Here is a 144179-nt window from a genome sequence, read left to right on the forward strand (position 1 = left end):
ATATTATTCTAGATATAAGGTTCTTAGTTGAAATCTTTTTCTTTCAGTACTTGGATTATGTTCTACCACTGCTTTTAGTGTCCATATTTTTTTGATCAGAAGTTAGCTGTTAAATATCTTTTTGATCCCTTGTATATGTCAGGTTATTTTTCTCTTGCTCCTCTCAACATGCTCTCTTTATCTTTGACTTTCAATATTTTGGCCATGATGTGTCTGGATTTGGATTTTTTTTTTACTTTTAACTTAATCGTAGTTCACCTTCTTACATGTGTAGAATAGTGCTTTTTAAATCAAATTTGAGAAATTCTCAGCTTTTATTTCTTTGATAATATTGTTCTGGTCTTTTTTCTCCTTGTATTCTACTGTTCTGTTATGCATATGTTGGTGCACGTAATGTTGTTCAAAATTTCCTTGAGGTTGTTAAATTTATCTCTTTATTTTAGTTTCTCTTTGTGAGATTTCTTACTGACTATTGACCTAACCTCATTCACTGATACTTTCTTCTGCCAGCTCAAGTCTACTGATCCTTTACATTGAATCACTCTGTAAAGCTGGTTGGCTAGTTAGGAAGAAAATAACTGACCCCAAATCTCCCTTGGTTCAAAAGCCTTTAGTGTCTCTCAATTACCATGGAGGGAAAGATCAAATGATTTAACATAGAATGTAAGGCAATGTCCCATCTGGTCTCAACTTCAATCACCAGATTTCTTTCACTGCCATTCCAGAAATTCAAATCCTTTGCTCTATCCCAGGGTTTCCCAAATCTGGCTGTGCCTGAGTCCCATCTAGAAGCTTTTAAAACATACCAAGCCCTGGACTCACGTACAGAATTAATTCACAAGCTTCATAGTGGGATGGGGCATCTCTTCCCTTTAAAAATCTCCAGATGATTCTAATATATGTAAAGTTTTTTTAAGTTCTAAGATTAGACCCTTTTTGTATTAACATTTCCAAACTCTTTCTTCTTTGTCCTGCTCGATTTTCTTGTCCCTTTCCAACGCATCAGCTTCAAAAGATTTCACATATTTTCTCTATCTCAAAATCTATACCTGCACGTATTTCCTTCTTTCCTCCTCGTACTCCTGTGTTCATCAGATCAGATTGTTCCAATCCTCCTGCTGAGGAAAGATGTAGTGATGAATATTTGGGAGGCATCTCTCATGACCTGCTTTATAGCCCCCACTGAGGACATGTAATACCTCTGTCTCTTATCTGCCCAGATAAGAGCTAACAAGCTCCTCACTCTAATATCAGCAATGGTGACTTCTTTGGATGGAGATCGATGGTGGAGAAGGAAAGATGAACAAGATAGCCACTGTTGCTTCACTGTCTGTTGTCCCTTCGTGTGAGGTGGGTCAAGTGCGGAACCTAGCCAGGTAGTCCTGGTGTATAGCCTTGCTCTGAGTATTGCTCCAGATTGAACCTTCTGTATGTAACTCTTCCTATTTTTATGAAGAGAACAGTGAAATTCAAATGAGCATATTTACTCTAAGTGTGGCCAGGCTTCTTGTGGGTTGACTCAAAGGTTTGGGAGAGTAATCAACTCCTTCTCCTGTGTTCACCAAGAACTTTTTGTGAACTTTCTCTCATGTGTCTTGGGGAGCCATCTGTTGACATGATATTTCTTGTTGTATTATAGGGTCGAAGGGAAGAACTGAGGGAACAGTCCACCCTAACTAGGAACACAGGGGGTTCAAGTAGTTCCTTCATAAGGAAGACACTCTCTAAATTAGCCCTGGATTCTGTTTGCCTGTCCATTGAAATTGAGCAATGTGCCCTGTGCCATTGTTGAAAATATCTTCAAGGGTTTCTTCCTCAGGCTCGCTCACATGCCTCTCTTCTCATCATAGATCAAAGATATTTTCATCATCTTGGCCTTCACTCTTTATTCTGGTGAGTAAACATTCTAGTCCTGTGCAAAAAACTTTGTGTGTCCTAGAAATAAAGAAAGCTTTCTGCTGTAACTTAAGAATGCAGTGGTTGTTTTACCGGGTTTGTTTTTCTTACACTATTAAAACGACACAGAGCATGTTACAAATCCCTTTTAAATATTTCACCCTTGAGTTGGTTTTCCTCACTTCTCTCATATAGAAGTTGAAACAGTGTAGTGAGTTAGCACGGACAGTAGACTTTAGCTCTTCGTTCATCTGTGTCTCAAGAACTTCACCGAAGTTCCTTTTCCTTTTGAGGCCCAGATTCCATGGTTGTTAAATGCAAAATGTCGGGATGGAATGATTGCTTCCAGATCTGACATTCTTTGAAAATCAGATTATCATTTCCGAGTCCCTGAAATCAAGGCCTTGTGTAAGGAAAGAACTCACCCACATCTCAGGTGAGCAGTTATTTTGCTTAACACTCAAAGTGGCCCATGAAGTTAAGAAAAAAGGCCCTGTTAGGTATCCAATAGAACTCCGAAAATAGAGCAGAATTTCTTCATAGTTAAGTGACTTCACACAGGGCACTGTCTTCCATCACAATGAAATGTCTCTTTTAGGAAGCTTTACAAAATTGGTATCTTCAAGTAGGGCATCAGGAGTTACCAAAAATAATAAATGCTACTATTTTTCACAGAGCTAGTTTAATCTGGGGATTATTTCCTTCTAGGGTTTGTATATATTTGAGAATGTATATTTTTGTTATTTTCACAGAATTCTTACCGCAATTAGTTGCAGTTTTTTGAGTAGGTCATTTGCCTACATTTCTGCTACAAATATATGTGTGGGTTTCTTACCTTTTAAAACTGTTCTTTGGTTATAGAAACTGCTTTTCTAAAATCACCAAATTACAGGAATTCCATAAGCTGCTACTGGTTCATTTGGAACATGTAAATTTTTAATCATCTTTAATTTTTAATATCACAGCAAAATTGACCAAACAAAATGTACGAAAGACTCATTCTTCAAAAAACAAAATTATGAATGGGTTCGTATTACACCAAGGTTGAGATTAGCATCTAGGAAGCAATGCAAAACCATTTAGCATTATCCATACAGGTGATGGTATATTTGCCTATTACCCCAAAATTCCACTCATGGGTAGTTATTAGTTGAGCACAAAATTGAGAGATATAAAGTGTATTTAGAGTGTAATTATTCATCCCAAGAAAACAAAAGGGAAAAAAGGACCACCTCAATTATCAATTTGTAGGAAGATAAATAGTAATTTTATCTATATGTCCACGTAGTGGACTATTACATAGGGGTGAAAATCAATAAATTACGGCTCTCAAATCAGTATATCGAAAGGTCACAGAGACTATAAAAGGAGGAAGATAACAATACGTATTGTATGGTTTTCTTTGTATAAATTACCAAGATATCCAAAACTATACCAAATATATAAATCTAATGAATGTATGTATTGTTACATACTGAAATTCTAGAGGGGTGTAGGGAACAATAAACAGAAAATTTAGTTTGGTGACTTTCTGTGTTGTGTGTGGGTGTAAGAATGAGAAAGATGGGACCTGGGAGAGGAAGATTATGGGGGGCAGTTGGCTATATTCTAAAAATGCAATCAGCTAGTAGCAGGTTTTTTAGGCCTTTTTCTTAATAGAATATTTTTATTAAAATATTGATAATGTTTATTAATTACTGTTGTGTGACTACAAAAGTGCTTTTCTTTAAATCTAAATATAGAATATACTTATCCTTTTTAGGATGTATGGCATTTTATATTAAGATCTAAGAAGACTGTATTCAAATATTCTTTCTCTAATAAGTGTAAATTGTCTATGCTTTACAGCCATACTGTAGTGCATATAGTCACTTAAAAATTTGAGAAAATTTTCCAGTCTGTGCAACCCGTGGGTGCACTTATTGCAATAATGTATTTTTTGCATCTTATTCAAGTAGGAACACACTAGTAAATATTTGCTCTTTCAAGTAGTGAAGAAATCATCACAAAACGAGAAGATCTATTGGCTGATAATCTAGGCACTATCAGATAGAGAAAATAACTGTAATATTTCTCTAAAAGCCAAGGAAACACCCTTCTACCAGTCCTAAAAATTCTTACTTCTGAAAGTAGTATTTAAACTATCAACATAACCATGCTGGAGTCCTGCAAATGCACAACAAACTAATTTAACTTAATTGAATTCATTACGAATAACTGGCGGACTAGTAGCCAGTATGGTGTTACTCCGAAGTGCTAATTCTCTAGAGTAGACCTGGGTGATGTCATGACAATCAGCCTTGCAGACTTCCAGCCACAAGGCACATAACTGAGCAAGGAGCAGACTGACAACTACACTCTGGAATCCATCACAATGGGCCCATTAATGGTAGAAAGGCCTCATGTGATTGTCAACCTTGTCTCCTGAAATCAGGATGGACTTTGAAACCTTCCTTAGAGTGCAGAGCAGTCTAGGAAACCATTCCCTTCCCTTCTTGCTTCATTCTGAAGGAGTGTGTGGGCCAAGACTTTGCCAGTCATTTTTGCCTCACTTCCTATTTTCTTTCACGTGCATTCCCTCTCATAAAATCTTTGCCCATTTGCTCTCAGAAGTGTGTCTGCCTCTTCGAAGATCTGGACTAACATAATCCCTAAAGCCTTCCTTTCTTCGGTCTAGTCAGAAGGTTAAGTCAGGACTGAGCAAGTAGTAAGGATCAAGCAGCTCCACAGTAGGCAGAGGCCATGTGCAGGGTGGGGAGCAGGTGGGGTCCAGGGTCTTGGGCAAGTGGAGCCTCACATCTTCACTGTCACGTCCCAAGGTCAAGTCTCCTCATTTAGAGGCATTTTGTGCATGGCCCGGAGAGTGTAATGTGTTCTTTTAATAATTGTTTCTTTCTTTCTCACTCTTTCTTCAGAGAAAGCGGTGACAAATTTATGGTTGCTCATTATGGTAACTGCTGACTTTTTGCTGAAGCTACACCTTCCTATGGCTTTTATTGTGATCCCATTTTGCAGTGGCTTCTACAGACAATTAGAGTTTCACAATCAGGTTCTTCCCTTCTTAAAGGGCCAGGTGAATTCTAGAGAATACAAGGTGAAATAGAGGATTTTCCAATTTCTTTCCAACTTTGAGATTTCCTGATTTCAGGATTTTTATTCTCTATGTTCAAGTCTTCAATGGCAGTTTGAATAACTAGTGTCTTAATTACTTGTTTAATAGCATAAAACCTAATACAATTTGAAATCCGAAATATTTTGCTGGATAGAATGTCAAATGGCACCATATTTATTAAAATGCCCTTGTTTTTCTGGTTGGGTAAGGAGTTAAGACAACACACTTTTTCTTTCTTTCATTTTTTTAAGGAAGATTAGTCCTGAGCTAATATCTGCTGCTAATCCTCCTCTCTTTTGCTGAGGAAGATTAGCCCTGAGCTACCATCCATGCCCATCTTCCTCTACTTTATATGTGGGACTCCTGCCGCAGCATGGCTTGCCAAGCAGTGTGTAGGTCCACACTGGGTATCTGAACCAGCAAACTCTGGACTGCTGAAGTGGAATGGGCGAAATTAGGCCCTGTGCCACTGGGCTGGCCCCAAGACATACACACATTTTTGATACGTATAACCAAAGAGAGATTTTCCAAAGCAAAGAATTACTACATTATGTAGGTGTTCAAAAAGTACTGATGCCTTGGATTCTCTCTGTTCTAAAGATTCAGAACCTGCAGGAGAGGTTTCTGAGAAACTGAAAATCCAACGAGCACCGCAGGTTATATTATGATCGTGGATCTTAGGTAATACTGGCTTAGCCTCTAAGACCTAGGATATGTCTATAATTGAATGAATGTGAACCTATAGAAAGATAAGCTAAGATTTATGAGATTTGGGGAAAAATTATGTTTTTCATTCTTGGTCATAAATCAGTTGAGAGGTAGATGGGTGGTCCTGGGATGGCAGGCAACAGTGCCTTCATTGACTTAGGACTTCTTTTATTATGTCCAAGTCAGATGTCTCTCTATTCGTCTCCAGCTTCCAGCCACAAGAAGCAGGATTTAGCTGTGTGTTCAAAGGCTCATTTAAACTTTGAATGTAATGGCAGAAATGTAGATTGAGTATAGGATGACAACTAGAAATGTGTGACATATACTATGCCAGGCACACTGTTCTTTGCAATAAATGCTTTTATATGTAAAAAACAGTCAATGTTGTGCTATGAAATCATTTAGCATCTCTAATATGCCTCTGAAGGTAAGTATCCATTATAATGCTAATTTGCAGAACATTATAAACACACTTTCGTCACTTGCATCACCTTTCTTTCTGTAGATGACCTTTTAAAAAATTCTTCAGTGAACGCTCCTATACTCATTTGTGTATTCTTTTCTCTTATTTCAACTTAATTAAAGGCCTACTATGTGTTATGCCGTATGTCCAACGCTAGAAGCAAGATGGTAAGCAAAAGCAGAGAGAGTCACTGTTCCCTAGGAATTTAAATGTACTGATTAAAGTTATTATGCACCAACGAATGGAAATGCTCCTTCACTGCGTGACTGTTCTGCACAAAAGCTCTGAAACAGCTTCCCACATGTCATCTGACTTCGCTCTCCTCAGCATCTCGTTAGGTAGACAGCAGCTCTACATTTTAGAGCAAGTGAAAATGAGACACAGGAAACTCAACAATATTCTAAACCTGACATTTTGTTAATGAAAGGGAGTTTGGATAGAAAAGTTGCCATTTTATTCTTTTGAAAAACCAGTTTGTTGGGATGTTTATGTACCCAAGCTAATCAGTTTTAGATATAATATAATAATTAAAATATATATATACATATATAGAGAGACAAAAGCAACTACTACAGCAGTTTGAATTTAGAGTGTTTACATTACCCAAAAAATGTCCTTCTTCCCGCTGCAGCTCATGCCGTCTTCCCACTCCCAACCCCAGGCAACCGCTCATCTACTTTCCATTCCTCTTGTTTTGACTTCTCTGGACATTTTATGTAAAAAGAATGAAACAATGTTTTTTTGTATCTGCTTCTTTCACAACATATTTTTGTGGTTCATTCACACTGGAGCATAAATCAATAGTTCATTACTTTTTAACGTTTAATAGTATTTCGTGTTGTATTGTATGGCCACATTTGTTTATTTATTCACTAGTTTATGTACATTGTGATTGTTACCACTGTTTGGCTATTAAGAAAAATAATACTATGAACATTATCACACAGGTCTTTTGATGGACCTATGTTTTCATTTTTCTTGGGTAGACGTCTAGGAGAATGGGTGGTTTGTATGGTAGGTTTATGTTGAATTTTTTAAGAATCTGTGACTCCAATTTCCAAAGTGGCTGTACCTTCTCACATTCCACCAGTGATGTATGAGGATTCCGTTTCCTCTACATCCTCACCAACAATCGTTCTTACATACCTTTTTAATAGTCCCTCTAGTCAATGGCTTTATTATTTTTATAATCGTAAAAATACACGATGGTCGAGGAGATCCTCTTCGACAAGTGGTGTTGGGAAAACTGGGTGTCTACATGCAACAGGATATAACTCGACCACAATACTCGATATTTAGTCTTACTGTGCAGCTACAATAATGAAGACAGTGTGGGATTAGTGAGGAGTTAGATATAGATCCGTGGGACAGAATAGAGAACCCAGAAATATGGGTGTAAAACAATTGAAGCAATAAGTATACTCTTTCAACCACTAGTGCTGGAACACTTGGACAGGAATAGTCAAATAGTGAAGACTGAACTGAAATTCACCCCTACTAAAAGATTAAAATAAGAGGCTGGCCCGGTGGCTCAGCGGTTAAGTGTGCACCTTCTGCTTTTCACCTGCCCGGCGTTCGCCAGTTGGGATTCCGGGTGCGGACCTGCACACCGCCTGGCATTCATGCTATGGTAGGCGTCCCACATATAAAGTAGAGGAAGATGGGCATGGATGTTAGCTCAGGGCCAGGCTTCCTCGGCAAAAAGAGGAGGACTGGCAGTAGTTAGCTCAGGGCTAAACTTTCTTGGAGAAAAAAAAAAGGAAAGAAAAACAAAGGAAAAAACAGATTAAAATAAAATGAAGCATAGATTAAAGGTAAGAAGTAAAACTATAAATATTTTAGAAGAGAACATAGAAGAAACTCTTTGTGGCCTAGAGTTCTTAGATAATCTTACCAACAGAGAACAAAAGTACTGAAATCAAAGGTCACACCCCACGGTGTACTGGTTCAGCTCGCACTCTCTGCTTTACTGGCCCTGGGTTCATGGGATGGATCCCCTCACAGACCTATGCACTGCTTATCAAGCCATGCTGTGGCAGGCGTTCCACATATACAGCAGAGCAAAGTGGACAGGGATGTTAGCTCAGGAATAATCTTCCTCAAAAACAGCACAAATAATCTGAAAGCAAGGGAACTTAAGGTTGGAAAGAATTTGGAATATGTTGTATTCCAACTTTATTCCTTTAAAGGAACTATGTATGTTTGTATATTCTTATATGAAGATATGTCATTGACAGTTAAGTGAAAAAAGCTAGCCACGAGAATTAACTTTGATTTTATTGTTCTATCTCTATCTATCTATCTATCTATCATCTTCTTTTATCACCTTTAAGGCCAGCATCTGTAAATCTCTCTCAGCTCTATCTTCCTCTGTGTCTGCATCAAATCTTCTCTTGTCTCTCTTTTATAAGAACACATGTGATGACACATGGAGCTCACCTAGAAAATTTATATAGAGAGAGATAAATGTATAAATGTGTATATCTCTATATTCTGTATATATATGATGCTAATATATAATTGCATATAAAATATGTGTTATTACATACATATATGCATGTATAGAAACATATATAGAGATGTATACATGTGTACATATATGCACACACATGCAGGCACACATATATATACACGCGCATATATCTTTAAATATATACCCATGTGCATATTTGTGTGTGATTTTAGTATAGTTGTATATTAAATATCTGCACATTTATGCATATATATATATTTATACTATTAAACATTTCAGAAAAGATGGATGTGCAACAAACAATCCATACTTCTAACAATCTCTTTAGTCATTAATTTTAAAATCTTGTGGCCTGTTGTTCATCACAGGCAGTGTCTCCTGCTCTTAATCTCTGCCGATGAATACGAACAAGAGAAAAGGTCGAGTGCATGGGACATAAGGAAGTCACAATAAATTCAACTCTAAACTTCAGTTGATATTTCCCTCCGATGTCATGTGCCAGAAGGATTTGCCAGCACAACTGTCTCTGACGGTGTCCATGTAACGATTTCAAAGAGCCAGCGTGAGCACAACAGTCACTTGAATATAATGAAGGAAAACTTTTTGCATTTATCAGAATTGCTATCCTTCCATTGAATCAGCATGAAACAGGGCTAGACTCAGAGGTTCTTGTCTAAATCTTGGCTTTCTTCACTGATAAAAAAGGCAAGTTAGATTAGGCTCACAAATGTGTGTGTAAGAGACAATTTAATTGCAGACTGTTTATATTTATCCCTAATGTTTATGATAAATCTATGCGACAGAAGTTGTTGTTATCACGTTTAAAATTAGGAACTTGCGGATTCCATAGCCTGAATCTGGTGTTCAGGCTGCCTGGTGGTGGATGGGATTTGAACTCAGGACTTTCATCTGCCAAAGCTCTTTGCGCTGAGTCAGGCTGTGGAGCAGAGCAGCTAAACAGCTCTGATGAAATCTCCCCCAACTCAAACCCTACAGCGTCTCCCGCTTCACTTTGAGGTAAAGGTCCAGTTATTCAACCGACAATTTAGGGCCCTGTCCCAGGTGGTCTCAATCTCACACCTGAGCCTTCTTTCTCGCCTCTTCTTAGTATTCGCAAGCTGTCCTGTAGCCCGGGGTCCCAAAGCTGGCAGCCACAACACTCATCTGGGAGCTTTGTGAACATTCCTGGTTGTGAAATTGCGCCATAGTTTCACAAGGTGTTCTCATCGGGGGAAACTGGTTGAAAGGGACATGAGAACTCTCTGCATTTGACTTACAGCTTGATGAGAATCCCCAGTTATCTCAAAACAAAAATTTAATCAAAATCAAATCTCCAATTGAGCCTAATGGTCTTCTAGTGTTGCCAAGTGCTAAGGGTCTAGGTACGTGTCTACTCACCGTTCCCAAAACTCATTCTCCTCTTTCCTGTTTTGATTCTCCTTTCCTTCCTATTCGGTAGGTTAGGAAGAGATCATATCTCATCTCTAAGGGTTTCGGAGCACTGATCTTACCTCCTCCCTTCCCCATACTTCTGGGTACATCAGATCAAACTGTCCCAAATCTCCTCCAGAGGGAATACTTACTGAGAATTCTTTGTGGGGCCTCTCTCACGAGTTCCTTTACAACCTCCAGGAAGAACACAGAATACCTCAGTGTCTTATCTGCCAGGAGTCATCTCTCTCACCCCCAGAGAGGTCTTCACCAACAGATCAATAAAGGAAACGCGTCAGCTGGGTGGCAGTGGTTGGGAAGAAGAGGTGAACAAGCTCGGCACGGTCTGTGGAGGTCTCGGCCTCGCTCCCCACGGCCTTCTGTGTTTCAGGTAGGTCCGGCGGGAACCCTATGGAGGGAGCCCTGGTGAAGAGCATTGCTGTGAGGACAGCTGCAACTGATCCTTCCTGAAAGAACTGCTTGTATTTTCTGAGGAAAAACTGAGATTCCCAAGTGCATGTTTCCTTAAATGCAGCCAGGCTCCCTGTGGGCTGAGCCAAAGGCTTGGGAGAGCAAATGGCTCCATCTCTGATGTGCACGGAGGAGTTGTCCTAGTGTTTCTCTCGAGTCTCTATGAGGCCTTCTGTTCACACGCATGTCTTGTTGATTCTGAGTTGGAGGAAGAAAAAAGAGGATAGTCCTCTATAATAAGGAATCTAGGGGAGTAGAGCGATTCCCTCACCCATAAGAAACTTTCATCGGGAAACGGGCCATTTGTCCCTGTGCCATGTGTTACGAACAGTCCTATCGGTTTCTTCTACAGACTTGACAAAATGTCTTTCTTCTCATCATGGATGAAAGCTGTTTTTGTCGTTGTCTTACTATTTCCTCTACATTCTGGTGAGTAAAGTTTTCAGTCCTTGATGAAGAATTTCTCATATCTTAGAAAATTTAGGAAACAACTGCTATGGTCTAGGAATGGAGGAGCTTGTTTTACTGGGTTTGTAATACTTAAACTGGCAAAATGAAACAGAGCAGGTTTACAAATATCCTTTTAAAAATTGCATCAGTAGTTTTCTTTCTCTTTTTTCCCACTTTAGAGACGTGGAGACAGAGAGGTGGGTTAGAATGAGCAGTGGAACCCAGCTTTTCCTCCACCTACAATGAAAGACATTTACCTATCTTTAGGGTGAAGAGTTTCTGGAGGTCAGATTCCATGACTGCTGAGAGCAAAGTGTGGGGAGTAATGATGTCTTCTGGATCGGGGCTTCCTTGACAATCTGCTTTGTTGTTTGACAGCTCTGAGTAGAGTCAAGTCTTCATGTGAGGAGAGAACTCAGCCATCCCTCTGCAGACAGCTTACCTTCTTTAAAGCATAAGGTGGACCCATGAATTTCAGAGTAAAGTAGCTGTAAGGTATTGGATAGATCCCTGATTTAAACCTGAGTACTAATTAATTAAGTAGTAATTAATTTCCTCATATTTTGTGACTTTATGCAAGGTATAATGAATGGCATTAAGCAAGGCATTGTCGTCTCTGACGTGGCTGTCTCATCTATAAAAAAGACAGAAAAAAAGCAGGGTTTGGTGATTACTAAACAATACACAAAATTATTTTTCACAGAGTGAGGTTAATTGGGAATTATGTTTCCAGATTTCGAGTTATTTTGTGAACTTATTGTTTTGCTACCATCCCAAAGGCTCCCCTCGTTACTTGCAGGGTACGGAGTAGGTAATTTGCCTGGTATCTTGCTACCAAAAGAGGGGGGATCTTCGTACTGTATACTCTGATAGTTTTCTCCTCTTCTTCTTAGTTTTAATTTGCCTTTTGTGTTTTGGTTGCAGAAACTTCTTTTTCAAGACCAAACACAGTTCAAAGAATAGTAAGTTAGTATTGATTAATTTGGGAATTGAAATCGTAAAACTAGTAATTTTTTTCATATTGTAACTTTTCATAGAAAATTTCATCAAACAAAACATACAAGAGAATGATCCTTCACAAAGTGAAACAAGAAAAAAAAGCCTGTGTTATTATTATACTGAGTTCAAGAAATAGAATCTTGCCACCCTTATAAGATCATTTGGGGGCCAGTCTGGTGGGAAGTAGTTAAGTTTAAGCACTCTGCTTCCACGGTCTGTGCTTCTCCAGTTCAGATCCTTGGTGAGGACCTACACACTGCTTGTCAAGCCAAGCTGTGGCAGGCATCCCACATATAAAGTATAGGAGGATGGGCATGGATGATAGCTCAGGGTCCATCTTCCTCAGCCAAAAGAGGAGGATTGGCTGCATAAGTTAGCTCAGGGCTAATCTTCCTTATTCTCACAAAAAAGAATCATTTGGCATTGTAGACAAGATAAAAATATCCAGTTATTCAAAAATTCCAATACCATGCGCAAGTCTTGTTATACACAAGCATTGGATATCAGTTAAGGAGTGTTTAAAGTAGAATTGTTTATCCTAGAAAAACAAGAAGATTTAAAATAATTTTCCACTTACAGTTAGGTAAACAAAAATTTTCATTCATTCATGGAGTGGAATGTTACATACAGGTGAAATAAATTAACTATAGTTCTAAACACCTGAATAGATAAAGGTTGCAAACACGTTTAAAAGTGAGTCATGTAGGAATACACACAGTATTGTTCATTTATGTAAATTCCCAGCACTACTATCGCTAAACACACAACATGTATATTATTTGATTATATACCCATGCACAAACACTCATATATATGAATAAATACATATGCAGTGATGATCTGAAATCAGAGCATCTATTAGTGAAACTCTTGAGGAACACAAGGGAATTATAGGAAACTTACTTTTATGATTCTTGTGGTATGAAATAATGGGAGAAATCTGACCCAGGTGTAGAGGACATGGGGGCGGAGCCACTAAATTTTCAAAACACATTCTACCCTTTGCTGATTTTCTGAAAATAGTATTGTGTTTGTAAAAATATATGAATCGTATTTTATGTCTAAGTGTGTTGTGGGTACGTTCATGTTTCTTTTTAAACCTCAGTATACAATGTATTTATACCTTTTTGACGCATGACATTTTGTATTAAGAACAAAGAATATTTTATTCAGTTTATTATCTGATAAATTTTGTGTTGTCTCCTTATGCTTAGGACCCGGACTGTGACGTGTTTAAAGATCGATTACATTTATGCACCAGAGAATGGAATCCAATCTGCGCAACCAATGGCGAAACTTATCCCAATCCATGCGTTTTCTGCAGTTATAGGATGTAAGAATGAAAAGTTAAATATTGGCTCTTCCCAAATAATGAAACAACCATCACAAAGTGATAGGAACATCCATATTTCTGATAATGTAGGCTCAGTATCTTTGGAAAATTACTATCTCTGTAAAAGCCACAGAAACACACTTGTGCCTATCCCTTAAGTTCTTGTTTCTGAAAGCAGTTTTGTATTTGATGTCTCATTATAACTCTATGGGATATCCCACAAATGTATAAACCAATTAACTTATTTAATTATTATGACTTACGAATGGAAGTCTAATGTCCAATAAAAGGTAATTCCGAAGTCCAGATGTGAAGTGGTAATCTCCGAGATGTAGCTGCAAGCTACAGGGAGCGTGACTGAGCAAAAACCTTACTGACTACAGAACTCTGAAACCCATCACAATGGGCCCATTCCTGCTGGAAGGGAGACATCTGGTGGTCCCCTTGGGCTCCTGAACGCCATGACAGACTCCTAACCTTCCTGAGAGAGCAGGGCATTCTAGGACACTTCCACCTGACCTCCCTTCCTGTGTCCTTCACTCTAAAGGAGTCTGCAGTCTACAGTTTTGGCCAACCTTTGTGCCAGCCCATGTTCTCTCACAGGTGTTTCCTCTCATTTAATCCTCTACTTGGCTTCTACTTCTAGAGGACCTCTAAGACAATCTCTGGTCCTGTCCTCTCTCAGATCTGGGCAGGTTCCAAGACTGAGTCAGGACTGAGCACGTAGGGAGAGTCATGGAGCCCAGGTCAGGGGAGGACGTGTGCAGACCTGGGGAGCAGACAGGGCCCAGTTGCTTGTGGCCATGGAGCACAGCCTCTCTTCTTCTATGTTCAAATCCACCTCATTTAGAAGCTCTTCATGCAATATGCAGGCAATTTTAAATGTTCCTTCAATAATTTTTTTCTTTCTCTGTCTTTTGCTTTCTTACAGTGAATCTGGTGGAAAATTTGATTTTCTTCATTATCGTGAATGCTGAGTCTGCCAGAGCTACACATTTCTATGCCTTTCATTGCAGTCCCGTTTTGCAGTGGATTCCAGAAGCAATTAGAGTCTTCTCAGTCAGAGCTTAAAATACCTAGAGGACCACACAAGGCCTTCTGTGGTATATAAGTTGAAATATAGGATGTTGAAGAATTTTTCTAATTCTAAGAATCTGTGATTGAAAGATTTTTATCCTTTATGTTGAATTATGACTGGCAATTGGAAAACTATCTTTCATTTTATTTGATAATATAAAGCCTAATGGAATTTACAATCATAAATATTTCAATCAATAGAAGTTAAATAATAGCATCTTTCTTAAAATACCATTTCTTTCTTTGGTTGGTTAGCAGGTGCAGCACACAATACTTTTGGTAATAATATTAAAGAAATGTTTTCAAAGGTGAACACATAATGCATTACTTCGATGTTTATTAACAGTACAGACACTTGGGCTCTTCTTTATCCTAAAGAATCACAACCTCTAGGAGAGACATCTGGGAGCTTGACTTCTAACAAGTACTCCAGGTCAATCTGTGATCCCAAAGGTTAGGCAATATGGACTTCAATTCTAAAATATAGGACGTGTATAATTAAATGAATTGCAGAGCCCATCCAATGATATTGTAAGGCATCTGAGGTTTGGGAGAAGAAGTTATATTACTTTCTTTATCTCTCACAAATCAGTCCAAAGATAGGTTGGTAACCCTGGGGTGCCAGAAAACTCTGCCTTCTTCAATCTAGGATTTTCATTAGTAGTCCAAGTCCTAAGCTTCTCCATTTCTCTCCACCTCTCAGCCAAGGAGAAGCTGGCTTTATTTGGGTGGCCAAATGCTCCTTTAAAGCTTGATTCCAGTGGCAGAATTGTAGATTGACTACTGGAAGAGAAGTATCAATTTGCTCCATATATGATATCAGACCTGCTTTTCTTTTCACTAAACATCTTCTACTGTAAAAGGGTGATCCTTGTGGGAGGTGCTCATTCATTTACATTCTTTAGTATTAATTCTTAATGAAAACATTTAGTAGAATGTACAGTTTTAGAGCCACATGATGAAAATGCATTCACTTTCATGGCCATTTTCATTACAGAGAACCCACATAGAACACCTTATTCAGTGAATGCTGACAAATGCGTGCGTATGTTGTTTTTACTTTTGAAAAATTGATTTTAATTTTTTCTCTTTACTTTTATGCGTCATATTATGAACAAAACACCCTACTATGCTTTGAGGAATGTATACTCACAGGAAAAGTTGGTCAGCAAAGGGAAATGTTGTAACCGTCTTCTAGGAACGATCAGTGTACTGGTGGAAGTTTGTATCCATTCGTGAATAAGGATCCACCTCACTGCACGAGTATTTCCACACAAGCTTTGTGAGTCAGCCTCCCACATCCCACGTGTTATGGAACTTAGTTCTTAGAAGAATCTTGTTGGATAGACATCAGCTCCAAGTTTCAGCTATAATGAAAGTGAGACACAGGAAAGCTAACAATACTTAAAATCTGACATTTGATAAGAGAAATAGTGTGTTTTTAATTGAGATAAAATTAATAAAACTTCAAATTTGTCACTTTAAAGCAGACAATTATGTATTTTTTGTAAATATTTCTTCACAATGTTGTACAACCATCGCCACTATCTAATTTCAGAACATTTCCATCCTCTCTCCCATTTCAAAAACAACACTTCTTCCCAATTCCCCATCAATCCCTGGCCACCACTAAACTACTTCTTTCCTATGTGGATTTGCCTATTTTGGGCATTTCATAGAAATGCAATCATAGGATAAGTGTATGTTTTTCACATGAAATGAAATATATAGATATAGATAAGTATACATCTATATATATGGTTTGTGGTCTTTTGTGAACGACATCTTTCATGTAGCTCTAGGTTTTCAAGGTTCATCCCTGTTGTAGCACGTACTCATATTCTTTCCTTTTTATGACTGAGTAATAGTCCAATGTATGCATATACCACCTTTGTTTATCTGTCTATCAGTTCACAGACATTTAGATTGTATTCACTTATTGGCTATTATGAATACTGCAGCTGTGAACATTCGTGTACCAGTTTTGTGTCACCATGTATTTCCATTTCTCATGGATAAATATCCAGCAGTGGAAATTTGTATAGTAACTCTATGCCAAAATGATTTCCACAATGAGTGTACCATCTTACATTTCCACCAGGACTGTATGAGGGTTCCAGTTTCTCCATATTCTCACCCAAATTCAGAAGTTGTCATGTTAAAAAACTATATTCACCCTACAGGGTGTGAACTAGTACTCCACTGTAGTTTGCTTTACATTCCCCTTATGATTAACCATATTGCACAGCTTTTCATGTGCTTCCTAGCCATTTCTATATCTTCTCTGGGGAAACGTCTATGTAAATCCTCTGCCCATTTTTAAACTATCTTCTGTATTTGTTGTTTTGAGTTTCCAGTGTTCTTTACGTAATCTGGATCCCTGACACTTATTAGACTTCTCAATTGCAAACGATTTCTCTTGTTTTTAGGTTGTCTGTGTTACTTCCTTGATACTGTCCCTTGATGCAAAACAAGTTTTAAAAGTGATGAATTCCAACTTATCTGTTTTTTTCTTTGTTGCTTGTGCCTTTGGTGTTATATATAAGAAATTGCTGCCTAATCCACACTCATGGAGATTTACACCTAAGTTTCCTTCTAAGAGTTTGATAGCGTTAGTATTTGCATTTAAATCTTTGCTACAGTTTGAGTTAATTTTTGAGTCTGGTGAGAATTATGGGTACAAAGCTATACTTTTGCATGTGGCTATCCATTTGTCATAGTGCCACTTGTCCAAAGACTTTCATTTTCATTTAATTTTCTTGGAGCTCTTGTCCAAAAGCAAGAGATTAATAAAGACGGTGAAATATTAGCGAAAAAATAGACAAGTAGACAAATGAAACAGAATAGAGAGCCCAAAAGTAGACCTCCATCAATATAGGTGACTGTTCTGAAGCAGCAAAGGCTATACAATGGAGCAAGGAGAATTTTCTCAAGAAATGGCGCTGAAACAACTGAACTTCTACATGCAAAAATGTTAATTGAGACACAGACTTTGCACCCCTCACAAAAATTAACTCAAAATGGATCATAGGTTTTAATGTAAAATGCAAAACTATAAAGTACCCAGGAGATAACATGGGAGAAAACCTAGATGACCGTGGGTATGGTGATGGCTTTTTAGAGACAACACCAAAGCCTTGATCCATGAAAGAAATGACAGGTAAAAGAGACTCATTAAAGTTAAAACCTTCTGTTCTGTGAGAGTCCATATCAAGAGAATGAGAAGACAGCCCCAAACTGGGAGAAATATTTGCAAAAGACACATCTGATAAAGGACTGTTATCCAAGATGTACAAAAAACTCTTAAAACTAACACTAGTCAAAGAATTTTCTGATAAAAAGTGGGCCAAATACCTTAAGAGACACCTCCCCATAGAAGATATACAGATGGCAAGAAACATACGAAAAGATATGCTGTATTGTATGTCATCAGGGAAATTCAAATTAAGAAAACAGTGAGATAGGGCTGGCTAAGTGACATAGTGGTTAAGTTGCATGCTGCACTTTGGTGGCCTAGGGTTCATGGGTTTGCTCCAGGGCAAGGACCTACGCATTGCTCATCAAGCCACACTATGGCAGCATCTCATATACAAAAAATAGAGAGAGATTGCCACAGATGTTAGCTCAGGGCCAATCATCCTCACCCTCCCTCCAAAGAAATTGAGATACCATTAATGAGATATCACTACAGATGTATTAGAAAGACTAAAATCTGGAAGACTAACCACACCAAATGCTGGAGAGGATGTGGAGCAATAGGAACTCTCATACATTGCTGATGGGAAGGCAAAATGGTACAGCTGCTTTTGAGGACAGTTTGGTAGTTGCTTACAAAATTAAACATACCATTATCATATGATCCAGCAATTGTGCTCCCTGGTATTTATCCAAAGGAGTTGAAAATTTATGTCTACATGAAAACTTTTATTAAGGCAGTAGTTTTATGGAAAATTGCCGAAACTTGGAAGCAATCCAGGTGTCCTTCAGCAGGTGAATGGATAAACTGTGGTACATCCAGAAAATGGAATATTCTTCTTCCATAAAAAGAAATGAGCTATCAAGCCATAAAAAGACAAGGAGGAAACTTCAATGCCTAGTGCTATGCGAAGAAACCTATCTGAAAAGGTGATAAACTGTATGATTCCAAGTATATGTCATTCTGGAAAAGGCAAAATTATGGAGACAAACGAAAAGAGCAGTGGTTGCCGGAGGTTGAGTGGAGGCCAGGGGAGAGAAATGAATAGGTAGATCACAGGGATTCATAGGACACTGAAAATACTCTGTACAATATTATAATCATGGATATATTTTATTAAACTTCTGTCCACAACCACAGAATCTACAACATCAAAAGTGAACTGTAGGGTAAACTATGGACTTCAGATGATTATGATGTGTCAATGTAGGTTCATCATTGGTAAAAAAAAAATGTAGAGTTCCGCTGAGTGATGTTATTAATGGGGAATCTATGCATGCGTGGAGCATGAAGTAGATGGGAAATCCCTGTACCTCCTCAAACTTGTGGTAAACTAAAACGACTCTAAAAAATTTGTCTTACAATGTCAATTGAACATATATGTATGAATTTATTTTGACTTACTATTCCATTCTATTGTTCTATTGTTTGACAAATCTGTCAAAAGATAGGATGGTAACCCTGGGATGCCAGGCACCTTGCCTTCATCAATCTGGGATTTTCATTAGTGGTCCGAGTCCTATGCTTCTCCGTTTCTCTCCATCTCTCAGCCAACAAAAAGCCGGCTTTATTTGGGTGGCCAAATGCTCATTTAAAGCTTGATTTTAGTGGTAGCAATGTAGATGGATTACTGGAGGAGAAGTATCAATGTGCTACATGTACATAAACTACCCTAAAAAATTTGTCTTAAAATGTCAATTGAGCATATACGTATGAATTTAGTTTCACTTTCTGTTCCATTCTATTGTTACACATGTCTATACTCATGCCAGTACCACATTTTTTTTTAATCACTACAGATCTGTAGTTTGTGTTAAAATCGGAACATGTGAATCCCCCAAACTTGCTCTTCTCTTTCAATATTGTGTTGGCTATCTTGGGTGTTTTACCTTTCCATATAAGCTTTAGAATATCAATATTCACAAAATAACTTGCTGGAATTCAGATTGGAATTGCACTGGCTCTATAAGTCAAGCTGGGAAGAATTGACTCGATAATATTGTGTCTACCTGTTCATGAACATGGAATATCTCTCCATTTATTTAGTTCTTTGATTTCATTCATCAGAGTTCCGTAGCTTTCCTCATACAAGTTGTGTACATATTTTGTTTGACTTTTAGTTAAATGTTTCATTTTTGTGGGTAATAATGTAAATGGTGTTGTGTTTTTAATTTCAAAATTCACTTGTTCATTGATACTACATAGGAAAGCAGTAGACTTTTGTAAATTATCTCTGTATTCTACAACTTATAATAACTTCTTAGTTCCAGGAGTTATTTTTGTGCATTCTTTTGGATTTTCTTTATAGACAATCATGTCATCTGCAGACAAAAGAGAGTTGTATTCCCTCCTTCCCAATGTGTATATCATTTATTTCCTTTTGTTGTTTTATTGTACCAGCTAGAATTTGCAGTGTGATATTGAAAAGGATTGGCCAGAGGGACATCCTTGCCTGATGACCTTTTACCTGATGAATGGGAAGGCTATGATTTTCTCACCATTAAGTATGATGATAATTGTAGGGCTTTGATAGGCATTCTTCATCGAGTTGAGGAAGGTCCTCTCTACTCCTAGTTTACTGAGAGTCTTTATCTTGAATGAGTGTTGACTTTTGTCAAATTCTTTTTACTTCAACTATCGATATGATTGTGTTATGGATTAATTGAGTTTTGAAGCAGCCTTGCATACCTGGGATAAATATCACTTCCTCATGGAGTATAATTCTTTTTAAACCTTGTTGGATGGATTTGCTAAGTTTATGTTGCACTTTTTTGCATGTATGTTCATGTGAGATATTAGCCTGTAATTTTCTTTTCTTGTGATACCTTTTACTGCTTCTAGTGTTAAGATAATGCTGATCTCATAAAATGAGTGAGAAAATATTCTCTCTGCTCCTATCCTCTGAATATGTAGAGAACTGGTATAATTTCTTTTTTGTTTGGTCGAATTCACATATGAAAACATCTGGACCTGCTCTTATCTGTTTTAGAAGATTATTAATTATTGATCCAATTGCATTAATTGATGTAGGCTTATTCAGAACGTCTATTTCTTTTGGTGTGAATATTGACATACTTGGCCTTTCAAGGGATTAGTCCATCTCATCTAGGTTCCCAAATTTGTGGGCCTTGAGCTGCGTATCGAATTTTTTTGTTGTCCTTTTAATGCCCATGGGATCCATAGTGATGTCTCCTCTTTCAGTTCTCATGTTCATAATTTCTGTCCTCTCACGTCTTTCTTAGTTAGTCTGGCTAGAGGCTTACCAACTTTATCTCCTTTGCAAAGAACCAGCTTTTGATTTCATTGATTTTCTCCTTTGATTTCTGGTTTTCAATTTCATTGATTTCTGCTAATTCTAATTATTTCTTTGCTTCTGCTCACTTGGACAGAAGTTTCTCTTCTTTCTTAATTTTTCACAGTGGAAAATTGGATGATTGAATTACATCCTTCTTCTTTTCCAATATGTGAATTCAATGCCAAAAATTCCTTCTAAGCACCATTTTTTGCTGCATCCACAAATCTTGATATAAGTTTCATGTTCATTTTTATTTAGTTCAAAATATTTGAAAATTTCTCCTGAGACTTCTTCTTTGACCTATGTTGTATTGAGAAGCGTCTCATTTAATCTTCCTGTAATTTAATATTTTCCAGTTAACTTTCTGTTGTTGATTTCTAGTTTAATTCTACTGTGACCTGAGAACAGACATTTTATCATTTTCATTCTTCTAAATTTGTGAGGGTGTGTTTTATGGCCCAGTCTGTGTTGCATGTTGGTGAATGTTCCATGTGAGCTTGGGAAGAATGTGTATTCTGCTGTGGTTGGATGAAGTAGTCTGAAGATGTCCATTATACCCAGTTGGTTGATGGTGATGTTGAGTTTGACTATGTCCTTACTGATTTTCTGCCTGCTGGAAATGTCCATTTCTTTTTAGGGGTGTTGAAGTCTCCAACTATGATAGTGGAATCATCCGTTTCTCATTGCAATTCTATTTGTTTTCCCTCAAGCGGTTTGAAACTCCTCTGTTAGGCGCATACACATCAAAGACTGTTAGGTGTTCTTGGAGAACTGACTGCTTTATCATCAGGTAATGTCCTTCTTCATCCCTGATAACTTACCTCACTTTGAGGTAAGCTCTTTCTGAAATTAATATAGCTACTTCTGCTTTTTTGGCTTAGTTATAGCATGGTATATTTTTCTCCGTCCATGTACTTTTAACCTATATGTAGCTTTAATTTAGAGTGAGTTTCTTGTAAACACCATAGTGGTGGGTCATGTTTTCTATGCACTTTGATAACCTCTGTATTTTAATTGATGCATTCAGACCATTGATTATTCCAAGTTGATTTCAGTAGACCATTGATTATCCAAAGATTATTCATAGTGATTCAAAGTGATTATCGATATAGTTGCATTAATAGTACCATATTTCTTATGGTTCTATTTACTGCCCTTGTTCTTTGTTTCTATTTTTGTCTTCCACTCTTTTTCTGCCTTTGTGGTTTTAATTGAGCACTTTAAATGATTCCATCTTGTCTCTTTTCCTAGCATATCAGTTATACTTCTTTTTAAATTTTTTTATAGGTTGCCTTAGAGTTTGCAGTATATATTTACGATGACTCCATTCAACTTTCAAATAACACTATACTAATTCACGCATAGTGTGATTACTTTGTAACAGCCAAAGAATCCTAATTCCTTCCTGCGGCCACTTGTATCATTGCTGTCATTCATTTCACTTATATACAAGCATACATAAGCATATAAGCTCTATGTATATATCATATATGTGATATGTACATACACCTCATAACATACCTAATCAAATACTTTGTTGGTATTATTATTTCGAGCAAACTCTTATCTGTTTAGGTGAAGTAAGAATAATAACAATGTGTTTTTGTTTTATTTTTGCTTATTCTTTCTTCAATGTTCTTCCTTACGTTATGTAGATCTGAACTTTTGACCTGTAGTATTTTATTTCTCTCTGAAGAATTTCTTTTAACATTTCTTGAAAGGCCCGTCTAATATCAGCAAATTCCCTCAATTTTTGTCTGAGAAAGTCTTTATTTCCCCTTTACTTTTGAAGGATAATTTTGCAGGATACAGAATTCTAGGTTGGTGGGTTTTTTCTTATATCACTTTCATTCCTTTCTCTTTTGATTGCGTGGTTTCTGAGGAGAGGTCAGATATACTTCTTATGTTTGCTCCTCTATAAGTAATGTAAGGCTTTTTTCAGTCCTTAGAACTTTATCTTTGATCTATGGCTTGAAAATAATATTCCCAGAGTATTTGCCTGATTGGTGTTCTCTGAGCTTTCTGCATCTGTGGTTTAGTGTCTGGCATTAATTTGGAAAAATTATTAGTCAATATTGTTTCAATTATTTCTTCTGTGCCTTTCTTTCTTTTCCTTGTGGTATTCTCATTATGTGTTGGTACAACATTTGTATTTATCTTATAGTCCTTGGATATTCTTTTTTAATTTTTCAATCACTTTTTCTCTTTACTTTTCAGTTTTTGAGGCTTTTACTGATATATCTTCTAGCACAGAGATTCCTTCCTTTGTCATGTGAATCTACTAATATGTTCATCGAAGACATTCCTCATTTATGTTACAATATTTCTATCTGTAGCATTTCTTTTTATTTCTTTCTCTGAATTTCCATCTCTCTGCTTACATTGCACATATGTTCTTGCATTAGAGTCCTTAGCATATTAATCATATTTGTATTAAATTTCTGGTCTGATAATTCAAACATCATTACCGTGTCTGGTTCTGATGGTTGTTCTGTCTCTTCAAACTGTGCATTTCTGTCTTTTGGTATGCCTTCTGATGTTTTTGTGATAGCTGGACATGATGTACTAGGTAAAAAAACTGCTGTAAATTAGCCTTTAGTGATGTCATGGTAAGATGTGGATGAAGGAACAGTACTGTAGGGTCCTATAATTAGGTCTCAGTCTTTTAGTGAGCATGTCTTTGGACGGTGAACTTCACAAGTGTTCTCAGTATTTCCTCCTCCCTTACATGGGACTGGATGGCTAGACTGGATGAGAGTTGGGTACTTGCCTGTTCTCAGGTCAGTTAGGCTCTGATAATATCCATAGATTATGCTCTGGTTAGCTAGTTTCTCTGAGGGCTGACCTTGTTAGGAAGAACAGAGTGCTCTGACGTATTTCTAAGTGGTTCCTTTTCTCATCTTCCGTCTAGAGCATGAGGAGATTTTTCTTCCGTATTTACTATGGGAACTTGGTGAAGCTCCTGGAAGTACATCTCACAATATTGAGGGGGCTTGCCTATGACTGGCTCCCTGGAGTTCTGAACTCTTAGATTTGTCCACACTGAGCCTCCTTCAGTTCAACAATTACAGGTCAGGATTTCCTCCTCAGGCTGTTTTGTGTGCTGGTTTCTGCTTGTGAGTGTCTGCCCAGAAGCGCGAGTCTCTGTGGTCACCTGTCTATCTCTGCAGTCATGGGGTTAGCAATTTGCCCTGTGTCCTCCCCTCTCTTATGGATCTAAAAAGAGTTTGATTATTCACTCTTCAGCTTTTTACTTGTTGTTAGGATGAGTGGTGACTTCCTAGCTCCTTACATGTGGAACCGGAAAGTGGAAGTCTACCTATGTGTTTTCAAAGTAAATTTCTAGCTGTGAGATTGCTAGGATAAAATCTAAAAATTTATTTGTTTTTTTAATCTATTGCTATGATTTTTAGCATATGGGAAAAAGTATCCTCCATAAGCATTGTAGTAGTTTCCATTCCCATTAACAGTTTTGAGAGTGCCTTGGTCTCCACAGCCTTGCCAAGAGAACATGCTGTCAAAGCTTTTGATTTCTTCAGATGTTATGTGAGAGTGCAGATTTTTATTTGTATTTTTCTAAGTATGCATGAAATTGAACATCTTTTGTGTATTTATAAATATTTTACTTTTATACTTCATTTTCTAACTTGATATGGGGTTTGTCTACTATGCAAATATTTAGAAAAATTTCATTTTTGTCTGGTAAATGCTCTTGTGTTCAAACATTTTTAAATCTCATAGTTCTCTGTGTTTGTTTTTTAAAAATTTCTCTATGTACTGTTTGCTTTGCCCGTGTTTCGTGGTATCTTTTCCTGCACACCTATTCTGTACACACAATGAATTGGATTCATTATAGTCTCAGAGGACTCTGTCTTTTCCTTCTCCCATGTAAAAATTTCATTTTTTTTGCTTTTTCAGAATCTATAAAATGTATATATTATTTCACATTTTCTCCATCTGTGTTTTAGGATGAAATAAAAAATATATTAAATGCTCACAATTAGTCCTTTGACAAATTTCCCCCAATAATCTGAGATTCAGATGAAGCTCATCCACTCACAGACACTGAAGACAGGTTCAATATTGCTTGTAATTGTGAATTTTCTATAGCTTTAATATTTATTTAAATCTGTTTTTCAGTGGGCACCTTGTAATTTCATTTTTTTCTGAAATATTTTAGCTTTAACTCATATTCTTTTTCTAAATTCAATCAAAAGTTGTTTCATCTACTTTCAAAAACAATACATTTCTGTTGTAGAGTTTGACTTTCGATTCCAGGAGTTGAACATCACAAATGTTTGCTGGAGGCTATTTAATTCTTTTTGTTTTGAGTGTTGCATTATGGTCTTCTTCTGCTTCATGGTTTTCTATTTTGGAGGCTAGGAGGTTTCAGATACAGGTATTTGATTCTCAATTCTGTTTTCTTCTTACAGACGTTTTGCATAGATGAAGACCACTTTTTTTCGTATCCTTTTGTGGACACAGTTGGCTCTTATTGTAAGTTTGTTTACTGTTGCTTGTGAAAGAGCGCCCTCCTCTGTCAGTACAGCAAAACGTGGTTACTTCTATGAAGTGATGTTTTGTGTTCGTGTGTGTGTTAGTGTGCATGTGTGTTGTATGCTTTGATATTGTTTGTTTTCTTTTGTATTGCATTATTATTCTAAAGACACCCCATTTGCCTCTTTTTATTCATTTATCCTGTCCCTGAAGGATGCCTGTGTCCACCTGACTCTCCCAATTTTTCATTTTCTTTTCACTGGGAACTGATGCCTTTTTGAGAATTCAAACCTGTGTGTCACTTACATATAATTTTCTTCCCTGTAAACGTGTCCTCTCCTACCAGCTCTTTCACAGTGTTTTGCCGGAATTTTCTCTTTTTAGATGATTTTAGCTCAATCTTAGGTTCCCAGTTCCCTTCTCTCTTTGTAGTTTTTTGTAGATTTTCTTTTTTCTTCTATGGCCTCTCTTCCACCCCTTGCTCTCCCCCACAAACCTGCTCTTTGCAAGACGCTTGCCTGCACTTGGAGTTCACGTAATAATTCTACTAACATTTGGAGATTATCTTTGTACATACAGGAAAAGTGAAGTCAGTATTTTTTCAGTTTTCTAGTTGTGCTGAGTACAAATGATTGATGTGGTTTTCTTAGATCTTCTTGTGAATTAGTACAGTGTTTGGATGATTCACAGAGAGATTTAGCCCATTAACTTTTGGCTACCTGGAAATCAGTAAATTTTTTAAAATATCATTTTCATTTCTGCTGTCAGTGCAAGTTTCTTAATTAATAAACTTATTGTGGCATATTTTATACACCCTGTAATTCACTCAGTTAAAATGTAGAATTCAACAATCTTTAAAAGTAAGTAGTGAAACAATCACCATAATTCAGGTTTACAACATCTTTATCCAGACAGTGAGATCTCATATGCCCATTTACTGTTAATTACCATTCCCTGCACCTCCCACTCCAGCGAACCACTGACTTACTGTCTGTCTTTATGATTTGCCTTTTCCAGGCATTTTGTATAAACGGAGTTATTCGCTATGTGGTCTGTGTTACTGGCTTCTTTCAGTTTGTATAACATTTTCATGGTTCATCCATGTTGTTGCGTACATAAGTCCTTCATTTCTTTTTACTGTTGACTAATATTCCTCTGATTGATATACCATGTTTATTTATCCATCCATTCATCACTTGACAGACATTTGGGTTGTTTCCACTTTTCTTTTTTTGAGGTAGATTAGCCCTGAGCTAACATCCGTCACCAATCCTCCTCTTTTTGCTGAGAAGTTTGGCCCTGAGCTAACATCTTCCTCCATTTTCTACATGGGACGCCTGCCACAGCATGGCTTGATGAGCTGTGTGTAGGTAGTGGTTAAATTCTGGTGCTCCACATGGGTGTCACAGGCTCACCTGTGAGGTGATCCAAACCGGCGAGCCTGTGACACCCATGTGGAGCACCAGAATTTAACCACTACGTCACTGGGCCAGCCTTGGATTGTTTCCACTTTTTGACTGTTAATGAATATATTTAAAGATCCCATTGCCTTCTAACTAGGAAAAATTTATTTAGGAATCCACACCTACACACATTATAACAAAATCAAAAGTGAATATAAAAAGGTAGTCTTAAGATTAGTCAGAAAGAAAGAATCATTATCAATAAAGAGATTAGATTGTCATCTGACTCTTCAACTTTTACAATGAAAGATGATGTCACTCTTAATCATGGACCACAAATCCTAAATAAAATCTCTTCATGCAAAATAAGGCAGTGTATAAAAATGTTGCCAAACGACGACACTTTCTTTTACTAGCCCTCAACGATGAATTCAGATTAGATGTACGATGATTCACCATAGTAATGTATTAAAGATTTGAAAATTATCCTATTTCAATAAACAATTACAAAAGCTTTCGATAAAAGTAATCTATACTTACTGTAGAAAATCAGAATAAATTATAATGATTCTGCATATAAATTTGAAAAATATCTCAAATTCAATAATACACAATTTTATGAATAACTACTTATGTGATCAATTATGAAGAAAGCAAGTGAATAATAAATAGAAAATTGAGTTTAATGATTCCCTCTGAGATGGGAGGTGGATGGAATTTGAGGGAAGAATCTCATAGGGAGGCCTACAAAGTTTACCAAAATGTTTGATCTTTTCATTTGGTTTCTGCTTAAAGGCATGTTTGTTTTGATATGGGCCTATAATAAAAACACATAAATTATTTATCATCGTTATTAAATATGGCATTTCATAATAACATAATAAGAATGTTATTTTCAGTTGTGTCCTCTCTGAACACTTCTTTGTTGTCCGCGTTTTGCACACTGATCGTAACAAATACACAGGCCCCCATGTGGCTGCAACAGGAGACACAATCCAGTCTGTGCATCAAATGGCATCGCCTCTGGTCACTATCGTGTGTTTTTAGGGCTTGTAGGAGAGAGGAAAATAGTGAACATTTGCTCTTTTCACTTATGGAATTAGTGTCAGTATATCAGTAACTACTGTTTTGCTCCTAATCTAGTAATCATATACACAGTACACAACTGCTGTATTCCTATTAAAGCTAGAGAAAATATCCTCAAACTTTACCCTGGATCCTGCACTTCTGTTAGCTTTAGCTGTATGTGCTGATCCTGACTTGAATTCAAACACTTAAATAAATTAACAGTGTTTAATTTAATATAATGTTTATAATTAGAGACATATCTTGGAGATGTTGCAGGTTTGGTTCCAGACCACCACAATAAGGCAAAAGTGGTAATAAAGCAAGTCACCAAAAAATTTTGCTTTCCCAGTGTGTATAAAAGTTATCTTTACACTATAGTGTATTCTATTAAGCGTGCAATTGCGCTATGTCTAATAAAAGAATGTACATGCCTTAATTAAAAAATACTATATTGCTGGGGCTGGCTCAGTACTGTAGTGGTTAGGTTCCTGTGCTCTGCTCGGTGGCCCAGGTGTTCATGGGTTTTCAAGTTCGGATGCCTGGCACAGACGTAGCACGGCTCTTCCAGTCTCACTCTCACAACATCAATATAAAATAGAGGAAGATAGGCACAGATGTTAGCTGAGCAACAGTCTTCTTCAAGCAAAAGGAGGAAGATTGGCAACAGACGTTAGCTCAGAGCCAATCTTCCTCAAACACACACACAGAATATTGTGTTGCTAGAAAATGCTACCCATGATCTGAACCTCCAGCAAAACCTTATCTTTTTGCTGGTGGAGGGTCAGGCCTCAATGTCGGTGGCTGCTGACTGATCAGGGTCACAGTTGCCAAAGGTTGGGGTGGCTGTGGCAACTTCTTAAAATAAGATAACAATGAAATTTGCCACATCAATTGAATCTTCCTTTCACGAATGATTTCTCTGTAGCATGTGATGATGTTGGATAGCATTTTAGGCGCAGTAGAAGTTCTTTCAGAATTGGAGTCGATCTTCTACCCTGCTGCTGTTTTATCAACTACGTTTATGTAATATTCCAAATCCTTATTTGTCTTTTCAACAATCTTCACAGCGTCTTCATCAAGAATACATTCCTTCTCAAGAAACTTCTTTTTTGGCTCATCCGTAAGAAGCAACTCCTCATCCATTACAGTTCCATCTTGAGGTTGCAGCAATTCAGTCACATCTTCAGGCTCCACTTCTCATTCTAGTTCTCTTGCTGGTTCGACCACATCTCCTGCTACTTCCTCCACCAAAGTCTTGAACCCTCAAAGTCATCCATGAGGGTTTGGATCAACTTCACCCAAACTTCTGTTAATGTTGATATTTTGACCTCTTTCCATGAATCACTAATGTGTTTAATGGTATCTAGAATGGTGAATCCTTTCTCAAAGTTTATCAATTGACTTTGCCTGGATGCATTAGAGGAATCCCTGTCCATGACAGCTATAGCCTTAAGAAATGTATTTCTTGAAATCCAAAATTGTTCTTTGACCCATAGGATGCTGAATAAATGTTTTGTTAGGCGGCATGAAAACAATATTAGCTTCATTATAAGTCTCCGTGAGAGCATTGGGTAACCAGTTGCATTGTCAATGAGCAGTCACTTTTTGAAAGGAATCTTTTTTTCTGAGCAGTAGATAGTTATAGTCAGCTTAACATATTCAGAAAGCCATGTAGTAAACAGATTGCTATCATCCAGGCTTTGTTTTTCCATTTATAGAACACAGGAAGAGTAGACTTAGCATTATTCTTATGGACCTAGGATCGTCAGAATGGTGAATGAGCACTGGCTTCAACTCAAAGTCACCAGCTGCATTAGCTCCTAACAAGAGAGTCAGTCTGTCCTTTGAACCTTTGAAGCCAGGCAGTGACTTTTCCTCTCTAGCTATGAAAGTCCTAGATGACAGCTTTTTCCATTATAAGGCTGTTTTGCGTACATTGAAAATCTGTTGTTTATTGCAGTCCTTCATTAATGATCTTAGCTAGATCTTCTGGATAAGTTGCAGCACTTGCTGCCTCACCTGCACTTTTGTGTTATGGAGATGGCTTCTGTCCTCAAATCTCATGAACTAACCTCTGCTAGGTTTGAACTTTTCTTCTGCAGCTTCCTCACCTCTCAGGCTTCATGGAGTTGAAGAGAGTTAGGGCCTTGATCTGGATTAGGCTTTGACTTAAGGGAGTGTTGTGACTGATTTTATCTTCTAACCAGACCACTAAAACTTTCTCTATATCAGCAATAAGGCTGTTTTGCTTTCTTATCATTCAAGTGTTCTCTGGATTGGCCCTTTTAATTTCCTTCAAGAACTTTTCCTTTGCATTCACAACTTGGCTAACAGTTGGCACCAAAGGCCTAGCTTTTGGCCTATCTCGGCTTTGAACATACCTTCCTCCATCAGGTCAATAATTTCTAGCTTTTGATTTAAAATGAGAAACATGCAACTCTTCCATTCACTTGAACGCTTAGAGGCCATTGTAGGGTTATTATTTGGCCTAATTTTAATGTTGTTGTATCTCAGGGAATGGGGAGGCCCAAGGAGAGGGAGCGACACAGGGGATCAGCCAGTCTTTGGAGCAGTCAGAACACACAATATTTATTGATTAAGTTAGCTGTCTTATATGGGCACAGCTCACTGCACCCCAAAACAATTACAACAGTAACAGCAAAGATCCCTGCTCACAGATCACCATAAGAAATATAGTAATAATGAAAAAGTTTGAAATATTGTGAGAATTACCAAAATGTGACAGAGACATGCACTAAGCAAATGCTATTGGAAAATTCTGCCAACAGACTTGCTTGCTGCAGGGCTGCCACACACCTACAATTTGTAAAAAATATAATATCTGCAAAGTGCAATTAAGTGAAGTTCAGTAAACTGTGTTATTTCTATATCGTTCTTATATATCTCTCTACTCTTTACCTGGTGTTTATGGTCTTATTGTTATATATACTACATCTATAATTGTAATATATATTTAACCCCACAATATGTTGTTATAGTTATTACTTTACTTTCTTTCTTCATTTTCTTAACTTATTACTTCTTCGCTCCCTTGAATTCCATTATACTATTATTGGCAAATATACTGCACATATATTTCTATATTTTATAAGCCCAAGAATACACATATATTTGTATATTTTATAAGCTGAAGAATATATTATGTACACTTCTACACATGTTATTTTGTATAATTGCTTACTAAATAAGTTAAGGGAATAACAATATACATTAATAGTGTGCATTATAATTAATAATTACCTTGACTGGTGTTCCTTTTTTTTAATGTAGATTCCAATTACCATCTGGGGTAATTTTCCTTCAGCCTAAAGAACATCCCTTAGTATTTCTTATAATGTGGATCTGCCAGCAATAATAACTTTAGTTTTTGTTTATCTGTAAAAGTTATTTGTTCAGCCTCATCTTTGAATCATCGCTTTACTGGGTAGGGGTTCTTGGTTGACTGTTTTTTCTGTGAGCACTTTGTATATGTTTTCCTACTGCATTCTGGCCCCATTTCCTCTGCTTAGATACTGGCTGTTAATGTTATTGGGATCTGGAGCCAGAGGTGGGAACAATGGCTAGCTTCTCCCTGAATGCCACCCACACTGTGGGATCTAAGCACTCAGTGGAGCTGCAGCAGTGGTCTCAGGGTCACTTGGCTCGCCTCTCCTGCTGTGGAGTCATTGCCTCATGAGCTGGGGAAGGGCTGAAGGCATGCAGTATTCACAGTATGCCACACCGAAGGGGGAGCCTCCATTCCAGAACTGGGAGTTCAGTGGAAGAAGGTAGTCCCACTTGTAGAATGCCCTCTCTCAGGAATTAGCCATCAACAGGCAGAGGTGGGTAAAAAGAGAAATGCTGGCATCCTGCTCTGTCTTGGAAGAAAACCCTCCCTCTGGGAGAAGGGTGAAGAGGAGGCCTGTGTTTTCGGTTAAAGCAGTCTGGAGTGGAGGCTCCACCTTGTTGACCTGGGAGAGGACAAGGGAGGAGCACCTCGGTTCAAATACTGCAGACTCTTCCCTTCCTTCTGAATTTTCATGGATCCATAGAATAGGTGTTTCTTCATTTGCTGTTTGCTCTTAAGATCTTTTCCAGAAACTTTATGTTTTTTTAAAAAATAACTTGCAGCAGTGTCACTGGAGGTGGGTCAGCGACACTCCTCTTGCTGTCATTCCAGAAGCTGATCCCACTATACGCTTTTGCACATGGATGCCAAATTAGTGTCTGCTTTCATCTAAAAAAACTCCCATTATTGTTTCTTGTAAGGCAAGGCCAAGGTATTCTAGCAACAAATCCTATTTTTTTTTGCCCCCATGAATGTCTTTCTTTTGCCTTCAATTTGCTAAGAAATTATTCTGGCTATAAAGTTCTTGGTTGAAATTTTTTTCTTTCAGTACTTGGATTATGTTCTACCACTACTTTTGGCGTCCATATGTTTTTGATAGGAAGTTAGCGGTTAATTATCTTCTTGTTCCCTTGTATATGACGGGTCATTTTTCTCTTGGTCCTCTCAATATACTCTCTTTATCTTTGACTTTCAATATTTTGGCTATGATGTGTCTGGATTTGGATTTTCTTTTTTTTTACTTTTAAGTTAATCATAGTTCACTTTTTTACATGTGCAGAATACTGCTTTTTAAATCAAATTTGAGAAATTCTCAGCTTTTATTTCTTTGATAATATTGTTCTGGTCTTTTTTTCTCCTTGTATTATACTGTTCTATTATGCATATGTTGGTGCATGTAATGTTGTTCAAAATTTCCTTGAGGTTGTTAAATTTACCTCTTTATTTTAGTTTCTCTTTGTGAGATTTCTTACTGACTATTTACCTAACCTCAGGTCACTGATACTTTCTTCTGCGAGCTCAAGTCTACTGATCCTTTACATTGAATCACTCTGTAAAGCTGATTGGCTAGTGAGGAAGAAAATAACTGACCCAAAATCTCCCTTAGTTCAAAAGCCTTTAGCGTCTTCCACTTACCACTGAGGGAAAGATGAAATGATTTAACATAGAATGTAAGGCAATGTCCCATCTGGTCTCAACTTCAATCACCAGATTTCTTTCGCTGCCATTCCAGAAATTCAAATCCTTTGCTCTATCCCAGGGTTTCCCAAATCTGGCTGTGCCTGAGTCCCATCTAGAAGCTTTTAAAACATACCAAGCCCTGGACTCACGTACAGAATTAATTCACAAGCTTCATAGTGGGATGGGGCATCTCTTCCCTTTAAAAATCTCCAGATGATTCTAATATATGTAAAGTTTTTTTAAGTTCTAAGATTAGACCCTTTTTGTATTAACATTTCCAAACTCTTTCTTCTTTGTCCTGCTCGATTTTCTTGTCCCTTTCCAACGCATCAGCTTCAAAAGATTTCACATATTTTCTCTATCTCAAAATCTATACCTGCACGTATTTCCTTCTTTCCTCCTCGTACTCCTGTGTTCATCAGATCAGATTGTTCCAATCCTCCTGCTGAGGAAAGATGTAGTGATGAATATTTGGGAGGCATCTCTCATGACCTGCTTTATAGCCCCCACTGAGGACATGTAATACCTCTGTCTCTTATCTGCCCAGATAAGAGCTAACAAGCTCCTCACTCTAATATCAGCAATGGTGACTTCTTTGGATGGAGATCGATGGTGGAGAAGGAAAGATGAACAAGATAGCCACTGTTGCTTCACTGTCTGTTGTCCCTTCATGTGAGGTGGGTCAAGTGCGGAACCTAGCCAGGTAGTCCTGGTGTATAGCCTTGCTCTGAGTATTGCTCCAGATTGAACCTTCTGCATGTAACTGTTCCTATTTTTCTGATGAGAACAGTGAAATTCAAATGAGAATGTTTACTCCAAATGTGGCCAGGCTCCTTGTCGGTTTAGGAGACTAATCAGCTCCTTCTCCTGTGTTCACCGAGAATTTTTGTGAACTTTCTCTCACGTCTCTAGGGCAGCCATCTGTTGACATGATAGTTCTTGTTGAATTATAAGGTCGAAGGGAAGAACAGAGGGAACAGTCCACCCTAACTAGGAATATAATGGGTTGGAGTAGTTCCATTATAAGGAAAACACTTTCTAAATTGGCCCTGGATTCTGTTTGCCTGTCCATCAAAATTGAGCAATGCTCCCTGTGCCATTGTTGCAAACATCTTCAAGGGTTTCTTCCTCAGACTCGCTCACATGCCTCTCTTCTCATCATAGATCAAAGATATTTTCATCATCTTGGCCTTCACTCTTTATTCTGGTGAGTAAATGTTCTAGTCCTGTGGGAAACCTGTTGTGTATCTAGAAATAAAGAAACTTTAGAAGGCAGTGGTTGTTTAAGCAGGTTTGTACTTCTTACATTAGGAAAATGACACAGAGCATGTTTTAAATTCCTTTTAAATATTTCACCCTTGAATTGGTTTTCCTCACTTCTCTCATATAGAAATTGAAACAGCGTGGTGAGTTAGCACAGACAGTAGACTTTAGCTCTTCGTTCATCTGTGTCTCACGACCTTCACCAAAGTTCCTTTTCCTTTTGAGGCCCAGATTCCATGGTTGTTAATTGCATTCGTCGGGAAGGAATGATTCCCTTCCAGATCTGATATTCTTTGAAAATCGGATTGTCATCTCTGAGTCCCTGACATAAACCCTTGTCTAAGAAAATAACTCACCTACATCTCAGGTGAGCAGTTATTTTGCTTAATGCTCAAAGTGGCCCATGAAGTTAAGAAAAAAGGCCCTGTTGGGTATCAAACAGAACTCTGAAAATAGAGCAGAATTTCTTCACAGTTAAGTGACTTCACACAGGGCACTGTCTTCCATCACAATGAAATGTCTCTTTTAGGAAGCTTTACAAAATTGATATCTTCAAGTAGGGCATCAGGAGTTACCAAAAATAATATATGCTACTATTTTTCACAGAGCTAGATTAATTTGGGGGTTATTTCCTTCTAGGATTTGTATATATTTGAGAATTTATATTTTTGTTGCTGTCACAAAATTCTTACTGCAATTAGTGCAGTTTCTTGAGTAGGTCATTTGCCTACATTTCTGCTACAAATATATGTGTGGGTTTCTTATCTTTTAAAACTGGTCTTAGGTTACAGAAACTGCTTTTCTAAAATCACCAAATTACAGGAATTCCATAAGGTGCTACTGGTTCATTAGGGACACTTAAATTTCTAATCATCCTTAGCTTTTAAAATCACAGCAAAATTGACCAAACAAAATGTACAAAAGACTCATTCTTCAAAAAGCGAAATTATGAATGGGTTCTTATTACACCAAGGTCGAGATATAGAATCTAGCAAGCAATACAAAAGCCTTTAGCATTATCTATACAGGTGATAGTGTATTTAGCCTATTACCCCAAAATGCCGCTCATGGGTAGTTATTAGCTGAGCACGAATTTGAGAGATATAAAATGTATTTTGAGTAGAATTATTCATCCTAAGAAAACAAAAGGAAAAAAAATACCACTCCAATTATCAATTAGTAGGAAGATAAATAGTAATTATTTCTATATGTCCACGTAGTGGACTATTACATGGGGTGAAAATCAATAAACTACAGCTCTCAAATCAGTATATCTAAAGGTCATAGAGACTATAAAAGAAAGGCAGATAAGAAAACAATATGTATTGTTTTCTTTGTATAAATTACCACAATATCCAAAACTATACCAAATATATAAATCTAGTGAATGTATGTATTGCTACATACTGAAATACTAGAGGGGAGGTAGGGAACAATAAACAGAAAATTTAGTGACTTCCTGTGTTGTGTGTGAGGCGAAGAATGAGAAAGATGGGACCTGGGAGGGGAAGATTATGTGGGGGGGTGGGGCAGTTGGCTACATTCTAAAAATGCAGTAAGCTAGTTGCATGTTTTTTTAGGCCTTTTTCTTAATAGAATATTTTTATTAAAATATTGATAGTTTTACTATTTACTGTTGGGTGACTACAAAAGTGCTTTTCTGTAAACCTAAATATAGCATATATTTGTCATTTTTAGGATGTATGGCATTATGATCTAAGAAGATTATATTCATATGTTCTCTAATAGGTGTAAATTATCGATGTTTTACAGCCATACTGTGTTGCTACAGTCCTTAAAAACTTGAGAAAATTTTCCAGTCTGTGCAACCAATGGTTGCACTTACTGCAATAAATGTATTTTTTGCATCTTATTCAAGTAGGAACACACTAGTAAATATTTGCTCTTTCAAGTAGTGAAGAAATCATCACAAAATGAGAAGAAAATCCATTTGCTGGTAATCTAGGCATGCCATATAGAGGAAATAATTGTAATTTTTCTCTAAAAGCCTAGGAAAAACCCTTCTACCAGTTCTAAAAATTCTTACTTCTGAAAGTAGTATTTAAACTATCAGCATATCCATGCTGGATGTCCTGCAAATGCACAACCAGCTAATTTAACTTAATTGAATTCACTACCAGTAACTTTGGCGGACTAATAGCCAGTATGCTGTTATTCCAAAGTGCTAATGCTCCCCAGTAGATCTTGGTGAAGTCATGAGAATGAGCCTTGCAGACTTCCAGCCATAGGGAACATAACTGAGCAAGGAACAGACTGACAACTACACTCTGAAATCCATCACGATGGGCCCATTAATGGTAGAAAGGCCTCATGTGATTGTCAACCTTGTCCCCTGAAATCAGGATGGCCTTTGAAACCTTCCTTAGAGTGCAGAGCAGTCTGGGAAACCTCTACCAATTCTCTTCCCTTTTTGCTTCATTCTCAACGAGTTTGTGGTCCAAGGCTTTGCCAATCATTTTTGCCTCACTTCCTATTTTCTTTCACATGCATGTTCTCTCATAAAATCTTTGCCCATTTACTGTCAGAAGTTTGTCTGCCTCTTGGAAGATCTGGACTAACACAATCTCTAATACTGTCTTTTCTTAGGTCTAGTCGGAAGGTTAAGTGAGGAATGAGTAAGTGGGAAGGATCAAGCAGCCCCGCAGTAGGGAGAGGACATGTGCAGGGTGGGGAGCAGGTGGGGTCCAGTGTCTTGGGCAAGTGGAGCACATCTTCACTGTCACGTCCCAACGTCAAATCTTCTTATTTAGAGTCATTTTGTGCACGGCCTAGAGGAGTTTAATATGTTCTTTTAATAATTGTTTCTTTTTTTCTCACTCTTTCTATAGAGAAAGCGGTGACAAATTTACAGTTGCTCATTATGGTAACTGCTGGCTTTTTGCTGAAGCTACACCTTCCTATGGCTTTTATCGTGATCCCATTTTGCAGTGGCTTCTACAGACAATTAGAGTTTCAAAATCAGGTTCTTCCCTTCTTAAAGGACCAGGTGAATTCTATAGAATATAGGATGAAATAGAGGATTTTCCAAGTTCTTTCCAACTTTGAGATTTACTGGTTTTTATTCTTTATGTTCACTTCTTCCACAACAGTTTGAAAAACTAGTATTTTAATTGCATGTTTTACAGTGTAAAACCTAATACAATTTGAAATCATAAATATTTTGCTTGATAGAATGGTAAATGGCATCATATTTATTAAAATGCCCTTGTTTTTCTGGTTGGGTAATGAGTTAAGACATACACACTTTTTCTTCCTTTTTTTTTTTTTTTGAGGAAGATTGGCACTGAACTACCACCCATGCCCAACTTCCTCTACTTTATCTGTGGGACGCCTGCTACAGCATGGCTTTCCAAGCAGTATGTAGGTCCACACTGGGGATCTGAACCAGCAAACTCTGGACTGCTGAAGTGGAATGGAGGAACTTGGGCCCCATGCCACTGGGCAGGCCCCAAGACATACACACATTTTTGCTACCTATAACCAAAGAGAGATTTTCCAAAGTGATGAAATATTACATTACATAGGTGTTCAAAAACTACTGATGACTTGGATTCTCTCTGTTCTAAAGATTCAGAACCTGCAGGAGAGGTTTCTGAGAAACTGAAAATCCAATCAGCACCAGAGGTTATATTATGATCAAGAATCTTAGGTAATACTGGCTTAGCCTCTAAGACCTAGATATGTCTATACTTGAATGAATGTGAACCTATAGAAAGATAAGCTAAGATTTATGAGATTTGGGGAAAAATTGTATGTTTTTCATTCTTGGTCATAAATCAGTTGAGAGGTAGATGGGTGGTCCTGGGATGGCAGGCAACAGTGCCTTCATTGACTTAGGACTTCTTTTATTATGTCCAAGTCAGATGTCTCTCCATTAGTCACCACCTGCCAGCCACCAGAAGAGGGCTTTAGCTGTGTGTCCAAAGGCTCATTCAAACTTTGAATGTAATGGCAGAAATGTAGATTGAGTATAGGATGACAACTAGAAATGTGTGACATATACTATGCCAGGCACACTGTTCTTTGCAATAAATGCTTTTATATGTAAAAAACACTCAATGTTGGGCTATGAAATCATTTAGCATCTCTAATATGCCTCTGAAGGTAAGTATCCATTATAATGCTAATTTGCAGAACATTATAAACACACTTTCGTCACTTGCATCACCTTTCTTTCTGTAGATGACCTTTTTAAAAATTCTTCAGTGAATGCTCCTATACTCATTTGTGTATTCTTTTCTCTTATTTCAACTTAATTAAAGGCCTACTATGTGTTATGCCGTATGTCCAATGCTAGAAACAAGATGGTGAGCAAAAGCAGAGATAGTCACTGTTCCCTAGGAATTTAAATGTACTGATTAAAGTTATTATGCACCAACGAATGGAAATGCTCCTTCACTGCGTGACTGTTCTGCACAAAAGCTCTGAAACAGCTTCCCACATGTCATCTGACTTCGCTCTCCTCAGCATCTTGTTAGGTGGAAAGCGGCTCTACATTTCAGACAGAATGAAAATAAGACACAGGAAACAACAATATTCTAAACCTGACATTTTGGTAATGAAAGGGAGTTTGGATAGAAAACTTACCATTTTATTCTTTTGATAAACCAGTTTGTTGAGATGTTTATATACCCAAACTAACCAGTTTTAGGTATCATATGATAATTAAAAATATATATATATACATATATAGAGAGAGAATAGCAACTACCACCGCAGTTTGAATTTAGAGTGTTTACATTACACAAAAAATGTCCTTCTTGCCGCTGGAGCTTATTCCGTCTTCCCACCCCCAACCCCAGGCCACCACTCATCTACATTCCATTCCTCTTGTTCTGACTTCTCTGGACATTTTATGTAAAGAGAATGAAACAATGTTTTTTTGTATCTGCTTCTTTCACAACATATTTTTGTGGTTCATTCACACTGGAGCATAAATCAATGGTTTGTTACTTTTTAATGTTTAATAGTATACCGTGTTGTATTGTATGGCCACATTTGTTTATTTATTCACTAGTTTATGTACATTGGGATTGTTATCACAGTTTTGCTATTAAGAAAAATGCTACTATGAACATTATCACACAGGGCTTTTGATGGACCTATGTTTTCATTTTTCTTGGGTAAACGTCTAGAAGTAGAATGGGTGGTTCATATGGTAGGTTTATGTTGAATTTTTTAAGAATCTATGACTCCAATTTCCAAAGTGTACCTTCTCACATTCCACCAGTGATGTATGAGGATTCCGTTTCCTCTACATCCTCACCGACAATCGTTCTTCCAATAGTCCCTCTAGTTGATGGCTTTATTATTTTTATAATCGTTAAAATACACAATGGTCAAGGAGAGCCTCTTCGACAAATGGTGTTGGGAAAACTGGGTGTCTACATGCAACAGGGTATAACTCGACCACAATACTGGATATTTAGTCCTACTGTGCAGCTACAATAACAAAGACAGTGTGGGATTAGTGAGGAGTTAGATATAGATCCGTGGGACTGAACAAAGAGCCCAGTAATATTGGTGCAAAACAAGTGAAGCTGGAAGTATACTCTTTTCAACCACTAGTTCTGGAACACTGGAACAGGAATAGTCAAATACTGAAGACTGAACTGAAATTCACCCCTTATTAAAAGATTAAAATAAGGGGCCCTCCCGGTGGCTCAGCGGTTAAGTGCACACCTTCTGCTTCTAAGTGGCCCAGCGTTCGCAGGTTCAGATCCCGGGTGTGGACCTACACACCGCTTGGCATTCATGCTGTGGTAGGCGTCCCACATATAAAGTAGACAAAGATGGGCATGAATGTTAGCTCAGGGCCAGGCTTCCTCGTCAAAAAGAGGAGGACTGGCAGTAGTTAGCTCAGGGCTAATCTTCCTCAGAAAAAAAAAGAAAGAAAGAAAAAAAAGTAAAAATAAAAAAATAAAAAAAGATCAAAATAAAATGAAGCTTAGATTTAAAGGTAAAAAGTAAAAATATAAATATTTTAGAAGAGAACATAGAAGAAACTCTTTGTGGCCTAGAGTTCTTAGATAATCCTACCAACAGAGAACAAAAATACTGAAATCAAGGGTCTGGCCCCAGGGTGTACTGGTTCAGCTTGCACTCTCTGCTTTGCTGGCCCTGGGTTCACCAGACTGATCCCCTCACAGACCTATGCACCACTTATCAAGCCATGCTGTGGCAGGCGTCCCACATATACAGCAGAGCTAGTTGGGCACGGATGTTAGCTCCGGACTAATCTTCCTCAAAAACAGCACAAATAAACGGAAATCAAGGGAAATTAAGGTTGGAAAGAATTTGGAATATGTTGTATTCCAACTTTATTCCTTTAAAGGAATTATGTATGTTTGTATATTCTTATATGAAGATATGTCATTGACAGTTAAGTGAAAAAAGCTAGCCATGAGAATTAACTTTGATTTTATTGTTCTATCTCTATCTCTATCTGTCTATCTGTCTATCTATCTATCTATGCATCTATCATCTTCTTCTGTCACTTTTAAGGCCAGCATCTGTAAATCTCTCTCAGTGCTACCTTCTTGTGCGTTTGCATCAAATCTCCTCTTGTCTCTCTCTTATAAGAACACGTGAGATGACATATGCAGCTCATCTAGACAATTTATATAGAGAAAGATAGATGTATAAATGTGTATATCGATATACTCTATATATATGTATATATATGATGCTAATATATAATTGCATATAAAATATGTGTTACATATATTGTTAAAACATATGCATCTCTAGAAACATATATAGTGATATACACATGTGTAAACATATGCACACACAGGCAGGCACACATATATATACATGTGCATATATCTTTAAATATATATCCATGTGTACACTTGTGTATGATTTTAGTATAGTTGTATATTAAATATCTGTACATTTATGCATATATACGTATTTATACTATTACACATTTCAGAAAAATGGATGTGCAGCAAATAATCCGTACTTCTAACAATCTCTTTAGTTGTTAATTTTGAAAACTTGTGGCCTGTTGTTCATCACAGGCAGTGTCTCCTGCTCTTAATCTCTGCTGATGAACACATACAAGAGAAAAAGTCCAGTGCGTGGGACATAAGGAAGTCACAATAAATTCAACTCTAAACTGCACTTGATATTTCCCTCTGATGTCATGCCAGAAAGATTTGCCTGCACAATTGTCTCTGACAGTGTCCATGTAACGATTTCAAAGAGCCCATGTAAGTATAACAGTCACTTTTTGCATTTATCAGAATTGCTATCATTCCATTGAATCTGCATGAAACAGCGCTTGACTCAGAGGTTCTTGTCTAAATCTTGGCTTTCTTCACTGATAAAAAAGGCAAGTTAGATTAGGCTCACAAATGTGTGTGTAAGAGACAATTTAAATGCAGACTGTTTATATTTATCCCTAATATTTATGACAAATCTATGCAACAGAAGTTGTTGTTATCACGTTTAAAAGTAAGAAATAGTGGATTCCATAGCCTGAATCTGGTGTTCAGGCTGCCTGGTGGTGGATGGGATTTGAACTCCAGACTTTCATCTGCCAAAGCTCTTTGCGCTGAGTCAGACTGTGGAGCAGATCAGCTAAACAGCTCTGATGAAATCTCCTCCCACTCAAACCCTACAGGGTCTCCCGCTTCACTTTGAGGTAAAGGTCCAATTACTCAACCTACAATTTAGGGCCGTGTCCCAGGTAGTCTCAATTTCACACCTGAGCCTTCTTTCTCTCCTCTTCTTAGTATTCGCAAGCTGTCCTCCAGCCCAGATTCCCAAAGCTGGCGGCCCCAACACTCATCTGGGACCTTTGTGAACATTCCTGGTTGTGAAATTCTGTCATAGTTTTACAAGGTGTTCTCATCGGGGGAAACTTGTTGAAAGGGACATGAGAACTCTCTGCATTAGTACTTACAGCTTGATGAGAGTCTCCAATTATCTCAAAACAAAACATTTAATGAAAATCAAATTTCCAATTGAGCCTAATGTGCTTCTATTGTTGTCAAGTGCTAGGGGTCTTGGTATGTGTCTAGTCACCATTCCCAAAACTCAGCTTCTCTTTCCTGTTCTGATTCTCCTTTCCTTCCTATTTGGTATCTTAGGAAGATATCATGTCTCATCTCTAAGGGTTTCGGAGCACTGATTTTCCCTCCTCCCTTCCCCATACCTCTGGGTACATCAGATCAAACTGCCCCAAATCTCCTCCAGAGGGAATATCTACTGTGAATTCCTGTGAGGCCTCTCTCATGAGTTCCTTTACAGCCTCCAGGCAGAACAGAGAATGCCCCAGTGCCTTATCTGCCAGGAGCCATCTGTCTCACCCCCAGAGAGGTCTTCACCAACAGATCATTAAAGGAAACGCGTCAGCTGGGTGGCCATGGTTGGGAAAAAGAGGTGAACAAGCTCTGCACGGTCTGTGGAGGTGTCGGCCTCGCTCCCCACGGCCTTCTGTGTTTCAGGTAGGTCCGGCGGGGACGCTGTGGAAGGAGCCCTGGTGAAGAGCATTGCTGTGAGGACAGCTGCAACTGAGTCCTTCCTGAAGGAACAGTTTGTATTTTCTGAGGTAAAACTGAGATTCCGAAGTGCATGTTTTCTTAAATGCAGCCAGGTTCCCTCTGGGCTGAGCCAAAGGCTTGGGAGAGCAAATGGCTACTTCTCTGATGTGCATGGAGGACTTGGCCTAGTGTTTCTCTCGAGTCTCTATGAGGCCTTCTGTTCACACGCATGTCTTGTTGATTCTGACAGTTGGAGGAAGAAAAGAGGGGATAGTCCCTTCTAATTAGGAATCTTGGGGAGTAGAGTGCTTCCCTCACCCATCAGAAACTTTCATTGGGAAATGGGCTATTTGTCCCTGTGCCACGTGTTAAGCACAGTCCTATGGGTTTCTTCTACAGACTTGACAAAATGTCTTTCTTCTCATCATGGATGAAAGCTGTTTTCATCATTGTCTTACTATTTCCTCTACATTCTGGTGAGTAAATTTTTCAGCCTTGGATGAAGCATTTCTCATAGAAAATTCAGGAAACAACTGGTATGGTCTAGGAATGGAGGAGCTTGTTTTACTGGGTTTGTACTACATAAACTGGCAAAAGGAAACAGAGCGGGTTTACAAATATCCTTTTAATAATTGCACCAGTAGTTTTCTTTCTCTTCTTTCCCACTTTAGAGATGTGGAGACAGAGAGGTGGCTTAGAATGAGCAGTGGAACCTAGCTTTTCCTCCACCTACAATGAAAGACATTTACCTATCTTTAGAGGTGAAGAGTTTTTAGAGGTCAGATTCCATGACTGCTGAGAGCAAAGTGTGGGGAGCAATGATGTCTTCTGGATCTGGGGTTCTTTGACAATCTGCTTTGTTGTTTGACAGCTCTGAGTAGAGTCCAGGCTTCGTGTGAGCAGAGAACTCATCCCTCCCTCTGCTGACACTTTACCTTCTTTAAAGCATAAGGTGGCCCGTGAATTTCAGAGTAAAGCAGCTGTAAGGTATTGGATAGATCCCTGATCTCAGATCTGAGCACTAATTAATTAAGTAGTAATTAATTTCCTCATATTTTGTGACTTTATGCAAGGTGTAATGAATGGCATTAAGCAAGTCATTGTCTTCTGTGACGTGGATGTCTCATCTATAACAAAGACAGAAAAAAAGCAGGGTTTGGTGATTACTAAACAATACACAAAATTGTTTTTCACAGAATGAGGTTAATTGGGAAGTATGTTTCTAGATTTCGAGTTATTTTGTGAACTTATTGTTTTGCTACCATCCCAAAGGCTCGCTCATTTCTTGCAGGGTCTGGAGTAAGTAATTTGCCTGGTATTTTTCTGCTAAAAGATGGGGGAACTTCACACCAGATACTCTGATAGTTTTTCCTCTTCTTCTTAGTTTTAATTTGTCCTTTGTGTTTTGGTTGCAGAAACTTCTTTTTCAAGACCAAACACAGTTCAAAGAATAGTAAGTTACTATCCATTACTTTGGGAATTGAAAACGTAAAACTAGTAATTTTTTTTATGTTGTAACTTTTCATAGCAAATTTCATCAAACAAAATGTACAAGAGAATGATCCTTCACAAAATAAAAACAAAAAAACTTGTGTTACTATTATACTGAGTCCAAGAAATAGAATCTTGAAACCCTTATAAGATCATTTGGGGTCTAGCCTTGTGGGAAGTGGTTAAGTTTAAGCACTCTGCTTCTGTGGTCTGGGGTTCTCCAGTTCAGATCCTGGGCAAGGACCTACACACTGCTTGTCAAGCTATGCTGTGGCAGGCATCCCACATATAAAGTAGAGGATGGGCATGGATGGTAGCTCAGGGCCACTCTTCCTCAGCCAAAAGAGGAAGATTGGCTGCATAAGTTAGCTCAGGGCTAATATTCCTTATTCTCACAAAAAAGAATATTTTGGCCTTGTAGACAAGGTAAAAACATCCCGTTATGCAAAAGTTTTAATACCATGTGTAAGTCTTGTTATATACAAGCATTGGATATTGGTTAAGGGGTGTTTAAAGTAGGATTGTTTATCCTGGAAAAAGAAGATTTAAAATAATTTTCCACTTACAAGTAGGTAAACAAAAATTTTCATTCATTGATGGAGTGGAATGTCACATAGAGGTGAAATAAATGAACTATAGTTCTAAGCACCTGAATAGATAAATGTTACAAACATGTTTAAAAGTGAGTCATGTAAGAATACACACAGTATTGTTCATTTATGTAAATTCCCAGCACTACCATCGCTAAACACACAACATGTATTCTATTTGATTATATACCCGTGCACAAACACTCATATATATGAATAAATACACATGCAGTGATGATCTGAAATCAGAGCATCTATTAGTGAAACTCTTGAGGAACACAAGGGAATTATAGGAAACTTACTTTTATGATTCTTGTATGAAATAATGGGAGAAATCTGACCCAGGTGTAGAGGACATGGGGGCGGAGCCACTAAATTTTCAAAACACATTCTACGCTTTGCTGATTTTCTGAAAATAGTATTGTGTTTGTAAAAATATATGAATCATATTTTATGTCCAAGTGTATTGTGGACACCTTCATGTTTCTTTTTAAACCTCAATATACAATGTATTTATACCTTTTTGATGCAGGACATTTTGTATTAAGAACAAAGAATATTTTATTCACACAGTTTATTATCTGGTAAATTTTGTGTTGTCTCCTTATGTTTAGGGACCGGACTGTGACGTGTTTAAAGATCGATTACATTTATGCACCAGAGAAAGGAATCCAATCTGTGCAACCAATTGCCGAACTTATTCCAATCCATGCGTTTTCTGCAGTGCAAAGATGTAAGAATGCAAAATTAAATATTGGCTCCTGAAAAATAATGAAAATACCATCACAAAATGATAGGAACATCCATATTTCTGATAATGTAGGCTCGCTATCTATGGAAAATTACTATCTCTGTAAAAGCCACAGAAACACACTTGTGCCTATCCCTTAAGTTCTTGTTTCTTTTTTTCTTTTAATTTTTTTTTAAAGATTGGCACCTAGGCTAACAACTGTTGCCAATCTTTCTTTTTTTTTTTTTTTGAGGATTGGCACCTGGGCTAACAACTGTTGCCAATCTTTTTTTTTTTTCCTGCTTTATTTCCCAACCCCCCCCCCCCCCGTACATAGTTGTATATCTTAGTTGCAGATCCTTCTAGCTGTGGGACGTGGGAGGCTGCCCCAACGTGGCCTGATGAGCGGCGCCATGTCCGTGCCCGGATTCCGAACCCTGGGCCGCCGCAGCAGAACGCGAAAAACTTAACCACTCGGCCACGGAGCCGGCCCCAAGTTCTTGTTTCTAAAAGCAGTTTTGTATTTGATGTCTCATTATAAATCTATGGGATATTCCACAAATGTATAAACCAATTAACTTATTTAATTATTATGACTTACGAATGGAAGTCTAATGACCAATAAAAGGTAATTCAGACGTTGAGGTACTGAAAGATAACCTCCGTGATGTAGATGCAAGCTACAGGGAGTATGACTGAATGAAAAAATCTTACTGACTACAGAACTCTGAAATCCATGACAATGGGCCCATTCATGCTGGAAAGGGACCCCTCTGCTGGTCCACTTGGGCTCCTGAACTCCATGACAGACTCTTAACCTTCCTCAGAGAGTAGGGCATTCTAGGACACTTCCACCTGACCTCCCTTCCTGTGTCCTTCACTCTAAAGGAGTCTGCAGTCTACAGTTTTGGCCAACCTTTGTGGCAGCCCATTTTCTCTCACAGGTGTTTCCTCTCATTTAATCCTCTACTTGGCTTCTACTTCTAGAGGACCTCTAAGACAATCTCTAATCCTTTCTTCTCTCAGATCTGGGCAGGTTCCAAGACTGAGTCAGGACTGAGCATGTAGGGAGAGTCAAAGAGCTCAGGTCAGGGGAGGACGTGTGCAGACCTGGGGAGCAGGCAGGGCCCAGCTGCTTGTGGCCGTGGAGCACAGCCTCTCTTCTTCTATGTTCAAAGCCTCCTCATTGAGAAGCCCTTAGTGCAATATGCAGGTGATTTTAAATGTCCTTTTAATAATTTCCTTTTCCTTTTCTGTCTTTTTCTTCCTTACAGTGAATCTGGTGGAAAATTTGGTTTTCGTCGTTATGGTGCATGCTGACTTTACCCGAGCTACACATTCCTATGCCTTTTATTGCAGTCCCATTTTGCAGTAGTTTCTACAAGCAAGTAGAGTCTTCTCAGCAGAGCTTTAAATTCCTAGATGACCACATAAAGCCATTTGTGGTATAAAGATTGGAATATAAGATGTTGAATAATTTTTCCAAATCTAAGAATCTGTCACTGAAAGATTTTTATCCTCTATGTTGAATTATGAATGGCATTTGAAAAACTATCTTAAATATTATTATATAACATAAAGCCTAATGTAGTTTACAATGGTAAATATTTCAATCAATAGAAGTTAAATAATAGTATCTTTCTTAAAATACCATTTCTTTCTTTGGTTGGTTAGTGGGTTAGGCACACTAATAACTAATACTTTTGATAACTATATTAAGGAAATATTTTCAAAAGTGAACACATAATATATTACTTCGATGTTTATTAACAGTACAGACACTTGGGCTCTTCTTTATCCTAAAGAATCAAAACCTCTAGGAGAGAGATCTGGGAGCTTGACTTCTAACAAGTACTCTAGGTCAATCTGTGATCCCAAATGTTAACAATATGGACTTCAGTTCTAAAATATAGGACATGCATATAATTGAATGAATTGCAGAACATGTTCAAAGCTATTGCAAGGCATCTGATGTTTGGAAGAACAAGTTATATTACTTTCTTCATCTCTCACAAATCAGTCCAAAGATAGGTTGGTAACCCTGGGGTGCCAGAAAACTCTGCCTTCTTCAATCTAGGATTTTCATTAGTGGTCCGAGTCTCAAGCTTTTCCATTTCTCTCCACCTCTCAGGCAAGGAGAAGCCGGCTGTTTTTGGGTGGCCAAATACTCCTTTAAAGCTTGATTTTAATGGCAGTAATGTAGATTGACTACTGGAAGAGAAGTATCAATCTGCTCCATATATGATATCAGGCCTGCTCTTCTTTTCACTAAACATCTTCTACAGTAAAAGGGTGATTCTTGTGGGAGGTGCTCATTCTTTTGCATCCTTTAGTATTAATTCTTAATGAAAACATTTAGTGGAATGTACATTTTTAGAGCCACATGATGAAAATGCATTCACTTTCATGCTCGTTTTCATTACAGAGAACCCATATTGAACACCTTATTCAGTGAATGCTGACAAATTAATACATATGTGCTTTTTACTTTTTTGAAGTTGATTTTAATTTTTTCTTTTTACTTATATGTGTCATAAAATGAACAAAAAACCCTACTATGCATTGAGCCCTGTATTCTGATAGGGAAAAGTTGGTCAGCAAAAGGAAATATTGTAACTGTCCTCTAGGGACGATCAGTGTATGGTGTAAGTTCGTATCCATTCGTGAATGGGGATCCACCTCACTGCACGACTATTTCCACACAAGCTTTGTGAGTCAGCTTCCCACATCCCACGTGTTATGGAACTTCGTTTTTAGAAGAATCTTGCTGGATAAACATCTGCTCCAAATTTCAGCTATAATGAAAGTGAGACACAGGAAAGTTAACAATATTTAAAATCTGACACTTGATAAGAAAATATGTGTTTATATTTGAGATAAAATTAATAAAACAAAATTTGTCAGTTTAAAGCAGACAATTCTGTATTTTTTAGCAAATATTTCTTCACAATGTTGTACAACCATCACCACTATCTAATTTCAGAACATTTCCATCCTCTCACATTTGAAAAACAAAAATCAAACAAAAGACCACTACTTCCCAATTCCCCATCAACCCCTGGCCACCACTAAACTACCTCTTTCCTCTGTCAATTTGCCTATTGTGGGCATTTCATAGAAATGGACTCATAGGATATGTGTATGTCTTTCACATGAAATGAATTATATGTAGATATAGATAAGAATAGATCTATATCTATGGTTTTTGGTCTTTTGTGAACAACTTCTTTCATGTAGCTCAAGGTTTTCAAGGTTCATCCCTGTTGTAGCACGTACGAGTACTTCTTTCCTTTATATGACTGAGTAATATTCCAATGTATGGATATACCACCTTTGTTTATCTGTTTATCAGCTGATAGATATTTGGATTGCATCTACTTATTAGCTATTATGAATAATGCAGCTGTGAACATTCTTGTACCAGTTTTTCTGTGACCATATATTTCCATTTCTCATGGATAAATGTCCAGCAGTGGAAATTTGTATGGTAACTCTACCTTTAACTTTTTTTGAGGAGATGCCAAAATGCTTTCCACAATGAGTGTACCATCTTACATTTCCACCAGGACTGTATGAGGGTTCCAGTTTCTCCACATTTTAACCCAAATTCAGAAGTTGTCATATTAAAAGATTATATTCACCCTAGAGGGTGTGAACTAGTACTCCACTGTCGTTTGCTTTACATTCCCCTTATGATGAACAATGTTTCACACATTTTCATGTGCTTCTTGGCCATTTCTATATCTTCTCTGGGGAAACGACTATTTAAATCCTTTGCCCATTTTTAAACTATCTTCTTTATTTGTTGCTTTGAGTTGTCAGTGTTCTTTTTGTAATCTGGATATCTGGCACTTATTAGACTTCTCAATTGCAAATGTTTTCTCTTATTTTTAGATTGTCTGTGTTACTTTCTTGATACTGTGCCTTGATGCAAAACAAGTTTTAAATGTTATGAATTCCAACTTAGCTATCTTTTTCTTTGCTGCTTGTACTTTTGGTGTTATATATAAGAAATTGCTACCTAATCCACACTCATGAAGATTTACACCTAGGTTTCATTCTAAGAATTTGATAGCATTAGTATTTGCATTTAAATCTGTGCTAAAGTTTGAGTTAATTTTTGTATCTGGTGAGAATTATGGGTACAACATTATACTTTTGCATTCGGCTAAACCTTTGTCACAGTGCCATTTGTCCAAAGACTTTTCATTTAATTTTCTTGGAGCTCTTATCCAAAGCAAGGGATTAATCAAGACAGTGTAGTATTAGCGAAAAAACAGACAAGTAGATGAATGAAACAGAACAGAGAGCCCAAAAATTGACCTCCATCAATATAGTTGACTGTTCCGAAGCAGCAAAGGCTATACAATGGGGCAAAGAGAGTTTTCTCAAGAAACAGCACAGAAACAACTGAACTTCTACATGCAAAAAAGTTAATTAAGACACAGACCTTACACCCCTCACAAAAATTAACTCAAAATGGATCATAGGCTTAAATGTAAAATGCAAAACTATAAAGTACCCAGGAGATAACATAGGAGAAAACCTAGATGACCGTGGGTATGGTGATGGCTTTTTAGAGACAACACCAAAGGCTTGATCCATGAAAGAAATGACAGGTAAAAGAGACTCATTAAAGTTAAAACCTTCTGTTCTGTGAAAGTCCATATCAAGAGAATGAGAAGACAGCCCCAAACTGGGAGAAATATTTGCAAAAGACACATCTGCTAAAGGATCCTTATCCAAGATATACAAAAACCTTTGAAAACTCAACAATAGTCAAAGAAATGACCTGATAAAAAATAGGCCAAATACCTTAACAGACACCTCTCCAAAGAAGATATACAGATGGCAAGAAACATGAAAAGATCCTCTATATCATGTGTCATCAGGGAAATTCAAATTTAGAAAACAATGAGATAGGTCTGGCCAGCTGGCATAGTGGTTAAGTCCCATACTGCACTTCGGTGGCCCAGGGTTCACAGGATTGATCCAGGGCGAGGACCTACACATCGCTCATCAAGCCACACTGTGGCAGCATCTCATATACAAAAAATAGAGAAAGATTGCCACAGATGTTAGCTCAGGGCCAATCATCCTCACCCTCCCTTCCAAAAAATTGAGATACCACTAATGAGATACCACTACAGATCTGTTAGAATTGCTGAAATCTGGAAGACTAACCACACCAAATGCTGGAGAAGATGTGGAGCAATAGTAACTCTCATACATTGCTGATGGGAATGCAAAATGGCACAGCTGCTTTTGAGGACAGTTTGGTAGTTGCTTACAAAATTAAACATACCATTATCATATGATCCAGCAATTGTGCTCCCTGGTATTTATCCAAAGGAGTTGAAAGTTTATGTCTATACGAAAACTTTTATTAAGGCAGTAGCTTTATGGAAAATTGCCTAAACTTGGAAGCAATCAAGGTGTCCTTCAGCAGGTGAATGGATAAACTGTGGTACATCCAGAAAATGGAAAATTCTTCCATAAAACAAATGAGTTCTCAAGCCATAAAAAGACAAGGAGGAAACTTCAATGCCTACTGCTATGTGAAGAAGCCTATCTGAAAGGTGATAAACTGTATGATTCCAGTATATATCATTCTGGAAAAGGCAAAATTATGGAGACAAATGAGAACATCAGTGGTTGCTGGAGGTTGAGTGGAGGCCAGGGGAGAGAAATGAATAGGCAGATCACAGGGATTTGTGGGCACTGAAAATACTCTGTACAATATTATAATCATGGATATATTTTATTAAACTTCTGTCCACAACCACAGAATCTACAACATCAAAAGTGAACTGTAGGGTAAACTATGGACTTCAGATGATTATGATGTGTCAACGTAGGTTCATCCTTCGTAAAAAAATGTAGAGTTCTGCTGAGTGATGTTATTAATGGGGGAACCTATGCATGAGTGGAGCAGGAAATAGATAGGAAATCCCTGTATATCCTCAATCTTGTGGTAACCTGAAACAGCTCTAAAAAATTTGTCTTAAAATGTCAATTGAACATATATGTATGAATTTATTTTGAGTTACTATTCCATTTTATTGTTCTATTGTTCGATAAATCAGCCGAAACATAGGATAGTAATCCTATGATGTCAGGCAACTCTGCCTTCATCAATCTAGGATTTTCATTAGTGGTCCAAGTCCTATGCTTCTCTGTTTCTCTCCATCTCTCAGCCAACAAAAAGCTGGCTTTATTTGGGTGGCCAAATGCTCATTTAAAGCTTGATTTTAGTGGTAGCAATGTAGATTGATTACTGGAGAAGTGTCAATGTGCTACATGTACATAAACTACCCTAAAAAATTTGTCTAAAAATGTCACTCAACATGTATGTATGAATGTATTTTGAATTTCTATTCCATTCTATTGTTCCACATGTGTATACTTATGTCAGTACCACATCGTTTTTTAAAATCACTATAGATCGGTAGTCTGTGTTAAAATCTGAACATGTGAATCCCCCAACTTTGCTCTTCTCTTTCAATACTGTGTTGGCTATCCTGGGTCTTTTGCCTCTTCATATAAACTTTAGAATAACAATATTCACAAAGTAACTTGCTGAAATTCAGATTGGAATTGAACTGTATCTATAAGTCAAGCTGAGAAGAATTGACTCGACAATATTGAGTCTTCTGTTCATGAACATGGAATATCTCTCCATTTATTCAGTTCTTTGATTTCCTTCATCAGAGTTCTGTAGTTTTCCTCATACAAGTTGTGTACATGTTTTTTTGACTTTTAGTTAAGTGTTTCACTTTTGTGGGTGCTAATGTAAATGGTATTGTGTTTTAATTTCAAAATTCACTTGTTCATTGATACTTCATTGGAAAGCAATAGACTTTTGTAAATTAACTCTGTATTCTACAACTTTTCTATAATAACTTTTTAGTTCCAGGCATTACTTTTGTCCATTCTTTTGGATTTTCTTTATAGACAATCATGTCATCTGCAGACAAAGACAGTTTTATTCCCTCTTCCCAATGTGTATATGATTTATTTCCTTTTCTTGTTTTATTGTACTAGCTAGAATTTGCAGTGTGATGTCAAAAACGATTGGTGAGAGGTTCTCCCTTGCCTGATGACCTTTGACCTGATGAATGGGAAAGCTCAGATTTTCTCACCATTAAGTATGATGATAATTGTAGGGCTTTGATAGGCATTCTTCATCAACTTGAGGAAGGTCCTAACTGTTTCTAGTTTACTGAGAGTCCTTACCGTGAATGAGTGTTGACTTTTGTCAAATGGTTTTTACTTCAACTATCGATATGACCACGTTATGGATTAATTGAGTGTTGAACCAGCCTTGCATACCTTGGATAAATATCACTTCCTCATGGAGTATAATTCTTTTTAAACCTTGTTGGATGGGTTCACTAAGTTTATGTTGCACTTTTTTGCATGTATGTTCATGTGAAATATTAGTCTGTAATTTTCTTTTCTTGTGATACCTTTTACTGCTTCTAGTGTTAAGATAATGCTGATCTCATAAAATGAGTGAGAAAATATTCTCTCTGCTCCTATCCTCTGAATATGTAGAGAGCTGGTATAATTTCTTTTTTCTTTTGTAGAATTCATATTCTACAAAAATACCTGTTGCTATCTGTTTTGGAAGGTTGTTCGTTGTGGATCCAATTGCATTAATTGATGTAGCTTATTCAGAACTTCTATTTCTTTTTGTGTGAATATTGGCGTACTTGGCCTTTCAGGGATTGATCCATCTCATCTTGGTTACCAAATTTGTGGGCCTTGACTTGCTTATTTAATTTTTTTTCTTGTCCTTTTAATGCCCATGGAATCCATAGTGATGTCTCCTCTTTCATTTCTCGTATTAGTAATTTGTGTCCTCTCACTTCTTTCTTAGTCTGGCTAGAGGCTTATCAATTTTATCTGCTTTTCAAAGAACCAGCTTTTTATTTCATTGATTTTCTCCTTTGATTTCTGGGTCAGTTTCATTGATTTCTACTAATTCTAATTATTTCTTTGCTTCTGCTGACTTGGATGGAAATTCCTCTTCTTCTTTTCCTAGTTTCTCACAGTGGAAACTGGGATGATTGAATTACATCCTTCTTCTTTTTCAGTATGTGCATTCAATGCTAAAAACTTCTTACTAAGCACTATTTTTGCTGCATCCACAAATTTTAATAAGTTTCATGTTCATTTTTATATAGTTCAAAATATTTTATAATTTCTCTTGATACTTCATCTTTGACCTATGTCTTATTTAGAAGTGTCTCACTTAATCTTCCTGTAATTTAGTATTTTCCAGTTAACTTTCTGTTATTGATTTCTAGTTTAATTCTAATGTGGGCTGACAACAGACTTTGTATGATTTTTATTCTTTTAAATTTGTGAGGGTGTGTTTTATGGCCTAGTCTGTGTTGCATGTTGGTGAATGTTCCATGTGAGCTTAGGAAGAATATGTATTCTGCTGTGGTTGGATGAAGTAGTCTGAAGATGTCCATTATACCCAGTTGGTTGATGGTGATGTTGAGTTTGACTATGTCCTTACTGATTTTATGCCTGTTGGAAACGTCTGTTTCTTCTGAGGGGTGTTGAAGTCTCCAACTATGATAAGGGAATCATCCGTTTCTCATTGCAATTCTATTCATTTTTCCTCACTTAGTTTTAAACTACTTTGTTAGGCACATACACATTAAGGATTGTTAGGGTTCATGGAGAACTGACCGCTTTATCATCATATAATGTCCTTCTTCATTCCTGATAACTTACCTCACTTTTAAGTATGCTTTTCTGAAATTAATATAGCTACTTCAGGTTTTTTTTGATTAGTTTTACCATGGCATATTTTTCTCCTTCCATTTAATTTTAACCTATATGTAGCTTTAATTTAGAGTGAGTTTCTTGTAAACACCATATGGTTGGGTCATGTTTTGTACGCACTTGAATAACCTCTGTATTTTAACTGATGCATTTATACAATTGATTATTCAAAGTTGACTTAAGTAGACCATTGATTATCCAAAGATCATCCATAGTGATTCAAAGTGATTGTTGGTGTAGGTGGATTAATAGCTACCATATTTCTTACGATTCTATTCATTGCCCTTGTTCTTTGTTTCTATTTTTGTCCTCCACTCTTTTTCTGCCTTTTGTGGTTTTAATTGAGCACATTATATGATTCCATTTTCCCTCTTTTCTTAGTATATCAGTTATACTTTTTTAATGTTTTTTATCGGTTGCCTTAGAGTTTGCAATATATAATTATGATGACTCCATTCATTTTTCAAATAACAGTATAGTAATTCATGCATAGTGTTATTACTTTATAATAGCAAAAGAATCCTTATTCCTTCTTCTGGCCCCTTGTATCATTGCTGTCATTCATTTCACTTATATATAAGCATACATAAGCATATATTTATGCGCTATGTATATATCATATATGTGATATATACATATACCTCTTAACATAGCTAATCAAATACTTTGTTGGTATTATTATTTTGAGCAAACTGTTATCTCTTTAGGTGAATTAAGAATAATAACAATAAAAGTTTTTGTTTTACCTTTGCTTATTCTTTCTTCAATGTTCTTCCTTACTTTATGAGTTCTGAACTTCTGACCTGTAGTATTTTCTGTGTCTCTAAAGAACTTCTTTCAACATTTCTTGCAAGACCAGTCTAATATAAAATATTCCCTCAACTTTTGTCTGAGAAAATCTTTATTTCCCTTTTACTTTTTAAGGTTAACTTTGTAGGATACAGAATTCTAGGTTGGTGAGTTTTTCCTTATAACAGTTTCTTTCCTCTCTCTTTTGATTGTGTGGTTTCTGAGGCGAGGGTTTCAGGAGATCATAGCAACATTTTTGTTAGGCTTTAAGCTTAGCAAGAATAAGTTACAAATGAGCGGCTGAGAAATATGTGATCTGCTGATTCTCATAAATTACTATACTAGTTTGTTTGTGCTTTGGAATCAAAGGCTGGAAAGGAGTATCTTATCAAGCAGGAAGGCAAGGGGCTTAAGAATGCTGGGCCCTTGCAGGGAGGGAATGCCGTCTGCCTAACTTGCTGATTGTTCCTATGATATTCCCTAAGGGATTGGCCTTGGGCAGGGCTGGGGTATGTTGAAGGGAGGAAGACTAGAACTGCTGAGCTATGACCTGCATATCCCTGCTGGCATGAGTTCCTGCTATGCTTGTACTTCTTTGCCTGCAAATAAATACATCCCGATCAGAGGGACATCACCTCAGTCCTTGAGGCTGATGGTCCCCTGTCCCATTGAATAATACAGATTGTGTTGTGTCCATTATATAGACTGTGTTCTGTCTATTAATTCTGTCCGCCCCTTCAGCTGGCTGCCTAGCTGGTCTCAGCAGCAGGAGAGGTCAGATATACTTCTTATGTTTGATCCTCTATAAGTAATGTAAGGCTTTTTTCTGGCTTTAGAACTTTATCTTTGATCTATGGTTTGAAAATAATATTCCCAGAATATTTACCTGATTGGTGTTCTCTGAGCTTTCTGCATCTGTGGTTTAGAGTCTGGCATCAATTTGAAAAAAATCATTAGTCAATATTGTTTCAAATATTTCTTGTGTGCTTTTCTTTCTTTTCCTTGTGGTGTTCTCATTATACGTATCTTACATATTTGTATTTGTCCTGTAGTACTTGGATATTCCTTTTTTATGTTTGTCTCTTTTTCTTTTTGCTTTTCAGTTTTTGAGGCTTTTACTGATATATCCTCTAGCTCAGAGATTCCTTCCTTAGCCACATACAATCTACTAATATATTGATCGAAGACATTCCTCATTTATGTTACAATATTTCTATCTGTAGCATTTCTTTTTAGTTCTTTCTCTGAATTTCCATCTCTCTGCTTACATTGCACATATGTTCTTGCATTAGAGTCCTTAGCATATTAATCATATTTGTATTAAATTCCTGGTCTGATAATTCCAACATCACAGCCACGTCTAGTTCTGATGCCTATTCTGTCTCTTCAAATGGTGTTTTTCTGCCTTTCAATGTGCCTTGTAATGTTATTGTGATAGCTGGACATGACACACTGGGTAAAAAACTGCTGTAAACTGGCCTTTAGTAATGTCATGGTAAGATGTGGAGGAAGGAGCAGCATTCCACGGTCCTATAATTAGGTCTCAGTATTTTAGTGAGTGTATGCCTTTGGATGGTGAACTTCACAAGTGTTTCTCAGTATTTCCTCCTACATTATGGGGAACTTGATGGCTAGAGTGGATGAGAGTTGGGTATTTCCCTGTTCTCAGGTCAGTTAGGCTCTGATAATATCCTAGTTTAGGCTCTAGTTAACTAGTTTCTCCTAAAGGCAGGGCTTGTTAACAAGAGCAGAGTGCTCTGGTGTATTTCTAAATGGTTTCTTTACTTCATTTTCCTGCCAGAAGCCTGAGGACATTTTTCTCCCGTATTAATGATGGGAACTTGGTGGAGATCCTGGAGGTACATCTCACAATATTGTGGGGGCGTCCCTATGACTGGGTCCCCTGGAGTTTTGAACTCTTAGACTTGTCTACACGGAGCCTCCCTCAGTTCATCAATTACAGGTCAGGATTTCCTTCTCAGGCTGTTTTGTGTGCTGGTTTCTGCTTGTGAGTGTCTGCTCCAGAAGCATGAGTGCCTGTGGTCACCTGTGTGTCTCTCCAGTCTTGTGGTTAGCAATTTTCCCTGTGTCCTCCCCTCTCTTACCGAGCTAAAAAGAGTTTGATTATTCAATCTTCAGCTTTATACTTGTTGTGGACACAGTTGGCTGTTAATGTAGGTTTGTTTATTGTGTTCCTAGTGGAAGTGCGCCCTCTTCTGTCAGTGGAGCAAAATGTGGTTTCTTCTAGGAGGTGATTGTGTGTGTGTGAGTGTGTGGCGGGGGAGGTTCCTGCACGTGTGTTGTATGCTTTGATGCTGTTTGGTTCTCTTTTGTATTGCATTATTATTCTAAAGATCCCCAGTTGTTTCTTTTTATTCACTATCCTGTCTCTGAAGGATGCCTGTGTCTACCTGACTCACCTCAATTTTTTATTTTCTTTTCAGTGGGAACTGATGCCTTTTTGAGACTTCAAACTTGAGTCTCACTTACTTTCAATTTTCTTCCCTGTCACCATGTCTTTTTCTGCCAGCTCTTTTGCAGTGTTTTGTGGGAATTTTCTCTTTTGAGATGATTTTAGCTCAATCTTAGGTTCCCAGTTCCCTTCTCTCTTTGTAGTTCTTTGTAGGTTTTCTTCTTTCTTCTATGGCCTCTCTTCCACCCCTTGCTGTCCCCCACAAACTTCCTCTTCGCAAGACATTTGCCTGTGCTTGGAGTTCACGTAATAATCCCACTAAAATTTGGAGATTATCTTTGTACATACAGGAAAAGTGAACTTAGTATTTTTTCAGTCTTCTAGTTGTGCTGAGTACAAATGGTTGATGTGGTTTTCTTAGATCTTCTTGTGAATTAGTACAGTGTTTGGATGATTCACAGAGAGATTTAGCCCATTAACTTTGGGCTACCTGGAAAAAAGTAAATTTTTTAAAATATCATTTTAGTTTTTGATGTAAGTATATGTTTCTTAATTAATAAACTTGTGGCATATTTTATATACTATGTAATTCACTCAGTTAAAATGTAGAATTCAACAATATTTTAAAAATAAGTAGTGAAACAATCACCATAATTCAGTTTTACAACATCTTTATCAAGACAGTAAGATCTCATATGCCCATTTACTGTTAATTACCATTCCGCACACCTCCCACTCCAGCAAACCACTGACTTACTGTCTGTCTCTATGATTTGCCTTTTCCAGGCATTTTATATAAATGGAGTCATTCAATATGTGGTTTTTGTTACTGGCTTCTTTCACTTTGTATAATATTTTCATGGTTCATCCATGTTGTAGCATACATAAGTCATTCATTTCTTTTTCCTGTTGATAATATTCCTCTGATTGATATACCATGTTTGTTTATCCATCCATTCATCACTTGACAGACATTTGGGTTGTTTCCACTTTTCTTTTTTTGAGGTAGATTAGCCCTGAGCTAACATCCATCACCAATCCTCCTCTTTTTACTGAGAAAGATTGGCCCTGAGCTGACATCTGTGCCCATCGTCCTCCATTTTCTACATGGGACACCTGCCACAGCATGGCTTGATGAGCTGTGTGTTGGTGAACACAGAGGATCCAAACTGGTGACACCCACGAGGAGCACCAGAATTTAACCACTATGTGACCGGAGTGGCCTTGATTGATTCCACTTTTTGACTCATAAATATATTTAAGGATCCCATTGCATTCTAACCAGGAAAAATTTATTTAGGAATCCACACCTGCACACATTATAACAAAATTAAGAATGAATACAAAAGAGTGGTTTTAGGATTAGTCAGAAAGAAAGAATGATTATCAATAAAGAGATTAGATTGTCATCTGACTCCTCAACTTTTACAATGGAAGATGATGTCACTCTTAAACATGGATCACAAATCCTAAATAAAAGCTGTTCTTGAAAAATAAGACAGTGTATAAAAATGTTGCCAAATTATGACACTTTCTTTTACTAGCCCTCAATGATGAATTCATATTAGATATACGATGATTCACCATATTAATGTGTTAAAGATTTCAACATTATCTTATTTCAATAAACAATTACAAAAGCTTTCAATAAAAGTAATCTATACTTACTGTAGAAAATCAGGATAAATTATAATGATTCTGCATATAAATTTGAAAAATATCCCAAATTAAATAATACACAATTTTATGAATAACTACGTTTGTGATCAATTATGAAGAAAGCAAGTGAATAATAAATAGAAAATTGAGTTTAATGATTCCCTCTGAGATGGGAGGTGGATGGAATTTGAGGGAAGAATCTGATAGGGAGGCCTGCAAAGGTTATGAAAATGTTTTAGTTTTTCATTTGGTTTCTGCTTAAAGGCATGTTTGTTTTGATATGCACCTGTAATAAAAACATAGAAATTATTTATCATCGTTTTTAAGTATGGCATTTCATAGTAACATAATAGTGTTATTTTCAGTTGTATCTTCTCTGATTATTTCTTTGTCATCCGCGTTTTACACACTGACTGTAGCAAATACACAGGCCCCCACGTGGCTGCAACAGGAGACACAGTCCAGTCTGTGCATCCAATGGCATCGCCTCTGGTCACTATTGTGTGTTTTCAGGGAGCGTAGGGGACAGGAAAATAGTAAACATTTACTCTTTTGACTTATGGAAATAATGTCAGTATACCAGCAACTACTGTTTTGCTCCTAATCTAGTAATCATATACACAGTACACAACTGCTGTATTTCTGTTAAAACTAGAGAAAATATCCTCAAACTTTACCCTGGAACCCACACTTCTGTTAGATTTAGCTGTATGTGCTAATCCTGACTTGAATTCAAATACTTAAATAAATTAACAGTGTTTAATTTAATATAATCTTTATAATTAGAGACATATCTTGGAGATATTGCCGGTTTGGTTCCAGACCGCCACAATAAGGCAAAAGTTGCAATAATGCAAGTCACCCCAAAATTTTTGCTTTCCTATTGCATATAAAAGTTATCTTTACACTATATTGTATTCTATTGTGTGCAATAGCATTATGTGTAACAAAAAAATGTACATACCTTTATTAAAAAATACTATATTGCTGTGGCTGGCTCAGTACTGTAGTGGTTAGGTTTCTGTGCTCTGCTCGGTAGCCCAGGTGTTCATGGGTTCGCAGGTTTGGATGCCAGGCACAGACGTAGCACCACTCATCCAGCCTCACTGTGGCAACATCAACATAAAATAGAGGAAGATAGGCACAGATGTTAGCTCAGTGACAGTCTTCCCCAAGCAAAAAGAGGAAGATTGGCAACAGACATTAGCTCAGAGCCAATCTTCCTCAAACACACACACAGAATACTTTGTTGCTAAAAAATGCTAACCATCATCTGAGCCTCCAGCAAAACCTTATCTTTTTGCTGGTGGAGGGTCAGGGCTCAATGTCGATGGCTGCTGACTGATCAGGGTGGTGGTTGCCAAACATTGGGGTGGCTGTAGCAACTTCTTTAAATGAGATAACAATGAAGTTTGAAACATCAATCGACTCTTCCTTTCTCGAATGATTTCTCTGTAGCATGTGATGCCGTTGGATAGCATTTTAGTTGCAGTAGAACTTCTTTCAAAATTGGCGTTGATCTTCTCCAACCCTGCTGCTGTTTTATCAAGTATGTTTATGTAATATTCCAAATCCTTATTTGTCATTTCAACAGTCTTCACAGCATCTTCATCAAGAACACATTCCCTCTCAAGAAACTTCTTTTTTTTCTCATCCAAAAGAAGAAACTCCTCTTCCATTAATGTTCTATATTGAGGTTGCAGCAATTCAGTCAAATCTTCAGTCTAATTCTAGTTCTCTTGCTGGTTCTACCACATCTCCTGCTACTTCCTCCACCGAAGTCTGGAACTCCTCAAAGTCCTCCATGAGGGTTGGGATCAACTTCATCCAGACTTCTGTTACTGTTGATATTTTGACCTCTTCCTATGAATCACTAATGTGTTTAATGGTATCTAGAATGGTGAATCCTTTCTCAAAGTTTATCAATTTCCTTTGCCCAGATCCATTAGAGGAATCACTTTCCATGACAACTATAGCCTTAAGAAATGTATTTCTTGAAAGTCAAAATTGTTCCTTGATCCATAGGCTGCAGAATAAATGTTTTGTTGGCAGGCATGAAAACAATATTAGCCTCATTGTAAGGTTCCATCAGAGCATTGGGTAACCAGTTGCATTGTCAATGAGCAGTCACTTTTTGAAAGGAATCTTTTTTTCTGAGCAGCAGGTTGCAACAGTCAGCTTAAAATATTCAGAAAGCCATGTAGTAAACAGATGTGATGTCATCCAGGCTTTGTTTTTCCATTTATAGAACACAGGAAGAGTAGATTTAGCATCATCCTTAAGGACCTAGGATTGTCAGAATGGTGAATGAGCACTGGCTTCAACTGAAAGTCACCATCTGCATTAGCCCCTAACATGAGAGTCACTCTGTCCTTTGAACCTTGAAAGCCAGGCAGTGACTTCTCCTCGCTAGCTATGAAAGTCCTAGATGACAGCTTTTTCCATTATAAGGCTGTTTTGTGTACATTGAAACTCTGTTGTTTAGTGCAGCCCCTTCATTAATGATCTTAGCTAGATCTTCTGGATAACTTGCTGCCTCACCTGTACTTTTATGTTATGCAGATGGCTTCTGTCCTCAAACCTCATGAACCAACCTCTGCTAGGTTTGAGCTTTTCTTCTGCAGCTTCCTCACCTCTCAGACTTCATAGAGTTGAAGAGAGTTTGGACCTTCATCTGGATTAGGCTTTGACTTAAGGGAATGTTGTGACTGATTTTATCTTCTAACCAGACCACTAAAACTTTCTCCATATCAGCAATAAGGCTGTTTTGCTTTCTTATCATTCAAGTGTTCTCTGGATTGGCCCTTTTAATTTCCTTCAAGAACTTTTCCTTTGCATTCACAACTTGGCTAACAGTTGGCACCAAAGGCCTAGCTTTTGGCCTATCTCGGCTTTGAACATACCTTTCTCCATCAGGTTAATAATTTCTAGCTTTTGATTTAAAGTGAGAAGCATGCATCTTTTCCTTTCACTTGAACACTTAGATGCCATGGTAGGGTTATTATTTGGCCTAATTTTAATGTTGTTGTATCTCAGGGCACGGGGAGGCCCAAGGAGAGGGAGAGACACAGGGGAACAGCCAGTCGGTGGAGCAGTCAGATCACACAATATTTATTGATTAAGTTTTCTGTCTTATATGGGCACAGCTCATGGTACCCCAAAACAATTCTAACAGTGACAACAAAGATCACTGTTCGCAGGTCACCATAATAAATATAATAATAATGAAAAAGTTTGAAATAGTGGGAGAATTACCAAAGTGTGACAGAGACATGCACTAAGCAAATGCTATTGGAAAATTCTGCCAATAGACTTGCTTGACCCAGTGCTGCTATACACCTACAATTTGTAAAAACGTAACATCTCTAAAGTGCAATAAAGTGAAGTTCAATAATCTGTGTCACGCCTATATTGTTCTTATATATCTCTCTATTCTTTACCTCCTGTTTATGGTCTCATTGTTATATATATTACGTAAATAATTGTAATATATATTTAACCCCACAATATGTTGTTATAATTACTTTACTTTCTTTCTTCATTTTCTAAATGCATTACTAATTTGCTCCCTTCAATTCCATTATACTGTGATTAGCAAATATATTGCACATGTATTTCTATATTTTATAAGCCCAAGAATATATTATGTACAGTTCTATACATGTTATTTTGTACAATTGCTTACTAAATAAGGGAATAAAAATATACATTAATAATGTGCATTATTATTAATAATTACCTTTACTGGTGTTGTTTTGTTTTTATGTGGATTCCAATTACCATCTGGGGTAATTTTCCTTCACACTGAAGAGCATCCATTAGTATTTCTTATAATGTGGATCTGCCAGCAATAATAACTTTAGTTTTTGTTTATCTGTAAAAGTCATTTGTTCAGCCTCATCTTTGAATCATAGCTTTACTGGGTACGGGGTTCTTGGTTGACTGTTTTTTCCATGAGCACTTTGTATATGTTATCTCACTGCCTTCTGGCCCCATTTTTTCTGCTTAGATACTGGCTGTTAATGTTATTGGGATCTGGAACCTGAGGTGGGGACAATAGCAAGCTTCTCCCTGCGTGCCACCCACATTGTGGGATCTAAGCACTCAGTGGAGCTGCAGCAGTGGCCTCAGGGTCACTTGGCTTGCCTCTCCTGCTGTGGAGTCATTGCCTCATGAGCTGGGGAAGGGCTGAAGGCATGCAGTATTCACAGTATGCCACACCGAAGGGGGAGCCTCCATTCCACAACTGGGAGTTGGGTGGAAGAAGGAAGCCCCACTTCTATAATGCCCTCACTCGGGAATTAGCCAGCAACAGGCAGAAGCAGGTAAAAAGAGAAATGCTGCCATCCTGCTCTGCCTTTGTAGAAAATCCTCCGCCTGGGAGCTGGTGAAGAGGAGGCCCATGTTCTTGCCTAAAGCAGTCTGGAGTGGGGGTTCCACTTTGTTGACATGGGAGGGGGCGAAGGAGGAGCATCTTGGTTCAAATACTGAAGACTCTTGCCTTTCTTATGAATATTCATGGATCCATTGAATAGGTGTTTCTTCATTTGCTGTTTGCTCTTAAGATGTTTTCCAGAAACTTTACATTTTTTAAAAAAATAATTTACAACAGTTTCACTTGAGGTGGGTCAGCCAAAGTCCTCATGTTGTCATTCCAGAAGCTGACCGCACTCTATGCTTTTTCACGTGGATGCAAATTACCGTCTGCTTTCATCTAAGAAAACTCCCCTTATTGTTTCTTGTATGGTATTCTAGCAACAAATCCTATTAGTGTGTTTGAGCCCAAGATGTCTTTATGTTACCTTCAATTTGCTAAGATACTATTCTGTATGTAAATTTCTTGGTTGAAATTTTATTCTTTCAATACTCGGATTATGTTGTACCATTGCTTTTGGCATCCATATTTTTTCTGATCAGAAGTTAGCTGTTAATTATCTTCCTGCTCTCTTGTATATGATGGGTCATTTTTCTCTTGCTCCTCTCAATATGCTCTCTTTATCTTTGACTTTCAATATTTCGGCTATCACGTGTCTGGATTTGGATTTTTTTTTTTTACTTTTAACTTAATTGTAGTTCACCTTCTTAACTGTCTCAAATAGTGCTTTTTAAATGAAATTTGTGAAATACTCAGTTTTTATTTCTTTGATAATATTGTTCTGCTCTTTTCTCTCCTTGTATTCTACTATTCTATTATGCATATGTTGGTGCATGTAATGTTGTTCAAAATTTCCTTGAGATTGTTAAATTTATCTCTTTATATTAGTTTACCTTTGTGAGATTTCTTACTGACTATTGGCCTAACCTCAGTTCACTGATACTTTCTTCTGCCAGCTCAAGTCTACTGATCCTTTACATTGAATCACTCTGTAAAGCTGATTGGCTAGTGAGGAAGAAAATAACTGACCCAATCTCTCCCATGGTTCAAAAGCCTTTAGTGTCTCCCACTTACCATTGAGGGAAAGATGAAATGATTTAACATAGAATGTAAGGCATGGTCCCATCTAGTGTCAACTTCAATCACCAGATTTCATTCTCTGCCATTCCAGAAATTCATATCCTTTGCTGTATCCAAGGGTTTCCCAAACCTGGCTGTGCCTTAGTCCCATCTAGAAGCTTTTAAAACATACCAAGCCCAGGACTCACGTACAGAATTAATTCACAAGCTTCATAGTGGAATTGTGTATCCCTCTGCTTTAAAATTTTCCAGATGATTCTAATATAGGTCCAATTTTTTTAAAGTTCTAAGGCTTAGACTCTTTTTGTATTAACATTTCCAAACTGTTTCTTCTTTGTCCTGCTTGATTCTCTTGTCCCTTTCCAACTCATCAGTTTCAGAAGATTTCACATATTTTCTCTCTCTCAAAATCTATAACTGCACATATTTCCTTCTTTCCTCCTCGTACTCCTGTGTTCATCAGATCAGATTGTCCCAAGCCTCCTGCTGAGGAAAGATGTAGTGATAAATATTTGGGAGGCATCTCTCATGACCTGCTTTATAGCCCCCACTGAGGACCTGTAAGACCTCTGTCTCTTATCTGCCCAGATAAGAGCTATCAAACTCCTCACTCTGATATCAGCAATGGCGACTTCTTTGGATGGAGCTCGATGGTGGAGAAAGGTAAATGAACAAGATAGCTACTGTTGCTTCACTGTCTTTTGTCTCTTCATGTGAGGTAGGTCAAGTGCGGAACCTAGCCAGGTAGTCCTGGTGTATAGCCTTGCTCTGAGTATTGCTCCAGATTGAACCTTCTGCATGTAACTATTCCTATTTTTGTGACAAGAACAGTGAAATTCAAATGAGAATGTTTACTCTAAATGTGGCCAGGCTTCTTGTGGGTTGACTCAAAGGTTTGGGAGCGTAATCAACTCCTTCTCCTGTGTTCACCGAGAACTTTTTGTGAACTTTCTCTCATGGGTCTAGGGCAGCCATATGTTGACATGATATATTTCTTGTTGAATTACAGGGTTGAAGGGAAGAACAGAGTGAACATTCCCACCCTAACTAGGAATATAGGGAGTTGGAGTAGTTCCATTATAAGGAAGACACTTTCTAAATTGGCCCTGGATTCTGTTTGGCTGTCCATCGAAATTGAGCAATGCACCCTGTGCCATTGTAGCAAACATCTTCAAGGGTTTCGCCACAGACTCGCACAAACACCTCTCTTCTCATCATCAATCAAAACTCTTTTCATCCTCTTGGTCTTCTGTCTTTATTCTGGTTAGTAAATATTCTAGTCCTGTGCAAAACACTTCGTGTATCCTAGAAATAAAGAAAGATTTCTCCTGTAATTAAGAATGCAGTGATTGTTTAACCGGGTTTGTAATTCTTCCATTATAAAAATGACACAGAGCACGTTATAAATTCCTTTTCAATGTTTCACCATTGAATTGGTTTTCCTCACTTCTCTCATATAGATGTTGAAACAGCGTGGTGAGTTAGCACGGGCAGTAGACTTTAGCTCTTCGTTCATCTGTGTCTCAAGAACTTCACCGAAGTTCCTTTTCCTTTTGAGCCCCAGATTCTGTGGTTGCTAAACGCAAAATGTCGGGAAGGAATGATGCCTTCCAGATCTGATATTCTTTGAAAATTGCATTATCATCTCTGAGTTCCTGAAATCAAGGCCTTGTGTAAGGAAAGAACTCACCCACATCTCAGGAGAGCAGGTATGTTGCTTAATGCTCAAAGTGGCCCATGAAGTTAAGAAAAAAGGACCTGTTACATATTGAATAGAATTCTGAAAATAGAGCAGAATTTCTTCATAGTTAAGTGACTCCACACAGGGCACTGTCTTCCATCACAATGAAATGTCTCTTTTAGGAAGCTTTACAAAATTGATATCTTCAAGTAGGGTATCAGGAGTTACCAAAAATAATATATGCTACTATTTTTCTGTGAACTAGATTAATTTTGGAATTATTTCCTTCTGGGATTTGTATGTATTTGAGAATTTATATTTTTGTTGCTGTCACAAAATTCTTACTGCAATTAGTTGCAGTTTCTTGAGTAGGTCATTTGCCTACATTTCTGCTACAAATATACATGTGGATTTCTTATCTTTTAAAACTGTTCTTTGGTTACAGAAACTGCTTTTCTAAAATCACCAATTTACAGGAATTCCATAAGTTGCTACTGGTTCATTAGGGACACTTAAATTTCTAATCATCCTTAGCTTTTAAAATCACAGCAAAATTGACCAAACAAAATGTACAAAAGACTCATTCTTCAAAAAGCGAAATTATGAATGGGTTCATATTACACCAAGGTCGAGATATAGAATCTAGCAAGCAATACAAAAGCTTTTAGCATTATCTATACAGGTGATAGTGTATTTAGCCTATTACCCCAAAATGCCACTCATGGGTAGTTATCAGTTGAGCACAAAATTGAGAGATATAAAGTGTATTTAGAGTAGAATTGTTCATCCTAAGAAAACAAAAGGGAAAAGAGGACCACCCCAATTATCAGTTTGTAGAAAGACAAATAGTAATTATTTCTATATGTCTACATCGTGGACTATTACATGGGGTGAAAATCAATAAACTACAGTTCTCAAATCAGTATATCTAAAGGTCACAGAGACTATAAAGGAAAGGCAGATAAGAATACATATTGTATTGTTTTCTTTGTGTAAATTACCAAGATATCTAAAACTATGCCCAATATATAAATCTAGTGAATGTATGTATTGCTACATACTGAAATTCTAGAGAGGGGTAGGGAACGATAAACACAAAATTTAATTTGGTGACTTCCTGTGCTGTGTTTGTGGGGAAGAATGAAAAAGATGGAACCTGGGAGGGAGAGATGGGTGGGGGTGGGGAGTTGGTTACATTCTAAAAATGCAGTCAGCTAGTTGCATGTTTTTTTAGGCCTTTTTCTTAATAGAATATTTCAATTAAAATATTGATAACGTTTTATTATTTACTGTTATGTGACTACAAAAGTTTTTTCCTTAAACCTAAATATAGAACATACTTATCCTTTTTAGGATGCACAGCATTTTATATTAAGATTTGAGAAGATTGTATTCAAATATTCTCTAATAAGTGTAAATTATCGATGTTTTACAGCCATACTGTAGTGTATATGGTCACCAAAAATTTGAGAAAATTTTCCAGTCTGCGCAACCAATGACTGCACTTATGGAAATAAATGTATTTTTTGCATCTTATTCAACTAGGAAAATACTAGTAAATATTTGCTCTTTCAAAGTAGTGAAGAAATCATCACAAAATGAGAAGAAAATCCATTTGCTGATAATCTAGGCACTATCAGATACAGAAAATAACTGTAATATTTCTCTAAAAGCCCAGGAAACACCCTTCTACTAGTCCTAAAAATTCTTACTTCTGAAAGTAGTACTTAAACTATCAACATAACCATGCTGGATGTCCTGCAAAAGCACAACCAACTAATTTAGCTTAATTTAATTTATGACGAATTACTTTGGCAGCATAGTAGCCAGTATGATGTTTTCTGAAGTACTAATGCTCCACAGTAGACCTTGGTGATGCAGTGACAATCAGCCTTGCAGATTTCCAGCCACAGGGAACATAACTGAGCAAGGAGCTGACTGACAACTACACTCTGAAATCGATCACAATGGGTCCTTAATGGTAGAAAGGCCTCATGTGATTGTTAACTTTGTCTCCTGAAATCAGGATGGCCTTTGAAACCTTCCTTAGAGTACAGAGCAGTCTAGGAAACCTCCACCAATTCCCCTCCTTTTCTGCTTCATTCTCAAGGAGTTTATGGTCCAAGGCTTTGCCAGTCATTTTTGCCTCACTTCCTATTTTCTTTCACATGCATGTTCTCTCATAAAATCTTTGCCCATTTACTGTCAGAAATTTGTCTGCCTCTTGGAAGATCTGGACTAACACAGTCCCTAACAATGTCTTTTCTTAGGTCTAGTTGGAATGTTAAGTGAGGACTGAGTAAGTGGGAAGGATCAAGCAGCCCCACAGTAGGGAGAGGACATGTGCAGGATGGAGAGCAGATGGGGTCCCTTCTTGGCGAAGCTTCACTGTCACGTCCCAAGGTCAAGTATCCTTATTTAGAGGCATTTTGTGCAGGGCCCGGAGAGTTTAATATGTTCTTTTAATAATTGTTTCTTTCTTTCTCTTTCTACAGAGAAAGGTAGCAAATTTAGCTTTGCTATATGGTAACTGCTGACTTTTTGCTGAAGCTACACCTTCCTATGGCTTCTATTGTGATCCCATTTTGCAGTGGCTTCTACAGCCACTTTTGTGGCTTAGAGTTTCACAATCAGGGTCTTCCCTTCTTAAAGGACCAGGAGAATTCTATAGAATACAGGACAAAATATAGGATTTTCCAAGTTCTTTCTAATTTTGAGATTTCCTGATTTTAGTATTTTTATTCTCTATGTTGAAGTTTTCCATGACAGTTTAGAAAACTAGTATCTTAATTGCATGTTTTATAGTGTAATAGCCAATACAATTTGAAATCCTAAATATTTTGCTTGATAAAATGTTAAATGGCATTATATTTATTAAAATGCCCTTGTTTATTTGGTTCAGTAATGCATTAAGACGTACACACATTTTCTTTCTTTTTTGAGGAAGATTAGTCCTGAGCTAATATCTGCTGCGAATTCTCCTCTTTTTTGCTGAGGAAGATTGACCTTGAGCTAACATCCATGCCCATCTTCCTATACTTTATATGTGGGATGCCTACCACAGCATGAATGCCAAACGGTATGTAGGTCCACACCCTGGATCTGAACCAGTGAACTCTGAGAGGCTGAAGTGGAATAGGTGAACTTAACCTGTGTGCCACTGGGCTGCAGCCAAGACATATGCACATTTTTGATACCTATAACCAAAGAGAGATTTTCCACAAATGACCCAATATTACATTACGTAGGTGTTCAAATAGTGCTGATGACTTGGATTCTCTCTGTTCTAAAGATTCAGAACCTGCAGCAGAGTTTTCTGAGAAATTGAAAATCCAACAAGCACCACAGGTTATATTATGATCATGGATCTTATGTAATACTGGCTTCGCCTCTAAGACCTAGGATATGTCTATACTTGAATGAATTGCAGAACCTACAGAAAGATAACCAAAGATTCAAAGATTTGGGAAAAATTATATGTTTTTCATTCGTGGTCATAAATCAGTTGAGAGGTAGCTGGGTGGTCCTGGGATGGCAGGCAACAGTGCCTTCACTGACTTAGGACTTCTTTTACTAGGTTCAAGTCATCTGTTTCTCCATGAGTCTCCACTTTTCAAGCCAGAAGAAGCAGGCTTTAGCTGTGTGTCCAAAGACTCATTCAAACTTTGAATGTAATAGCAGAAATGTAGATTGAATGTAGGATGACAATTAGAAATCTGTGACATATACTATGCCAGGCACACTTTTCACTAAGTGCTTTTCTATCTAAAGAGCAATCCATGTAGGGCTATTAAATTATTTAGCATCTCTAATATGCCTCTGGAGGAAAGTATCCCTTAGAATGTTTATTCTCAGAACAACATTATACACCCACTTTTAGTCACTTGCATCACCTTTCTTTTTGTAGATGACTTTATAAAACAATTCTTCAGTGAACGCTGGTATATTCATTTGTGTATTCTTTTTTCTTATTTCTACTTAATTAAAGCCCTACTATGTGTCATGCTCTATGTCCAATGCTAGAAATAAGATGATACACAAAAGCAGAGATACTCACTGTTCTTTAAGACTTTAAATGTACTGATTAAACTTACTATGCACTAACGAATGGAAGTGCACCTTCATTGCACGAATGTTCTCCATAAAAGCTCTGGGAAACAGCTTCCCACACGTTATCTGACTTCGCTCTTCTAAGTCTCTTGTTAGGTAGACAGCAGCTCTACATTTTAGACAGAGTGAAAATGAGACACAGGAAACTCAACAATATTCTAAACCTGACATTTTCATAATGAAAGAGAGTTTGGATAGATAACGTGCCATTTTATTCTTTTGGAAAAACAGTTTGTTCAGATATTTATGTATCCAAACTAATCAGTTTTAGGTAATATAATAATTGAGAAAATATATATATATATATATACACATAGAGAGAGAGAAAAGCGAGCACCACCACAGTTTGAATTTAGAGTGTTTACATTACACAAAAAATGTCCTTCCTTTTCCTGGAGCTCATACCCTCTTGCCACCCTCAACTCCAGGCAACCACTCATCTATCTTCTGTTCCTCTTGTTTCGCCTTCTCTGGACATTTTATATAAAGAGAATGAAACAATATGTTTTTTTGTATTTGCTTCTTTCACAACATGTTTTTGTGGTTCGTTCACAGTTTAGCATAAATCAGTAGCTCATTACTTTTTAATGTTTAATAGTATTCTGTGTTGTATTGAATGGCCACATTTGTTTATTTATTCACTAGTTGATGTACATTGGGATTGTTACCACTGTTTGGCTATTAAGAAAAATGCTACTATGAACATTATCCTACACGTCTTTTGATGGACCTATGTTTTCACTTTTCTTGAGTAAACGTCTAGACGTAGATTCAGTGGTTCACAAGGTAGGTTTATGGTGAATTTTTTAGCAACCTATGACTCCAATTTCCAAAGTGGCTGTACCTTCTTACATTCCCCCAGTGATGTATGAGGATTCCATTTCTTCTACGTCCTCACCGACAATTGTTATTACATACCTTTTTAATAGTCCCTCTAGTTGATGCCTTTATTATTTTTATAATCGTAAAAATACACAATGGTCAAGGAGAGCCTCTTCGACAGATGGTGTTGGGAAAACTGGATGTCTACATGCAACAGGATATAACTCGACCACAATACTGGATATTTAGTCTTACTGTGTAGCTACAATAACGAAGACAGTGTGGGATTAGTGAGGAGTTAGATATAGATCCGTGGGACTGAACAGAGAGCCCAGTAATATTGGTGCAAAACAAGTGAAGCTGGAAGTATACTCTTTTCAACCACTAGTTCTGGAACACTGGAACAGGAATAGTCAAATACTGAAGACTGAACTGAAATTCACCCCTTATTAAAAGATTAAAATAAAATGAAGCATAGATTTAAAGGTAAAAAGTAAAACTATAAAAATTTTAGAAGAGAACATGGAAGAATCTCTTTGAGGCCTAGAGTTCCTAGATAATCTTACCAACAGAGAACAAAAATTTTGAAATCAGGGGTCTGAGCCCGTGGTGTACTGGTTTAGCTCACACTCTCTGCTCTGCTGGCCCTGGGTTCACCGGACAGATCCCCTCACAGACCTATGCACTGCTTATCAAGCCACGCTGTGGCAGGTGTCCCACTATAGAGCAGAGCAAGGTGGGCACGGATGTTAGGTCAGGACTAGTCTTCCTAAAAAACGCCCAAAAAACTAAAATCAAGGAAGCTTAAGACTGGAAAGAATTTGGAATATGTTATATTCCAACTTTTGTCCCCTTAAAGGAATTATGTATATTTGTATATACTTATATGAAGATATTTCATTGACAGTAAATGAAAAAAGCTAGTCACGAGAAATACGTTGATTTTGTTGTTCTATCTCTATGTATGTCTGTATCTATCTATCTATGTATCTATCTATCTGTGTATCTATCATCTTCTTCTATCACCTTTAAGGTCAGCGTTTGTAACTCTCTCTGCTCTATCTTCTTGTATGACTGCATCAAATGTCCTCGTGTCTCTCTTTTATAAGAGCGCATTTGATGACATATGGAGCTCACCTACACAATTTATATAGAGAGATAAATGTATAAATGTGTATATCTATATACTCTGTATATATGTATATATATGATGCTAATATATAATTGCATATAAAATATGTGTTATTACATACATTGTTAATACATATATGCATCAATAGAAACATATATAGAGATATATACATGCATACATATATGCACACACATGCAGGCACACATATATATACACGTGCATATATCTTTAAATATATACCCATATGTATATTTGTGTGTGATTTTAGTATAGATGTATATTAAATATCTGTGCATTTATGAATATTTACAGATTTATGCTATTAAAAATTTCAGAAAAGATGGATGTGCATCAAATAATGCATACTTCTAACATTCCCTTTAGTAGTTAATTTTGAAAACTTGTGGCCTGTTGTTCATCACAGGCAGTGTCTCCTGCACTTAATCTCTGCTGATGAACATGAACAAGAGATAAAGTCCAGTGCATGGGACATAAGGACATGACAATAAATTCAACTCTAAACTTCAGCTGAATTTTCCATCCGATGTCATGTGCCAGAAGGATTTGCCTGCACAACTGTCTCTGACAGTGTCCATGTAACTATTTAAAGAGCTGGTCTAAGTATAACAGTCACATGAGTATAATGAAGGAAAACTTTTTGCATGTATCAGGATTGGTATCCTTCCATTGAATTGGCATGAAACGGTGCTAGACTCAAAGATTCTTGTCTAAATCTTGACTTTCTTCACTGATAAAAAAGGCAAGTTAGATTAGGGCAACAAATGAGTGTCTAAGAGACAACTGAAGTGCAGACTGTCTTAATATTTTATCCCTAATATTTCTGACAAATCTATGCAACAGAAGTTGTTATTGTTATGTTTAAAAGTAGGAAATTGTGGATTCCATAGTCTGAATATGGTGTCCAGGCTGCCTCGTGGTGGATGGGATTTGAATTCAGGACTTTCATCTGCCAAAGCTCTTTGCACTGAGTCAGACCGTGGGGCAGATCAGCCAAATAGCTCTGATGAAATCTCCTCCCACTGAAACCCTACAGGGTCTCCCACTTCACTTTGAGGTAAAGGTCCAATTATTCAACCTACAATTAGGTCCCTGTCCAAAGTGGTCTCAATTTCACACCTGAGCCTTCTTTCTCGCCTCTTCTTAGTATTCACAAGCTGTCCTCTGCGGCTGAGACCAGGTAGGCAGCCAGCCGAAGGGGCAGAAGAAATTAATAGACAGAACACAATCTATATTATTCAATGGGACAGGGGTCCATCAGCCTCAAGGACTGAGGTGAGGTCCCGTGGATCACCACATATTTATTTCTGGGTAAAGAATCTTAAGCATATACAATAGCAGGAACTCATGCCTGCAAGGACACGCAAGCCAAAGTCCACAGGTTCTATTCCTCACGCCCTGAAGCACACTAGTCTATCCCAGGTCACTGCCTTGGGGAGTATCTTAAGAACAATCAGCATGGTATGCAGACGGCGTCCAGTTCCTGCAAGGGCCCAGTGTTCCTAAGCCCCTTGCCTTCATGCTCGGTAAGATATTCCCTTCCAGCCTTTGATTCCAAGGCACAAACAATCTGGTATCAGATCACATATCTCCTAGTTACCCATTTGGAATTTATTTTTCCTAAGTTTAAAGCCCAGGAAGAATGCTGCTATGATCTCCTGCAGCAGTCCTCCAGCCTGGGTTCCCAAAGCCTGCAGCCACAACACTCATCTGGGAGCTTTGTGAACATTCCTGGTTGTGAAATTGCGCCATAGTTTCACAAGGTGTTCTCATCGGGGGAAACTGGTTGAAAGGGACATGAGAACTCTCTGCATTTGACTTACAGCTTGATGAGAATCCCCAGTTATCTCAAAACAAAAATTTAATCAAAATCAAATCTCCAATTGAGCCTAATGGTCTTCTAGTGTTGCCAAGTGCTAAGGGTCTAGGTACGTGTCTACTCACCGTTCCCAAAACTCATTCTCCTCTTTGCTGTTTTGATTCTCCTTTCCTTCCTATTCGCTAGCTGAGGAAGATTTCATGTCTCATCTCTAAGGGTTTCAGAGCACTGATCTTCCCTCCTCCCTTCCCCATACTTCTGGGTACATCAGACCAAACTGTCCCAAATCTCCTCCAGAGGGAATATCTACTGAGAAATCCTCATGAGGCCTCTCTCTCGAGTTCCTTTACAGACTCCAGGAAGAACACAGAATATCTCAGTGTCTTCTCTGCTGGGAGCCAACTCCCTCACCCCCAGAGAGGTCTTCACCAACAGATCAATAAAGGAAACGCGTCAGCTGGGTGACCGTGGTTGGGAAAAAGAGGTGAACAAGCTCAGCACGGTCTGTGGAGGTGTCGAGCTCACTCCCCACGGCCTTCTCTGTTTCAGGTAGGTCCGGCGGGGACACTGTGGAGGGAGCCCTGGTGAAGAGCATTGCTGTGAGGACAGCTGCAACTGATCCTTCCTGAAAGAACTGTTTGTATTTTCTGAGGAAAAACTGAGATTCCAAAGCGCTTGTTTCCTTAAATGCAGCCAGGCTCCCTGTGGGCTGAGCCAAAGGCTTGGGAGAGCACACAGCTCCTTCTCCAGCGTGCACGAAGGACTTGGCCTAGTGTTTCTCTCGAGTCTCTATGAGGGCTTCTGTTCACATGCATGTCTTGTTGATTCTGAGAGCTGGAGGAAGAAAAAAGGGGATAGTCCCCTATAATTAGGAATCTAGGGGAGTAGAGTGGTTCCTTCACCCAGAAGAAACTTTCATCAGGAAATGGGCAATTTGTCCCTGTGCCATGTGTGACATACAGTCCTATTCGTTTTTTCTACAGACTTGACAAAATGTCTTTCTTCTCATCATGGATGAAAGCTATTTTCCTTATTGCCTTGCTATTTCCTCTTCACTCTGGTGAGTAAATGTTTCAGGCCTGGATGAAGCATTTCACATACCTTAGAAAATGCAGGAAACAACTGCTATGGTCTAGGAATGGAGGAGCTTGTTTTATAGGCTTTTTAATACTTAAACTGGCAAAATGAAACACGTCATGTTTAGAAATATCCTTTTAAAAATTGCATCAGTGGGGGCTGGCCCCGTGGCCGAGTGGTTGGGTTCGCGCGCTCCACTGCAGGCAGCCCAGTGTTTCGTCGGTTCGAGTCCTGGGCGCGGACATGGCACTGCTCATCAAACCACGCTGAGGCAGTGTCTCACATGCCACAGCTAGAAGGACCCACAACGAAGAATATACAACTATGTACCGGGGGGCTTTGGGGAGAAAAAGGAAAAAAGAAAATCTTTAAAAAAAAAAATTGCATCAGTGGTTTGCTTTTTCTCCTTTCCCACCTTAGAGATGTGGAGACAGAGAGGTGGGTTAGAATAAGGAGTGGGCCTAGCATTTTGTTCACCTACAATGGAAGATATTTGCCTATATTTAGAGATGAAGAGTTTTTGGAGGTCAGATTCCATGACTGCTGAGAGCAAAGTGCGGGCAGTAATGATGTCTTCTCCATCTGGGGTTCTTTGACAATCTGCTTTGTTGTTTGACAGCTCTGAGTAGAGTCAAGGCTTTGTGTGAGGAGAGAACCCATCCCTCTCTCTGCTGACAAATTACCTTCTTTAAAGCATAAGGTGGCCCTTGAATTTCAGAGTAAAGCAGCTGTAAGGTATTAGATAGATCCCTGATCTTAGACCTGAGTCCTAATTAATTAAGTAGTAATTAATTTTTCATTGTAAATGAGTTTATGCAAGGTATAATAAATGGAATTAACAAGGCATTGTCTTCTCTGGCGTGGATGTCTCATCTATCAAAATAAAAGAAAAAAAGAAGGGTTTCATGATTGCTAAGCAATAAACAAAATTGCTTTTCACAGAATGAGGTTAATTGGGAATTATGTTTCCAGATTTGGAGCTATTTTGTGACCTTACTGTTTTGCTACCGCCCCAAAGGCTCCCTTCATTACTTGCAGGGTCTTGAGCAGGGAATTTGCCTGGTATCTTGCTACTAAAAGATGGGGGAACTCTGCACTAGATACTCTGATACCTTTTCCCTCTTCTTCTTAGTATTAATTTGTCTTTTGTGTTTTGGTTGCAGAATCTGCTTTTTCACCACCAAAAAACATTCTAAGAAGAGTAAGTTACTATTGATTAATTTGGGAATTGAAAAGTAAATCTAGTAATTTTTTTTTACATTCTAACTTTTAATAGCAAATTTTGTCAAACAAAATGTACAAGAGAATGATCCTTCACAAAGTAAAAACAAGAAAAAAAAACTGCTTTGTTGTTACACTGAGTTCAAAAAATAGAATCTTGTCACCCTTATAAGGTCATTTGGGGGCCAGCCTGGTGGGAAGTGTTTAAGTTTAAGTGCTCTGCCTCCATGGTCCGGGGTCGGCCAGTTCAGATCCTTGGCGGGGACCTACACATGCCTATCAAACCACCCTGTGGCAGGCATCCCACATATAAAGTAGAGGAGGATGGGCATGGATGTTAGCTCAGGGCCAATCTTCCTTACAAAAAAAAATCATTTGACATTATAGACAAGGTAAAAATATCCCATTATTCAAAAATTCCAATACCATGCATATATCTTGTTATATACAAACATTGGATATGCGTAAGGCAGAGTTTAACGTAGAATTGTTTATCCTAGTAAAAAAGAACATTTAAAAAAATTTTCCACTTAAAAGTACATAACCAAAAATTTTCATACATTCATGAGTGGAATATTACATAGGGGTGAAATAAATGAACTATAGTTCTAAACACCTGAATAGATAAAGGTTACAAAGATGTTTAGAAGCAAGTCATGTAAAAATGCACAGAATACTGTTCATTTATGTAAATTTCCAGCACTACCATCACTAAGCACAAAACATGTATATCTACATGATTAAATGCACTTATACAAACACTCATATATATGAATCAATACATATGCAGTGATGATCTGGAATCAGAGTATCTAGTAGTGAAACTATTGAGAAAGACAGGGGAATTAAAGAAAATTCACTTTTATGGTTTCTTGTGATATGAAATAATGGGAGAAATCTAACCCAGGTGTGAGGAGACGTGGGGGCAGAGTGGCTCAATTATCAAAACACGTTCTATTCTTTGTAGGTTTTTTAAAAATATGATTGAGTTTGTAAAAATGTATCAATACTATTTTACGTCTAAGTGTGTTGTGGGTATCTTGATGTTTACTTTTAAACCTCAATATAGAATATATTTATACATTTTTGATGGATGAAACGTTCTTTAAAAACAAAGAATATTTTATTCACGCAGTTTATTATCTGATAAATTTTATGTTGTCTCCTTATGTTTAGGGACCGGACTGTAACAGGTATAAAGCTCGATTACATGCATGCACCAGATAATTTAAGCCAGTCTGCGCAACCAATGGCTGAACTTATTCCAATCCGTGCGATTTCTGCAGTTGTAGGGTGTAAGAATGCAGAATTAAATATTGACTCCTCCCATTTAACAAAGAAAACATCAGAAAATGATAGGAACATCCATATTTCGGATAATGTAGACACAGTATTATGGAAAATTACTATCTTTGTAAAAGCCACAGAAACACACTTGTGCCTATCCCTTAAGTTCTCCTTTCTAAAAGCAGTTTTGTATTTGACCTCTCATCATAACTCTATGGGATATTCCACAAATGTATAAACCATTTAACTTAATTTAATTATTATGACTTATGGATGGCACTCTAATGACCAATAAAAGGTAACTCCAAAGTCCAGATGCTAAATAATAACCTCTGTGATATAGGTGCAAGCTACAGGGAGCATGACTGAACAAAAAACCTTGCTGACTACAGAACTCTGAAATCCATGACAATGGGCCCATTCCTGCTGGAAGGGACTCCTCTGCTGGTCCACTTGGGCTCCTGAACTCCATGACAGACTCTTAACCTTCCTCAGAGAGTAGGGCATTCTAGGACACTTCCACCTGACCTCCCTTCCTGTGTCCTTCACTCTAAAGGAGTCTGCAGTCTACAGTTTTGGCCAACCTTTGTGCCAGCCCATCTTCTCTCACAGGTGTTTCCTCTCATTTAATCCTCTACTTGGCTTCTACTTCTAGAGGACCTCTAAGACAAGTTCTGGTCCTAAGCTGTCTCAGGTCGGGGGGGATTCCAAGAGTGAATCAGTATTGAGCATGTAGGGAGAGTCATGGAGCACAGATCATGGGAGGACATGCGCAGACCTGGGGAGAGGGCAGGGCCCAGCTGCTTGTGACCGTGGAGCACAACCTCTCTTCTATGTTCAAATCCACCTCATTGAAAATCTCTTCGTGAAATGTGCATACAATTTAAATGTTCTTTTAATAATTTATTTTTCTTTATCTGTCTTTTTCTTTCCTTACAGTGAATCTGGTGGAAAATTTGATTTTTGTCATTATGGTGAATGCTGACTCTGCCAGAGTTACACATTCCTACGCCTTTTATTGCAATCCTCTTTTGCAGTGGATTCTACAAGCAATTAGAGTATTCTCAACCAGAGTTTTAAATTCCAAGATGACTGGACAAAGCCTGCTCTAGTATACAAGATGGAATATAGGATGTTGAAGAATTTTTCCAATTCTAAGAAACTGTGATTGAAAAATTTTTATCCTGTTTGTTGAATTATGAATGACAGTTGCAAAATTATCTTAATTGTATTTGACAATATAAAACCTAATGTAATTCACAATCATAAATCTTTCAAGCAATGAAAGTTAAATAATACTATCTTTGTTAAAATACCATTTCTTTCGTTGGTTGGTTAGTGCATTAAAGCAAACAAATGCTTTTGGTAACTATGATTAAAGAAGCATTTTCAAAGGTGGACACATAGTGCATTACCTCGATGTTTATTAACAGTACAGACACTTGGGCTCTTGCTTATCCTAAAGAATCAAAACCTCTAGGAGTGAGATCTGGGAGCTTGAATTTTAACAAGCACTGCGGGTTGATCTACGATCCCAAATATTAGGGAATATGGACTTCAATTATAACACATATGACATGTTTACAATTGAATGAATTACAGAGCTCATTCAAAGATATTCTAAGGCATCTGAGGTTTGGGAGAAAAAGTTATATTATTTTCTTCATTTCTCACAAATCAGTCGAAATATAGTTTGGTAACCCTGGGATGCCAGCCAACTCTGCCTTCATCAATCCAGGGTTTTCATTAGTGGTCCAAGTCCTGTGCTTCTCCATTTCTCTCCATCTCTCGGCCAATGAGAAGCCAGCTCTGTTTGGGTGGCCAAATGCTCAGTTACAGCTTGCTTTTAGTGGCAGAAATCTAGGTTGATTACCGGAAGAGAAGTATCAGTGTGCTACATATACATAAACTACCCTAACAAATTTGTCTTAAAATGTCACTTGAACATGTATGTATGAATTTATTTTGACTTACTATTCCATTCTGTTGTTCCACATGTCTATACTCATGCCAGTACCACATCATTTTTTGCTTTATCACTCTAGATCTGTAGTCTGTGTTAAAATCTGAACATATGAATCCCCCAACTTTGCTCTTCTCTTTCAATACTGTGTTGGCTATCCTGGGTCTTTTGCCTCTTCATATAAACTGTAGAATATCAATATTCAAAAAATAACTTGCTGGAATTTAGTTTGTATTGCCATGGATCTATAAGTCTAGCTGGGAAGAATTGACTCTTGACAATATTGAGTCTTCCTGTTCATGAACATGGAATATCTCTCCATTTATTTACTTTTTTGATTTCATTCATCAAGTTCTGTAGTTTTCCTCACAAGTTATGTACATATTTTGTTTGACTTTTAGTTAAGTGTTTCATTTTTGTGGGTGCTAATGTAAATGGCATTGTGTTTTTAATTTCAAAATTCACTTGTTCATTGATACTATATAGGAAAGCAATTGACTTTTGTAAATTAACTCTGTATTCTACAACTTTTCTATGTTAACTTCTCAGTTACAGGAGTTATTTTTGTGCATTCTTTTGGATTTTCTTTATAGACAATCATGTCATCTGCAGACAAAGAGTTTTATTCCCTCCTTCTCAATTTGTATATTGTTCATTTCCTTTTCTTCTTTTATTGTACCAGCTAGAATTTGCAGTGTGATGTCAAAAAGGATTGGTGAGAGGGACATCCTTGCCTGACTACCTTGTACCCGATGAGTGGGAAATGTCTGATTTTCTCACCATTAAGTATAATGATAATTTTAGGGGTTTTATAGGCATTCTTTATCAAGTTGAGGAAGGTCCACTCTATTCCTAGTTTACTGAGAATCTTTATTGTGAATGAGTGTTGAATTTTATCAAATGGTTTTTACTGCAAATATCGATATGATTGTGTGATGGATTAGTTGAATTTTGAACCAGTCTTGCATACCTGGGATAAATATCACTCGCTTGTGGAGTATTATTCTTTTTAAACATTGTTGCATGGGTTTGCTACGTTTATGTTGCAGGTTTTTGCATCTATTTTCATGAGAGATATTAGTCTGTAATTTTCTTTTCATGTGATACCTTTTACTGCTTCTACTGTTAAGGTAATGCTGATCTCATAAAATGAGTTAGAAAATATTCTCTCTATTCCTATCCTCTAAAAAAGATTGTAGAAAATTGGTATAACTTCTTTTTTGTTTGGTAGAACTCACCAGTGAAAACATTTGGACCTGCTGTCACCTGTTTTGGAAGGTTATGATTATTCATCCAATTACTTTGATATAGGCTTGTTCAGAACATCTATTTCGTTTTGTGTGCATTTTGGCATGCTGGCCCTTACAATAATTGGTCCATTACCTCTAGGTTACCAAATCTGTGGGCATTGAGTTGCTTATAGAAATTTTTTTATTATCCTTTTAATGCCCATGGGATCCATAGTGAGGTCTCCTCTCTCATTTCTCATATTAGTAATGTGCCGTCTCACTTTTTTCTTAGTCTGGCTAGAGGCTTATCAATTTTATCATCCTTTTCAAAGAACCAGCTTTTGATTTCATTGATTTTTTCCTTTGATTTCTGGTTTTCAATTTCATTGATTTCTGCTAATTCTTATTATTTCTCTGCTTCTGCTCACTTGGAGGGAAGTTGCTCTTATTCTTTTCCTAATTTCTCACAGTGGAAACGTGGATGACTGAATTACATCCTTCTTCTTTTCCAATATGTGCATTCAATGCTAAAATATTCCTTCTAAGCACTATTTTTGCTGCATCCACAAATTTTGATGTTTTACGTTCACTTTTATTTAGTTCAAAATATTTTAAAATTTCTCTTGATACCTCTTCTTAGAGCTATGTATTGTTTGGAAGTGTCTCATTTAATCTTCCTGTATGTTAGTATTTTCGAATTATCTCTCTATTATTGATTTCTAGCTTAATTCTAATGTGGCCTGTGAAAAGACCTTGGATGATTTTTATTCTTTTAAATTTGTGAGGGTGTACTTTATGGCCCAGTCTGTGTTGCATCTTGGTGAATGCTCCACGTGAGCTTAGGAAGAATATGTCTTCTGTTGTTGGTGACTGATTGTGATTGTGACGTTGAGTTTGCCTCAGTAGTTTGAAACTCCTCTGTTAGGCATATACACATTAAGGACTATTAGGTGTTCTTGGAGAATTGACTGCTTTGTCATCATGTAAAGTCCTTCTTCATCCCTGATAACTTACCTTGCTTTGAAGTATGTTCTTTCTGAAATTAATATAGCTACTTCTCCTTTTTTTTGATTACTTATAGCATGGCATATTTTTCTCCTTCCATTTACTTTTAACCTATATGTAGCTTTAGTTTAGAGTGAGTTTCTTGTAAACAACATATAGTTCAGTCATGTTTTTAATGCACTCTGATAACCTCTGTTTTTTAACTGATGCATTTAGACCATTGATTATTCCAAGTTGATTTAAGTAGACCATTGATTATCCAAAGATTATTCATAGTGATTCAAAGTGATTATTGATATAATTGGATTAATAGCTTCCATATTTCTTACAGTTCTATTTATTGCCCTTGTTCTTTGTTTCTATTTTTGTCTTTCACTATTTTTCTGCCTTTGTGGTTTTATTGAGCACTTTATATGATTCCATTTTGTCTCTTTTCTTAGCATAGCAGTTATACTTCTTTTTTAACTTCATATCGATTGCCTTACAGTTTGCAACATTTATTTATGATGACTCCATTCAATTTTCAAACAACACTATGCTAATTCACGGATAGTGTGATTACTTTATAATAACACAATAATCCTAATTCCTTGCTCTAGCCCCTTGTATCACTGCTGTCATTCTTTTTACTTATATATAAGCATACATAAGCATATATTTCTGTGCTATGTATACTTCATATATATGTGATATATACACATGCCACATAACATACCTAGTCCAATACATTGTTGCTATTATTATTTTGAGCAAACTATTATATATTAGATCAATTAAAATAATAACAACAGAATTTTTATTTTATCTTTACTTATTATTTCTTCAATATTCTTCCTTACTTTATGTTGATCTGAACTTCTAATCTGCATTATTTTCTTTATCTCTAAAGAACTTCTTTTAACTTTTCTTGCAAGGCCAGACTAATGTCAAGAAATTTCCTGAACTTTTGTCTGGAAAGTCTTTATTTCCCCTTTACTTTTGAAGGATAATTTGCAGGATACAGAATTCTAGGTTGGTGGGTTTTTTCTTATATCACTTTCATTCCTCTCTCTTTTGATTGCACGGTTTGAGGAGAGGTCAGATGTAATTCTTACGTTTGTTCCTCTATAAGTAATGTAAGGGTTTTTTTTTTTTCTGGCTTTAGAACATTCTCTTTGATCTATAGTTTGAAAATAACATGCCCATAGTATTTATCTGATTGGTGTTCTCTGAGCTTTCTGAATCTGTGGTTTAGTGTCCCGCATTAATTTGGAAAAATTCTTATTCATTATTGTTTCAAATATTTCTTCTGTGTCTTTCTTTTCCCTCTGATATTCTAATTATATGTATGGTACAACTTTTGTATTTATTTCATAGTCCTTGGATATTCTCTTTTTAATTTTTACTCTTTTTCTCCTTACTTTTCAGTTTTTGAGGCTTTTACTGATATATTCTCTAGCTCAGAGATTCCTTCCTTAGCCATGTACAATCTACTAATATATTGATCGAAGACATTCCTCATTTATGTTACAATATTTCTATCTGTAGCATTTCTTTTTAGTTCTTTCTCTGGAACTAGCCTTTAGTAATGTCGTGGTAAGATCTGGAGGAAGTAGTAGCATTCTACAGTCCTATAATTAAGTCTCAGTCTTTTAGTGAGCATATGCTTTTGGACCATGAACTTCACAAGTGTTTCTCAGTATTTCCTCTTGCCTTACATGGTACTGGATGGCTAGAGTGGATGAGAGTTGGGTATTTCCCTACTCTCAGGTCAGGTATACTCTGATAATATCCTAGGTTAGGCTCTGGTTAACTAGTTTCTCCTGAGGGCAGCCTTGTTAAAAAAAAAACAGCGTGCTCTGTTCTATTTCTAAGTGGTTCCTTTTCTCATCTTCCTGCCAGAAGCATAAGGAGATTCTTCTCTAGTATTTACTATGGGAACTTGGTGGAGCTCCTGGAGGTACATCTCACAATATTGTGGGGGTTTCCCTATGACTGGGTCCCCTGAAGTTTTGAATTCTTAGACTTGTCCACACTGAGCCTCGCTCAGTTCCTCAATTACAGTTCAGATTTTCCTCCTCAGAATGCTTTGTGTGCTGGTTCTGCTTGTGAGTCTCTGCTCCAGAAGCATGAGTCCCCGTGGTCGCCTGGCTGCCTCTCCAGTCTTGGGGGCAGCATTTCACCCTGTGTCCTCCCCTCTTTTATGGATCTAAAAAGAGTTATTGATTTTCAGTCTTCATCTTTTTACTTGTTAGCATGAGTGGTGACTTCCTAAGGGCTCCTTACATGTGGAACCAGAAACTGGAAGTCTACAAATGTGTAGCAACCTAAATTTCTAGTTCTAAGAATGCTAGGATAAAATATAAATATGTAATTTTTTTAACTATTGCTATGATTTTTGCCACATGGGAAAAAGCATCCTCCATAAAGGTTGTACTAGTTGGCATTTCCATTAACAATTATGAGAGGGCCTTGGTCTCCACAGCTTTGCCAGTGGAACGTACTGTCAAGGTTTTTTAATTTCTTCAGATCTTGTATGTGACAGTAAAGTTTTATTGTATTTTACTAAGTATGCATGAAATTGAATATCTTTTGAGTATTTAGAAATATTTTATATTTATAATTTATATTGTAACTTGATTATGGTGTTTGTCTATCAAATCTTTAGATAAATTTCATTTTTGCCTGGTAAACACTCCTATATTTATACCTTTTGAAATCTCATAGTTATTTGCATTTTTTAACATTTTTTTCTATTTAGTGTCTGCTTTGCCAGTGTTTCATGATATCTTTTCCTTCTCATCTATTCCATATACTCATTCAATGAATTCATTATACTCTTATCTCTGACTTCTTCTTCCATCTATAAATGACAGTTTTTTACTTTTTTAGTTTATATAAAATATATATATTCTTTCACATTTTCTCCACCTGTGTTTTAGTATTAAATAAAATTAAATATATTAAATGCTCACGATCAGCCCTTGACAACTTTTCCCCAATATTCTCTTTTTCAGATAAAGTTCATTCAGTCAAAATTGCTAAAGAATGGCTCAATATTGCTTGTCAGTGCGGTTTTCCTACAGCTTTAATATTAATTTAAATCTATTCTTCATTGGGCACCTTGTAATTTAATATTTGTTTCTGAAATACTTTTGCTTTAATTTATATTATTTCCTGAATTCAATCAAAAGTTCTTCCATATATTTTTTAAAAACATCAATTTCTATTCTGGAAGTTGACTTTTGATTCAGGAAGTTTAACATCCCATATGTTTGCTGGAGGCTAATTCATTTTGTTTTGAGTGTTGCATTACGGTTTTCTTCTGCTTCATGGTTTTCTATTTCGGAGGATTGGAGGTTTCAGCTACAGGTATTTGGTTCTCAATTTTTCTTTCTTCTTATAGAAATTTTGCATAGATGAAGATCACATTTTCCAGTGTATTTTTGTGGACACAGTTGGCTGTTAATGTAGGTTTGTTTATTGTGTCCCTAGTGGAAGTGTGCCCTCTTCTGTAAATAGAGCAAAATGTGGTTACTTCTATGAGGTGATGTGTGTGTGTGTGTTAGTGTGTATGTGTGTTGTATGCTTTGATACTGTTTGATTCTCTTTTGTATTGCATTATTAATCTAAAAATCTGCTTCTTTTTATTCATTATTCTGTCTCTGAAGAATGCCTGTGTCCACCTGACTCTCCCCAATTTTTTATTTTCTTTTCACTGAGAAGTGATACCTTTCTGAGACTTCAACCTGGAGTCTCACTTACTTTTAATTTTCTTCTCTGTAAACACGTCCTTTTCTACCGGGTCTTTTACAGTGTTTTGCAGGAATGATGGGCTTTCTCTCTTTTAGGAGATTTTAGCTCAATCTTAGGTTCCCAGTTCCCTTCTCTCTTTGTAGTTTTTCGTAGATTTTCTTTTTTCTTCTATGCCTTCTCTTCCACTCCTTGCTCTCGCCCCATGAACTTGTTCTTTGCAAGCTTCTTGCCTGCACTGGGAGTTCACATAATAATCCTACTAAAATTTGGAGATTATCTTTGTACATACAGGAAAAGTGAAGTTAGTATTTTTTTCAGTCTTCTAGTTGTGCTGAGTACAAATGATTGATGTGGTTTTCTTAGATCTTCTTGTGAATTAGTACAGTGTTTGGATGATTCACAGAGAGATTTAGCCCATTAACTTTGGGCTGCCTGGAAATAAGTGATTTTTTTAAATACCATTTTAATTTCTGCTGTCAATGTATGTTTCTTAATAAACTTATTGATGCATATTTCATATACAGTGTAATTCACTCAGTTAAAATGTAGAATTCAATAATTATTTTTTAAATTAAATTTACCAAGTAGTGAAACAATCACCATAATTCATTTAGAACATTTTTATCAAGACAGTGAGATATCATATGCCCATTTACTGTTAATTACCATTCCCCGCACCTCCCACTCCAGCGAACCAATAACTTAATTTCTGTCTCTATAGATTTGCGTTTTCCAGGCATTTCATATAAATGGAATCATTCAATATGTGCTCTTTGCTACTGGCTTCTTTCACTCTGTATAATATTTTCAAGAGTCATCCATGTTGTAGCACATATAAGGAATTCATTTCTTTTTAATGTTGACTTATATTCCACTGATTGATATACCATGTTTATTTGTCCATCCATTAATCAGTGGGCAGACATTTGGGTTGTTTGCACTTTTTTTTTTTTTGAGGAAGAATAGGCCTGAGCTAACAAGCCCCTCCAATCCTCTCCTCTTTTCGCTGAGAAAGATTGGCCCTGAGCTAACATCTGTGCCAGTCTCCCTCTGTGTTATACATAGGACATCTGCCATAGCATGGCTTGATGAGCAGTGTGTATGTCTGCACCCAGGATGTGAACAGATGAACCTTGTGCTGCCAAAGTGGAGGACACGAACTTAACTGCCACATCACTGGCTGGTAACAGGTGGTTTCCACTTTTTAACTATTATGAATATATTGAAGGATCCCAGTGCATTCTAACCAGGAAAAATTTTTTAAGAATCAACACCTACACTTACACACATTTTAACCAAACTAAACATCAATGCATACAAAAAGTTGGTCTTGAGATCAGTCAGAAAGAAACAATGACTATCTATAAAGATATTCTTTATATCTTTATAAATATTCTTTATATCTTTATATAGATTATCTGACCCTTCAACTTTTACAATGGAAGATGATGTCAGTCTTAAACATAAATGTAAAAATCTTAATTAGAATCTCTTCATGAAAATATGGCAGTGTATAAAAATGCTGCCAAATTACGACAGTTTCTTTTACTAGCAATGTATAATGAATTCACATTAGATATGCAATGATTCACTATATTAACGTGTTAAAGATTTGAAAATTATCTTATTTCAATAAATATAAAAGCTTTCAATGAAGCAATCTATATTAGCCATATAAAATCAGAATAAGTTATGATTCTGCACATATATTTCAAAAATATCCCAAATTCAATAATACAAAATTTTATGAATAACTACATCTTCGATAAATTATGATAAAAGCAAATGAATAATAAATAGAAAATCAAGTTTAATGATTCCCTCTAAGATGGGAGGTGGATGGAATTTGAGGGAAGAATCTAATAGGGAGGCCTGCAATGGTTATGTAAATGTTTAATTTTTTCACTTGGTTTCTGCTTAAAGGGATGTTTGTTTCGTTATGGGCCTATAATAAAAACATATAAATTATTTATCATCATTTTTAAGTATGGCATTTCATAGTAAGATAATAAGACTGTAGTTTTCAGTTGTATCCTCTCTGATTATTTCTTTGTTGTCCGCGTTTTGCACACTGAATGTAGCAAACACACAGGCCCCCATGTGGCTGCAACAGGAGACAAAGTCCTTCTGTGTGTCCAATGGCATCTCCTCGGGTCACTATTGTGTGTTTTCAGGGCACACAGGAGAGAGGAAAATAGTAAACATTTTCTCTTTTGACTTATGGAAATAGTGTCAATATACCAGCAACTACTGTTTTGCTCCTAATCTAGTAATCATATACACAGTAAACAACTGCCGTATTCCTATTAAAGCTAGAGAAAATATCCTCAAACTTTACCCTGGATCCTGCACTTCTGTTAGCTTTAGTGGTATGTGCTAATCCTGAAGTGATTTCAAACACTGAAATCAATTAACAGTGTTGAATCTAATATGCTCTTTATAACTACAGCCATATCTTGGAGATATTGCAGGTTTTTTTCCAGACCATCATAATAAGGCAAAAATTGCAATACAGTGAGTCACATGAAATTTTGGCTTTCCTAGTGCATATAAAAGTTATGTTTATTGTTGTCTATTGAGTGTGCAGTTGCATTAACAAAAAATACCCTATGCTGGGGCTGGCCCAGTGGCATAGTGGTTAAGTTCACACACTCCACTTTGGTGGCCCAGTGGTACAGGTTCCAATCCCGGGCACAGACCTCGCACTGCTCATCCAGCCTCACTGTGGCAACATCACACATAAAATAGAGGAAGATAGGCACAGATGTTAGCTCAGTGACAGTTTTCCTCAAGCAAAAGGCAGAAGATTGGCAACAGATGTTAGCTCAGAGCCAATCTTCCTCACACACGCACAAAATACTTTCTTGCTAAAAAATGCTAACTATCCTCTGAACCTCCAGTGAATCCTAAACTTTTTGCTGGTGGAGGGTCGGGTCTCAATGTCGATGGCTGCTGACTGATCAGGGTGGTGGTCGCTGAAGGTTGGGGTGGCTGTGGCAACTTCTAAAATGAGATAACAATGAGGTTTGCCACATCAACTGACTCTGCCTTTCATGAATGATTTCTCTGTGGCATGTGATGCTGTTTGATAGCATTTTAGTTGCAGTAGAACTTCTGTCAAAATTAGAGTCGATTGGGGCTGGCCCCGTGGCTGAGTGGTTAAGTTCGTGCGCTCCGCTGCAGGCGGCCCAGTGTTTCATCAGTTCGAATCCTGGGCGCGGACATGGCACTGCTCATCGGACCACGCTGGGGCAGCCTCCCACATGCCACAGCTAGAAGAACCCACAACGAAGAATACACAACTATGTACCGGGGGGCTTTGGGGAGAAAAAGGAAAAAATAAAATCTTTAAAAAAAAAAAATTAGAGTCGATCTTCTCCAACCCTCCTTCTGTTTTATCAACTAAGTTTATGTAATATTCCAAATCCTTTGTTGTCATTTTAACAATATTTACAGCATCTTCATCAGGAATACATTCCATATAAAGAAACCCCTTTTGTCCTCAACCGTAAGAAGCAACTCTTCCTCCACTAAAGTTTTATCATGAGGTTGCAGCAATTCAGTCGCATCTTCAGGCACCACTTCTAATTCTAGTTCTCTTGCTGGTTCTGGCAAATCAGCACTCACTTCCTTCAATGAAGTCTTGAACCCCTCAAAGTCATCCATGAGGATATGAATCAACTTCATCCAAACTTCTGTTAATGTTGATATTTTGACCTCTTCCCGTGAATCACAAATGTTCCTAATGGCATCTAGAATAGTGAATTGTTTCTAAAAGTTGATCAATTTACTTTGCCCAGATCCCTCAGAGGAATCACTATCTATGACAGCTATAGCCTTACAAAATGTATTTCTTGGAAGTCAAAATTGCTCCTTGATCCATAGGCTGCAGAATGGATGTTGTGTTAGCAGGCGTGGAAACATTAACCTTGTTGCACATCTCCAACAGAGCTCTTGGGTAACCAAGTGCATTGACAGTAAGCAGTGATATTTTCAAAGAAATCTTTTATTCTGAGCAGTAGATCTCAACAGTGGGCTTAAAATATTCAGCACCATTTGTAAACAGATGTGCTGTCACCTAGGCTTTGTTGTTCCTTTTAGAGAGCACAGGCTGAGTAGATTTACCATCATTCTTAGGACCTAGGAATGTCAGAATCTTAAATGAGCACTGACTTCAACTTAAAGTCACCAGCTGCATTAGCCCCTAACAAGAGAGCCAGCTTGCCCTTTGAAGCTTTGAAGGCAAGCAATGACTTCTCCTCTCTCACTATGAAAGTCCTAGGTGGCATCTTCTTCCAATAGAAGGCTGTTTGGCTACATTAAAAATCTGTTGCTTGGGGTAGCCACCTTCATTAATGATTTTAGCTGGACCTTCTGGGTAGCTTGCTGCTCTTGCTGCTTCACCTGCCCTTCTATGTTATGGAGACGGCTTCTGTCCTTAAACCTCATGAACCAACCTCTGCCAGGTTCAAATGTTTCTTCTGCAGCTTCCTCATCTCTCTCAGCCTGCACAGAATTGAAGAGAGTTAAAACCTTGTTCCGGATTAGCTTTTGGCTTAAAGGAATGGTGTGGCTGGTTTGATCTTCTATCCAGACCACTAAAACTTTCTCTACATCAGCAGTAAGGCTATTTTGTTCTCTTATCATTCCTATGATCACTGGAGTAGCACTTTTAATTTCCTTTAAGAACTTTTCCTTGCATTCACAACTTGGCTAACAGTGTGACACAAAAAGCCTTGCTTTCGGCCTATCTCAGCTTTTAGAATGCCTTCCTCCATAAGATTAATAATTTCTAGCTTTTAATTTAAAGTGCGAAACATGAGACTTTTCCTTTAACTTGAACACTTAGAGGCCATTGTAGGATTATTCATTGGCCTAATTTCAAGATTGTTGTGTCTCAGGGAATGGGGAGGTCCAAGGAGAGGGAGAAACACAGGGGGTGAGCTGGTCAGTGGAGCGGTTAGGACACACAAAATTTGTCAATTAAGTTTGCTGCCTTATATGGGCATAGCTCATGCCACCCCAAAACAATTACAATAGTAACAGCAAAGATCACTGATCACAGATCACCAAAAGAAACATAATAATAATGGAAAAGTTTGAAATATTGTGAGAATTACAAAAATGTGACAGAGACACGCAGTAAGCAAATACTATTGGAAAAATGGTGCCAATAGACTTGCTGGGTGCAGGGCTACGGCACACCTTCGATTTGTGAAAAACACAATTTCTTCAAAGTGCAATAAAGTGAAGTGCAATGAAGTGAGTTATGCCTGTATCATTTCTATATACCTCTCTTCTCTTTACCTCCTGTTTATGGTCTTATTGTTATATGTATTATGTCTGTTATTGTAATATATATTAAAGCCCAGAATATGTTGTTATAATTATTATTTTACTATCTATCTTCATTGTCTTAACTCATTACTACTTTGCTCCCTTCTGCTTTTATTATACTGTCATTGGCAAATATATTACATATATATTATATTTCTATATGTTGTAAGCCCAGAAATATACTATATACATTTATATGCATGCTATTTTCTTCAATTGCTTATTAAATAAGTTAAAAGAATAACAATAGACGTTTGTAGTGTACATTATAATTAATTACCTTCACTGGTGTTCTTTTTTTGTTCGTGTGGATTCTACTTGCCATCTGGAGTAATGTTCTTTCAGCCTAAAGAATATCCTTTAGTATTTTTTGTAATGTGGATCTGCTAACAATAATTCCCTTTGTTTTTGATTTTCTGGAAAACCTTTTTTTTTGCTTCATTTTTGAATGATAGCTTTACTGGGTATGGTGTTCTTGGTTCTTAGAGCTTTTTCCGTGAGCAGTTTGCATATGCTATCCCACTGCCTTCTGGTCCCATTGTTTCTGCTGAGACACTGACTGCTAATGCTGTTGGGCTTTGCTTGCAAGTGAACTGTCATTCTTTTTTTGCCACTTCAAGATTTTCTCCTTGTCTTTGACTTTCAGCATTTTTACTGTGATGTGTGTGTCTTTGTGGTCTTTTTGTAGTTTGTCTTACTTGAAAGTTGTTGAGCTTCCTAGATGGAAAACTTGATGAAAACGTGGGAAGTTTTCAGACACTACGTTTTCAAACAGTTTTGGTCTCCCCCGTCTCTCCTCTGGCACAGCCGTTATATGATTGTGACTGTGCTACGTGGTGTCCCACATTTCTCTGAGACTATTCGTTTCTCTTCATTCTTTCTTTTCTCTGTTCTTTGGCTTGCATAATTTCTATGGAGCTATGTTCAAATTCACTAATTATTTCTTCTGCCAGTTCCAATCTACTATTGTGCCCTTCCAGTGAATTTTTTATTTCATGTGTTTTACTTTTTAACTACAAAATTACTATTTGCTTCTTTAAAAAAAACTTCTTTATTGACAGTCTCGGTTTGAGGTAGCATTTTTATCATACCTTCCATTTCTTCTTTAATCAAGCCTTCCTTAGTTCAGGAACATACTAATAATGACTGCTTTAAAGTATTTTGTGGTCATTTCTAGCATCTGACCGCTCTCACAGGCAGTTCCTGCTGCCTGCTTTTTTCTTGGTGTATGGGTCATACATTCCTGTTTCTTTGAATGCCGCTCAATTTTTTGATTGAAACGGGACATGTTAGGTAATGTATTATAGCAACATTGTAGCACATTTGGCTAATGCCCTATCCTGCCAGGGGGGTTGCTATTGTTGTTTATTTGTTTATGTATTTAGTGATCGGTTGGATAATTGTAGTGCCATTTACTTGCCTTTATCCTCTACAATGTGAAGTCTTTTGAGCTGCTTGTGAAGGAGGAACAGCTTTGGGTATGCCCACAGTCATCTTGAGTGACAGGGGTGCAGACCGTGTTCTCTTCCACCCTTTCCCTGAATAGACCCATCTGTGAAACTCTGCTAATTGCCAGTAGATTGTTCTATGATTTACAACTATGTCTTGGGACATAAATCCCTCTACAAACTAGTCTATTCAAATTGTGTCTCCTGGGGTGGAATAGTTTCTGAGGTCAGTGCTTTATATTTGTTCTTACCCTTGGAGGGCTCCTTGTGGCTGTCTTATTCTTGATTAGTCTCCTGCAACTAGATGACCTGCAATTGAGGCTGGATCTTCAACAGACCCATCAATCTCCTCCTCATTCCATTCCCAGTAACCTCCACTGTTTTTGAAAGAACTCTTAGGTTTAAACTTCTTCATATGCTGTTGTAAATGAAGTCACTTCCTTTGGGAAGAGATCAGGAGCTCTCTGTTTTTTGGCCTGCTTCTCTTCCAAGGCAAAATCTCTGACCCAGGGCTCTGCAGCGAGAGGTGGGGACAATGGCAAATTTCTCCCTGCATGCCACCCACACTGTGGGATCTAAGCACTCAGTGGAGCTGCAGCAGTGGCGTCAGGGTCACTTGGCTTGCCTCTCTGGTGTGGAATCATGGCCTCATGTTCTGGAGAAGGGCCGAAGAGATGCAGTATTCACAGTATGCCACTCCCAAGGGGGAGCCTCCATTCCACAACTGGGAGTTGGGTGGAAGAAGGAAGCCCCACTTCTCGAATGCCCTCACTCAGGAATTAGCCAGCAACAGGCAGACGAGGGTAAAAAGAGACATACTCACATCCTGTTCTTCCTTGGAATAAAACCCTCGAGCTGGGAGCTGGGTGAAGAGGAGACCTGTGTTCTTGGCTAAAGCAGTCTGGAGTGGAGTCTCCACCTTGTTGACCTGGGAGGAAGCAGTGGAGGAGCATCTTGGTTCAAATACTGCAGACTCTTGCCTTCCTTTTGAATTTTCATGGATCTATTGAATAGATGTTTCTTCATTTGCTGTTTGCCTTTAAGACCATTTCCAGAGATTTTACTCTTTTTTTTTCAAATAATTTACACCAGTTTCACTGGAGAGTGGTCAGTGAAACTCCTCATGCTGTCATTACAGAAGTTGTCTGCACTCTGTTTATTCACGTTGATGTAAATTACTGTCTGTTTTCTCTAAAAACCTACCCTGATAGTTTCTTGTAAGACAAGACCAAGCTATTCTAGCAACAAACTCTTTTAGTATTTTTCCCTATAAAAATATCTTTATTTTGCCTTCATTTTGATAAGATCATTTTCCTGGGTATAAAATTGTTGGTTGAAAATTTTTTCTTTTAGTACTTTAAATATGTTATCTCACTGCCTTTGATGAATGAATTTTCTGATGAATGAAAGCTGTTAATTATGTTTTTGCTCCCTTGTATATGATGGGTCATTTATTTCTTGCTCATCTTAACATGCTGTCTTTACCTTTGACATTCAATAGTTTGACTATGATGTATTGACTTGGATTTTTCTTTTTTCATTTAACCTCATTGTAGTTCCCCTTCTTAGATGTCTAGAATAGTATTTTTATATGAAATTTCAGACATTTTCAGCTTTTATGTCTTTGATAATATTTTTCTTCTCTTTCTTTCTCTCCTAGTATTCATCTATTGTATTATGTATATGTTGAGGCATTTAATGGTGTTTAACATTCCTTTGAAACTGTTCAATTTATCTCATTATTTTAGTTTTTATTCCTCAGATTTCTTACTGTCTATTGATCTTACCTCAGTTCACTGATACTTTCTTCTGCCAGCTCAAGTCTACCATTGAATTCTTCTAGTGCATTTTTAAATTTTGGTTATTGTTCTTTTCAATTACAGAAATTTCATTTATTTACTTAAAATGAGTTTGTATTTTTAATGATATTCTCTATTTGTTGAAACACTGTCATCATCTAACCTTTAATTGTTTACACATGGTTTCTTCTAGATGTTTAATTACATTCTAAATGCTGCTTTGAATTCTTTGTCTGTTAGTTCCAACATCTTAGCCCCTCAAAGGTAAATTCTATTGCTTGCATTTATTTTCATACCTTGGGTATGGGGCACACTTTCCTAAGTTTCTCAAAATTTTTGTTGAGTAATTCACATTTTAATAATATTTTATGGGAACTCTTTGTGCTGATTCCCCCCCCCCACCTAAAGTCCTGGGGCTTTGTGCTGTTTTTTGGAGGTGCGGGGTTGGCCTCTTTATGTGTTAGTAAAGTCCATTACTCCTGAAGTATGGAGACTCTGATGTTTCTAAGTTCCAAGCTTATTCAGTGCTAAAAGTCATTCATAGGTTTAGAATGACAAATGCAGTCCTCACACACAAGAAACAGTTCTAATATTTTATCTTTAATACTTAGGACAAACCTGTGAGACATGAATTATTTCTGTCATATTTAAAATAAGCAACACGGGGGCCGATCCCCTGGCCAAGAGGTTAAAGTTCCACACTCTCCACTTTGGCGGCTCAGGTTTGCAGGTTTGTCTCCTGGGTGCAGACCTACTCCACTCATCAGCCATGTTGTAGAGGCACCCCACATACAATGTACAGGAAGATTGGTATAGATGTTAGATCAGGGCTAATCTTCCTCAAGCAAAAAAAAAAAAGGGAAGATTGGCATTGGATTTCAGCTCAAGGTGAATCTTCCTCACAAAAATTAATTAATTAACTAATTAAAATAAGCAACATGTGGATTAGAAAGTCTAGACATTGAGTCTATGGAATTCATTGGTAGATGGGATTTTAACTGAACTCCCAAAGCTCTTTACATTGAATCACTCTGTACAGCTGGTTGGCTGGTTAGGAAGAAAGTAACTGACCAAATGTCCCCCTTATTTCAAAAGCCTTCAGCATCTCCTACTTACCTCTGGGGTAAAGATCAAATTATTTAACATAGAATATAGGGCATTGTCCCCTCTGGTCTCAACTTCAATCTCCACATTTCCTTCTCTCCCATTCCAGAAATTCATATCCTTTGCTCTAGCCCGGGGTTTCCCAAACCTGGCTGTGCCTGAGGCGCATCTAGGAGCTTTGAAAACATATCATGCCCAGGACTCATGTACAGAATTGATTCACGATCTTGATAGTGGGATGGTGCATCCATCAGCTTTAAAATTTTTCCAGGTGATTCTAATATTCATCCAGGTTTTTTATCAAGTTCCAAGGGTTTAGACCTTTGTTGTATTAACATTTCCAAACTCTTTCTTCTTTGTTCTGCTTCATTATTTTGTCCCTTTCTAACTCACCTGCTTCAAAAGTCTTCACATATTTTCTCTGTCTTAAAATCTATAACTGTATGTACTTCCTTCTTTTCTCCTTGTACCTTGGTGTTCATCAGATCAGATTGTCCCAAGTCTCCTGCTGAGGGAACATCTGTTGATAAGTATTTATCAGGCATCTCTCATGATCTCAGAGAGGACGCAGAATACCTCTGTCTCTTATCTGTCTGGATAAGAGCTCATCAAGTCCCTTACTCAAACATCAGTAAAGGTGACTTCGTTGGATGGACATCGATGGTGGAGAAGGAAAGATGAACAAGATAGCCACTATTGCTTCACTCTCTGTAGTCTCTTCATGTGAGGTGGGTCAAGTGGGGAACCTAGCCAGGTAGTCCTGGTGTAACGCATTGCTGGGAGTATTGCTCCAGACTGACCATCTAGGCATAACTATTCCTATTTTTCTGAAGAGAATAGTGAAATTCAAATAGGCATGTTTACTCTAAATGTGGCCAGGCTCCTTGCAGTTTGACTGAAAGGTTTGGGACAGTAATCAACTCCTCCTCTTGTGTTCACCAAGCACCTTTGGTGAACTTTGTCTCATGTCTAGGGCAGTCATCTGTTGACACAATATTTCTTGTTGAATTATAGGGTCGGGGGAAGAACAGAGGGAACAGTCTACCCTAACTAGGAATACGGGGGTTGGTGTAGTTCCTTCATAAGTAGGACGCTTTCTAAATTAGTCCTGAATTCTGTTTGCCTGTCCATCAAAATTGAGCAATGTGCCCTGTGCCATTGTTGCAAACATCTACAAGGTTTTGTTCCACTGATTCGTTCAAATGCCTCTCTTCTCATCATGGATTAAAACTCTTTTCATCTTTTTAGCTTTTACTCTTTATTCTGGTGAGTAAATTCTCCAGTCCTGAGAAAAATCTTTGTGTATCCTAGAAACCCAGAAATTTTCTGCTGTAACTTAAGAATGCAGTGGTTGTTTTACTGGGTTTGTAATTCTTACATTGTTAAAATGACACAGAGCATCTTATAAATTTCTTTTAAATATTTTACCATTGAATTGGTTTTTCTCATTTCTCATATCAGAGACATTGAAACAGTGTGGTGAGGTAGGATGGGCAAGAGACTTTAGCTCTTCCTTCATATGTGCCTCAAGAACTTCAAGTTCCTTTTTCCTTTTGAGGCCCAGATTCCAGGGTCATTAAATGCAAAGTGTGGGGAAGGAATGATCTCCACAGATCTGGTATTCTTTCAAAATCGGATTATCATTGCTGAGTCCCTGAAATCGAGTCCTTGTGTAAGGAAAGAGCTCAGTCACACCTCAGCTGACCAGTTATCTTGCTTAATGCTCAAAGTGGCCCATGAAGTTAAGAAAAAGGGAGCTGTTAGGTATGGAACAGACCCCTGATACTAAAGCAGAATTTCTTCATAGTTAAGTGACTTCACACAGGGCATTGTCTTCCATCGCAATGAAATGTCTTTTAGAAAGCTTTACAAAATTGGTATCTTCAAGCAGGGTATCAGGAGTCACTAAAAAATAATATATGACACTATTTTTGGGTGCACTAGATTAATTTGGGCATTGTTTTCTCTAAGATTTAGATATATTTAAGAATTTATACTTTTGTTACTGTCACAGAATAGCTACCTCATTAGTTGCAGTTTCTTCAGCAGGTCATTTACATAAATTTCTGCTACCATATATGTGTGGGTTTCTTATCTCTTTAAACTGTTTTTGGTTACAGAAACTGATTTTCTAAGACCACCAAATTACAGGAATTTGATAAGTTGCTACTGGTTCATGTACATTTTTAACCATTTTTAACATATAAAATCACAGAAAAATTGACCAAATAAAATGTACAAAAGACTCCTTCTTCAAATAGTGAAAGTGTGAATGTATTCATGTTGCACCAAAGTCAAGATATAGAATCTAGCAAGCAATACATTTTCTGTACAAGTCATGGTGTATTTAGCCTATTACCCCAAAATTCCACTCCTGGGTAGTTATTTGTTGAACACAAAACTGAGAGATATAAAAGTGTATGTAGAATAGAATTCTTCACCATATCCAAACAAAAGGACGACCCCAATTCTCAATGTGTAGGAAGATAAATAGCAATCACTTTTATATGTCCACATAGTAGACTATTACATAGGGATGAAAATAAATAAACTACAGCTCTCAAATCCGTACATCTAAAGGCCTCAGAGAGTGTCAAAAGAAAGGCATATAAGAAAACATATTGTATTGTTTTCTTTGTGTAAATTACCAAGATATCTATATCAAATACCAAAACTATACCAAAAACTATAACAAATATATAAATCTAGTGAATGCATGTATTGCTATGTAGTGAAATTCTAGAGGGAGGTCAGGCACGAGTAACAGAAATTGAGTTTGGTGACTTGCTCTGGTGAGTGTATGGAGGAGGAATGAGAAAGATGGGAGCTGGGAGGGGAAGATTATGAGTGGGGGTGGGGAGTTGGTTACATTCTAAAAGTAAAGTCAGCTAGTTGCATGATTTTTTAGGCCTTTTTCTTAATAGATGCCTTTTATAAAAACACTGATAATGTTTTATTATTTACTGGTGTATGACTACAGAAGTGTTTTTCTTTATACCTAAATATAGATTATACTTACCCTCTTTTGGATGTATGGCATTCCATATTAAGATTTAAGAAGATTGTATCCAAATACCCATTGTCTAATAAGTGAATATAGTCTATCTTTTACAGTCACCTAAAATTTTGTGAAGATGAACATTTTCAATTCTGTGCAACCAATGGCTACATTTATTGCAAAAAATGTGTTTTTTGCACATTATTCAAGTAAGAACACAATAGTAAATATTTACTCTTTCAAAGTAGTGAAGAAATCATCACAAAATGAGAAGAAAATCCATTTGCTGATAATCTAGGTATGACATACACAGAAAATAACTCTAGCATTTCTCTAAAAGCCAAGGAAACATCCTTCTACCAGACCTAAAATTCTTACTTCTGAAAGTAGTATTTAAACTATCAGCATAACCATGCTGGATGTTCTGCAAATGCACAACGAATTACTTTAACTGATTATGAATAATTAATGGTGGACTAGTAGCCAGTATGATATTATTCTGAAGCACTAATGCTCCACAGTAGATCTTGGTGAAGCTGTGAGAATCAGCCTTGCAGACTTCCAGCCACAGGGAACATAACTGAGCAAGGAGAAGACTGACAACTACACTCTCAAATCCATCAAATTGGGCTCATTAATAGTAGAAAGGCCTCATGAGATTGTCAACTTCATCTCCTGAAATCAGGATAGCCTTTCAAACTTTTCTTAGAGTGCAGAGCAGTCTAGAAAATCTCTAGCAATTCTTTTCCCTTTCTCCTTCAGTCTGAAGGAGTTTGTGGTCCAAAGTTGATATTTCACTCTTTTTACAGACCAGTTTGTTGGGATATTTATGTACCAAAAACTAATCAGTTTTAGGTTATACAATAATTTATAGATAGATAGATACATACATACATACATACATACATATAGAGAGAAAAGAAACTCCCATCACAATTTGAATTTAGAGTGTTTACACTACCCAAGAAATGTCCTTCATGCCTTTGAAGTTCATTTCCTCTTCCCACCCCACCCCAGGCAATCACTCATCTACCTTCCATTCCTCTTGTTTTGCCTTCTCTGGACATTTTATATAAGGAGAATGAAACAATATATATATTTTTTTGTATCTGCTTCTTTCACAACATATTTTTTCTGGTTCATTCACATTGCAGCATAAATCAGTAGCTCATTACATTTTAATCTTTAATAATATTCCATGTTGTATTGAATGGCCATATTTGTTTATTTATTCACTAGTTTGTGTACTTTGGGATTGTTACCACTCTTTGGCTATCAAGAAAAATGATACTCAGGGGTGACATCAGCAACATGGCAGAGTGAACAGTCTTATTTTTCTCTCACCCTTTGAATCTACAACTAATTGGACATTTATCAGTCAACAAAGTATGTCCATACAGCATCTCAGGATGCCTGAGAGACCTGTGCTGCTATACGTTGGAAGGTGGATGGACTTCCCCCTGGGAGGAGGTGGAGATAGGTGAAAACTCTCTGATCCCCTACCCCCAGACAGCCTAGTACCTGCAAGCAACTTTCTTCCAGTGGACACGCTCATAGCATTGCCACACACCAAGGGTAGGTGTGTGCATGCACCAGCAGAGTGATGGTGGAAACAGGTGACTACAGCCCTACTTAAGCTCCCGCGATTGCCCCTAAGCCTGGGGGGAAAATCCACAGCCCCACAGCAGCTGCAGGAAAACCCTCTACTTGGTGTTAGCCAAGAGGCCCCACCCAGCATTCAGAACACTGGGAGGCTCTGGGACAGGAGGATCCTGGGCAAGCCAGCAGCCCACCAGCCACCTCTGACTCATGGACTCTGGCAGTGTCCCACAGTGGGCAAGGGACACCCAGTGAGCCTGTGTGAGTGGGCAGTGGCAGGTTGGAGTCCCAGCAAGCCTGCTCCATAGTCCAGGGGGAAAATCCACAGTTGCACAGCAGCCACAGTGAAAGCCTCTGTGCAGCATTAGTGGAGAGGACCTGCCTGGCAATCACAAGGCTGGAAGGTCCTGAGCCAGAAGTAACACAGCTGGGTGAGCTAACCACAGATTACGGTAGGTACCCATAGCTCTGCTGTGGCCCATAGAGCACAAGTGAGATCTTGTGGGCCCTGACAGTGACAGAACTGCAAATCTAGGTGAACCTGCTCCCGGAAGCTGGGGAAGCCCATAACATCACTGCAGACCCTAAGGAGGGAGCATGTATAGGTGGTTTACAACAGTAGGCACCAGCAGCCTGAGGCCCCTTTGCGATTGTCCCCACAGCTGATGAAATACCCCACAGGACCACTGTGACTATGAGGAGGGGCCCAGGTCCGGGCAGCAACAGCTGACAGGGTTCATGGTTGGTGCAGATTAAATAGCTGCTTCCCCCCACAGCAGTAGAAGAAAGTGGAAGCAGTAACTAAACTCTATCTCTATGTGGAGGGACAAATACATGCCATCAAGCAGTATGAAAAAATACATTAAATCTCCAGAACAGAAGGAAAATGACAAGTACCCAGAAAACAATCCCAAAGACAATGAAATCTATAACCTAAATGACAATGAATTCAAAACAGCCATCATTAAAAAACTCAATGATTTAAAAGAGAATACAGATAGACAACTCAACGAGTTCAGGAGCTATGTCAAAAAAGAGCTTGATACTATAAAGAAGAACCAATCAGAAATACTGGAGATGAAGAACACAATGCAGAAGATTAAGAAAAATCTGGACTCTCTGAACAGTAGGGTCAACAATATGGAGGACAGAATTAGCAATTTGGAGGATAGGAATATAGAAATGCTGCAGACAGAGGAGGAGAGAGAGCTAAGACTAAAAAGAAATGAAGAAACTCTCCAAGAATTATCCAACAGAATTAGGAGGTGCAACATAAAGATTATAGGTATCCCAGACGGAAAAGAGAAGGAGAAGAGGGCAGAAAGCCTGTTCAAAGAAATAATGGCTGAGAACTTTCCAAACCTGGGGAGAGAGATGGAACTCCATGTGACAGAAGCCAGTAGATCACCAAACTTTATGATTGTAAAAAGACCAACCCCAAGGCATATAGTAGTGAAGCTTGCAAAAGTCAAAGACAAAGAGAGAATACTAAGGGCAGGCAGGCAGAAGAAAATAACCTACAAAGGAACCCTCATAAGGCTGTCAGCAGATACCTTACAGGCTAGAAGAGAGTGGAATGATACATTCAAAACTCTGAAGGACAAAAACTTGCAGCCAATAATACTCTACCCAGTGAAAATATCCTTCAAATACAATGGAGAAATAAAAACTTTCCCAGACAAACAAAAGTTAAGGAAGTTCATTGCCACAAGACCTCCTCTTCAAGAAATGCTCAGGAAGACTCTCATATCTGAAAAATCAAAAAAAGGAAAGGGGTTAAAAAACCCAGAGCAAAGGAGACAAGTAGGAGGACAATAACAGAAAATAGCAGCTCTCCATCAGAACGGGTTAGCAAAAGTTAAATATAAAATTAAAGATAAAAGGAAGGTAAACACCAAGAATAAATATAACCTTTTCATTTTAACAACAAACTCACAACACAAGAAGGAAGAGAAAAAAGTCTGACAATAACAACCCAGAAGGGGAAGAGAAAAGGGATGGAACATCTTAATTTAAGGAAACAAGAGGCTATCAGAAAATGGACTATCTCATCTATGAGATGTTTTATACAAACCACTTGGTAAGCACTTGGTAATAACAAGAATAAAGACACAAATTACAAATAAGAAGAAAGCCAATATAGAAATCTACCTACCTGAATTAGTAGTCCAAAAATCATGGTACGAGAAACAAAGGAAATTCAAGAAAACCAGAAAACAAGTGATAAATTGGCAGAAGTAGGCCCCCACATTTCAATAATCACTCTAAATGTAAATGGATTGAACTCTCCAATCAAAAGTCACAGAGTGGCAGGATGGATCAAAGAACAAGACCCAACAATATGCTGCCTCCAGGAAACACACCTCAGCCCCAAAGACAGACACAGACTCAGAGTGACGGGATGGAAGACAATACTCCAAGCTAATAATGAACATAAGAAAGCAGGTGCCGCCATACTTATATCAGACAAAGTAGACTTCAAAGAAAAACAGATAAAGAAAGACAAAAAGGGGCAATTTACAATGATAAAAGGGACACTCTACCAAGATGACATAACACTTATAAATATATACACACCCAACACAGGAGCACCAAAATTTGTAAAGCAAATATTAAAAAACTAAAAGGAGACATCAACAACAATACAATAATAGTAGGGGACCTCAACACCCCGTTAACACTAATGGATAGATCACCCAGACAGAAAATCAACAAGGAAATTATAGAATTAAATGAAAAATTAGACCAGAAGGACTTAATAGATATATATAGAACAATTCATCCCAAAACAGCAGGTTACACATTCTTCTCAAGTGCGCATGGAACATCCTCAAGGATAGACCATATCTTGGGAAACAAAGGAGGCATCACTTAATTCAAGAGGGTCAAAATAATATTAAGCATCTTTTCTGATCATAAAGCTATGAAACTAGAAAGCAACTACAAGAATAAAGCTGGGAAAGGGGCAAAAATGTGGAGACTAAACAACATGCTACTGAATAAACAATAGATTATTGAAGAAATTAAAGAAGAAATCAAATATTATCTGGAGACAAATGAAAATGAAAATACACCATACCAATTCATTTTGGACACAGCAAAAGCAGTCCTAAGAGGGAAATTCATTGCAATACAGGCTCACCTCAATAAACAAGAAAAATCTCAGATAAGCAACCTCAAGTGACACCTAACAGAATTAGAAAAACGAGAACAAACAAAGCCCAAAGTCAGTAGAAGGTGGGAAATAATAAAAATTAGAGCAGAAATAAATGATATTGAAACAAAAAAGACAGTAGAAAGGATTAATGAAACAAAGAGTTGGTTCTTCAAAAAAATTAACAAAATTGACAAACCCTTAGCCAGGCTCACTAAGAAAAAAAGAGAGAAGACTCAAATAAATAAAATTAGAAATGAGAGAGGAGAAATCACAATGGATACCACAGAAATACAAAGGATCATAAGAGAATACTATGAAAAACTATATGCCAACAAATTGGACAAGCTAGAAGAAATGGACAAATTCCTAGACTCTTACAACCTTCCCAAACTGAAGCAGGAAGAAATAGAGAATCTGAATAGACCAATCACAAGTAAAGAAATTGATACAGTAATCAAAAATCTCCACCAAAATAAAAGTCCAGGACCAGATGTCTTCTCTGAAGAATTCTGCCAAACATTCAAAGAAGATTTAATACGTATCCTTCTCAAATTATTCCAGAAAATTGAGGAAGATGGAGTACTCCCTAACACAGTCTATGAAGTCAACATCACCCTGATCCTAAACCCTGACAAGGACAACACAATGAAGGAAAACTACAGGCCAATATCACTGATGAACATAGATGCAAAAATCCTCAACAAAAATTTGGCAAACCCAATACAGCAATACATTAAAAAAGATTATTCACCATGATCAAGTGGGATTTATACCAGGGACACAGGGATGGTTCAACATCTGCAAGTCAATCAACGTGATACACTACATCAACAAAATGAGAAACAAAAACCACATGATCATCTCAATAGATGCAGAGAAAGCATTCCATGATCCAACATCCATTTATGATAAAAACTCTCAATAAAATGGGTGTGGAAGGAAAGTACCTAAACATAATAAAGGCCATATATGACAAATCCACAGCCAACATCATACTCAATGGACAAAAACTGAAAGCCATCCCTCTGAGAACAGGAACAGGACAAGGGTGCCCATTTTTACCATTCTTATTCAACATAGTACTGGAGGTGTTGGCCAGAGCAATTTGTCAGGAAAAAGAAACAAAAGGAATCTAAGTAGGCAATGAAGAAGTGAAACTCTTGCTCTTTGCAGATGACATGATCTTATATATAGAAAACCCCAAAGAATCCGTAGGAAAACTATTAGAAATAATCAACAGCTACAGCAAAGTTGCAGGGCATAAAATCAACATACATAAATCAGTAGCATTTCTATACACTAACAACAAATTAACAGAAAAAGAACTCAAAAAATCAATCCCATTCACAGTCACAACAAAAAGAATAAAATACCTTGGGATAAATTTAACTAAGGAAGTGAAAGACCTATACAACAAAAACTACAAGACTTTCCTGAAAGAAATTGATGTCGACATAAAGAGATGCAAAGACATTCTATGCACATGGATTGGAAGAATAAACATAGTTAAAACGTCCATTCTACCTAAAGCAATCTACAGATTCAATGCTATCCCAATCAGAATCCCAAGAACATTCTTTACAGAAATTGAACAAAGAACCCTAAAATTCATATGGGGCAACAAAAGACCCTGAATTACTAAAGCAATCCTGAGAAAAAAGAACAAAGCTGGAGGCATCACAATCCCTGACTTCAAAACATACTACAAAGCTACAGTAATCAAAACAGCATGGCACTGGTACAAAAACAGGTGCACAGATCAATGGAACAGAATTGAAAGCCAGAAATAAAACCACACATCTATGGACAGCTAATCTTCGACAAAGGAGCTGAGGGCCTACAATGGAGAAAAGAAAGTCTCTTCAACAAATGGTGGTGGGAAAACTGGACAGCCACATGTAAAAGAATGAAGATTGACCATTCTTTTTCACCATTCCCAAAAATAAACTCTAAATGGATCAAAGACCTAAAGATTAGACCTGAAACAATAAGTCTTCTAGAAGAGAATATAGGCAATACATTCTCTGACATCAGTTTCAAAAGAATCTTCTCGGACACCATAACTCCTCAGATGAGGGAAACAATAGAAAGAATAAACAAATGGGACTTCATCAGACTAAAGAGCTTCTTCAAGGCAAGGGAAGACAGGATTGAAACAAAAAACCAACCCACTAGTTGGGAAAAAAATATTTACAAGTTATTTATCTGATAACAGGTTAATCTCCATAATATATAAAGAACTCACACAGCTCAGCAGCAAAAAATAAAACAACTCAATCAAAAAATGGGCAGGGGACATGAACATACATTTCTCCAAAGAAGATATAAGGGATGGCCAACAGACACATGAAAAGATGCTCATCATCACTAACCATCAGGGAAATGCAAATCAAAACTACACTAAGATATCACCTTACACCTGTTAGAATGGCAGAAACAACCAAAACAAAAAGTGACAAATTTTGGAGAGGTTGTGCAGAAAAAGGAACCCTCATACACTGTTGGTGGGAATGCAAACTGGTGCAGCCACTATGGAAAACACTATGGAGATTTCTCAAAAAGTTAAAAATAGAAATACCTTATGACCCAGCCATCCCACTACTGGGTATCTATCCAAAGAACTTGAAATCAGCAATTCCAAAAGTCCTGTGCACCCCTGTGTTCATCTCAGCATTATTTACAATATCCAAGACCTGGAAGCAACCTAAGTGCCCATCAACAGATGATTGGGTAAAGAAGATATGGTATATATATACACAATGGAATACTACTCAGCCATAAAAAAGGATAAAAATCATCCCATTCACAACAACATGGATGGACCTTGAGGGTATTATGTTAAGTGAAATAAGCCAGATAGAGAAAGATGAACTCTGTATGACTCCACTCATAGGTGGAAGTTAAACATAGAGACAAAGTGAACTGAGTGGTGGTTAACAGGGGAAAAGGGGGATGGGGGGAGGGCACAAAGGGTGAAGTGGTGCACCTATAACATGACTAACAATAATGTACAACTGAAATTTCACGTTTGTAAACTGCCATAATCTTAATAAACAGTTAAAAAAATGATACTATGAGCATTATCGTACAGGTCTTTTAATGGACCTATGTTTTCATTTTTCTTGAGTAAACATCTAGAAGTAGAATGAATGGTTCATATGGTAGGTTTATGTTGAATTTTCTAAGAATTTATGAATCCATTTTCCAAAGTGGCTGTACCTTCTCACATTCCACCAATAATGCAAGAGGGTTCCGTTTCCTCTACGTCCTTGCTGACAATTGATATTACATGTCTTTTTAATAGTCACTCTAGTAGATGGTTTTACTATTTTTATAATCATAAAAATACACAATATGTAAAAGATAACCTCTTCAACAAATGATGCTGGGAAAACGGAATGACTACATGCAAAAAGATAAAATTGGACCACAAAATCCAATTTGAAGTCTTACTGCATGGCTACAATGATGAAGACAGTCTCAGATTAGTGGAGAGTATCAGTGGATAGATCAGTGGTACAGAATAGAGAACTCAGAAATATTGGTGCATAACAATTTAAAGCAGGAAGTAGAGTCTTTTCAACAAATGGTGCTGGAACACTTGAACAGGAATAGTCAAACAGTGAACACTGAACTAAAATTCAAACCTTTTAAAAGGTTAAAATAAAATGAAGCATAGATTTAAATGTAAAAAAGTAAAACCATAAAACTTTTAGAAGAGAACAGAGAAGAAACTCTTTGTGGCCTAGAGTTCTGAGATAATCTTACTAACAGAGAATAAAAATACTGAAATCAAGGGTCTGGCCCCATGGTGTACTCATTCAGCTCACACTCTTTGCTTTGGTGGCCTGGGGTTCACTGGTTCCGACCCCCTCACAGACCTATGCACCACTTATCAAGCCATGCTGTGGTAGGCATCCCACATAAAGAGCAGAGGAAGATGGGCACGGATGTTAGCTCAGGGCTAATCTTTCTCAAAAAAACAAAAATACAACAAACTGAAATCAAGGGATCTTAAGCTTGGAATGAATTTGGACTATCTTATTTACCGACTTGTATTCCTTTAAAATGAAGTGTGTATACTTGTACGTACTTCTATGAAGATTTTCATTGACTGTTAAATGGAAAAATCTAGTCAAGAGAAATATTTGCTTTTATTCTTCTATGTCTGTTTCTGTCCATCAATCTATCATCTATCTTCTATCATCTCTAAGGACAGCATCTTCAGATCTCTCTCAGCTCCATCCTCTGTTGGTCTGCATCAAACCTTTTTCTCTCTCTCTTTATAAGGATACTTAGGATGACATATGGAGCTCACCTAGATAATTTATATAGAGAGATATATACTGATATATGTGTCTATCTAAATATATCTATATATCATGCAAATATGTATATATATAATGTTAATACATAATTGCATATAAAATATATGTATTATTAATACGTATATGCATCTATAGAACCATACATAGAGACATATACATGCATACATATATACACACACAGGCAGGCACACATATATGTACACACATGCATATATCTATAAATGTACATATGTATATATTCATGTGTGATTTAAAGTATAAATGTATATTAAATATCTGTACATTTATGCATATGTAACTATTTGTGCCATTAAACACTTTCAGAAAAGACAGATATGCATCAAATAATCCATACTTCTCACATTCCCTTTAGTGGTTAATTTTAAAATCTTGTGGCCTATTGTTCATCACAGGCAATGTCTCCTGCTCTTAATCTCTGCTGATGAATATGTACAAGAGAAAAAGTCCAGGGGCTGGCCCCATTGCCGAGTGGTTAAGTTCGCGTGTTCTGCTTCGGCGGCCCAGGGTTTCACTGGTTCAGACCCTGGGCATGGACATGGCACTGCTCATCAAGCCATGCTGAGGTGGCATCCCACATGCCACAACTAGAAGGATCCACAACTAAGAATATACAACTATGTACCGGGGCCTTTGGGGAGGAAAAGGAAAAAAATAAAATCTTTTTTAAAAAAAAGTCCTATGCGTGGGACATAAGCACGTCACAATAACTTCAACTCTAAACGTCCATTGAATTTTCCATCTGATGGCATGTTCCAGAAGGATTTGCCTTCACAACTGTCTCTGACTGTGTTCATGTAACTATTTAAAACAACCAGTGTAAGTATAACAGTGACTTGAGTACAGTAAAGGACAACTTTTTGCACTTATCGGAATTTGTATCCTTCCATTAAATTGGCGTGAAACGGTGCTGACTCAAATGTTCTTGTCTAAATCTTGGCTTTTTTCATCAAGAAAAAGGCAAGTTAAATTAGGGTGACAAATGTAAGTCTAACAGACAACGAATGTTCAGACTGTTTTATAATGTTAAACTTATTATTTGTGACAGATCTCTGTGACGGAAGATGCTGTTGTCACGTTTAAAATTAGGAAGTAACTTTAGAATTAGTTTAGAATTAGTCTGAATCTGGTGTCCAGGCTGCCTGGTGGTGGATGGGATTTGAACTCAGGACTTTCATCTGCCAAAGCTCTTTGCGCTGAGTCAGGCTGTGGAGCAGATCAGCTAAACAGCTCTGATGAAATCTCCTCCCACTCAAACCCTACAGGGTCTCCCGCTTCACTTTGAGGTAAAGGTCTATTATTCAACCCACAATTTAGGGCCCTGTCCCAGGTGGTCTCAATTTCACACCCGAGCCTTCTTTCTCGCCTCTTAGTATTCGCAAGCTGTCCTCCAGCCCGGGTTCCCAAAGCCAGCGGCCCCAACACTCATCTGGGGTTGCACATTCCTGGTTGTGAAATTGTGTCATAGTTTCACAAGGTGTTCTCATTGGGGGAAATTGGTTGAAGGGAACATGAGAACTCTCTGCTTTAGTACTTACAGCTTGATGAGAATCCCCAGTTATCTCAAAGCAAAAATTTAATCAAAATCAAATCTCCAATTGAGCCAAATGTGCTTCTAGTGTTGCCAAGTGATAAGGGTCTAGGTACTTGTCTACTCACCGTTCCCAAAACGCACTCTGCTCCTTCCTGTTTTGAGTCTCCTTTCCTTCCTATTCGGTAGCTTAGGAAGATTTCATGTCTCATCTCTAAGGGTTTCAAAGCACTGATCTTACCTCCTCCCTTCCCCATACTTCTGGGTACATCAGATCAAACTGTCCCAAATCTCCTCCAGAGGCAATATCTACTGAGGATTCCTTGTGAGGCTTCTCACTAGTTACTTTACAGCCTCCAGGAAGAACACAGAATACCTCAGTGTCTTATCTGCCGGGAGTCATCTCTCTCACCCCCAGAGAGGTCTTCACCAACAGATCAATAAAGGAAACGCGTCAGCTGGGTGGCCATGGTTGGGAAGAAGAGGTGAACAAGCTCGGCACGGTCTGTGGAGGTGTCGGCCTTGCTCCCCACGGCCTTCTCTGTTTCAGGTAGGTCCCGAGGGGACCCTATGGAGGGAGCCCTGGTGAAGAGCATTGCTGTGAGGACAGCTGCAACTGAGTCCTTCCTGAAAGAAGTGTTTGTATTTTCAGAGGAAAAACTGAGATTCCTAAGTGCATGTTTCCTTAAATGCAGCCAGGCTCCCTGTGGGCTGAGCCAAAGGCTGAGAGAGCAAACAGCTCCTTCTCCGATGTGCACGGAGGACTTGTCCTAGTGTTTCTCTCGAGTTTCTATGAGGCCTTCTGTTCACACGCATGTCTTGTTGATTGTGAGTTGGAGGAAGAAAAAAGGGGATAGTCCCCTATAATTAGGACTCTAAGAGAGTAGAGCGGTTCCCTCACCCATAAGAGACCTTCATCGGGAAACGGGCAATTTGTCCCTGTGCCATGTGTTATGAACAGTCCTATGGGTTTCCTCTACAGACTTGACAAAATGTCTTTCTTCTCATCATGGATGAAAGCTATTTTCGTGCTTGCCTTGCTATTTCCTCTTCATTCTGGTGAGTAAATTTTTCAGTCCTGGATGAAGCATTTCACATATCTTAGAAAATTTAGGAAACAACTGCTATGGTCTAGGAATGGAGGAGCTTGTTTTATAGGCTTTTTAATACTTAAACTGGCAAAATGAAACGGGTCATGTATACAAATAACCTTTTAAAAATTGCATCAGTGGTTTGCTTTTTCTCCTTTCCCACTTTAGAGGCGTGGAGATAGAGAGGCGTGTTAGAATGAGAGTGGAACTTCGCTTTTTCTCTACCTACAATGAAAGTTATCTGCCTATCTTTAGAGGTGAAGAGGTTTTGAGGGTCAAAGTCCATGACTGCTGAGAACAAAGTGTGGGGAGTAATGGTGTCTTCCAGATCTGGGGTTCTTTGACAATCTGCTTTGTTGTTTGACAGTTCTGAGTAGACTCAAGGCTTTGTGTGAGGGGAGAATTCATCCCTCCCTCTATTTACCCTCTTTAAAGCATAAGGCGGCCCATGAATTTCAGAGTAAAGTAGCTGTAAGGTATTGGATAGATCCCTGATCTTAGACCTGAGTCCTACTTAATTAATTAGTAATTAATTTCTTTATGTTAAGTGACTTTATGCAAGGTATAATGATTGACGTTAAGCAAGGCATTGTCTTCTCTGACAGGGATTTCTCATCTATAAAAATGGAAGAAATAAAGCAGGGTTTGGTGATTACTAAACAATACACAAAATTGTTTTTCACAGAGTGAGGTTAATTGGGAATTATGTTTCCAGATTTGGAGCTATTTTGTGAACTTACCATTTTGCTACCATCCGAAAGGCTCCCCTCATTACTTGCATGGTCTGGAGTAGGTAATTTGCCTGGTATTTTGCTACTAAAAGATGGGGGAACGTCGCACCAGATACTCTGATAGTTTTCCCCTCTTCTTCTTAGTTTTAATCATTTTTGTGTGTTTTATTTGCAGAATCTGGGCTTTCCCGGAAGCGAAAACCTATACCAGAAGTAAGTTAATATTTATTAATTTGGGAATTGAAAAGGTAACACTAGTAATTTTCTTTATATTGTCAGTATTAACACCAAATCTCATCAAACAGGTCGTACAACAGAATGATGCTTCACAAAGTAAAAACAACCAAACAATCTGTGTTATTCTTATACAGAGTTTAAAAAATAGAATCTTCCCACCCATATAAAAACATTTGGGGGCCCACCTGATCAGGTAGTGGTTAAGTTCAGTACTACCCTGCAGTGGCCTGGGATTCGATGGATCAGATCCTGGGTGGGGACCTTCGACGCACCGCTTATCCAGCCATGCTGTGGAAAGCGTCCCACATATATAGTAGAGGAGGATGGGCACAGATGTTAACTCACGGCCAGTCTTCCTCAGCCAACAGAGGAGGATTGGCGGCAGGTGTTAACTCAGGGCTAATCTTCCTAAAAAAAAAGAGAGAAAAAAAATCATTTAGCATTATAGACAAGGTCACAATATCCCATTATTCAAAACTTCCATTTTCAGGCATAAATCTTGCTGTATACAAGCATTGAATTTGGCTAAGGAGTGTTTAAAGTTTAATTGTTTAGCTTAGCAAAACAAGAAGATTAATACAATTTTTCTACATAAAATTGGATAAAATAATAATTTTCATACATTATGGAGTGGAAGATTACATAGAGGTGAAGTAAATGAACTATAGTTCTAAACACCTGAATAGATAACGTTCCAAAGATGTTTAAAAGCAGGTCATATAAGAATACACACAAAATTGTTCATTTATGTAAATTCCCAGCACTACCATCACTAAATACATTACATGTATTTCTATATGATTGTATGCACATGTACAAACACTCATATATATGAATCAATACATATGCAGCAATGATCTGAAATCAGAGTATCTAGCAATGAAACTCTTGAGAAAGAGATTACAGAAAATTCACTTTTATGGTTTCTTGTGGTATGAAATAATGGGGGAGCTCTGACCCAGGTGTAGGGACATGGCGCAGAGTCGCTAAATTATCAAAACACATTCTACCCTTTGTAGGATTTTTAAAAATAATATTGAGTTTGTAAAAATATATCAATAGTATTTTATGTCGAAGTGTGTTATGGGTACCTTGATGTTTGTTTTTAAACCTCAATATAGAATATATTCCCTTTTGATGCATGATATTTTGTATTAAGAAGAAAGAATATTTTATTCAGACAGTTTATTATCTGATACATTTTATGTTGTCTCTTTATGTTTAGCCACCAGACTGTGATGTACTTCTAGCAAACCCAGATTTATGTGATGGGCAATATTATCCAATCTGTGCGACCAATAAGAAAACTTACGCCAATCCATGCTTTTTCTGCAGTCAAAAAACGTAAGATTGCAAAATTAAATATTGGCTCTTCAAAAATAATGAAAAGACCATCACAAAATGATAGGAACATCCATATTTCTGATAATGTAGGCTGACTATGGAAAATTACAATCTCTGTAAAAGCCACAGAAAGACACTTGTGCCCATCCCTTAAGTTCTCGTTTCTAAAAGCAGTTTTGTATTTGACCTCTCATTATAACTCTACGGGATATTCCACCAATGTATAAACCAATTAACATAATTTAATTATTATGACTTACAAATGGCAGTCTAATGTCCGATAAAAGGTAATTCCAAAGTCCAGAGTTCCAAATTCTAAATGATCATCTCTGTGATGTAACTGCAAACTACAGGGAGCATGACTGAGCAAAATCCTAACTGACTACAGAACTCTGAAATCCATGACAATGGGCCCATTCATGCTGGAAGGGACTCCTCTGCTGGTCCACTTGGGCTCCTGAATTCCATGACAGACTCCTGACCTTCCTCAGAGAGCCAGGCATTCTAGGACATGTCCACCTGCCCTCTCTTCCTATATCCTTCAGTCTAAAGGAGTCTGCAGTCTGCAGTTTTGGCCAACCTTTGTGGCAGCCCATTTTCTCTCACAGGTGTTTCCTCTCATTTAATCCCCTACTTCGCTTCTACTTCTAGAGGACCTCTAAGGCAATCTCTGGTCCTCTCCTCTCTCAGCTCTGGGCGCTTTCCAAGTCTGAGTCAGGACTGAGCATGTAGGGAGAGTCAGGGATCCCAGGTTGTGGGAGGACATGTGCTGGCCTGGGGAGCAGGCAGGGCCCAGCTGCTTGTGGCCGTGGAGCACAGCCTCTCTTCTTCTACGTTCAAAGCCTCTTCATTGAGAAGCTCTTAGTGCAATATGCAGGCTATTATAATGTTCTTTTAATAATTTCTTTTTCTTTCTCTGTCTGTTTCTGTCTTTACAGAGATTATGGTCTAAATTTTGATTTTGTTCGTTATGGTGAATGCTGACTCTGCCAGAGCCACACATTCCTATGCCTTTTATTGAAATCCTATTTTGCAGTGGATTCGCCAATTCCCAGATGACCAGACAAATCCTACTGTGGTATACAAGATTGAATATAGGATTTTGAAGAATTTTTCTAGTTCTAAGATGCTGTGATTGAAAGACTTTTATCCTCTATGGTGAATTATCAGTGGCAGTTGAAAAACCATCTTGATTGTATTTGATAATATAAAGCCTAACATAATTTACAATCATGAAAGTTTCAATCAATAAAAGTTAAATAATAGTATCTTTGTTAAAATATCGTTTCCTTCATTGGTTGGTTAGTGGGTTAAAACACGCTACTACTTTTGGTAACTATAATTAACGAAATGTTTTCAAAGGTGAACACATAATGCATTACTTCGATGTTTATTAACAGTTACAGACACTTGGGTTCTTGTGTATCCTAAGTAATCAAAACCTCTAGGAGGGAGATCTGGGAGCTTGATTTGTAACAAATACAGCAGGTAAAACTATGATCCCAAATGTTAGGCAATATGGACTTTAATTCTAAAACATAGGACATGTGTATAATTGAATGAATTGCAGAGCCCATTCAAAGTTATTGTAAGGCATCTGAGGTTTGGAAGAAAAAGTTATATTACTTTCTTTATCTCTCACAAATCAGTCAAAAGATAGGATGGTAACCCTGGGATGCCAGGCAACTCTTCCTTCTTCAATCTGGGATTTTCATTAGTGGTCCAAGTCCTATGCTTCTCCATTTTTCTCCATCTCTCAGACAAGGAGAAGCCGGCTTTATTTGGGTGGCCATATGCTCACTTAAAGTTTGATTTTAGTGGCAGAAATGTAGATTGACTACTGGAAGAGAAGTATCAACCTGCTACATTTACAATATCAGGCCTGCTGTTCTTTTCACTAAACATCTTCTCCTCTAAAAGAGTGATCTATGTGGGAGGTACTCATTGATTTACATTCTTTAGTATTAATTCTTAATGAAAGCATTCATTAGAATGTACATTTTTAGAGTCACATGATAAAAATGCATTCATTTTAATGTCCATTTTCATTACAGAGAACTCATGAAAAACATTATTCAGTGAATTTTGACAAATTTATACATGTTCTTTTTACTCTTTAAAATGGATGTTAATTTTTTTCTTTTTACTTTTATGCGTAATAGTATTAACAAAAAACCCTCCTATGCTTTGAGGTCTGTATTCTGATGGGGAAAGTTTGGTCAGCAAAAGGAAATATCATAACCGTCCTCTAGGAATGATCAGTGTACTGGGGGAAGTTCATATCCATTCGTGAATAGGGATCCACCTCCTTCACGACTATTTCCACACAAGCTTTGTGAGTCAGCCTCCCACATCCCACATGTTATGGAACTTAGTTCTTAGAAGAATCTTTTCGGATAAACATCAGCTCCAAGTTTCAGCTATAATGAAAGTGAGACACAGGAAAGTTAATATTTAAAATCTGACATTTGGTAAGAAAGCTAGTGTTTTTAATTGAGATAAAATTAATAAAACTTAAAACTTGATATTTTAAAGCACACAATTATGTATTTTTTAGTATGTGTTTCTTCACAACGTTGTCCATCACCAGTACCTAATTTCAGAACATTTCCATCATCTCTCCCATTCCAAAAACAAAAACAAACAAAACACCACTACTTCCCAATTTCCCATCAACCCATGGCCACCACTAAACTAATTCTTTTCTCTGTGGATTTGCCTATTCTGGACATTTCATATAAATGGAATCATATGATATGTGTATGACTTTCAAATGAAGCAAATATAAATAGGCATAGATAGATACGTATGGATCTACATCTGTGGTTTGTGGTCTTTTGTGAATGACTTCATTCACTTAGCATATGATTTTCAGGGTTTATCCATGTTGTAGCACGTTCAGTACTTTTTCCTTTTTATGACTGAGAATATTGCATTGTATGGATATAACACCTTTTTTAGTTGTTGATCAGCTCAGACATTTGGACTGCATCTACTTATTGGCCTTTATCAATAATGCAGCTGTGAACATTCTTGCACCAGTTTCTCTGTGACCATGTATTTCCATTTCTCATGGATAAATATCCAGCAGTGGAAATTTGTGAGGTAACTCTATCTTTCTATCTTTTATGAGGAGATGCTAAAATGCTTTCCACAATGAGTGTACCATCTTACATTTCCAGCAGGACTGTATGAGGGCTACAGTTTCCTCATATTCTCACCCAAATTCACAAGTTTTCATGTTAAAATACTATATTCACCCTAGAGGGTGTGAACAAGTACTCCATAGCGGTTTGATTTGCATTTCCCTTATGCTGAACAATGTTTCACACCTTTTCATGCTGTTCTTGGCCATTTCTATATCTTCTCTGGGGAAACGTCTATTTAAATCCTTTGCCCACTTTTTGATTCTCTTCTTTATCTTTGTTGTTTTGAGTTGGTAGTTTTCTTTACGTAATGTGGATCCCTGGCACTTATTAGACTTCTCACTAGCAAACGTTTTCTCTTGTTTTTAGGCTGTCTATGTTACTTTCTTGATAGTGTCCTTTGATGCAAAAAAATATTTTAAATGTAATGAATTCCAACTTATCTATTTTTTTCTTTGTTGCTTGTGCTTTTGGTGTTACTTATAACAAATTGCTGCCTAATCCACACTCATGAAGATTTACAGCTAGGTTTCCTTCTAACAGTTTCATAGCATTAGTATTTGCATTTAAATATTTCCTACAGTTTGAGTTAATTTTTGTATCTGGTGAGAATCATGGGTTCAAAGTTATATTTTTGCATGAGGCTATCCATTTGTCATAGTGCCATTTGCTCAAAGACTTTTCATTTAATTTTCTTGGAGCTCTTGTCAAAAAGCAAGGGATTAATCAAGATGGTGCAGCATTAGTGAAAAAATAGCCAAGTAGACGAATGAAACAGAACAGAGATCCCAAAAGCAGACCTCCATCAATATAGTTGACTGTTCTTTGATGAAGCAGCAAAGACAATATAATGCAGCAAGGAGAGTTTTCTCAACAAACGGTGCTGAAGCAACTGAACATCTACATGCAAAAAAGTTAATCGAGACACAGACCTGACACTCCTCACAAAAATTAACTCAAAATGGATCATAGCCTTAGTGTAAAATGTAAAACTGTAAAACTCCTAGAAGATAACATAGGAGAAAACCTAGATGACCTCGGGCATGGTGATGGCATTTTAGACACAATACCTCAGGCTTGATCCTTGATAGAAAAGATTGGTAAAAACGGATTCATTAAAATTAAAACCTTCTGTTCTGTGAAAGACCATATCAAGAGAACAAGAAGACAAGCCCCAGACTGGGAGAAACATTTGCAAAAGACACCGCTTTTAAAGGACCCTTATCCAAGATATACAAAAAACTCTTAAAAGCCAACAATAAGAAAAGAAATTACCTGATAAAAAAATGTGCCAAATACCTTAACAGACACCTCCCCAAAGAAGATATACCGATGGCAGGAAGCATATGAAAAGATAGTCCATATCGTATGTCATCAGGGAAATTCAAATTAAAAAAACAATGACATAGTGCTGGCCGGGTAGCATAGTGGTCAAGTTTGCACACTGCACTTCGGTGGCCCGTGGTTCATGGGTTTGATCCACGGTGCAGACTGACACATCGCTCATCAAGCCACACTGTGGCAGCATCTCACGGAAAAGAATAGAGAAAGACGGCAACAGATGTTAGCTCAGGAACAATCATCCTCATCAAAAAAGAAAAAAAATGAGATACCATTACAGATTTATTAGAATGGCTAAAATCAGGAAGACTAACCACATCATTGTCAGAGCAGATGTGGAGCAACAGGAACTCTCATACACTGCTGATGGGAATGCAAAATGGCATAACTGCTTTGGAAGACAGTTTCGTGGTTTCTTACAAAATTAGATATACTCTTACCATATAATCCAGCAATTGTGCTGCTTGATCTTTAACCAAATGAGTTTTATGTCCACACAAAAACCTTTATTAGTGCAGTAGCTTTATTCATAATTGTGAAAACCTGGGAGCAAACAAGATGTCCTTCAGTAGGTGAATGGATAAACTGTGGTACATCCAGACAATGGAATATTATTCAGCCATAAAAAGAAATGAGCTATCAAGCCATAAAATGGCAAGAAGGAAACTCCAGTGCATATTATTAGGTGAAAAAAGCCTATCTGAAAGGCGATAAACTGTATGATTCCAAGTGTATGTCATTCTGGAAAAGGCAAAATTATGGAGACAAATGAAAAAAATCAGTGATTGCTAGGGGTAGAGTGCAGGCTGAGGGAGAGACATGAATGGGCAGAGCACAGAGATTTTTAGGGCAGTGAAAATATTCTGTATGACAATATAATGATGGACATATTTCATTAAACTTTTGTTCACACCCATAGAATGTACAACATCAAAAGTGAATCATAAGGTAAACTGTGAACTTCGGATGGTTATGACATGTCAATGCAGATTCATCCTTGGTAAAAAAAAAAATGTAGCCTTCTGGTGAGTGATGTTATTCATGGGGAAACTGTACACCGTGGAGCAGGAAGTGTATGGGAAATCTCTGTACCTCCTCAATCTTGTGGCAAGCCTAAAACTACTCTAAAAAATTTCTCTTGAAAAGTCAGTTGAACAATATGAATGAATTTACTTCAACTTTCTATTGCATCCCATTGTTCCATATGTCTAATACTCATGCCAGTACCACACTGTTTTTCTTTATCACTCTAGATATGTAGTCTGTGTTAAAATTTGAACATGTGAATCCTCCAACTTTGTTCTTCTCTTTCAATACTATGTTGGCTATCCTGGGTCTTTTGCCTCTCCATATGAATTTTAGAATATCAATATTCACAAAATAACGCTAGAATTTGGACTGGGATTGCATCGAATCTACTGGTCAAATTGGGAATAATTGACTCTGGACAATATTGAGTCTTCCTGTTCATGAACATGTAATAGCTATTTATGTCGTTCTTCAATTTCATTAATAAGAGTTCTGTAGTTTTCCTCATACAGGTTTTGTACATATTTTGTTTGATTTATACTTAAGTATTTCAATATGCTTGGTGCTAATGTGAATGATATTGTGTTTTTAATTTCAAAATTCACTTGTTCATTGATGATATATAGGAAAGCAATTGACTTTTGCTAACACACTTAGTATTCTGCAACTTTTCTGTAATAACTTATTAGTTCCAGGTGTTATTCTTGTCAATTCTTTTGTATTTTCTATATAGCTGATGATGTCACCTGCAGACAAAGAGAGTTTTATTCCTTCCTTCCCAATTTCTGTGTATTTTATTTCCTTTTCTTGTTTTATTATACTGGCTAGAAATTCCAGTGTGATGTTGAAAAGGAGTGGTGAAAGGAACACCCTAGCCTTGTACCTGATGAGTGGGATAATTTTCTCACCATTAATTATGATCATAACTGTAGGGGTTTTGTAGGCATTCTTTACCAAGTTGAGGAAGGCCCTCTCAATTCTTAGTTTACTGACAGTTTTTGTTGTGAATGAGTGTTTGCTTTTGTCAAATAGTTTTTACTGTAACTTTTGATATGATCGTGTGATGGATTAATTGAGTGTTGAACCATCCTTGCATTCCTGGAATAAATGTCACTTGGTCGTGGAGTATAATTCTTTTTAGACATTGTAGGATGGGTTTGCTAATATTTTGTTACAGGTTTTTGCATGTATGCCAATGAGAGATATGAGTCTGTAGTTTTCTTTTCTTGTGATACCTTTTACTGCTTCTACTGTTAGGGTAATGCTGATCTTATCAAATGAGTTAGGAAGTATTCTCACTGCTCCTATCCTCTGAAAGAGATTGTAGAGAATTGGTATAATTTCTTTCTTTAATGTTTTGTATAATTCGTCAGAGAAAACATCTGGACCTAGTGTTATCTGTATTGGAAGGTTATTAATTATTGATTCAATTTCTTTAACTGACGTACGCCTATTCAGAACATCTATTTCTTTTTGTGTGAATTTTGGCATACTGGTCCTTTCAAGGAATTTTTCCGTTCGATCTAGGTTACCAAATTTCTGGGCTGTAAGCTGCTAATAGAATTTTTTTTATTGTCCTTTTGATGCCAGTAGGATCTATAGCAGTCTCCACTTTCATTTCTCACATTAGTAATTTGTGCCCTCTCACTTTTTTCTTAGTCTGGCTAGAGGCTTAACAATTTCATCATCCTTTTCAAAGAGCCAGCTTTTGATTTCATTCATTTTCTCCTTAGGTTTCTTGTTTTCAATTTCATTGATTTCTTCTAATTCTTATTATTTCTTTGCTTCTGCTCACTTTTATGGAAGTTCCTCTTCTTTTCCTAATTTCCCAAGGTGGAAATTAGGATGATTGACTTTACATTCCTCTTTTCAAATACATGCATTCAAAGCTAAAAAATTCCTTCTAAGCGCTACTTTTGGTGCGTCCACAATTTCTGAAGGGTTGCATGTTCATTTTTATTTAAAGATATTTTAAAATTTCTCTTGAGACTTCTTTGATCTATGTTTTCTTTAGAAGTGTCTCTCTTACTCTTCCTGTATTTTAGTATTTTCCAGTTATCTTTTTGTTATTGACTTCTAGTATAATTCTACTGTGGCCTGAGAATAGACATTGTATGGTTTTTATTCTTTTAAATTTGTGAAGGTGTGCTTTATGGCCCAGTCTGTGTTCCATCTTGGAGAACATTCCACGTGAGCTTAGGAAGAATGTGTATTCTGCTATTGTTGGATGAAGCAATCTAAAGATGTCCATTATATCCACTTGATTGATGGTGTTGTTGAGTTAATCTATGTCCTTACTGATTTTCTGCCTGCTGGAAAAGTCCGTTTCTTATTGAGGGGTGTTGAAGTCTCCAATTATGATAGTGGAACCATCTGTTTCTCATTGCAGTTCTGTCAGTATCTCCCTCATTTAGTTTGAACCTCCTTTGTTATGTGCAAACACGTTCAGGATTGTTAGGTGTTTTGAGAGAATTGATTGCTTTACCATCATGTAATGTCCTTCTTCATCCCTGATAACTTACCTCACTTTGAAGTAGACTGTTTCTGAAATTAATATAGCTACTTCTGCTTTTTTTGATTAGTTTGAGCATTGTATAGTTTTCTCCTTCCATTTACTTTTAACCTATATCTAGCTTTAATTGAGAATGAGTTTCTTGTAAACAGCATATGATTGGGTCATGTTTTTAATGCACTCTGATAACCTCTGTTTTTCACTTTTAGACCAAATAAATAATGACTAAATAATAATTTATACCATTGATTGACGTTAAGCAAGGCATTGTCTTCTCTGACAGGGATTTCTCATCTATAAAAATGGAAGAAATAAAGCAGGGTTTGGTGATTACTAAACAATACACAAAATTGTTTTTCACAGAGTGAGGTTAATTGGGAATTATGTTTCCAGATTTGGAGCTATTTTGTGAACTTACCATTTTGCTACCATCCGAAAGGCTCCCCTCATTACTTGCATGGTCTGGAGTAGGTAATTTGCCTGGTATTTTGCTACTAAAAGATGGGGGAACGTCGCACCAGATACTCTGATAGTTTTCCCCTCTTCTTCTTAGTTTTAATCATTTTTGTGTGTTTTATTTGCAGAATCTGGGCTTTCCCGGAAGCGAAAACCTATACCAGAAGTAAGTTAATATTTATTAATTTGGGAATTGAAAAGGTAACACTAGTAATTTTCTTTATATTGTCAGTATTAACACCAAATCTCATCAAACAGTTCGTACAACAGAATGACGCTTCACAAAGTAAAAACAACCAAACAATCTGTGTTATTCTTATACAGAGTTTAAAAAATAGAATCTTCCCACCCATATAAAAACATTTGGGGGCCCACCTGATCAGGTAGTGGTTAAGTTCAGTACTACCCTGCAGTGGCCTGGGATTCGATGGATCAGATCCTGGGTGGGGACCTTCGACGCACCGCTTATCCAGCCATGCTGTGGAAAGCGTCCCACATATATAGTAGAGGAGGATGGGCACAGATGTTAACTCACGGCCAGTCTTCCTCAGCCAACAGAGGAGGATTGGCGGCAGGTGTTAACTCAGGGCTAATCTTCCTAAAAAAAAAAAGAGAAAAAAAATCATTTAGCATTATAGACAAGGTCACAATATCCCATTATTCAAAACTTCCATTTTCAGGCATAAATCTTGCTGTATACAAGCATTGAATTTGGCTAAGGAGTGTTTAAAGTTTAATTGTTTAGCTTAGCAAAACAAGAAGATTAATACAATTTTTCTACATAAAATTGGATAAAATAATAATTTTCATACATTATGGAGTGGAAGATTACATAGAGGTGAAGTAAATGAACTATAGTTCTAAACACCTGAATAGATAACGTTCCAAAGATGTTTAAAAGCAGGTCATATAAGAATACACACAAAATTGTTCATTTATGTAAATTCCCAGCACTACCATCACTAAATACATTACATGTATTTCTATATGATTGTATGCACATGTACAAACACTCATATATATGAATCAATACATATGCAGCAATGATCTGAAATCAGAGTATCTAGCAATGAAACTCTTGAGAAAGAGATTACAGAAAATTCACTTTTATGGTTTCTTGTGGTATGAAATAATGGGGGAGCTCTGACCCAGGTGTAGGGACATGGCGCAGAGTCGCTAAATTATCAAAACACATTCTACCCTTTGTAGGATTTTTAAAAATAATATTGAGTTTGTAAAAATATATCAATAGTATTTTATGTCGAAGTGTGTTGTGGGTACCTTGATGTTTGTTTCTAAACCTCAATATAGAATATATTCCCTTTTGATGCATGATATTTTGTATTAAGAAGAAAGAATATTTTATTCAGACAGTTTATTATCTGATACATTTTATGTTGTCTCTTTATGTTTAGCCACCAGACTGTGATGTACTTCTAGCAAACCCAGATTTATGTGATGGGCAATATTATCCAATCTGTGCGACCAATAAGAAAACTTACGCCAATCCATGCTTTTTCTGCAGTCAAAAAACGTAAGATTGCAAAATTAAATATTGGCTCTTCAAAAATAATGAAAAGACCATCACAAAATGATAGGAACATCCATATTTCTGATAATGTAGGCTGACTATGGAAAATTACAATCTCTGTAAAAGCCACAGAAAGACACTTGTGCCCATCCCTTAAGTTCTCGTTTCTAAAAGCAGTTTTGTATTTGACCTCTCATTATAACTCTACGGGATATTCCACCAATGTATAAACCAATTAACATAATTTAATTATTATGACTTACAAATGGCAGTCTAATGTCCAAATTCTAAATGATCATCTCTGTGATGTAACTGCAAACTACAGGGAGCATGACTGAGCAAAATCCTAACTGACTACAGAACTCTGAAATCCATGACAATGGGCCCATTCATGCTGGAAGGGACTCCTCTGCTGGTCCACTTGGGCTCCTGAATTCCATGACAGACTCCTGACCTTCCTCAGAGAGCCAGGCATTCTAGGACATGTCCACCTGCCCGCTCTTCCTATATCCTTCAGTCTAAAGGAGTCTGCAGTCTGCAGTTTTGGCCAACCTTTGTGGCAGCCCATTTTCTCTCACAGGTGTTTCCTCTCATTTAATCCCCTACTTCGCTTCTACTTCTAGAGGACCTCTAAGGCAATCTCTGGTCCTCTCCTCTCTCAGCTCTGGGCGCTTTCCAAGTCTGAGTCAGGACTGAGCATGTAGGGAGAGTCAGGGATCCCAGGTTGTGGGAGGACATGTGCTGGCCTGGGGAGCAGGCAGGGCCCAGCTGCTTGTGGCCGTGGAGCACAGCCTCTCTTCTTCTACGTTCAAAGCCTCTTCATTGAGAAGCTCTTAGTGCAATATGCAGGCTATTATAATGTTCTTTTAATAATTTCTTTTTCTTTCTCTGTCTGTTTCTGTCTTTACAGAGATTATGGTCTAAATTTTGATTTTGTTCGTTATGGTGAATGCTGACTCTGCCAGAGCCACACATTCCTATGCCTTTTATTGAAATCCTATTTTGCAGTGGATTCGCCAATTCCCAGATGACCAGACAAATCCTACTGTGGTATACAAGATTGAATATAGGATTTTGAAGAATTTTTCTAGTTCTAAGATGCTGTGATTGAAAGACTTTTATCCTCTATGGTGAATTATCAGTGGCAGTTGAAAAACCATCTTGATTGTATTTGATAATATAAAGCCTAACATAATTTACAATCATGAAAGTTTCAATCAATAAAAGTTAAATAATAGTATCTTTGTTAAAATATCGTTTCCTTCATTGGTTGGTTAGTGGGTTAAAACACGCTACTACTTTTGGTAACTATAATTAACGAAATGTTTTCAAAGGTGAACACATAATGCATTACTTCGATGTTTATTAACAGTTACAGACACTTGGGTTCTTGTGTATCCTAAGTAATCAAAACCTCTAGGAGGGAGATCTGGGAGCTTGATTTGTAACAAATACAGCAGGTAAAACTATGATCCCAAATGTTAGGCAATATGGACTTTAATTCTAAAACATAGGACATGTGTATAATTGAATGAATTGCAGAGCCCATTCAAAGTTATTGTAAGGCATCTGAGGTTTGGAAGAAAAAGTTATATTACTTTCTTTATCTCTCACAAATCAGTCAAAAGATAGGATGGTAACCCTGGGATGCCAGGCAACTCTTCCTTCTTCAATCTGGGATTTTCATTAGTGGTCCAAGTCCTATGCTTCTCCATTTTTCTCCATCTCTCAGACAAGGAGAAGCCGGCTTTATTTGGGTGGCCATATGCTCACTTAAAGTTTGATTTTAGTGGCAGAAATGTAGATTGACTACTGGAAGAGAAGTATCAACCTGCTACATTTACAATATCAGGCCTGCTGTTCTTTTCACTAAACATCTTCTCCTCTAAAAGAGTGATCTATGTGGGAGGTACTCATTGATTTACATTCTTTAGTATTAATTCTTAATGAAAGCATTCATTAGAATGTACATTTTTAGAGTCACATGATAAAAATGCATTCATTTTAATGTCCATTTTCATTACAGAGAACTCATGAAAAACATTATTCAGTGAATTTTGACAAATTTATACATGTTCTTTTTACTCTTTAAAATGGATGTTAATTTTTTTCTTTTTACTTTTATGCGTAATAGTATTAACAAAAAACCCTCCTATGCTTTGAGGTCTGTATTCTGATGGGGAAAGTTTGGTCAGCAAAAGGAAATATCATAACCGTCCTCTAGGAATGATCAGTGTACTGGGGGAAGTTCATATCCATTCGTGAATAGGGATCCACCTCCTTCACGACTATTTCCACACAAGCTTTGTGAGTCAGCCTCCCACATCCCACATGTTATGGAACTTAGTTCTTAGAAGAATCTTTTCGGATAAACATCAGCTCCAAGTTTCAGCTATAATGAAAGTGAGACACAGGAAAGTTAATATTTAAAATCTGACATTTGGTAAGAAAGCTAGTGTTTTTAATTGAGATAAAATTAATAAAACTTAAAACTTGATATTTTAAAGCACACAATTATGTATTTTTTAGTATGTGTTTCTTCACAACGTTGTCCATCACCAGTACCTAATTTCAGAACATTTCCATCATCTCTCCCATTCCAAAAACAAAAACAAACAAAACACCACTACTTCCCAATTTCCCATCAACCCATGGCCACCACTAAACTAATTCTTTTCTCTGTGGATTTGCCTATTCTGGACATTTCATATAAATGGAATCATATGATATGTGTATGACTTTCAAATGAAGCAAATATAAATAGGCATAGATAGATACGTATGGATCTACATCTGTGGTTTGTGGTCTTTTGTGAATGACTTCATTCACTTAGCATATGATTTTCAGGGTTTATCCATGTTGTAGCACGTTCAGTACTTTTTCCTTTTTATGACTGAGAATATTGCATTGTATGGATATAACACCTTTTTTAGTTGTTGATCAGCTCAGACATTTGGACTGCATCTACTTATTGGCCTTTATCAATAATGCAGCTGTGAACATTCTTGCACCAGTTTCTCTGTGACCATGTATTTCCATTTCTCATGGATAAATATCCAGCAGTGGAAATTTGTGAGGTAACTCTATCTTTCTATCTTTTATGAGGAGATGCTAAAATGCTTTCCACAATGAGTGTACCATCTTACATTTCCAGCAGGACTGTATGAGGGCTACAGTTTCCTCATATTCTCACCCAAATTCACAAGTTTTCATGTTAAAATACTATATTCACCCTAGAGGGTGTGAACAAGTACTCCATAGCGGTTTGATTTGCATTTCCCTTATGCTGAACAATGTTTCACACCTTTTCATGCTGTTCTTGGCCATTTCTATATCTTCTCTGGGGAAACGTCTATTTAAATCCTTTGCCCACTTTTTGATTCTCTTCTTTATCTTTGTTGTTTTGAGTTGGTAGTTTTCTTTACGTAATGTGGATCCCTGGCACTTATTAGACTTCTCACTAGCAAACGTTTTCTCTTGTTTTTAGGCTGTCTATGTTACTTTCTTGATAGTGTCCTTTGATGCAAAAAAATATTTTAAATGTAATGAATTCCAACTTATCTATTTTTTTCTTTGTTGCTTGTGCTTTTGGTGTTACTTATAACAAATTGCTGCCTAATCCACACTCATGAAGATTTACAGCTAGGTTTCCTTCTAACAGTTTCATAGCATTAGTATTTGCATTTAAATATTTCCTACAGTTTGAGTTAATTTTTGTATCTGGTGAGAATCATGGGTTCAAAGTTATATTTTTGCATGAGGCTATCCATTTGTCATAGTGCCATTTGCTCAAAGACTTTTCATTTAATTTTCTTGGAGCTCTTGTCAAAAAGCAAGGGATTAATCAAGATGGTGCAGCATTAGTGAAAAAATAGCCAAGTAGACGAATGAAACAGAACAGAGATCCCAAAAGCAGACCTCCATCAATATAGTTGACTGTTCTTTGATGAAGCAGCAAAGACAATATAATGCAGCAAGGAGAGTTTTCTCAACAAACGGTGCTGAAGCAACTGAACATCTACATGCAAAAAAGTTAATCGAGACACAGACCTGACACTCCTCACAAAAATTAACTCAAAATGGATCATAGCCTTAGTGTAAAATGTAAAACTGTAAAACTCCTAGAAGATAACATAGGAGAAAACCTAGATGACCTCGGGCATGGTGATGGCATTTTAGACACAATACCTCAGGCTTGATCCTTGATAGAAAAGATTGGTAAAAACGGATTCATTAAAATTAAAACCTTCTGTTCTGTGAAAGACCATATCAAGAGAACAAGAAGACAAGCCCCAGACTGGGAGAAACATTTGCAAAAGACACCGCTTTTAAAGGACCCTTATCCAAGATATACAAAAAACTCTTAAAAGCCAACAATAAGAAAAGAAATTACCTGATAAAAAAATGTGCCAAATACCTTAACAGACACCTCCCCAAAGAAGATATACCGATGGCAGGAAGCATATGAAAAGATAGTCCATATCGTATGTCATCAGGGAAATTCAAATTAAAAAAACAATGACATAGTGCTGGCCGGGTAGCATAGTGGTCAAGTTTGCACACTGCACTTCGGTGGCCCGTGGTTCATGGGTTTGATCCACGGTGCAGACTGACACATCGCTCATCAAGCCACACTGTGGCAGCATCTCACGGAAAAGAATAGAGAAAGACGGCAACAGATGTTAGCTCAGGAACAATCATCCTCATCAAAAAAGAAAAAAAATGAGATACCATTACAGATTTATTAGAATGGCTAAAATCAGGAAGACTAACCACATCATTGTCAGAGCAGATGTGGAGCAACAGGAACTCTCATACACTGCTGATGGGAATGCAAAATGGCATAACTGCTTTGGAAGACAGTTTCGTGGTTTCTTACAAAATTAGATATACTCTTACCATATAATCCAGCAATTGTGCTGCTTGATCTTTAACCAAATGAGTTTTATGTCCACACAAAAACCTTTATTAGTGCAGTAGCTTTATTCATAATTGTGAAAACCTGGGAGCAAACAAGATGTCCTTCAGTAGGTGAATGGATAAACTGTGGTACATCCAGACAATGGAATATTATTCAGCCATAAAAAGAAATGAGCTATCAAGCCATAAAATGGCAAGAAGGAAACTCCAGTGCATATTATTAGGTGAAAAAAGCCTATCTGAAAGGCGATAAACTGTATGATTCCAAGTGTATGTCATTCTGGAAAAGGCAAAATTATGGAGACAAATGAAAAAAATCAGTGATTGCTAGGGGTAGAGTGCAGGCTGAGGGAGAGACATGAATGGGCAGAGCACAGAGATTTTTAGGGCAGTGAAAATATTCTGTATGACAATATAATGATGGACATATTTCATTAAACTTTTGTTCACACCCATAGAATGTACAACATCAAAAGTGAATCATAAGGTAAACTGTGAACTTCGGATGGTTATGACATGTCAATGCAGATTCATCCTTGGTAAAAAAAAAAATGTAGCCTTCTGGTGAGTGATGTTATTCATGGGGAAACTGTACACCGTGGAGCAGGAAGTGTATGGGAAATCTCTGTACCTCCTCAATCTTGTGGCAAGCCTAAAACTACTCTAAAAAATTTCTCTTGAAAAGTCAGTTGAACAATATGAATGAATTTACTTCAACTTTCTATTGCATCCCATTGTTCCATATGTCTAATACTCATGCCAGTACCACACTGTTTTTCTTTATCACTCTAGATATGTAGTCTGTGTTAAAATTTGAACATGTGAATCCTCCAACTTTGTTCTTCTCTTTCAATACTATGTTGGCTATCCTGGGTCTTTTGCCTCTCCATATGAATTTTAGAATATCAATATTCACAAAATAACGCTAGAATTTGGACTGGGATTGCATCGAATCTACTGGTCAAATTGGGAATAATTGACTCTGGACAATATTGAGTCTTCCTGTTCATGAACATGTAATAGCTATTTATGTCGTTCTTCAATTTCATTAATAAGAGTTCTGTAGTTTTCCTCATACAGGTTTTGTACATATTTTGTTTGATTTATACTTAAGTATTTCAATATGCTTGGTGCTAATGTGAATGATATTGTGTTTTTAATTTCAAAATTCACTTGTTCATTGATGATATATAGGAAAGCAATTGACTTTTGCTAACACACTTAGTATTCTGCAACTTTTCTGTAATAACTTATTAGTTCCAGGTGTTATTCTTGTCAATTCTTTTGTATTTTCTATATAGCTGATGATGTCACCTGCAGACAAAGAGAGTTTTATTCCTTCCTTCCCAATTTCTGTGTATTTTATTTCCTTTTCTTGTTTTATTATACTGGCTAGAAATTCCAGTGTGATGTTGAAAAGGAGCGGTGAAAGGAACACCCTAGCCTTGTACCTGATGAGTGGGATAATTTTCTCACCATTAATTATGATCATAACTGTAGGGGTTTTGTAGGCATTCTTTACCAAGTTGAGGAAGGCCCTCTCAATTCTTAGTTTACTGACAGTTTTTGTTGTGAATGAGTGTTTGCTTTTGTCAAATAGTTTTTACTGTAACTTTTGATATGATCGTGTGATGGATTAATTGAGTGTTGAACCATCCTTGCATTCCTGGAATAAATGTCACTTGGTCGTGGAGTATAATTCTTTTTAGACATTGTAGGATGGGTTTGCTAATATTTTGTTACAGGTTTTTGCATGTATGCCAATGAGAGATATGAGTCTGTAGTTTTCTTTTCTTGTGATACCTTTTACTGCTTCTACTGTTAGGGTAATGCTGATCTTATCAAATGAGTTAGGAAGTATTCTCACTGCTCCTATCCTCTGAAAGAGATTGTAGAGAATTGGTATAATTTCTTTCTTTAATGTTTTGTATAATTCGTCAGAGAAAACATCTGGACCTAGTGTTATCTGTATTGGAAGGTTATTAATTATTGATTCAATTTCTTTAACTGACGTACGCCTATTCAGAACATCTATTTCTTTTTGTGTGAATTTTGGCATACTGGTCCTTTCAAGGAATTTTTCCGTTCGATCTAGGTTACCAAATTTCTGGGCTGTAAGCTGCTAATAGAATTTTTTTTATTGTCCTTTTGATGCCAGTAGGATCTATAGCAGTCTCCACTTTCATTTCTCACATTAGTAATTTGTGCCCTCTCACTTTTTTCTTAGTCTGGCTAGAGGCTTAACAATTTCATCATCCTTTTCAAAGAGCCAGCTTTTGATTTCATTCATTTTCTCCTTAGGTTTCTTGTTTTCAATTTCATTGATTTCTTCTAATTCTTATTATTTCTTTGCTTCTGCTCACTTTTATGGAAGTTCCTCTTCTTTTCCTAATTTCCCAAGGTGGAAATTAGGATGATTGACTTTACATTCCTCTTTTCAAATACATGCATTCAAAGCTAAAAAATTCCTTCTAAGCGCTACTTTTGGTGCGTCCACAATTTCTGAAGGGTTGCATGTTCATTTTTATTTAAAGATATTTTAAAATTTCTCTTGAGACTTCTTTGATCTATGTTTTCTTTAGAAGTGTCTCTCTTACTCTTCCTGTATTTTAGTATTTTCCAGTTATCTTTTTGTTATTGACTTCTAGTATAATTCTACTGTGGCCTGAGAATAGACATTGTATGGTTTTTATTCTTTTAAATTTGTGAAGGTGTGCTTTATGGCCCAGTCTGTGTTCCATCTTGGAGAACATTCCACGTGAGCTTAGGAAGAATGTGTATTCTGCTATTGTTGGATGAAGCAATCTAAAGATGTCCATTATATCCACTTGATTGATGGTGTTGTTGAGTTAATCTATGTCCTTACTGATTTTCTGCCTGCTGGAAAAGTCCGTTTCTTATTGAGGGGTGTTGAAGTCTCCAATTATGATAGTGGAACCATCTGTTTCTCATTGCAGTTCTGTCAGTATCTCCCTCATTTAGTTTGAACCTCCTTTGTTATGTGCAAACACGTTCAGGATTGTTAGGTGTTTTGAGAGAATTGATTGCTTTACCATCATGTAATGTCCTTCTTCATCCCTGATAACTTACCTCACTTTGAAGTAGACTGTTTCTGAAATTAATATAGCTACTTCTGCTTTTTTTGATTAGTTTGAGCATTGTATAGTTTTCTCCTTCCATTTACTTTTAACCTATATCTAGCTTTAATTGAGAATGAGTTTCTTGTAAACAGCATATGATTGGGTCATGTTTTTAATGCACTCTGATAACCTCTGTTTTTCACTTTTAGACCAAATAAATAATGACTAAATAATAATTTATACCATTGATTGACGTTAAGCAAGGCATTGTCTTCTCTGACAGGGATTTCTCATCTATAAAAATGGAAGAAATAAAGCAGGGTTTGGTGATTACTAAACAATACACAAAATTGTTTTTCACAGAGTGAGGTTAATTGGGAATTATGTTTCCAGATTTGGAGCTATTTTGTGAACTTACCATTTTGCTACCATCCGAAAGGCTCCCCTCATTACTTGCATGGTCTGGAGTAGGTAATTTGCCTGGTATTTTGCTACTAAAAGATGGGGGAACGTCGCACCAGATACTCTGATAGTTTTCCCCTCTTCTTCTTAGTTTTAATCATTTTTGTGTGTTTTATTTGCAGAATCTGGGCTTTCCCGGAAGCGAAAACCTATACCAGAAGTAAGTTAATATTTATTAATTTGGGAATTGAAAAGGTAACACTAGTAATTTTCTTTATATTGTCAGTATTAACACCAAATCTCATCAAACAGGTCGTACAACAGAATGACGCTTCACAAAGTAAAAACAACCAAACAATCTGTGTTATTCTTATACAGAGTTTAAAAAATAGAATCTTCCCACCCATATAAAAACATTTGGGGGCCCACCTGATCAGGTAGTGGTTAAGTTCAGTACTACCCTGCAGTGGCCTGGGATTCGATGGATCAGATCCTGGGTGGGGACCTTCGACGCACCGCTTATCCAGCCATGCTGTGGAAAGCGTCCCACATATATAGTAGAGGAGGATGGGCACAGATGTTAACTCACGGCCAGTCTTCCTCAGCCAACAGAGGAGGATTGGCGGCAGGTGTTAACTCAGGGCTAATCTTCCTAAAAAAAAAAAGAGAAAAAAAATCATTTAGCATTATAGACAAGGTCACAATATCCCATTATTCAAAACTTCCATTTTCAGGCATAAATCTTGCTGTATACAAGCATTGAATTTGGCTAAGGAGTGTTTAAAGTTTAATTGTTTAGCTTAGCAAAACAAGAAGATTAATACAATTTTTCTACATAAAATTGGATAAAATAATAATTTTCATACATTATGGAGTGGAAGATTACATAGAGGTGAAGTAAATGAACTATAGTTCTAAACACCTGAATAGATAACGTTCCAAAGATGTTTAAAAGCAGGTCATATAAGAATACACACAAAATTGTTCATTTATGTAAATTCCCAGCACTACCATCACTAAATACATTACATGTATTTCTATATGATTGTATGCACATGTACAAACACTCATATATATGAATCAATACATATGCAGCAATGATCTGAAATCAGAGTATCTAGCAATGAAACTCTTGAGAAAGAGATTACAGAAAATTCACTTTTATGGTTTCTTGTGGTATGAAATAATGGGGGAGCTCTGACCCAGGTGTAGGGACATGGCGCAGAGTCGCTAAATTATCAAAACACATTCTACCCTTTGTAGGATTTTTAAAAATAATATTGAGTTTGTAAAAATATATCAATAGTATTTTATGTCGAAGTGTGTTGTGGGTACCTTGATGTTTGTTTCTAAACCTCAATATAGAATATATTCCCTTTTGATGCATGATATTTTGTATTAAGAAGAAAGAATATTTTATTCAGACAGTTTATTATCTGATACATTTTATGTTGTCTCTTTATGTTTAGCCACCAGACTGTGATGTACTTCTAGCAAACCCAGATTTATGTGATGGGCAATATTATCCAATCTGTGCGACCAATAAGAAAACTTACGCCAATCCATGCTTTTTCTGCAGTCAAAAAACGTAAGATTGCAAAATTAAATATTGGCTCTTCAAAAATAATGAAAAGACCATCACAAAATGATAGGAACATCCATATTTCTGATAATGTAGGCTGACTATGGAAAATTACAATCTCTGTAAAAGCCACAGAAAGACACTTGTGCCCATCCCTTAAGTTCTCGTTTCTAAAAGCAGTTTTGTATTTGACCTCTCATTATAACTCTACGGGATATTCCACCAATGTATAAACCAATTAACATAATTTAATTATTATGACTTACAAATGGCAGTCTAATGTCCAAATTCTAAATGATCATCTCTGTGATGTAACTGCAAACTACAGGGAGCATGACTGAGCAAAATCCTAACTGACTACAGAACTCTGAAATCCATGACAATGGGCCCATTCATGCTGGAAGGGACTCCTCTGCTGGTCCACTTGGGCTCCTGAATTCCATGACAGACTCCTGACCTTCCTCAGAGAGCCAGGCATTCTAGGACATGTCCACCTGCCCGCTCTTCCTATATCCTTCAGTCTAAAGGAGTCTGCAGTCTGCAGTTTTGGCCAACCTTTGTGGCAGCCCATTTTCTCTCACAGGTGTTTCCTCTCATTTAATCCCCTACTTCGCTTCTACTTCTAGAGGACCTCTAAGGCAATCTCTGGTCCTCTCCTCTCTCAGCTCTGGGCGCTTTCCAAGTCTGAGTCAGGACTGAGCATGTAGGGAGAGTCAGGGATCCCAGGTTGTGGGAGGACATGTGCTGGCCTGGGGAGCAGGCAGGGCCCAGCTGCTTGTGGCCGTGGAGCACAGCCTCTCTTCTTCTACGTTCAAAGCCTCTTCATTGAGAAGCTCTTAGTGCAATATGCAGGCTATTATAATGTTCTTTTAATAATTTCTTTTTCTTTCTCTGTCTGTTTCTGTCTTTACAGAGATTATGGTCTAAATTTTGATTTTGTTCGTTATGGTGAATGCTGACTCTGCCAGAGCCACACATTCCTATGCCTTTTATTGAAATCCTATTTTGCAGTGGATTCGCCAATTCCCAGATGACCAGACAAATCCTACTGTGGTATACAAGATTGAATATAGGATTTTGAAGAATTTTTCTAGTTCTAAGATGCTGTGATTGAAAGACTTTTATCCTCTATGGTGAATTATCAGTGGCAGTTGAAAAACCATCTTGATTGTATTTGATAATATAAAGCCTAACATAATTTACAATCATGAAAGTTTCAATCAATAAAAGTTAAATAATAGTATCTTTGTTAAAATATCGTTTCCTTCATTGGTTGGTTAGTGGGTTAAAACACGCTACTACTTTTGGTAACTATAATTAACGAAATGTTTTCAAAGGTGAACACATAATGCATTACTTCGATGTTTATTAACAGTTACAGACACTTGGGTTCTTGTGTATCCTAAGTAATCAAAACCTCTAGGAGGGAGATCTGGGAGCTTGATTTGTAACAAATACAGCAGGTAAAACTATGATCCCAAATGTTAGGCAATATGGACTTTAATTCTAAAACATAGGACATGTGTATAATTGAATGAATTGCAGAGCCCATTCAAAGTTATTGTAAGGCATCTGAGGTTTGGAAGAAAAAGTTATATTACTTTCTTTATCTCTCACAAATCAGTCAAAAGATAGGATGGTAACCCTGGGATGCCAGGCAACTCTTCCTTCTTCAATCTGGGATTTTCATTAGTGGTCCAAGTCCTATGCTTCTCCATTTTTCTCCATCTCTCAGACAAGGAGAAGCCGGCTTTATTTGGGTGGCCATATGCTCACTTAAAGTTTGATTTTAGTGGCAGAAATGTAGATTGACTACTGGAAGAGAAGTATCAATCTGCTACATTTACAATATCAGGCCTGCTGTTCTTTTCACTAAACATCTTCTCCTCTAAAAGAGTGATCTATGTGGGAGGTACTCATTGATTTACATTCTTTAGTATTAATTCTTAATGAAAGCATTCATTAGAATGTACATTTTTAGAGTCACATGATAAAAATGCATTCATTTTAATGTCCATTTTCATTACAGAGAACTCATGAAAAACATTATTCAGTGAATTTTGACAAATTTATACATGTTCTTTTTACTCTTTAAAATGGATGTTAATTTTTTTCTTTTTACTTTTATGCGTAATAGTATTAACAAAAAACCCTCCTATGCTTTGAGGTCTGTATTCTGATAGGGAAAGTTTGGTCAGCAAAAGGAAATATCATAACCGTCCTCTAGGAATGATCAGTGTACTGGGGGAAGTTCATATCCATTCGTGAATAGGGATCCACCTCCTTCACGACTATTTCCACACAAGCTTTGTGAGTCAGCCTCCCACATCCCACATGTTATGGAACTTAGTTCTTAGAAGAATCTTTTCGGATAAACATCAGCTCCAAGTTTCAGCTATAATGAAAGTGAGACACAGGAAAGTTAATATTTAAAATCTGACATTTGGTAAGAAAGCTAGTGTTTTTAATTGAGATAAAATTAATAAAACTTAAAACTTGATATTTTAAAGCACACAATTATGTATTTTTTAGTATGTGTTTCTTCACAACGTTGTCCATCACCAGTACCTAATTTCAGAACATTTCCATCATCTCTCCCATTCCAAAAACAAAAACAAACAAAACACCACTACTTCCCAATTTCCCATCAACCCATGGCCACCACTAAACTAATTCTTTTCTCTGTGGATTTGCCTATTCCGGACATTTCATATAAATGGAATCATATGATATGCGTATGACTTTCAAATGAAGCAAATATAAATAGGCATAGATAGATACGTATGGATCTACATCTGTGGTTTGTGGTCTTTTGTGAATGACTTCATTCACTTAGCATATGATTTTCAGGGTTTATCCATGTTGTAGCACGTTCAGTACTTTTTCCTTTTTATGACTGAGAATATTGCATTGTATGGATATAACACCTTTTTTAGTTGTTGATCAGCTCAGACATTTGGACTGCATCTACTTATTGGCCTTTATCAATAATGCAGCTGTGAACATTCTTGCACCAGTTTCTCTGTGACCATGTATTTCCATTTCTCATGGATAAATATCCAGCAGTGGAAATTTGTGAGGTAACTCTATCTTTCTGTCTTTTATGAGGAGATGCTGAAATGCTTTCCACAATGAGTGTACCATCTTACATTTCCAGCAGGACTGTATGAGGGCTACAGTTTCCTCATATTCTCACCCAAATTCACAAGTTTTCATGTTAAAATACTATATTCACCCTAGAGGGTGTGAACAAGTACTCCATAGCGGTTTGATTTGCATTTCCCTTATGCTGAACAATGTTTCACACCTTTTCATGCTGTTCTTGGCCATTTCTATATCTTCTCTGGGGAAACGTCTATTTAAATCCTTTGCCCACTTTTTGATTCTCTTCTTTATCTTTGTTGTTTTGAGTTGGTAGTTTTCTTTACGTAATGTGGATCCCTGGCACTTATTAGACTTCTCACTAGCAAACGTTTTCTCTTGTTTTTAGGCTGTCTATGTTACTTTCTTGATAGTGTCCTTTGATGCAAAAAAATATTTTAAATGTAATGAATTCCAACTTATCTATTTTTTTCTTTGTTGCTTGTGCTTTTGGTGTTACTTATAACAAATTGCTGCCTAATCCACACTCATGAAGATTTACAGCTAGGTTTCCTTCTAACAGTTTCATAGCATTAGTATTTGCATTTAAATATTTCCTACAGTTTGAGTTAATTTTTGTATCTGGTGAGAATCATGGGTTCAAAGTTATATTTTTGCATGAGGCTATCCATTTGTCATAGTGCCATTTGCTCAAAGACTTTTCATTTAATTTTCTTGGAGCTCTTGTCAAAAAGCAAGGGATTAATCAAGATGGTGCAGCATTAGTGAAAAAATAGCCAAGTAGACGAATGAAACAGAACAGAGATCCCAAAAGCAGACCTCCATCAATATAGTTGACTGTTCTTTGATGAAGCAGCAAAGACAATATAATGCAGCAAGGAGAGTTTTCTCAACAAACGGTGCTGAAGCAACTGAACATCTACATGCAAAAAAGTTAATCGAGACACAGACCTGACACTCCTCACAAAAATTAACTCAAAATGGATCATAGCCTTAGTGTAAAATGTAAAACTGTAAAACTCCTAGAAGATAACATAGGAGAAAACCTAGATGACCTCGGGCATGGTGATGGCATTTTAGACACAATACCTCAGGCTTGATCCTTGATAGAAAAGATTGGTAAAAACGGATTCATTAAAATTAAAACCTTCTGTTCTGTGAAAGACCATATCAAGAGAACAAGAAGACAAGCCCCAGACTGGGAGAAACATTTGCAAAAGACACCGCTTTTAAAGGACCCTTATCCAAGATATACAAAAAACTCTTAAAAGCCAACAATAAGAAAAGAAATTACCTGATAAAAAAATGTGCCAAATACCTTAACAGACACCTCCCCAAAGAAGATATACCGATGGCAGGAAGCATATGAAAAGATAGTCCATATCGTATGTCATCAGGGAAATTCAAATTAAAAAAACAATGACATAGTGCTGGCCGGGTAGCATAGTGGTCAAGTTTGCACACTGCACTTCGGTGGCCCATGGTTCATGGGTTTGATCCACGGTGCAGACTGACACATCGCTCATCAAGCCACACTGTGGCAGCATCTCACGGGAAAGAATAGAGAAAGACGGCAACAGATGTTAGCTCAGGAACAATCATCCTCATCAAAAAAGAAAAAAAATGAGATACCATTACAGATTTATTAGAATGGCTAAAATCAGGAAGACTAACCACATCATTGTCAGAGCAGATGTGGAGCAACAGGAACTCTCATACACTGCTGATGGGAATGCAAAATGGCATAACTGCTTTGGAAGACAGTTTCGTGGTTTCTTACAAAATTAAATATACTCTTACCATATAATCCAGCAATTGTGCTGCTTGATCTTTAACCAAATGAGTTTTATGTCCACACAAAAACCTTTATTAGTGCAGTAGCTTTATTCATAATTGTGAAAACCTGGGAGCAAACAAGATGTCCTTCAGTAGGTGAATGGATAAACTGTGGTACATCCAGACAATGGAATATTATTCAGCCATAAAAAGAAATGAGCTATCAAGCCATAAAATGGCAAGAAGGAAACTCCAGTGCATATTATTAGGTGAAAAAAGCCTATCTGAAAGGCGATAAACTGTATGATTCCAAGTGTATGTCATTCTGGAAAAGGCAAAATTATGGAGACAAATGAAAAAAATCAGTGATTGCTAGGGGTAGAGTGCAGGCTGAGGGAGAGACATGAATGGGCAGAGCACAGAGATTTTTAGGGCAGTGAAAATATTCTGTATGACAATATAATGATGGACATATTTCATTAAACTTTTGTTCACACCCATAGAATGTACAACATCAAAAGTGAATCATAGGGTAAACTGTGAACTTCGGATGGTTATGACATGTCAATGCAGATTCATCCTTGGTAAAAAAAAAAAATGTAGCCTTCTGGTGAGTGATGTTATTCATGGGGAAACTGTACACCGTGGAGCAGGAAGTGTATGGGAAATCTCTGTACCTCCTCAATCTTGTGGCAAGCCTAAAACTACTCTAAAAAATTTCTCTTGAAAAGTCAGTTGAACAATATGAATGAATTTACTTCAACTTTCTATTGCATCCCATTGTTCCATATGTCTAATACTCATGCCAGTACCACACTGTTTTTCTTTATCACTCTAGATATGTAGTCTGTGTTAAAATTTGAACATGTGAATCCTCCAACTTTGTTCTTCTCTTTCAATACTATGTTGGCTATCCTGGGTCTTTTGCCTCTCCATATGAATTTTAGAATATCAATATTCACAAAATAACGCTAGAATTTGGACTGGGATTGCATCGAATCTACTGGTCAAATTGGGAATAATTGACTCTGGACAATATTGAGTCTTCCTGTTCATGAACATGTAATAGCTATTTATGTCGTTCTTCAATTTCATTAATAAGAGTTCTGTAGTTTTCCTCATACAGGTTTTGTACATATTTTGTTTGATTTATACTTAAGTATTTCAATATGCTTGGTGCTAATGTGAATGATATTGTGTTTTTAATTTCAAAATTCACTTGTTCATTGATGATATATAGGAAAGCAATTGACTTTTGCTAACACACTTAGTATTCTGCAACTTTTCTGTAATAACTTATTAGTTCCAGGTGTTATTCTTGTCAATTCTTTTGTATTTTCTATATAGCTGATGATGTCACCTGCAGACAAAGAGAGTTTTATTCCTTCCTTCCCAATTTCTGTGTATTTTATTTCCTTTTCTTGTTTTATTATACTGGCTAGAAATTCCAGTGTGATGTTGAAAAGGAGCGGTGAAAGGAACACCCTAGCCTTGTACCTGATGAGTGGGATAATTTTCTCACCATTAATTATGATCATAACTGTAGGGGTTTTGTAGGCATTCTTTACCAAGTTGAGGAAGGCCCTCTCAATTCTTAGTTTACTGACAGTTTTTGTTGTGAATGAGTGTTTGCTTTTGTCAAATAGTTTTTACTGTAACTTTTGATATGATCGTGTGATGGATTAATTGAGTGTTGAACCATCCTTGCATTCCTGGAATAAATGTCACTTGGTCGTGGAGTATAATTCTTTTTAGACATTGTAGGATGGGTTTGCTAATATTTTGTTACAGGTTTTTGCATGTATGCCAATGAGAGATATGAGTCTGTAGTTTTCTTTTCTTGTGATACCTTTTACTGCTTCTACTGTTAGGGTAATGCTGATCTTATCAAATGAGTTAGGAAGTATTCTCACTGCTCCTATCCTCTGAAAGAGATTGTAGAGAATTGGTATAATTTCTTTCTTTAATGTTTTGTATAATTCGTCAGAGAAAACATCTGGACCTAGTGTTATCTGTATTGGAAGGTTATTAATTATTGATTCAATTTCTTTAACTGACATACGCCTATTCAGAACATCTATTTCTTTTTGTGTGAATTTTGGCATACTGGTCCTTTCAAGGAATTTTTCCATTCGATCTAGGTTACCAAATTTCTGGGCTGTAAGCTGATAATAGAATTTTTTTTATTGTCCTTTTGATGCCAGTAGGATCTATAGCAGTCTCCACTTTCATTTCTCACATTAGTAATTTGTGCCCTCTCACTTTTTTCTTAGTCTGGCTAGAGGCTTAACAATTTCATCATCCTTTTCAAAGAGCCAGCTTTTGATTTCATTCATTTTCTCCTTAGGTTTCTTGTTTTCAATTTCATTGATTTCTTCTAATTCTTATTATTTCTTTGCTTCTGCTCACTTTTATGGAAGTTCCTCTTCTTTTCCTAATTTCCCAAGGTGGAAATTAGGATGATTGACTTTACATTCCTCTTTTCAAATACATGCATTCAAAGCTAAAAAATTCCTTCTAAGCGCTACTTTTGGTGCGTCCACAATTTCTGAAGGGTTGCATGTTCATTTTTATTTAAAGATATTTTAAAATTTCTCTTGAGACTTCTTTGATCTATGTTTTCTTTAGAAGTGTCTCTCTTACTCTTCCTGTATTTTAGTATTTTCCAGTTATCTTTTTGTTATTGACTTCTAGTATAATTCTACTGTGGCCTGAGAATAGACATTGTATGGTTTTTATTCTTTTAAATTTGTGAAGGTGTGCTTTATGGCCCAGTCTGTGTTCCATCTTGGAGAACATTCCACGTGAGCTTAGGAAGAATGTGTATTCTGCTATTGTTGGATGAAGCAATCTAAAGATGTCCATTATATCCACTTGATTGATGGTGTTGTTGAGTTAATCTATGTCCTTACTGATTTTCTGCCTGCTGGAAAAGTCCGTTTCTTATTGAGGGGTGTTGAAGTCTCCAATTATGATAGTGGAACCATCTGTTTCTCATTGCAGTTCTGTCAGTATCTCCCTCATTTAGTTTGAACCTCCTTTGTTATGTGCAAACACGTTCAGGATTGTTAGGTGTTTTGAGAGAATTGATTGCTTTACCATCATGTAATGTCCTTCTTCATCCCTGATAACTTACCTCACTTTGAAGTAGACTGTTTCTGAAATTAATATAGCTACTTCTGCTTTTTTTGATTAGTTTGAGCATTGTATAGTTTTCTCCTTCCATTTACTTTTAACCTATATCTAGCTTTAATTGAGAATGAGTTTCTTGTAAACAGCATATGATTGGGTCATGTTTTTAATGCACTCTGATAACCTCTGTTTTTCACTTTTAGACCAAATAAATAATGACTAAATAATAATTTATACCATTGATTGACGTTAAGCAAGGCATTGTCTTCTCTGACAGGGATTTCTCATCTATAAAAATGGAAGAAATAAAGCAGGGTTTGGTGATTACTAAACAATACACAAAATTGTTTTTCACAGAGTGAGGTTAATTGGGAATTATGTTTCCAGATTTGGAGCTATTTTGTGAACTTACCATTTTGCTACCATCCGAAAGGCTCCCCTCATTACTTGCATGGTCTGGAGTAGGTAATTTGCCTGGTATTTTGCTACTAAAAGATGGGGGAACGTCGCACCAGATACTCTGATAGTTTTCCCCTCTTCTTCTTAGTTTTAATCATTTTTGTGTGTTTTATTTGCAGAATCTGGGCTTTCCCGGAAGCGAAAACCTATACCAGAAGTAAGTTAATATTTATTAATTTGGGAATTGAAAAGGTAACACTAGTAATTTTCTTTATATTGTCAGTATTAACACCAAATCTCATCAAACAGGTCGTACAACAGAATGATGCTTCACAAAGTAAAAACAACCAAACAATCTGTGTTATTCTTATACAGAGTTTAAAAAATAGAATCTTCCCACCCATATAAAAACATTTGGGGGCCCACCTGATCAGGTAGTGGTTAAGTTCAGTACTACCCTGCAGTGGCCTGGGATTCGATGGATCAGATCCTGGGTGGGGACCTTCGACACACCGCTTATCCAGCCATGCTGTGGAAAGCGTCCCACATATATAGTAGAGGAGGATGGGCACAGATGTTAACTCACGGCCAGTCTTCCTCAGCCAACAGAGGAGGATTGGCGGCAGGTGTTAACTCAGGGCTAATCTTCCTAAAAAAAAAAAGAGAAAAAAAATCATTTAGCATTATAGACAAGGTCACAATATCCCATTATTCAAAACTTCCATTTTCAGGCATAAATCTTGCTGTATACAAGCATTGAATTTGGCTAAGCAGTGTTTAAAGTTTAATTGTTTAGCTTAGCAAAACAAGAAGATTAATACAATTTTTCTACATAAAATTGGATAAAATAATAATTTTCATACATTATGGAGTGGAAGATTACATAGAGGTGAAGTAAATGAACTATAGTTCTAAACACCTGAATAGATAACGTTCCAAAGATGTTTAAAAGCAGGTCATATAAGAATACACACAAAATTGTTCATTTATGTAAATTCCCAGCACTACCATCACTAAATACATTACATGTATTTCTATATGATTGTATGCACATGTACAAACACTCATATATATGAATCAATACATATGCAGCAATGATCTGAAATCAGAGTATCTAGCAATGAAACTCTTGAGAAAGAGATTACAGAAAATTCACTTTTATGGTTTCTTGTGGTATGAAATAATGGGGGAGCTCTGACCCAGGTGTAGGGACATGGCGCAGAGTCGCTAAATTATCAAAACACATTCTACCCTTTGTAGGATTTTTAAAAATAATATTGAGTTTGTAAAAATATATCAATAGTATTTTATGTCGAAGTGTGTTGTGGGTACCTTGATGTTTGTTTCTAAACCTCAATATAGAATATATTCCCTTTTGATGCATGATATTTTGTATTAAGAAGAAAGAATATTTTATTCAGACAGTTTATTATCTGATACATTTTATGTTGTCTCTTTATGTTTAGCCACCAGACTGTGATGTACTTCTAGCAAACCCAGATTTATGTGATGGGCAATATTATCCAATCTGTGCGACCAATAAGAAAACTTACGCCAATCCATGCTTTTTCTGCAGTCAAAAAACGTAAGATTGCAAAATTAAATATTGGCTCTTCAAAAATAATGAAAAGACCATCACAAAATGATAGGAACATCCATATTTCTGATAATGTAGGCTGACTATGGAAAATTACAATCTCTGTAAAAGCCACAGAAAGACACTTGTGCCCATCCCTTAAGTTCTCGTTTCTAAAAGCAGTTTTGTATTTGACCTCTCATTATAACTCTACGGGATATTCCACCAATGTATAAACCAATTAACATAATTTAATTATTATGACTTACAAATGGCAGTCTAATGTCCAAATTCTAAATGATCATCTCTGTGATGTAACTGCAAACTACAGGGAGCATGACTGAGCAAAATCCTAACTGACTACAGAACTCTGAAATCCATGACAATGGGCCCATTCATGCTGGAAGGGACTCCTCTGCTGGTCCACTTGGGCTCCTGAATTCCATGACAGACTCCTGACCTTCCTCAGAGAGCCAGGCATTCTAGGACATGTCCACCTGCCCGCTCTTCCTATATCCTTCAGTCTAAAGGAGTCTGCAGTCTGCAGTTTTGGCCAACCTTTGTGGCAGCCCATTTTCTCTCACAGGTGTTTCCTCTCATTTAATCCCCTACTTCGCTTCTACTTCTAGAGGACCTCTAAGGCAATCTCTGGTCCTCTCCTCTCTCAGCTCTGGGCGCTTTCCAAGTCTGAGTCAGGACTGAGCATGTAGGGAGAGTCAGGGATCCCAGGTTGTGGGAGGACATGTGCTGGCCTGGGGAGCAGGCAGGGCCCAGCTGCTTGTGGCCGTGGAGCACAGCCTCTCTTCTTCTACGTTCAAAGCCTCTTCATTGAGAAGCTCTTAGTGCAATATGCAGGCTATTATAATGTTCTTTTAATAATTTCTTTTTCTTTCTCTGTCTGTTTCTGTCTTTACAGAGATTATGGTCTAAATTTTGATTTTGTTCGTTATGGTGAATGCTGACTCTGCCAGAGCCACACATTCCTATGCCTTTTATTGAAATCCTATTTTGCAGTGGATTCGCCAATTCCCAGATGACCAGACAAATCCTACTGTGGTATACAAGATTGAATATAGGATTTTGAAGAATTTTTCTAGTTCTAAGATGCTGTGATTGAAAGACTTTTATCCTCTATGGTGAATTATCAGTGGCAGTTGAAAAACCATCTTGATTGTATTTGATAATATAAAGCCTAACATAATTTACAATCATGAAAGTTTCAATCAATAAAAGTTAAATAATAGTATCTTTGTTAAAATATCGTTTCCTTCATTGGTTGGTTAGTGGGTTAAAACACGCTACTACTTTTGGTAACTATAATTAACGAAATGTTTTCAAAGGTGAACACATAATGCATTACTTCGATGTTTATTAACAGTTACAGACACTTGGGTTCTTGTGTATCCTAAGTAATCAAAACCTCTAGGAGGGAGATCTGGGAGCTTGATTTGTAACAAATACAGCAGGTAAAACTATGATCCCAAATGTTAGGCAATATGGACTTTAATTCTAAAACATAGGACATGTGTATAATTGAATGAATTGCAGAGCCCATTCAAAGTTATTGTAAGGCATCTGAGGTTTGGAAGAAAAAGTTATATTACTTTCTTTATCTCTCACAAATCAGTCAAAAGATAGGATGGTAACCCTGGGATGCCAGGCAACTCTTCCTTCTTCAATCTGGGATTTTCATTAGTGGTCCAAGTCCTATGCTTCTCCATTTTTCTCCATCTCTCAGACAAGGAGAAGCCGGCTTTATTTGGGTGGC

Source organism: Equus asinus, chromosome 9, assembly GCF_041296235.1.
Source record: "Equus asinus isolate D_3611 breed Donkey chromosome 9, EquAss-T2T_v2, whole genome shotgun sequence".
Classification (NCBI taxonomy): domain Eukaryota; kingdom Metazoa; phylum Chordata; class Mammalia; order Perissodactyla; family Equidae; genus Equus; species Equus asinus.